Source organism: Thalassophryne amazonica, chromosome 2 (assembly GCF_902500255.1).
Source record: "Thalassophryne amazonica chromosome 2, fThaAma1.1, whole genome shotgun sequence".
NCBI lineage: Eukaryota > Metazoa > Chordata > Actinopteri > Batrachoidiformes > Batrachoididae > Thalassophryne > Thalassophryne amazonica.
This window is the reverse complement of record NC_047104.1, coordinates 148,460,007-148,604,185: the sequence shown is the minus strand read 5'-3', so window position 1 is coordinate 148,604,185 and position 144,179 is coordinate 148,460,007. Positions and strand designations below refer to the sequence as shown.

Below are 144,179 nucleotides of genomic sequence, written 5' to 3'. Positions count from 1 at the left end.
AAAAACCCCATGATCACTCTGTCAGAACTCCAGCTTCCCTCTGTGGAGAGAGAAGGACAACCATTTCTGCAGCAATCCACCAATCAGGCCTGTATGGTAGAGTGGCCAGACAGAAGCCAGTCCTTAGTAAATGGAACATAGCAGCCCACCTGAAGTTTGCCAAAAGGCACCTGAAGGACTCTCAGGCCATGAGAAACAAAATTCTTTGGTGTGAATGTCAGGTGTCATGTTTGGAGAAAACCAGACACCATCCCTTCAGTGAAACATGGTGGTGGCAGCATCACGCTGTGGGGATGTTTTTCAGCAGCAGGAACTGTGAGACTAGTCAGGATTGAGGGAAAGATAAATGCAGCAATGTACAGAGACATCCTGGATGAAAACCTCCTACAGAGCGCTCTTGACCTCAGACTGAGGTGACATTTCATCTTTCAGCAGGACAATGACCCTAAGCACACAGCCAAGGTATCAAAGGAGTGGCTTCAGGACAACTCTGTGCACCGACGCTCTCCATCCAACCAGATGGAGCTTAAGAAGTGCTGCAAACAGGAATGGGCAAAACTGCCTGAAGATAAGTGCGCCAAGCTTGTGGCATCATATTCAAGAAGACTTAAGGCTGTAATTGCTCCCAAAGATGCATCAACAAAGTATTGCGTAAAGCGTGTGAATAATTATGTACATGTGATTTTATATATATATATATACAGAAATTTGCAAAAAAATCATGTCTATATGGGATATTGTGAGTAGAATTTTGAGTTGAAAAAAATTATTTCATCCATTTTGGAATAAGGCTGTAACAACAAAATGTGGAGAAAGTGAAGCACTGTGAACACTTTCTGGATACACCGTACATACAACGATAGTTTTCAGTTCAGTTGAATTCGAAGACATTAGATCTACATTCAGACATTAGACAAAAAGTTAATTTGTGCACAGTGTTGTTGTTTTTAGACTGGGAGGGGGTGTAAAAACAGAATGTGTGTGTGTGTGTGTGTGTGGTGGTAGTGGTGGTGGGGTTACTCAGGATGTCATTCATGCTGGAGCAACTTCTGTTTACCCCAATGATTCACCTTGAGTACATATGTCACCTGGGCAATTCCAGAAACCACCTACATGACAAGTGTGGTGGAATCAGCTTTTTTTTTTTTGGTCAGGGTTTCAGTTTTTCAGTTTCAGGGTTTTTCTGCTTTGGTCTGTCTGCCTCTATCACTCTTGTCTGTCTTTGGTGGTGGGCGTTTCTCTTTCTCTGGCCATGCCTTTGTTCTGGTGCTTTCCATGCACACCTGTTCCTAATTTGCAGCTCATCACCTGGGATTACATAAACTCACTGGGTGCTGTTGTTCCTCGTCAGATCGATGCACCTTGTGCCTTTTCTCCAGCTCTGTATCTCGTGTTCCATAGTCCTGCCTGCCTGTTTGAATGACCACGCCTTAGCCTGATCATTTTTGGACTGCCTACTTGTGTACCAGCCTCTGCTATCCACACCGCTAAAGTCTTTTGTTAACCAGAGCTGTTTGTGTGAGCCTCACATTTGTGTCCAACCAATGACCGTGACCTTTTGCCAAAACAAACCATTAATGGCAATTCTGGGATCACCCTACATACTCACAGTCCAAGCAATAGTGGAAAAAACAACACATATTATTCTTCAATTATGGCATGATGTCTAAAGAATTATGGAACTGAAAAAATATGGTATAGTGACCTATTTTGCAACAATGGGGTATTTTTCATGATCGCTGGCAACTGCTTGACCTCTGAGGATTAAGCGTGTAAGCCATCGATTCATGTTGCTGATCTTGAATTAAGGCGGTAGGAGGCTAAGGGAGAACGTCCAGATGTCACTTTACCCATCTTCACATCTACATCTTCTAGAAGACCAGGAATCACCACCTTTCCATACTAATGGGTTTTGTGTGTTGTCAAGGGCATAAGTGTAAGGATACCAGATCAGATGAGCAAAGTTCAAGTACACAATTTATAGATCACAAAGTAAATGTGAGGACAGGTTTACTGGTTTGTTTTAGTTCAGGACAAATGATGATTCAACATGTAGTGATATTGAAGTTCTGGGTGAGATTCACATTAGGCTCAGGTAGTAGGATGGGATCTTTCTGAGAGTGGGGCTGGACAGATTATTGAAAGATAACTGTGATCTGATGATGGAGAGGCATTAAGGTTAAGATGCAAATGGTAGGTTCAAGGGTGCATGGAACAGGGTAAGAAAAGTGATGTGACAATCTTACTTGAAGATGATTGATTCTGTCCTTTAACACCAGGAGGTGTGGTCCAGTTAGTTTGTGGGCAGCCATGGGCAGGTAGAGGTTCAGCAACAGGAAAGATGGCAAAGGTGCAATTGCTGAAGCAGCATAGGTCCAAAGCAGGCAAGAGTCAGGCGATAGGTTGACAATTTTCAATTTAGTTTCATTTATATAGCACCAAATCACAACAAAGTTGCACAACAAAAGAGTCGTGCACCCTGAGAATGCAAAGGCCGGGCTGGTACGTAGGGTTTAATTAGGTCAGCTAGGTAGGGAGGTGCCAGTCCGTGAACAATTTTATAGGCTTGTAGCAGAACCTTAAAATCTGATCTCACTGGGATAGGACAAATAATAGTAACTGGCCTGAATAAAGGTTGTGGGTCGAAGACTAGCAGTGGTCTGGCAACAGGGAGGCAAACACAAACAAAAGCTGGATGACTTGGCACATGACTTCATCAGACGATAACAATGCAACCTATCCAATCCAGTAACGTAATTCAAGTATTGGAAAATACCGATACAACCTGCGACATTTTCCGATATTGAAGAGGAGCCACTGTGAAACCTTTCAACTGCTGCATGCTCTCTGCTGTTTGCTGCTGGGCATGGGGGGGGGGGGGGGGGGGGTCTGAACTGAAGCTGAGCTCTTTGAGAGAGGTCTCTTCCGCAGTCTATGCCGATTTTCTGAAAAATGAACTGAATTGTTTGTGAAAATGTGTGCTGAAAAATCAACCGCTTCAGCGTCCGAGGCTGTGAAACGCTAGGAAATGGCAGCTGCTCAGAGCACAGCTGAACAATTTCTATCAGCTGAAAGAGGAAAAAAAAAGTCTCTATTGAAATTTACGGTTTCTTTCACAGTTGAAAGGCTTCATGTTTCCATAAAGTTCCACATTTGCTCAGCAGGAAGACAGTGAGCAAGCGAAAGAGATATAGCGAGAGAGAGAGTTAAATTTTACTCAACACTTGCTTTGACAATGTAAACATATGTTTTCCATGTCAATAAAGCTTCACTGAAATTGAAAATTGAGAAAGAGAGAGAGCGCTGTTTTTTCCTCTTCAAGTCTATAAAAAAGTACTTAATTCTTTAACCAAAACATCAAATCTTATAGATGTACCTTCTGGCAAATTTTTGTAGCTGAACTTTCAGGTCTTCTTAAGAAAATCCTCCTCTAAACACTTCATCATAAAGCTGTATAACTGGGAATACAAAATATCCTCAAATAAAGTCAACAATGTTGTTGATGATGATAATATTAAAGCAAACAGAAATCTGGTATCGGTATTGGCAGATATCCAAATTCAGATGTCGGGATCTGCTTGGAAGTGAAAAATTGTGGATCGTGCATCCCTATCAGACAGTCTAGCATTGAGCATGCACCAAAGCCTGACTGAAATAGAACAGAGTCAATAGGACACAGGCGTGCATGTTTAAGTGGGAGGAGGTAGGGAATGAGCAGAGAGAGAACAGGTGTAACAGTCCACCCTTGTGTTGCTCTCTGACTCAAATTGGCCACAGGTGAGGGGGGCCAGATCAAGCAAAAGTCAGGTGGTTTGTTCCAAATGTAAATAGTGTTACCTTGTTGAGGTATTGCAGACTGGAACCCCTTCTGAGAGCAAGGTCAAGCAGTGGCATTCACTGGGAAGTGCCTGGTGGTTGGATTTTACAACATGGGCCTTCAAAATAATTGTTTGAAGTCAACATCTTTGTGAATTTAGGACTTGTAAGTTCACGAGTGTGGTAGTAAGGAGTTTCAGTGTCAGGTTGAGTCATGTTGACTGGTGGCTGCAGTAACAAATAAGTAACCCAGTAAGAACATTTCAACTTGGGATATATTTAATATTGAGTGATCAGGCCTGCACTGACTATACTTCGAAACATCTCTGCAGACTGTCAGTATGAGATATGGAGGTTCGTGCATCTCTGCAATAGTTTTTTATTTTACCACAAAGGGTGAACTCCCGAATCAAAGCAATTGCTGACCATGTTGATATGTGTCGAGCATGTGACCGTTTCTCTGTGAAGCAGCGACTGAGCACTGCACCCTTTTCTCTCAGTATTTTATGTGCACACAATGTGGCTTCTTGTGCTCTCAGAGCTTCAGGCCAAAACACCAGAGATCACTTTGATCTGACTCTGTGGTGCCTCAGCCAATGAGGAGCACTGGCAGTCACAAGCTCCGTCCAATCACCATCTCCTGCTGAGAGAGAGGGCGAGCAAGCAGGGGAAGATCAGAATGAAACTGAGAACGAAAGGACAGTAAAGAGGAAAAAAATGAACAGTGACTATTAAAGCAACCCAGTCCAGTCGAAGATTCAAGCTTCTCTACAGTGACTATTAAAAATGAAATCAGCAAGAAAGAGATGAACAAATTCTATAGCTGTCGTGTTATGCAAGACTGGACTAATGGCCCCCTCACACATAGTGCGAATATGTACAACTCAGGGCCACTCCTGTCGTAACAGCTTGTATAAACGCACCACGACACATTGCGCCGACAGGCAGGCGTGCATGATGCCGGTGCTACGGTTCATGCACGCAGGAACACAGTGATAGCAGCTGGGTGATGTGTAACCACATTGCACAGGTGCTTCGAATAAAATAAAATATGTGCCACCCACGGGATTTGAACCTGCACCTTCCAAAAGCTCTGAAACGTTACCACTGAGCTATGATCACTGTGCTGTGAAAGATGCAGGAAACTGTCTGATATCAGGACGGACATGGACGTATTTAAAAAAAAAACAACAACTGCACACCATATAAAAACATTGCATTATATTGAATCCCTCTTATCAAGTGTGCAATACAAATATGATCTGTCTGCTCCTCTGTAGATGACCCATAGTCAGACGTACAGTCATAAAATGACATGAATGAGAAGCAGCTCGCTCTTCTCATGGCCATATCTGCTGGCTTGTGTCCAGCCAGCCTGCACCCATGTCCTGCCGGCGCACTGCAGGACTGACACAGCATTATATGGAACAGAGCTCACTTGGGTGATGTGACAGATCGCCTGCTGCGTGTTATGATCTGGCGGTCTGTTTCAACCTGGGGGCAGCCTGTCAATGGGTTGCAGTGAGCGCGTGTGCTCGCTGCTGCCCGTCACCACAGCGATATGTTTTTATTTATGTCCACGTGATGACAGCAAGCAGACACATGCATGTCACAGTGGGCAGTTGTTAGTCCATGTCCGTCTAAACACAGTACGTGTTGTCCAGCTGGGATGGAGACACCTCCTGTCAGTTCAGCGCACAGACCAAAGCCACACTTGTGGGGCACTTACACAAATTTCACTGCCAGCTTGACAGTGATTGTCTGCTGACTGTTGTCATGTTAACAGTGTGAATGGCCACACATTTTCTAAGTGCCATGCGAGCGGTGTTAGATGCTCATGTGTGCCACCTGGAATTTGGCCGACGCTTGCCACGAGAGGGATCGATGGGTTTGCACACCACACACTCTGTCTTTCAGCCGCTGGTGTGTGCAAATAGTTGTAGCAACAGGTCTATGAAGCAGCTACGATTTTACATGTTTTGCACACGATTCCTGTTTGATGCGCAAATCAACCAAAGTTTCACTATGTGTGAAGGAGCCCTAATGGAAGGCATCTGAGGGCTGATGCATATTATGCACGGTCAGTGCACCACGATATAACTGTACAACTAAATATGCATATGTCTGTAAAGGTGTTTTTTTTATGTTTTTTGTTTTTTGACTATGTATAACTTCATCATATGACATCTGTGTGACTTTAGAACACCTCGCACATAGTTTCTTAAGGTCAAAGTCCTGTTAGAAGTGGCTTTTCATGAGCGAAATTAGATGTGATCAAATGTCAGGAGTATGTACTTAGTTCATGCACTTCAATCTAAGTTTTTTGTGGTGGTGTCAGAATTCAGAAACTGAAAAGTTTTGAAAAAAAAAACCTTTGGTGGTGTAGGTACATCCGTAAGAGGAAAAAATGAGTGAGTGAGGCACTTTTGAATGAGATATATTGCAAAATGTACACCAAATGGGTTTTTCAATATGAAATTCAAATGTCCACAAATTCCACAATCGGGATCAAATCCGGATCAAACTTTGTCAGGTGATAGTGAGTGCCAGTCTGCTTCTCACTTTCAAATATGAGAGTGATTGGGGCACATTTGATAAAGATATAATGTCAAATATACAATAAATGGGGTTTTCAATGTTAAATTTAAATGGCCACAAAATCTGTAATATGGATCAGATCTGGATCACACTCTGTCATTGAAGGATACCATCCCACATGCAAGAAATCTGATCTTTTTTGACAGTTATAGAATTTTTGAAATTTCATTCAGTGTTACAGATAGGGATTTTTCCTGACTTTGTCATTTCACCTATGACCTTGAAAATTTAATCAGTTCTTGCCTTTCAGGATATGAATCTTTAGTAAAAATTTAATTACGGTATATGAAAAATCATGGGCTCCAGGCTGTTCACAAACAAACGGGTGAAAATATAACCTCCTCCAACTTTGTTGGCAAAAAAACAAACAAACAAACAAACAAAAAAACGACCAGGATCACTGGTGCAGCAGGCGGAAAGAAAGTCCCTGCCTTGTTCTCCACGTCATGCACCCTACTATTCCGGCAGTAAATTGCATTAGGCCACTCGCCAACGCGACAAAGAACTTCAAAAGGGTCACATCACACTCACGTTGAGTTACGGAGTTGTAGAAACATAAATCAAGGTTAACGGTGAAAAGCAATCCCACAGCATCGAAGTATCTGACAAGGTAGGTAAGTAAGTAAGTAAGTAAGGTTTATTTATATAGCACCTTTCAAGATAGAAATCACAAAGTGCTTCACATAAGAACAGAGAAATTAAAAACAGCAGAAACATAAAACCAAAAAAACTAGGTAAAAGCCAGCCTATACAAAAGGGTCTTTAGCTTCACTTTAAATGTTTCAACAGAGTCCACGGAGTGTAGGTCCAAAGGCAATGCATTCCACATTTTAGGTGCCACCACCTCGAAAGCACAGTCTCCCCTGGTCTTCAGTCTTGTCCTAGGCACAACCAATAGGCCCAGGTCCGAAGACCTCAGAGACCTACTTGTCACATATGGATGTAATAGCTCGGTGATATAAGATGGCATTTGACCATGCAGAGCTCTAAACGTCAGCACTAGAATTTTAAATTGGAGTCTGAAATGGATGGGGAGCCAGTGCAAGGGGTGCTATATAGAGGGAGCAAAGCAGGGGCCAAAGATGGACCCTTGTGGAACCCCATATTTCATGGGAACTAGGCTTGAGGTGACGTTATTGTACAGGACACAGTGAGAGTGAGTGGTTAAGTAGGATGTCAACCATGCAAAGACATTCCCAGCAATCCCAAAGTGATTCTCAAACCTATTCAGTAGGAGATCTTAGTGCTGCGTTTGACATGGTGGGCCATCGTATAACAGTAGCAGAACCATAGTGGCGTCTCAATCCATTGCAAGCAGAAGGTCATTTTCCACTTTAGTAAAGGCTGCAATGGTGCATTGTAAATGCAGACTGCAGTGGCTTAGAGAGCTTATTCTCAGTAAGGTGGGCCACGAGCTGCTGTGAAACCACTTCTTCAAGAATTGTAGATCAAAATGATGGGTTTGGTTTCTGTCTATCTTTTTTCAGTAGACTAGGGTCAAAGTATTTGTTTAATCACTGCATATTTAAGACATTAAGGAACAGATCCCAAAATTAGTGACAGGTTATTAATCACCTCACGTATCCAAGTCATATTCCCATCAAATTTGAAGGAAATTTGTTCAGCAATTTTTGAGTTACAGTAGCGTTCAGAGTAATAGTAGTGCTATGTGACTAAAAAGATTAATCCAGGTTTTGAGTATATTTCTTATTGTTACATGGGAAACAAGGTACCAGTAGATTCAGTAGATTCTCAAAAATCCAACAAGACCAAGCATTCATGATATGCTCACTCTTAAGGCTATGAAATTGGGCTATTAGTAAAAAAAAAAAAAAAAGTAGAAAAGGGGGTGTTCACAATAATAGTAACATCTGCTGTTGACGCTACAGACTCAAAACTATTATGTTCAAACTGCTTTTTTAGTAATCCTGTGAATCACTAAACTAGTATTTAGTTGTATAACCACAGTTTTTCATGACTTCTTCACATCTGCAAGGCTTTAATTTTTTTGGTTTGGAACCAAGATTTTGCTCGTTTACTAGTGTGCTTGGGGTCATTGTCTTGTTGAAACACCCACTTCAAGGGCATGTCCTCTTCAGCATAAGGCAACATGACCTCTTCAAGTATTTTGACATATCCAAACTGATCCATGATACCTGGTATGCGATATATAGGCCCAACACCATAGTAGGAGAAACATGCCCATATCATGATACTTACACCACCATGCTTCACTGTCTTCACTGTGAACTGTGGCTTGAATTCAGAGTTTGGGGGTCATCTCACAAACTGTCTGCGGCCCTTGGACCCAAAAAGAACAATCTTACTTTCATCAGTCCACAAAATATTCCTCCATTTCTCTTTAGGCCAGTTGATGTTGATGATGAATTTCTATTTCAGTTGATGATGAAAAAAACACTTATGGACAAAGATCATTCTTCTACAACATCTATACTAAGGTGTGGGATGATATCCCTCTGGGCACTAGAACTATCAGCTCAAAGATACTATTTAAAAAAACTTACAGAGACGATTTATTGAATAGTTATTCGTGTAACCACTGATCTAACTTTCTCACTTGTCTGATCTTTTTATCTTTTTATTTATGTATTTATGATTTTATGAATGTGTGCTGTACATGTTAGGTTTATTGTCCACATGATTGAATGAAATGATTGTTTGTGTGTAGGTTTATGTGTAAAACAGGAACCTGCTGTAAAACAGTTTTAACTGAGTCAGGCCTGGGGTAATGTGCAATTGTGCTTTTAACCTTTTTCCTGTATAATAAATGAAATGAAATGATGTATTCTTTGGTAAATTGTAACCTCTTCTGCACATGTCTTTTATTTAACAGAGGGACTTTGCGGAGGATTCTTGCAAATAAATTAGCTTCACACAGGCGTCTTCTAACTGTCACAGCACTTACAGGTAACTCCAGACTGTCTTTGATCATCCTGGAGCTGATCAGTGGGTGAGCCTTTGCCATTCTGGTTATTCTTCTATCCATTTTGATGGTTGTTTTCCCTTTTCTTCCATGCGTCTCTGTTTTTTTTTTTTTGTCTATTTTAAAGCATTGGAGATCATTGTAGATGAACAGCCTATCATTTTTTGCACCTGCGTATACGTTTTCCCCTCTCCAATCAACTTTTTAATCAAACTACGCTGTTCTTCTGAACAATGTCTTGAACGTCCCATTTTCCTCAGGCTTTCAAAGAGAAAAGCATGTTCAACAGATACTGGCTTCATCCTTAAATAGGGGACACCTGATTCACACCTGTTTGTTCCACAAAACTGACGAACTCACTGACTGAATGCCACACTACTATTATTGTGAACACCCCCTTTTCTACTTTTTTTTACTAATAGCCCAATTTCATAGCCTTAAGAGTGTGCATATCATGAATGCTTGGTCTTGTTGGATTTGTGAGAATCTACTGAATCTACTGGTACCTTGTTTCCCATGTAACAATAAGAAATATACTCAAAACCTGGATTAATCTTTTAAGTCGCATAGCACTACTATTATTCTGAACACTACTGTACTTTGTCCACACACAGACACACCAGTGAAAACAGCACCATGCTATTGCCACCTCACCAATGCACAGGGTAATAGTAATCTCTTGATCGGGATCTGTATGCTATGATGATGCGGATCAAAATGGACTGCATTTATATTGCACTTTTCCATCTGCATCAGAAGCTGAAAGCGCTTTACAGTTATGCCTCACATTCACCCATTCATACAAACACACACGCACACAGTGTTGTGGAAAGTAACTTTGACAAGTTACTTTTTTAGTTACGTTTTTAGTTGCTTTATACAGGTGCTTTATGCAGTTACTTTATTAGAATCTGCAGAAAACTTGCAACTAATAAGTAATGTAACTAATAAGGTAACGAGTAATCTAACTTGGTTACTCGTAAGATTGAGCAATCAGAAAAGTAACTAATCAGCAAAGTAACTAATAGTTACTTTTCTGAGTACTAAATCTTAAAAATAACCAAATTAGATTATGAGTAACTTTATTAATTACATTCAGCAGCTGCCGACAAGGTGTCCGCAGCTGCTAATGAAGTAAATATAAGAAGTAACTGTAAAATATAACTGTATAGATTAACAGATGAAGTAACTTTCCAAAGTTACTTTCCCCAACACTGCTCACACAGCAATGTCAGGGTGATGCCATGCAAGGCGCTGACTACACGTGGGGAGCACCTAGGGATTAAGGACCTTGTCCAAGGGCCCTTTGTGATTATCCAGTCTGGCTGGGTTTTGAACCGAGGATCCTCTCTCTGGTCTGAAGTCCAACACTTAACCACTAGACCATCACCTCTGTGCATTAAAATGTGGATTTTGATGCAGACCTGGTGCCAAATATTAGTTAAAAATTTTAAAAAGAGGATTGTGGCGTCATCACATTCTCTTTGTTTTTTCTACTGTCCATCCAATCGTTATAAATTCAATTAACACACATTCCATGAGCTGCAATGTCAAAAACACTAGAAATATTGAAGTTAAATTACTACAAACAGACTGATATCTCAGGAGCTATGGACATGCAGTGGAAACTAAAATAGAACATGTGCTTGCAGATATTCAGGTTCTGATTGTGTGGTTGTGCTGATGATGAATGTCAAGAGAAAACCTGATGTTTTCATACGCGGCCTTTCTCAGTGGAGACTCTGCAGAGTTGCAGTGCTGACCTTGAGAGTCTCCTCACATTTAAGAACTTTCACAAAGGACAGTAAGGAGGCAACAGCTCTCAAAGCGGCTGATCAATGGAGAACTTTATCCCATCTCTCACAGCAGCTGTCCAGTCTGTACAATGTCATCGCTGTATAATAAAGTGAGTGAAGGAGGTCACGTCTCTTCACTCTGAAACATATCATGATGGATCCGTTTTAGAGAAACAGTGATGTATTTCCTCTTTAACTTTGAGCAAAGTTAGGTGAAGGTAAAACAAGGTGATGCTTTTCTTTTCTTTTTTCTATCTCACTTGTTCACCTTTGGGACTTCAATGCTTTCGCTCAGTATTGATTTGTATTTGTTTCCCACTTGCTATGTCCAATATTTGCAGCGAGGAAAAGTTACAAAGAGCATGGCTGATGGCACAACACAAAAATGAGCAGTGACTCTCTTGAGAGGACAAATGTTTAGTGGCGAGTTATTTAACTTGACAGCAATTATTCTGTGGCAGAACTGAAACACAGCTTCTCAGGTTTTGTGGAAAGGTGTAAACTCCATTTTACTCCAATGTGAAATAAGGCTGTAACATAGCAAAATGTGGAAGAAGTGAAGCATTGTGAATACTTTTCGGATACACGGTAAAGGTATCCAGAAATTCAGTGGACATGTTGTTCCATCAGTATCCACTTTGCCCTCTTCGGTGTATAGCTAAACCAATATTCTAACCCAATTATATTTGTTCTGCAAATCTGATTGGTTAATCGTGTGAGATTTCAGACCATAAAATATTGAGTAATATTCGACCATTTCACATTTGATGTATAACTCTGTGCCCTGACAGTGTTGCTGCACAGGTGTCAACAGTGGTGCTGTCAGCTGTCGTCCTGTCCCCTTTGCAGAAAAACGGCCCCAAAGCATGATGTTTCCACCCCCATGCTTCACAGTAGATATGGTGTTCTTGGGATGCAACTCAGCATTCGTCTTCCTCCAAACATGACTAGTTGAATTTCTATTTTGTTCTATTTTGGTTTCATCTGACCACATGATATTCTCTCAGTCCTCTTCTGGATCATCCATATGCTCTCTGGCAAACTTCAGATGGGCCTGGACATGTACTGGCTTAAGCAGGGGGACACGCCTGGCACTGCAAGATTTGAGTCCCTGTCTGCATAGTGTGTAGCCTTTGTTACTTTGGTCCCAGCTCTCTGCTGGTCATTCATTAGGTCCCTCCATGTAGTTCTGGGATTTTTGCTCACCGTTCTCATGATCATTTTGCCCCCACGGGATGAGATCTTGCGTGGAGCCCCAGATCGAGGGAGATTATCAATGGTCTTGTATGTCTTCCATTTTCTTACAATTGCTCCCACAGTTGATTTGTTCACACAAACCTGCTTGAATATTGTAGATTCACTCTTCCCAGCCTGGTGCACATCTACAATTTTCTTCCTGGTGTCCTTTGACAGCTCTTTGGTCTTGGCCATGGTTGAGTTTGGAGTCTGACTATTTAAGGCTGTGGACAGGTGTCTTTTATACAGTTAATGAGTTCCAACAGATGCCATTAATACAGGTAACAGGTGGAGGACAGAAGAGCTTCGTAAAGAAGTTACAGGTCTGTGAGAGACAGAAATCTTGCTTATTTGTGGGTGACCAAATACTTATTTTCTACCATAATTTACAAATAAATTATTTAAAAATCCTACAATGTGATTTCCTGGATTTTTTTTTTCTCATTTTGTTTCTAATAGTTGAAGTGTACCTATAATGAAAATTACAGACCTCTCTCATCTTTCGAAGTAGGAGAACTTGCACAATCAGGGACTGACTAAATACTTTTTACCCCACTGTATGTATGTATATGTATATACGTGTATGCATGTATATGGATGGGTGTGATTAGGTTTTGGAATAGTTTGGTCAAAGTTAAAGGTCAAGGGAAACATCAGAAAACGCCTTTTTTGTATATCTCTGCAACCACAGAGGCTAGATGGATAATCTCTAGCATATATTGCTGAGCAAAATATTTGTGATTGATTTGGTATGAATGACTTCATAATGAAGTCACACTGAAGTCAGGTAATGAAATCATACAGCTAAAGTTGCGATATACCCACACATCACCAGTCCACACTGTCCATGAGTCATCCTTCATGGACCAAAAAAAACAAAGAAAAAAAAAACCTAATAAAGAAAATCCAAATTCCCAAAGTTAATTTGCATCACCAAGCAGGAAAATCAGTGGGTAATCTGTGTTTAATTTGTCCAGGTGGGAAAGGTGAAGAGTACAAATAACACCCATCACTCACTCATCTTCAACCACTTTTCTGGGTTTGGGTCACCAGCAGGGGACCCCAGACTTCCCTTTCCTGTGCAACATTGACCACCTCTGACTGAGGGATTCCGAGGCGTTCCCAGGCCAGTGTGGAGATATAATCTCTCCACCTAGTCCTGGGTCTTCCCCGGGGTCTCCTCCCAGATGGACGTGCCTGGAACACCTCCCTTGGGAGGTGTTCTAAATCACAATGTATGCTTTAATATTCCCATGCATTTTGTGCATGCACTATGATTATACACCGGGCTCTTGGGGCTTTTGGTCTGTTTTTGAGACTTGGTCTCTAAGAGTGACATACCATGTCAACTGTGGTGCTTCAGCTCAACATCTCCACTAAATCCTTATGTACCACTAGAATTACCTTCTGCTGGTGAAGTTGTAGCTCGGCAGGTTCCAAAGCTTCCAAAGTTCAGGGCAACTGCTGAAGAGCAATGAAGTGGGCTGCCTTAGAGAAGTGGTTAACCACAGTTGAAAATCACAAATTTACCTTTGGATTTAGGAAGCCTGCTACTGTGGGCACAGGTGGTGCACGTTGTGACATAATTCTGTGTGTCACTGCTCAGACTTGGCCACCACAAGTGCTTCTTGAGTAAGGTCATGGTGCGGTTAGCTCCACGATGGCATGCAAACCAGGAGGTGTGGGCCCAATACAGAACCTGGGAGCAGACTGGGTCTGGTACAAATAAACAGTTTGCAGGGCCGTTACCTGGATCAGGTTGTTGCTGTTGAGCATCTTGGACTATCTTCTCGATTCCTCAGCTGCACTGGGCAACAATGCACTCTGTCAGAAGGATAGCATCTGGAGTCAAACTGGACCCTCTGGACGAATACTGGCGAGAGAGGGAGTCAGGTTTAGTGTTTCAGGAACCAGGGCCATAAGTCAGAGTGAAATTAAAGCAGCTAAAGAATAGTGCCCATCTGGCCTATGTGATCAAACTGATGCCTGTGTCTCAAAGGACCTGCATGTGTTATGTATACTAGCATTTAGGGGAGATGATGGTCTAGTGGTTAAGTGTTGGGCTTGAGACCAGAGAATCCTCAGTTCAAATTTCAGCCTGACCGGAAAATCACTAAGGGCCCTTGGGCAATGTCCTTAATCCCCTAGTTGCTCCCAGTGTGTAGTGAGCACCTTGCATGGCAGCACCCTCACATCGGGGTGAACGTGAGGCATTATTGTAAAGCGGTTTGAGCGTCTGATGCAGATGGAAAAGCGCTATATAAATGCAGTCCATTCATTTATTTAGTGTCACTTTCCTCAATGACATTTCATGTAGAAGGATCTGGGTTCTGTTCCCAATAGACCCAGGTTTTAATTTCATCTCACTGCAGAATACTGCTGTTTATAAGAGGTGTGTTACCACTATTTGTCATGTCCGGAGAAAAGAAAACAAGATACGCTGTGAATGGTGTCTGTGTGAGAAAAAACATTTCTGCACAGAAATGAACTACATTAAAAAAAATAAAGCATTCCTTGGTTCTAAGGTTACTTTACAGACTGTGTATTTATTGATGTTTGGTCTCTGCATCTGTATGTGTATAGGTCTTGGATGGAGGGCAGGTCACTACAGTACAGTACAGATGGTCCTTTACAGTTCCTATGCAGTTAGCTAAGACCTCAATTCAGGTTCACTGCCATTCAGATAGGTCATCCAGGAAGTCATAATTATGGTGATCAACTGGCAATGTCGTACAAAGACAATTTTCCTGAAAATACACATAGGATTCTTCTTGACTTAAGAGTCCATACCCAACAACCCCTGCAACCATTAACTGCACCTCAGTGGAGCAGCTGAGCTGCACCAAATTACACATCACAATGACCTCTACTTGACATAGAACCATGCATTATGGGCCAAGGAATCCCAGTAGCACATTTTAGCTCAATCCCAATACTCCCCCTTCACACCGACCACTTCGCCCTTTCCCTTCATTTTGCATCTGCATGTGCAAAATGAAGGGAAAGGGTGAAATGATTGGGGTGAAGAGGGAGTACTGAGATTGGGCCTTACTTCCACCAGAAGCTAAACAGGGCAAGATCCACAGGGACCATCATGTGTTCCATCTGCCAAGACGTCATTGAGAAAGTTCTGACCATGTGCATTGCTGTGTGGTTTGGGAGCTGTACTACCCACCATAAGACCCTGCAACACATAGTGAACATAGCCAGGAAGATCATTGGTACCTCACTGCCCTCAGTACTTTTACAATACCTGCCTTCCAAAGCAGCTAACATTGCAAGTGACCCCTCCCATCCCTCATCCAGTCTCCTTGTCATTTGGGAGGAGGTACCAATGCCTTCATACCTGCCCCATCAGACTGGGTAACACCTTCATCCATCAGACTGTCAGGATGCTAAACCTCTGCCCTTTGCCTCCAAAACATCTGGGCTGCAGTGTACTTATTCTACCTCCAACATGCCCAACAGTACAAGCCTTAAGCACACACACACACACACACACACACACACACACACACACACACACACACACACACACACACACACACACACACACACACACACATACATGGCAGCAGACACCTTGTACTCCTTGTACTTGTACCACTACTCAAAAATCTGCTGTTATTTACATCCTGTGGATGAATTTATTCACATGATGATTTACAGTGGGGGAAATAAGTATTTGATCCACAGGTCCAGAGGTTTATATTTTTTTATTATAGGTACACTTCAACTGTGAGAGACAGAATCTTAAACAAAACAAAAAAACAAAACAAAACAGAAAATCCAGAAAATCACATTGTGTGATTTTTAAATAATTAATTTGCATTTTATTGCATGAAATAAGTATTTTATCCCCTAGAAAAACAGACCATAACATTTGGTACAGAAATATTTGTCTGCCATTACAGAGGTCAGACATTTCCTGTAGTTCTTGACCAAGTCTTCACTAGACCCTGAAGCCGTAACTTTTTAAAATTACGGCTGGCTGAAGAGATTCCATGGCTGCTAGCCGGCTCAAGCCATTTTTAAATGGCCGCTTATGGCTCAGCTCTTATAAATGGCTCAAAACGGCTGGACTCTTTATTTTATTAGGATGTTTCTTTGTGCTATCTACAAGTTTCTCTTTCTATTAAAAGGGAAAAAAGCAAATATACAGGCGACTAAGACTAGAGTATTTTATTAGCCAATACAATCATGTACACTGTACTTGCCTACACTTTGTCATAGTTATCATGAATAATGCACTTCATATTGCATTCGGATGGTGCTAGGCTAGATCTTCTCCCATTCAGAAGAACACCTGTGGTATTGAAAAGGGATTCCACAGGCACGCTGCTTGCTGATATGCAAAGATACACTTTAGCCAAAGATGACAACAATGGAAAGTGTTTTTGATTGTCCTTCCAAAACTCCAAGGAAGTTTCAGCAGTACCTGTTGAGTTGTCCTTTGCAGTTTTTGTTCTCAAGACTCCACAGCAGATTCCCCGCTGTCTCTGGCATCCTCCAGCCAGGACATCTGCAGCTTTTTCACACTGCTGACAGGCTCTGCATCACCCTGAGCAGCAGTTGGGACAGCTTCCTCCACATTGCATGTCATGTTGTCCAGCACGGAGTCAAGTGTAAAGTAAAACAAGATCACTAGATAAGTAATGCTTTTCAACAATTTTTTAATAAATCCTACATGGTTGAAATTGAACAAATTTCATTACTTATGATAATGGTACACATTGGTAGTACCTTGAAGTCTGAATATTACAGAGTAGTTCCTTTTATGTTGTGTAGCTTCTTCCTTGGTCAAGACTATATCCGTCACTGATGGGTCAAAGCAGACACTCGCTTTCACCAAGTCGGTCATGGGGATTCGCTTGTCCAGGTTCTGCAGGATTCTATTTTTCAGCTTTTTCATTTGTTCGGAATCACTGCCAGTCTCACACAGCTTCCTGATCCTCAAGCGAATCAGTGGGACAACTGATAGGGTTGGAGCTGCCTCACTGATGACAAAAAAGACAATCATTACTTATTGATCATGGAAACTGAATACTGAATACAATGGAAATCAGAACAACAGTATCTGTATAAATATATACCTCAGAACAAGAGTAAATTCCAGGAATGGATTAAGGAATGTTTGAATCTCCTTCAGCGTCTCCACATCCTCGTCAAGTAGGACCATGTCGTGCTTTGCAACCTTTCATAGGACCTCATTTAGGTCTGAAACCAGATCAAGGATGCTTGTGATCATCCTAAGTGCACTATTCCACCTCGTGGGAACTTCCACTTTCAGTGTACGGTGGCGGTGAGTGGTGGTGGAATGTTCATCAGAGTCTGCAACAGAGAAATTTTCAAAACTTAGTCTATAAATGTACAAGCTATAATATAGGTATTTATATAATTTAGTGTTGTGCTTTGCTTATTTTGCCCAAGGAATTTATCTTCATCTGGCTCTAGTACAGGGATGGCTTCATCCTCAGTGATCTCTTCAGCAACAGTCTCTAGTACTTGCTTCTCCTTGAGTATACCTGTTTCATGTTTCAACATATGCACTTTGAAGTATAGAGTCTTCACTATGTCCTTGCACTTCTTTATTGTTGCAACCAGTTCAGGTACTTCTTTTTCATCAAACCCATCTTTCATAAGGAGATTATGGATTGAGTGTGCCAAGCAAGTTTTCCTTTGATGTCCTAAGATGCGGGATAATTTTAGCATTGCAGAAGCCCCATCAGTGCAGTCGAACATCACTTGACGATGGTGGGGAAGGAAATCAGCCAACACACCCCTTACACGATGATTCAAGTTTCCAATCAATAACTGTACTCACTCTCACTGCAAAGTACGGATGCTTATGATGCTTGTCAGTCAGTCCATCCATCCATGAGTATTGTAGCACTGCTAATGTTGGCAAGTTTCTCTTTCACCGACTTTCTCACTGTGTCATACACGTCACACAGTGCTGTTGTGGCAAGAGCTCTTGAACTAGGCAGATGGAAGTTAAAGTTCTTGCTGTTTAGGTGTGTGAAGTCTGAGCGTTCCACAAGATCAAAGGGTAGGAGGTCCCGGCATAACCACAATGCCAGATCATGATTGAATGCAGTCACTTGTGGCTCAAGCTGATTTTTTTTTTTTTGTCACTGCTGAACCATGAGGTGATCTTCTGTGACTGGCTTTCAGATTTCCTGATATTTGCCTCTGGATGTACTACGGTAGCATGGTTAAAGAAGTTCCCAGTTCGTGTTTTCTGCCAGGGAATACACCCTAGTTAGCTGACCCTCCTCGTTAGATGCCTCCTTGTTGAAGCATATCTTGCAATAGAGTTTATCATCAATCCAAGTGTGACGGCCATCAGTTGTCCTGTGCACTTCGCCCATAAACTCCCAAAATCTGGAACGCTGAGGTTTTGTTGATTGTTTCATTGTCCAGAACAACCCAAGTTGTGTGAATGTGTTGACATGGCGATTGCTGACAAATTGATTCTGTACAGATCTCAGCAGTCTTGCCTGTCTAGGGTTCGCTGCATTCCCCTGGTCCTGCTGCGGAACATCTGCAATTCATAGAGAAAAATATTGTAGACATTTGACAATGAAAAAAAGAACCAGATTTAACACGAGAACTACCAGAGTGGTGCCAAATGGCACTTCTTCCTTTCATGACCAAGGTGGTTCCAAATTACACTGCTGGGGTAATTTACAACTCATTAGGCCACCTTATGTAAGTGGAGCCATTAGATCGGAATGTGGCAGTAGATCGGAGCAATTGGAGGTTTAAAAGTTTAACGAGCAGCGTTTCATTCAGGGCAGCGTTTACCACAGCCAGACTCAGCAGTATCTGTGCACAATGAAAGTGATCCACCAAGACAAAAAATAAATAAATAAAATAATAATAATAATATTGAGTTCAGGTCTGGAGACTGGCTAGGCCCCTCCTTACTTGCTCTGGCTGTGTGTTTGGGGTCATTGTCATGCTGGAAGACCCAGCCACAAGCCATCTTCGATGCTCTTACTGAGAGAAGGAGGTTGTTTGCCAAAGTCTCACAATGCATGACCCCATCCATCCTCCCTTCAATACGGTGCAGTCGTCCTGTCCCCTTTGCAGAAGAGCACCCCCAGAGAATGATGTTTCCACCTCCATTCTTCACGATTGGGATGGTTTTCTTGAGGTTGTTCTCATCCTCTAAACATGGCAAGTGGAGTTGATTCCAAAAAGCTCTATTTTGGTCTCAGCTGACCACATGACCTTCTCCCATGCCTCCTCTGGATCATCCAGATGGTCACTGGTGAACTTCAAACGGGCCTGGACATGTGCTGGCTTGAGCAGGGGGACTTTGCTGCCCTGCAGGATTTTAAACCATGACAACATCATGTGTTACTAATGTAATCTTTGTGACTGTGGTCACAGCTCTCTTCAGGTCATTGACCAGGTCCTCCTGTGTAGTTCTGAGCTTTGTCAGAATCATCCTTACCCCATGAAGTGAGATGTTGCATGGAATCCCAGACCGAGTGAGATTGACAGTCATCTTGTGTTTCTTCCACTTTTTAATAAATAATTATAACAGTTGTTGTCTTCTACCAAGCTGCTTTTGTCCTTCATGTCCTTAGACAGCTCTTTGGTCTTGGCTATGGTGGACAGGTTGGAGTGTGACTGATTGAGTGTGTGAACAGGTGTCCTTTATACATGTAATAAGTTTAAACAGGTGCAATTAATACAGGTAAAGATTGCAGAATAAGAGGGCTTCTTAAAGAAAAATACTTATTTCCCCCATTGAATTTATTAATCATTTTTCTGTACTATATTAGCTGTTTCACTGTGGCTGTCTGTTGTACCGCAGCTTAACCCTTAACTTGTCATTTTTAGTTTCATATTATTTAGTAACCCTTGTTTTAATACACTCAAAAAAAATATAAACACAACACTTTTGGTTTTGCTCCCATTTTGTATGAGATGAACGCAAAGATCTAAAACTTTTTCCACATACACAATATCACCATTTCCCTCAAATATTGTTCACAAACCAGTCTAAATCTGTGATAGTGAGCACTTCTCCTTTGCTGAGATAATCCATCCCACCTCACAGGTGTGCCATATCAAGATGCTGATTAGACACCATGATTAGTGCACAGGTGTGCCTTAGACTGTCCACAATAAAAGGCCACTCTGAAAGGTGCAGTTTTGTTTTATTGGGGGGGGGGGGGGGATACCAGTCAGTATCTGGTGTGACCACCATTTTCCTCATGCAGTGCAACACATCTCCTTCACATAGAGTTGATCAGGTTGTCAATTGTGGCCTGTGGAATGTTGGTCCACTCCTCTTCAATGGCTGTGCGAAGTTGCTGGATATTGGCAGGAACTGGTACACGCTGTCGTATACGCCGGTCCAGAGCATCCCAAACATGCTCAATGGGTGACATGTCCGGTGAGTATGCTGGCCATGCAAGAACTGGGACATTTTCAGCTTCCAAGAATTGTGTACAGATCCTTGCAACATGGGGCCGTGCATTATCCTGCTGCAACATGAGGTGATGTTCTTGGATGTATGGCACAACAATGGGCCTCAGGATCTCGTCACGGCATCTCTGTACATTCAAAATGTCATCAATAAAATGCACCTGTGTTCTTCGTCCGTAACAGATGCCTGCCCATACCATAACCCCACCGCCACCATGGGCCACTCGATCCACAACATTGACATCAGAAAACCGCTCACCCACACGACGCCACACACGCTGTCTGCCATCTGCCCTGAACAGTGTGAACCGGGATTCATCCGTGAAGAGAACACCTCTCCAACGTGCCAAACGCCAGTGAATGTGAGCATTTGCCCACTCAAGTCGGTTACGACGACGAACTGGAGTCAGGTCGAGACCCCGATGAGGACGATGAGCATGCAGATGAGCTTCCCTGAGATGGTTTGTGCAGAAATTCTTTGTTTATGCAAACCGATTGTTTCAGCAGCTGTCCGAGTGGCTGGTCTCAGACGATCTTGGAGGTGAACATGCTGGATGTGGAGGTCCTGGGCTGGTGTGGTTACACGTGGTCTGTGGTTGTGAGACTGGTTGGATGTACTGCCAAATTCTCTGAAACGCCTTTGGAGACGGCTTATGGTAGAGAAATGAACATTCAATACACGAGCAACAGTTGACATTCCTGCTGTTAGCATGCCAATTGCACGCTCCCTCAAATCTTTCGACATCTGTGGCATTGTGCTGTGTGATAAAACTGCACCTTTCAGAGTGGCCTTTTATTGTGGGCAGTCTAAGGCACACCTGTGCACTAATCATGGTGTCTAATCAGCATCTTGGTATGGCACACCTGTGAGGTGGGATGGATTATCTCAGCAAAGGAGAAGTGCTCACTATCACAGATTTAGACTGGACAATATTTGAGGGAAATGGTGATATTGTGTATGTGGAAAAAGTTTTAGATCTTTGAGTTCATCTCATACAAAATGGGAGCAAAAACCAAAAGTGTTGCGTTTATATTTTTGTTGAATGTATTTATATATATCTACACCAGGATCTAAGAAAAGCATTTTCCATTTGTGCTGTACATGTGGCTGAAAAACTGCAAACTTGACTGAGTAGGCACCTGAATACAACAGAGATCTGGGGATTTAGAAGAAGATTTACTGAACTGTTGAACCCATATTATTTGTTTGAATATTCTGAAGGTTCTATGTAATCTTTAGAACATTTAGTGTAAGATAATGTGAAACACCTATGAATAAACATAATTTAGTGTCCACTTTTTAATGGTGTAATTGATTTCCTTTTTGTTATAAAACTACATAACACAAAGGACTGATCATTTGTATTGAAGATAAATGATTTGTGGCTACTAGGCTCTGGCAAGTGTGGCTGTGTAAGTTGACCCATGTGACTACTTGCAATATCCTCACACTAACTTTTCCCTGTAGCATACTTGGTTGTCCCCTACTCTTTGAGAATCCCTGGAAGCATTTTTAATTTATGATAAACAAACATAATGTTGAGCTTTTGACATAATGTGACCTATGGTTACTGTATTTTCTTGTACTTGTGACTTCACAGGCTGAGTTTCAACAAGATTCATTGCTTAAATTTATTGCACAAAAAATGGAGTCCGATGCAAAAGGCTGGTGACCGCAATAACGGTTTATGGTCAGATTTTTTTTTTTTTAAAGTAGACCTGCATTGAAATAAATGCAGTCAGATCTTTGGACCAAAAAATTACTTATATTTACACATAAGATCTTTCTGAATGTAGTAAAGTAAATCTGCAAGCCCAGATCTGTCATTCAATGGAGAAATCTTCATTTAAAAATGAGAACCTTACAGCTAAAATTTAGCCCTCTGCAAAACTGTCAGCACATCATGGACGCTGCCGAGATGTCAGGGAGAAGACCCTCTCCCAGCATGCATTGCGCGCGCCAACTGTAATTTGTGGATTTACATCAGTTTGCATCTGCACCTTTTTATTGTCTTATACGGAAGGATCTACTTTTTAAAACTTCATATTGTCTTGCAGTACGCTTGGTGAGTTCACATTTCTTTTATTTGTGCTTGAAAATTATTTTTGGGGACTTTTTCATACGCCCGTTTGATTGAGTAGTGTCACATTGAAAAGCTACTGTCTTTCGCCTCCGGTGTTACCATCGCGGAGTACGGAGGCAGGACCTACAAAGAATTCAAGTCATTAAAAAGATATAAACCTCTCTCAGCGGCCACAGAGCTCTGTGGCTCCGATTACTGAGACGTGCGGTGCTGCGGATTTTGCCGCAAGAAGTCTGTCCTTCCGAGCAACAGGTGTCACCAGCCGCTCCGCATTCAAAACAGTGAGCATAGTCTCTGGATTTGTGCCAAGTTGGCTGCACCTCCATTCAGTAGACAGAGCCATGTCTGCGGCTGCACAGCAGACACGGGGGTGTGAGTGGCCCGCGGCAGAATTTAACGAGCGCATGCACTCGGTAAGCGCATCGGAGACAGTGAGAGCGGCGTTGGGGAAGATCGGCGCCCGCTGTCGATGCCACCGCTAATCTGAGCATGCAGAGCTGTATCTCACATTCATTGCAGCTTACTTTTGGATGTTGAAACCAGGATGTGTATAACAGTAACATTACTAACAGATAAAATCAATTTCAATGCGGGATCGGACTGAAGGCGGGAGCGTGTCATCTTGTCCCCGACGTCATGGAAATGACCCGGATGTACAAACTGTTTTCGCGGAGGGCTAAATTTTAGCTGTAAATTTGTCATTTTTAAACAAAGATTTCTCCGCTGAATTACAAATTTGGGCTTACAGATTTACTTTACTGCATTCACAAGGGTCTTATAAATACATATCAGCTATTTCTTTCTGAAATCTGACCACATTTATTTCAGTGCAGGTCTACTTTAAGAGGCTTAAAAGAGTGTCAGACTCGATGGTATGAAGTGGTTGGACAAAAATGCAGGTTTTAGGTGTAAGAAGAACTGGTTTTAATGGTAGTTCTAGCGAGGTTTGCCACAAAAAAAAAAGGCTGGCTGTTACAAGCAACAGTGTTCAAAGCATAAGGTAGAGACAGGGTCCAAAAACAGGCAGACAGGTCAAACTGCAGGTAGGCAAAAAACAGGGATATATACTCAGGTAAATGCTTGAAAGAGGCTCAAGGTAAAACAATCTCACATGGAGGTGAGGAAAAACTGCCATTCATAAAGAGGGAGTGATGAGGAGGAAATGCAAGACCGGTGTGGTGTAAAGATCAGGAACAGGGCGTGTCAAGCAGGAGGGAGGACAGGAAGGAACACCCAACCACAGACAAGTGAAATACCCAACACAAAACTCAATTGTGAACAAAAGAACAGTAAAATGCAATAAAGACAAAACTCTGACACCCCCCCCCCCCCCCCCAGTCGTATCATGACAAGGAGGAAAGTCAGCCATATAGTAAAAGCATGGTTTTTAAAAGTGACTGAAACAATCAGAAAAACATCTACCACGCAGGGCACTTTGCTTGCTGTCTTCATGAAATACCGTATCATTGCATTAGTTTTTGATAATTGCACATCATGAAAAGCTTTGACCTTGTGTGACCTGTGGTCAGTAATACTTAGTCAATGTAAGGCTGAATCTCAATTCTATCCCTTGGCCCTTCCCCTTACCCCTTCCCCTCCGTTTTGCGTGGGCACGAGAGACGGAGGGGTGTCTCAATTCTCTTTTTGGAGTGAGGCGGATTGGTAGGCAGAGGGCTTCAAACCCCTCCGTTTGGAGTGACTCTGGAGGCACACTCCATTTGGAGGGGAAGGAGGAGCTTACTGCTGTCTCCGAAAAAACAAACATGGCACCGAAAGAGCCGCACAAATGAAACGGTTTCATTACAAATTACTCTGTTTAGAAAGTTATAACTTGCCAAAAAGCTTTACAGGCAGTTGTCTATGACAGCGACGTGTATGCTGCTGGATGCATGTTGCGTACATTGTCTTTCTGAAGAATATCGTAACTTCGCTCATGCGCTGAGGTGTTATAATGCATATACACACGAACGCTATGATAAGACACTTTTATATCTCACAATGGAGAAAATCATGATAAGAGATAAGCACGTTAATTTGTATGTTCATAAATCTTTGGATAATATCGATCCTTGCTGTTGGATTTCAAGGTCTGTAACGTGTGTGTATTTTGTAAACAAACAGGGAGCCCTGAACACACTCGACTCCTAATAAGCTTTCAGACAGAAAATGAGAAGTTTCACCAATGTTTGAAAATATATCCACACACATGTATACGAGGTCTATTAGAAAAGTATCCGACCTTATTATTTTTTTCAAAAACCATATGGATTTGAATCACGTGTGATTGCGTCAGACAAGCTTGAACCCGGTTGCGTCATTCACCTGTGAGCAGGCTTTGAGTGAGGAGTGGTCCAGCCCTCTCATCGTTGTTTCATTGCCAGGAAATGGCGGAATGATTTGGACTTTTTTCCATCAGAATTTTTTCAGAAACTGTTAGAGACTGGCAGCTGGAAACCATTAGAAAAATTTATCTGGCTTTCGGTGAAAATGTTACGGGCTTGTTAGAGAATAAGGAGTGTTACTGTCGCTTTAAGGATGGCCCCCAGCGGCTGTGGGGCGCGCCGCGCTCCGAAGCCGCCATTGACAGGCTGAAAGACCATTTCATTTCTAAACGGATGGCTGTCTGGATCCGTGACCATCGTGTGCCATTTCTCTGGTTATCACAAGAGCTGGACATCAACCATTTTCCGGCAGATTTCAGTTTTAACAAGATATTTTGTCATGGAAAGCCGAGCGGAGGCTTCGTGCGTCACGATGGATTCGCTAGTGGAGCGAGACAAAACCACCTCCGTTTTGGTCTCACAGGATGGCTTTGAGATGGCGTTCAGGCAGCTGTCAGTGGTTTTTCCATCGAGTGATTATCCGGGAAATTGTGGATGTGTCTGGACATGCCAGAACATGTCCTGTGAGGCTTCATCATGGCGTTGCTTTGCGCCATGTGCACCGTCGAAAGCCGGAAAATGGCTGATGTCCAGCTCTTGTGATAACCAGAGAAAGTGCACAGAACGGTCTCGTATCCACATAGCCATCAGCTTAGAAATGATCTGGCGTTTTCTGCCTCATCGTTGCAGCTCGGAGCGCGCGCGCCCACCGTCCTTACAGCCGTCCTTAAAGCTGTAGTAACAGTCATTATTCTCTGTGAAGCCCGTAAAATTTTCACAGAAAGCCAGATAAATTTTTTCGAATGGTTTCCATTCTGATGAAAAAAAAAAAAAATCATTCCGCCATTTCCAGACAGTGGTGGGCACACTTCCGATAACAGATAATTATCGAAGATAATGTTTTCATTATCGGATTATCTTTTTAGATAAATTTAAAAACCATCATCGGAGTAATTATCTTCCAATGAATTACCGTCCGATAACTTTTAGACCAATAACGTACTAAACTAAGCTGAACAGTGAAAAACATTTTTAAAACTGTTAAAGCTGTTGAGACTTAGCTGTTAAAAGTTTCCTAATAGGCATGTTGTTCTATCCTCTGTAAGCAAAGGAGAACTAGTGATAAAAAGGATCAGGGGAGGTGATGGTCTAGTGGTTAAGGTGTTGGGCTTGAGTCCAGAAGATCATGGTCTCAAATCCCTGCCTGACTGGAAAATCACTAAGGGCCCTTGAGCAAGGCCTTTAATCCCTTATTGCTCCCAGTGTGTACTGAGCACCTTGTATGGCAGTACCCTGACATCGGGGTGAATGTGAGGCATGATTGTAAAAAGCTATATAAATGCAGTCCATTTACAAAAAAAAAAAAAGTCATTTTCTTTAAAACCATACTAACATAATTGCAATGTCACCAAGTCATCCAGAGGCATACATGTTTAACTTATGATTCAAATTTGAACCACTCATTTTAGACAAGTTATTTAAAATGATTGTCATGTCTGAAGTTTATAAAGTGAAAATATCAGATATATGTTTTCATTTTAAAGTAATGTGCTAATTTTTAAGGTTTTGTGAGCACATGCTGTGCCAGGCAGCAATGCATTATGGATAGCATAAGGTAATCTCAGACATTCACGACAGGACAAATGCATTTCAGACACTCTGTTCAGGGTCCACAGATAACAGCATTAACCTCTAGTGCCTAAAACTCTCATGAATATTTTCTCTGGGTTTATAGACGTTAGTGTATTTGCGTTTGTTAAATTCCACGCATCTTAAATGTAGCAGATACGGATTATCTGGACTTTTGTTTGACATTTTGTCAAGGCCGCTACTGCCATCTACTGGCCAGGAGTGTTCATGGCAGTATTAAATGTCTGGGTAGATGGCTGCTCTCAAAGTGTTGGTATTGTCCATTGTCCAGGCGCTTTTTGTGTGCATATATTTGTTAACTTTGTATTCTAAAACTACGGTTAGAAGTAATTCCGACTCCTTATCGGTCCACACAAACGAGGTTGGCGCCCTGTTTTTAGTTTTTGTGGAAGTGACGACAAGAGAATAAGGCTCCTGATTGGATAGAATGTTAATCTGTACTGCCACCCAAAGGTTTGGCAGACTAATTACAACACATTTATACTGTTTGATGTGGATGGATTTTTTTTTTTTAAATGAAAGGGTAAGATGTTCGGTTTTACAAATACCCGACAACGTGTGTACATGGCCTTATGTCTGTGAAAGGCACTATATAAATAAATGTACTTATTTACTTGCTAATATTGAGTGCACATTTTACAACATCATAAAAGTTTTAAAACATGCAATTGCGATGACACTTCCAGGGCTCTGTAAAAATGCCTGTTTTTACAAATAAAAATGGAATATTTTACAAAAGCACATTTATCTTTAAACCAACACACGACACACGTCACATTAACGTGTTGGTTTACATAATGGATTACTGAACCAATCACTGTTTAGCACTTTTACCCAGAATGCTTTGCGGTCTGTGTTTGTTACAAAACCTCAGAATTAGTGCCTTATTCAACATTAAAAGATATATATTATATTTTAACTTTGTACAAATGACAGAATTGACATTAATGGAGTTATTCTATCAGTATTTTCAAAAAACCATAAGTTAGTATGACTTTATTTTTCAAGACCTCCGCCTGACCGGAGTGTTGAAATTGATAGAGATCTGGTTTTATGGCTGTTCTCAGTGTGCCGCTCTTGTGGGAGCGCTGTTGTAAACAAAAGCTTGCAGCAGGGGCAGAATGTTGAAAGAAAATTATGATTAGTAAAGAGTTGATTTTGTGGGTGTTCTCAGGATTTGTCTGTGTTGTTTCCTGCAGGGAGCAGCATGGTCAAACATTCTTGCTTATTCTTTAGGTCTTTTACTGCTTTTGATGCTTTCATAAGCGATCGTGTTAAAAATCAATTTCAGCTCTTTAGTAACTCCAAATGTTGCATAGACAACACCGGAATTTATCGGTTATCTGTAACTTCCGATACATTTTTGGGTGGTTTATTGGTTTATCTTTATCAAAGATAACTTTTCAGTTATCTTATTATCTGTTATCGAAGTTAATTTTTTGGTTATCTGTGCCCACCACTGTTTCCAGACAATGAAAATTCGATGACGGGGCGGGACCACTCCTTCCACACGGCGTGCTCACAGGTGAATGACGTCACCGACAGGCGTGGAAAAACACGCATGCGCAAGAGGGTTCAAGCTTGTCTGACGTGAAAACATATGAATCAAATCCATATAGTTTAAAAAAAAATAAAAAGGTACAATACTTTATTGACAGACCTCATGTAATGTATACATTCATTGCATACAGACTGATATATTTCAAGTGTTTATTTATTTTAATTACTAATTAATTAATTACTAATCAATCAATTGATTAATCAAACAATATTAATTATTACTATTATTGATTAATTATTAGTAGTATTATTAACAATCAGTTGCTAATTAATTATTAATAGTATTAATTATTATTATTATTATTATTATAAATTACAAATTAATTGACATGATTGCGATGCGTCGAAGAAATCTGCGACTTCTATTTCTTTGCATTTATGCAGAAAGGCGAGAAAATAAAAAGAGCAAACAGGCTACTGCAACAAGTTGCGTTTCGGTTGCCATGTTAACAAACAGTGAAGACGGCAGTTTGACACAGGCAGTTTTTTTTTTTCTCCTAAGGCAGAGGGGTGTCTCAATTCATAGGGCTAGAGGCATACCCCTTCGCCTTACCCCTTGTTTTAAAGGGGTAGGCGTAGGGGTAGGGGCAAGGGGAAGGGGTGCAAAAGAGAATTGAGATTGGGGGTAAGTGTTTCGTAGACTTTGTGCTGCAAACAAATCATCATGTCTTGCATGTACAACATGTTGGCTTCACTTTCATCATCTATATGGTTTGCATGGAGAAGGTAGAAGAGAAGCTCTGCTCTCTTCCACAGCATGTCTTTTTCCTGATTCTTTCCCCTCAGCCCCAACCAGTCCCAGCAGAAGACTGCCCCTCCCTGAACCTGGTTCTGCTAGAGGTTTCTTCCTGTTAAAAGGGAGTTTTTCCTTCCCACTGTCGCCAAGTGCTTGCTCAGAGGGGGTCGTTTTGACCGTTGGGGTTTTTCTATAATTATTGTATGGCCTTGCCTTACAATATAAAGTGCCTTGGGGCAACTGTTTGTTGTGATTTGGCGCTATATAAATAAAATTGATTTGAATTGATTTGAAGGTACTGGATTTGGTTCTCAGTGGATTTTGGCTTTCATTTCTTTTCATTGTGACCTGCCGTCCGTTCTAAGAGGTATAGTCTGTTCATGCATTCCTCTGTTTGTAAAAGCAGTTAAATGAAATCTGCACAGAGAGAACAGCGGGTGAACTGATTCAATTCATTTTAGCTGTATAGCTGAGAATTTTAACCCTCTGGGGTCTGAGGGCATTTTTTGGACAGTTCACTCGCCTGGCATAAATGTTTTTATTGCTGTTAACAGCTCTCCCTGCATCCCACAATCAAGTTGTATGAATGTATGAATGAATAACAGAACAGCCTCAGAATTGAGATGCAATGTAGTAGGAAGTTATGAACTCCTAAGTATGCATGAACAAGAGTTGTCAAAAGTTGTCCACTCAGTGTGAAGTTGTGTTTTGTGAAGTGCTGCACCTTTGAAACTATTTCATTGCTGCAGTATGCTGAAGTAGGACAGTGACACTAAGTCGGCTAAAAGTCTCGTTCCAATGCTCCTCAGCGTGCTACTGCAGGTTTTCCACCTGCTGCATGTGCCTGATGTTTGGGAAAACGAGTGACACGAGAGCCGCGTGAAGTCACACATCTTACTCTTTCCGTGTCCTCCTCCTCTCTGTGCCACTCCATGGCTCAGAACCCAACTAATAGCTGTGCGAGGCCATCAAACCCTCTCGTGGCAGGTGTTGGCCAAATTCCAGTGACACACATGAACATCCAACACTGCTCACATGGCATTTAGAAAATATGTGGCCAGTCACACTATTAACAAAACAACAGTCAACAGACAATCACTGTCGAGCTGGATGTGAAATTTGTCTGAGTGTCCCACGACTGTGAAGTTGCCGAGTGCACATGTGGCATGCCAGAGTGTCGGTTCCCCCCAACACGTGTGCATGTGTTTAGCGCACCCCCCCACCCATCCCCCCAACATGTGTACATGTGATTTGCACCAACCTGGCAGGTGAGGTGTCTCTCATCTGATCAGAGTGACATCTTGGTCTGTGTGTTGACAGGACAGGGGGTGCAGCATTGTAGTACTTTGAATGAGCTGGATGGACTGCACAGATAAGCGCTTGCCTTTGGATCCCAGGACTTTCTTTCAGCGATGGGTCATTAATAAGAATGATGGGGAAAAAGTCCAGTCTGCATAGTTTATCCTGCTTCTGAATCCTCTTCCACTCAGTGTGAAGTTGTGTTTTGTGAAGTGCTGCACCTTTGAAACTATTTCATTGCTGCAGTATGCTGAAGTAAGACAGTGATGCTAAGTTGGCTAAAAGTCTCATTCCAATGCGCCCCAGCATGCTCCTACAGGTTTTCCACCTGCTGCATGTGCCTGATGTTAGGGAAAACGAGTAAGACGAGAGTCGCGTGAAGCCACACATCTGGCTCTATCCGTGTCCTCCTCCTCTCTGCACCACTCCATGGCAGAGAGCCCAACAAAGCATGCAGTCACAAAGTTCTTCTGCTGTGGCTGTTGAGGAAAAACTGGAGTGATCTGAATTGTTTAGCAGCTGACGGTTGGATGAATATGGGGGTGTGTGTGGAGAAAATTTGCCTCATTCACAACATGACAGAACTTAATGCTGTGCTGTTACGCCCAATAGCGGGCAACAACATGGAACATTATTCTTGACTGTGCATAATGGTTCCTGATAATTCTCCAGCAACACGTGCCATTAATCGTAATGCGTGGTAACAGGTCGCAGCAGTTCCTGAGGAGACCTGACGCCTCTGCCCCGAATCATCACATTCGTGATCAGCGGCCAAGAATGTATAATTCGTGGGAGATGTGCCGTTATGTGTAAACGCAGCATAAAGGTGTCCCAAATGACTTCACAGAACACAGAAAACATTCGTGTAAAATCATCAATCACATGGAATCATAAAGCATCACTTGCAATGATTAGGACACCTTCACACATAGTGAGAATTTGTGTGAAATTTGTCTAAGTGCCCCACGACTGTGAAGTTGACGAGTGCACATGTGGCATGCCAGAGTGTCGGCTCCCCCAACACGTGTGCATGCATTTTGCGCGCTCCCCCCCCACAAGTAACAAGTCTGGGACAGAAAAGGAATGAATGAGTGAACTATTGTTAATTTGTGGTGCAAAGGACCATAGTTGATCAGTGATCTGTATGCATGAACCCCAGACTAATTACCAACGTTAACTTTTTTTTTTTTTTTTTTTTTTTTTTTGATGAATGTTTTTAAGGTAATAAATTTGTACATTTTCATACAGGTGCCATGAAATCAAAGCAGTTGTGAGCAGGGAAAAAAGAAATTCCACATGGTGCAGCAGGTAGCTCAGTGGATAAGGAGCTGACCAATTAATATGGAGACATGGGTTCAAATCCTGCTACCTGTCTGTGGACAAAACAGAATTTGCACACATTAAAGGCCTTAAGTAAAAAAAGTAATTTAAAGCAGCCACTTGCCTGAGTGAGTGAGGTACACAATGCTGGTGTGCATTGGTAGACAGTGGAATGTTTGAGGTGTGAGCCGGCTAAATCTTGTTATGTGGGCCGCTGAAGAGGAGGTACTGCTGGCCCACCACCACCAGAGGGCGTCCTGCTTGGAGTGCGGGCTCCAAGCACGAGAGGGCGCCAGACCCAGAGGAAGTGACAGCTGTTACTCATCGCACCAGCTGTCACTCATCTACACCAGTACATAAGCCGGACTGCAACTCCACCTCCCCGCCGAGAAATCGACTACCATTGGAAAGGTAATCTCTCTGCTGACAGACACTTTGTGTGTAATAACCTGAACTTCTATTGCAGCCGTTTTCCTGGAGTGTTGCCTTATCTGGAGGATTGGCGTTTGGTGTGACAGCGACGGTTTCGCCTCACACCCCAACCCAGATAAGTGGTTGACCAGGAGCTGCACGAGTGTGTGTGATTGGAGGTGGAGGTGCTCCCTCCTAACTGTGTTTGGACTGTGGATTACTGAGTGTGCGGACTCACACTCATTCATCTTGTCTCTGCTTTCTGCCAGCAGTACCAGGGTCGACAGCCGAAGACAGAGGCCACCTGGGGACTCGGGACTTGGCGGCTCCGGTGTTCTTCAGGCCGTTGGTGGTGGAAGCCGTGTGGGACGCGGCTTCTCTCTCGTCGGGGGTCTTCTATCTTCGAGCCTGCCCACACGTCACCTGGTGTTAATTGACTGTGCAAATTCTGTGAATTTAGTTGTGTATTATCACAACATTAAATTGTTACTTTTTGGCTTACTCATTGTCCGTTCATTTGCGCCCCCTGTTGTGGGTCCGTGCTACGACACCTTCACAACAAAATCTATCTCAATATGTACATCTGACTGCAACTTAAAAATGTTTGGAAGCGATGAGTTAATTAATAATGGATGAAAATCCCAATCAAATAAAGACAGTAACCACTTTTGAGTAGAAGTGATCATGGGAAACATGTTTTTGCTGAGAAACATGAACAGAGATCTACTTTTCCACCTGGATTTACTGATCTTTTTCAACCTTCGTGCTTGTTCAAGGTTTGTACAATATGCAGCCCAAGATTGTTCAAGGACACATTAGATATATGTGGACCAATGGGTGAGGTGTTGCAACATGTGGTGGTGCTGTGTGTTGCTGAATCATAAGCCAATGAAACAACCTTTTGGCAACCACCAAGGTAGATATCACACATGGGTGTAACATTGGCCTTGTCCAGTAACAAGTCTGGGATCTTAAGGAATGAGAATCTGGTTGATGGATCATGACTCAGAAAATGTGCCACATGGCCATAATGTTGTTACTGACATTCAGATACAATGATGGACACACATCTCATCTGTGTCGCGCTAAGTAACAGCTCTTTTGGGGAGGCCTGCTATCAAAGACATTCAGATGTTAATTTAGGTCACCGGTCAGAATCCACGTCAGCCACACAGTGAATATATACACTGCTCATTGAGAGTGTATTAATGTTGTCCACCCAGAAAAAAGGTGGGAAGAATGAGCTGTACTCCAACAACCCAATAGAGGGCAACAGAAACATTATAGCCACATGTCTTAGGAGCTCATCTACCTTCAATCTTTATTCAGTCAATGACACACAGACACGCTTTCTTGTCAAAGTGGTGTTTGATCACACACTCCCCCAGTGTCATATTTCACCTTTAATTTGGTAATGATGTTAGATAACAGCCTGCCGGATTACATCCCTGCTCCTCAAATGTGTCATTGAAGCGAATTCATTCTCTGGATGTCAGCACTGCTCACCCTGTGTCTCATGGTTTGGTCTTCTCCCAATGAAGGAAACTAACTTTGACCACTCATATCTGTGATCTTATTACTCATTCACGTCTCCCAAAGTTTACGACCATAGATGAGTGTTGAAATGTTAACTGAATGGAAAGCTGGAGAGGTTTGTTTTCTAACTCCTGACCTGATCGTGACTTTGCAGATGATGGTGTGATCTTTGCAGAATCAATGGTTGCCCTGATTACAGCGCTTAAGAAGCTGAGTGAGGAATCAGAATGTGTGGGTATCCAATTATCCTTGATCAAGACAAAGATCCAGACTTCCTGTGAGTTCTTGGACTTGGCCTTCAGAAGTGTATCTGTACAGTATGTCATGAAATAGTCAAACATGCAGAGGGAATCAACTATTCCTGCAGTGACTTTCATGTTTTTGTGTCATCTGCTATTGAGATCGACAGACACTTTGGAAGAAGTTATGGACAAAAAATGAGGTGGGCTTCATAGATAATTGGCAAAGCTTCTGGGGAAAACCTGGTCTTGTTAGGAGAGACGGCATCCATCCCACTTTGGATGGAGCAGCTCTCATTTCTAGAAATCTGGCCAATTTTCTTAAATCCTCCAAACCGTGACTATCCAGGGTTGGGACCAGGAAGCAGAGTTGTAGTCTTACACACCTCTCTGCAGCTTCTCTCCCCCTGCCATCCCCTCATTACCCCATCCCCGTAGAGACGGTGCCTGCTCCCAGACTACCAATAACCAGCAAAAATCTATTTAAGCATAAAAATTCAAAAAGAAAAAATAATATAGCACCTTCAACTGCACCACAGACTAAAACAGTTAAATGTGGTCTATTAAACATTAGGTCTCTCTCTTCTAAGTCCCTGTTGGTAAATGATATAATAATTGATCAACATATTGATTTATTCTGCCTTACAGAAACCTGGTTACAGCAGGATGAATATGTTAGTTTAAATGAGTCAACACCCCCGAGTCACACTAACTGTCAGAATGCTCGTAGCACGGGCCGGGGCGGAGGATTAGCAGCAATCTTCCATTCCATCTTATTAATTAATCCAAAACCCAGACAGAGCTTTAATTCATTTGAAAGCTTGACTCTTAGTCTTGTCCATCCAAATTGGAAGTCCCAAAAACCAGTTTTATTTGTTATTATCTATCGTCCACCTGGTCGTTACTGTGAGTTTCTCTGTGAATTTTCAGACCTTTTGTCTGACTTAGTGCTTAGCTCAGATAAGATAATTATAGTGGGCGATTTTAACATCCACACAGATGCTGAGAATGACAGCCTCAACACTGCATTTAATCTATTATTAGACTCTATTGGCTTTGCTCAAAAAGTAAATGAGTCCACCCACCACTTTAATCATATCTTAGATCTTGTTCTGACTTATGGTATGGAAATAGAAGACTTAACAGTATTCCCTGAAAACTCCCTTCTGTCTGATCATTTCTTAATAACATTTACATTTACTCTGATGGACTACCCAGCAGTGGGGAATAAGTTTCATTACACTAGAAGTCTTTCAGAAAGCGCTGTAACTAGGTTTAAGGATATGATTCCTTCTTTATGTTCTCTAATGCCATATACCAACACAGTGCAGATTAGCTACCTAAACTCTGTAAGTGAGATAGAGTATCTCATCAATAGTTTTACATCCTCATTGAAGACAACTTTGGATGCTGTAGCTCCTCTAAAAAAGAGAGCTTTAAATCAGAAGTGCCTGACTCCGTGGTATAACTCACAAACTCGTAGCTTAAAGCAGATAACCCGTAAGTTGGAGAGGAAATGGCGTCTCACTAATTTAGAAGATCTTCACTTAGCCTGGAAAAAGAGTCTGTTGCTCTATAAAAAAGCCCTCCGTAAAGCTAGGACATCTTACTACTCATCACTAATTGAAGAAAATAAGAACAACCCCAGGTTTCTTTTCAGCACTGTAGCCAGGCTGACAAAGAGTCAGAGCTCTATTGAGCTGAGTATTCCATTAACTTTAACTAGTAATGACTTCATGACTTTCTTTGCTAACAAAATTTTAACTATTAGAGAAAAAATTACTCATAACCATCCCAAAGACGTATCGTTATCTTTGGCTGCTTTCAGTGATGCCGGTATTTGGTTAGACTCTTTCTCTCCGATTGTTCTGTCTGAGTTATTTTCATTAGTTACTTCATCCAAACCATCAACATGTTTATTAGACCCCATTCCTACCAGGCTGCTCAAGGAAGCCCTACCATTAATTAATGCTTCGATCTTAAATATGATCAATCTATCTTTGTTAGTTGGCTATGTACCACAGGCTTTTAAGGTGGCAGTAATTAAACCATTACTTAAAAAGCCATCACTTGACCCAGCTATCTTAGCTAATTATAGGCCAATCTCCAACCTTCTTTTTCTCTCAAAAATTCTTGAAAGGGTAGTTGTAAAACAGCTAACTGATCATCTGCAGAGGAATGGTCTATTTGAAGAGTTTCAGTCAGGTTTTAGAATTCATCATAGTACAGAAACAGCATTAGTGAAGGTTACAAATGATCTTCTTATGGCCTCGGACAGTGGACTCATTTCTGTGCTTGTTCTGTTAGACCTCAGTGCTGCTTTTGATACTGTTGACCATAAAATTTTATTACAGAGATTAGAGCATTAGAGCCATAGGTATTAAAGGCACTGCGCTACGGTGGTTTGAATCATATTTGTCTAATAGATTACAATTTGTTCATGTAAATGGGGAATCTTCTTCACAGACTAAGGTTAATTATGGAGTTCAACAAGGTTCTGTGCTAGGACCAATTTTATTCACTTTATACATGCTTCCCTTAGGCAGTATTATTAGACGGTATTGCTTAAATTTTCATTGTTATGCAGATGATACCCAGCTTTATCTATCCATGAAGCCAGAGGACACACACCAATTAGCTAAACTGCAGGATTGTCTTACAGACATAAAGACATGGATGACCTCTAATTTCCTGCTTTTAAACTCAGATAAAACTGAAGTTATTGTACTTGGCCCCACAAATCTTAGAAACATGGTGTCTAACCAGATCCTTACTCTGGATGGCATTACCCTGACCTCTAGTAATACTGTGAGAAATCTTGGAGTCATTATTGATCAGGATATGTCATTCAAAGCGCATATTAAACAAATATGTAGGACTGCTTTTTTGCATTTACGCAATATCTCTAAAATCAGAAAGGTCTTGTCTCAGAGTGATGCTGAAAAAGTAATTCATGCATTTATTTCCTCTAGGCTGGACTATTGTAATTCATTATTATCAGGTTGTCCTAAAAGTTCCCTAAAAAGCCTTCAGTTAATTCAAAATGCTGCAGCTAGAGTACTGACGGGGACTAGAAGGAGAGAGCATATCTCACCCATATTGGCCTCTCTTCATTGGCTTCCTGTTAATTCTAGAATAGAATTTAAAATTCTTCTTCTTACTTATAAGGTTTTGAATAATCAGGTCCCATCTTATCTTAGGGACCTCGTAGTACCATATCACCCCAATAGAGCACTTCGCTCTCAGACTGCAGGCTTACTTGTAGTTCCTAGGGTTTGTAAGAGTAGAATGGGAGGCAGAACCTTCAGCTTTCAGGCTCCTCTCCTGTGGAACCAGCTCCCAATTCAGATCAGGGAGACAGACACCCTCTCTACTTTTAAGATTAGGCTTAAAACTTTCCTTTTTGCTAAAGCTTATAGTTAGGGCTGGATCAGGTGACCCTGAACCATCCCTTAGTTATGCTGCTATAGACGTAGACTGCTGGGGGGTTCCCATGATGCACTGTTTCTTTCTCTTTTTGCTCTGTATGCACCAATCTGCATTTAATCATTAGTGATCGATCTCTGCTCCCCTCCACAGCATGTCTTTTTCCTGGTTCTCTCCCTCAGCCCCAACCAGTCCCAGCAGAAGACTGCCCCTCCCTGAGCCTGGTTCTGCTGGAGGTTTCTTCCTGTTAAAAGGGAGTTTTTCCTTCCCACTGTAGCCAAGTGCTTGCTCACAGGGGGTCGTTTTGACCGTTGGGGTTTTACATAATTATTGTATGGCCTTGCCTTACAATATAAAGCGCCTTGGGGCAACTGTTTGTTGTGATTTGGCGCTATATAAAAAAATTGATTGATTGATTGACAGTGGTGTTTTGCAGTGCCAATACGTACATAGGTACATAGGATCCTGATATTCCCTCTCTTCATCTTGGATGCCAAGCAGTGTCCTTAAATGATATCTTTGGTGCTATGTTTCTCCAAAGGATCCTTGGGGACCACTGGAATGACATGTCAAATAAAAGGTTACTTTGAAATACTCATTTGAGGATTATCACTTGCATTGTACAAGAATGTCAGCTGTGACATTTTGTGTGAATCAAGACGCACACATCCAAACTGAGTAAAACGACGTGCTGGATCAAGGTGAGAAAAATATGAAATTGAAGAAAAAAATGCACACAGCCTAAACGCTCCCATGCAAAAATCTTTTAATACACTGTAAAAAACTGTTCGATTTACTTGAAAAAAAATCTGTACATCGGTTGCACATATTAAAGTTATGTTTCCGAAAAATAATTGCCATGTTCAATATACTGAGTTCTTATTTGTTCAAATAACATGACTTTTTTATGTTGATTTAGAGCTTTTTTATGTTACGTATATGAAACTGCCCTTTGTTAAACCAATGTGCCTTTGTTATGTTTAGTGTATTTAGTCATCATCTGTGAAGCTATATAAGTTTTTTTATATATAGTATACGCAGTGTTCTTTTATGTTATCAACCTAATCTGTTCAAGTAGATCTCACACTAAGTTATAAAGCTTCTGCATACTGTATGTTAATTTCTATTAGCGTTACGATACTGTTATGATCTACGATACTAGGCCGATATTGTAGATTTATGTTGACGCTATACCTGGCTATACCTGCCCGCTGTGCGTAAACAAATCATGTCATAGCGCGCAAACCAAGAACTGTCCGCAGAGGGGAAATAAAAAAACCTGTCCACAGAGGAAAAGATAAAAAGGCGAGAAGTGTGTGTTGGTCTCAATATGGATATTCCGGATGATTTTCTCATGGATAGTATGACAATGAACAACAGACAAAACAGCCTGCTTGATGAGGACTCACTGCCGAATTTGGAGAGCAGCGTGCGCCAGCCGACACGACAAAAGTTAAAGTGAGCCAACTTTTTATGTATGCGTTACATGTTGTGTATCTCAGTAAGTGATAATAATGCAAATAACATGCTGTCACACGGTATGCATTTTCTGAGTCCCTCCGTCCATGCAAAATGACAGATATTCTGTCATTTTGGGCGACTGGGCATGAACGTCGGGCCTCTGAAAATGCACACCGCCCTCCAAAAGCATGTTATTGTATTATTACCACCACCAACTGGACTGCAGTGTTGGTCAGGAGGCTAACATCACGTGGCTCACTGCTTCACTGGTAATGTTTTCCCACACTCTCACGTGCGCCACTAGCTTAGCTTATGACAATCTAAAAGTGGACGCTTTCGTTATGGCCAAACAACTCCCCAGTTTCTGAGTATTCTGTGTTAGTACGCGCCCGTGGCCGACGTTCTTGATGAATTCCTGCACAAAAAGTAGTTGCCAGATAATTGATAATGAATATATCTCATCTACATTTAGTTCTAAAATTTACCATTAATAAAATTATAAAGAACTGAAGTTTTAAGAATGGCCGTAATAAATATTTAAGAAACTTAAAGTTTATGAGCAGCTTCATCTGTTATTGCTCAAGCATATTGTAAACTTTGACACGATGGAGTTTGATGCGGAAGAGTTCAGAACGATACGATTGGAATGGTTTGATTACCATTTAAGGTTGGCGATGAAAGACTTGGATGTTAACTTTGTGTTAAAGTCAGAACAAGAAGCTGCACTGAAAAAGATTTATCTGGGCAGAGATTCCAATGAGAGTGGCACTCTGAGCAGGGTGAAGTTTTCCCTCCCATGGAGCGTGGTCCCAGGAGGTGGAGTTTCCAGACAAAGCATAACTACTTTCTTTAACATGACTAAGACTTGTTGATTTTATATCCCTATAGATTACAAGAATTCTACAAGAGTGACATATGTTCAGAAAATGAACATAAATTAATTGTGTTATATATACAAACAACATATTAGTACATTGAACGATCCCCCTTTCCCCTTTTTTCAGTGTAGACACCAGTGACGTTTCGGGCTCTGCACTTCTTCAGACATTGTTTGTACCAAAGCACACCTGTATATGTAGTGAGACTAATTACACTCACATGACAACCAACCCGTTGAAGAATAAAAAAGAATAAAAATTTCATGGTTACCTCATCTCAAACAATACAAAATACACACATCAGGTGTGAACCATCATACAGTATTGTAATGTTATATAAATGTTTACCATATATAAGTATATCTTAGCCTACTGGAGCAATATAGTAGGCACCACAGCCAAAACTACCTACAATGATAAAACCACAAATGTAGAAATATAAATATATGTATATATATATATATATATATATATATATATATATATATATATATATATATATATATATATATATATATTCATTTAACCCTCTGGGGTCCGAGGGCATTTTTTGGACAGTTCACTCTCCTGGCATAAGTGTTTTATTATTGCTGTTAAGCGCTCTCCCTGCATCCCACAATCAAGTTTTCTGTCTTTTTTTTTTCAGGACTACCTGTACTTTCACAATATATATGCTATAGTGATGTTTTATAAGTGTAATAAAGTTTTTCAATCAGAAATAATAAAGGAAAAAATAAAGTGGAAATTAATTTTCACACACATTTATTCAAGATACACAGCAAATTATAATAAACAGGGTTGCACACAACTGGACATGGATGACCTCTAATTTCCTGCTTTTAAACTCAGATAAAACTGAAGTTATTGTACTTGGCCCCACAAATCTTAGAAACATGGTGTCTAACCAGATCCTTACTCTGGATGGCATTACCCTGACCTCTAGTAATACTGTGAGAAATCTTGGAGTCATTTTTGATCAGGATATGTCATTCAAAGCGCATATTAAACAAATATGTAGGACTGCACAAAGATGTAGGAGTACAAAGATGGTGGATGGCTGACTCGAAAGTCTGTGGAGTTTGTAGCGACCCGCTTGGAATAATAAAGCAAGATGCAGAGAGCTTCGACTGGTGCAGCTTTAATTTCTCTCCTCCCCTTTTGACTGACTGACATTTGACACCGTGAAAACTATGAAATGGACACAAAAATACATAAATTTCCATAGCACCATATTTCACAAATATTGCATAGAATTATATTCACATTTTAGCCTTAACACCAGTCCTTTAATAAACTGAAATAATGCATTTCACAAGAAATTAACCCTTCAAACCAGAGTTACAGCTCTTGTTGAAATAAGAACAATAAATAAAACAAATCCCTCATTTTTATGGATAAATCATCCCCTCCTACCTCCTTCTGCTTCCAAGGGCGCTAAGTTTGAGCTCCGTTTGCTAGCAGCCTATCTTCCACACACATCTCACAGGGACAGTCCTTACATGCGACATAAACGATGCAGAACACAGAGCAAACAACAATAAATACCTTTCTTAGGTTTTAATACATAACACGATAAGTAATTAATTTGTACACGTTTTACCAGCTCGTGCGTGACGTGAACATGTCGTTGCGACAAGACAGGAGCGTAATGTCTAACGTCGGCAGCACAGGAAGTAGAAGAAGAAGAAAACGGTGGTCTTCAAAATAAAGCACCAAGCTGTAGCGTGTCAGAACTTCATCATTCGCCATAAACGAAATTAACCGCCATTTACAGAGTTAACTTTTCAGCAAAAAAAAAAAAAAACAACAACAAAAAAAAACAGTAGGTTTCTATCTCATATCATTAAAAAGTTATTTATAATTTAGTAAAACTTAGTCTCGTGTAGGATGGCGTCGGCCCCAGAGGGTTAAACCTCTAGAGGAGAGTGTATTCAATGTGTAGATCTAAAAGGCTTCTGTTTTCAGAAGCAAATGATTCATGTCACCACCTCGATTGTTAAGTTGAACATATTCATACCTGAGTGAGCTGACATATGCTGTCTAGCAGAAAAATGAACTGCCACAGGACTTTTCATGTCATGATTACAAATCTTAGATCTGTGTTCTGAAACTCTTGTTTTTTTTTTTAGGTCTTGTAGTTTTTCCAATATAAGCCAGTCCACACGGGCATTTTAACATGTGTATCACATTAGAAGTATCACATGTAATGACTCCCTTGATTTTAAAAGTTTTCCCCGTCCTGGGATGTTGGAATATTTCTGCTTTAATCCCTTAACGCCTATTGTCGCATATATGCTACAATATTTGACTCAAATATGCAACATACCAAATTGACCAGTATGCCTGTTGTCGCAAATTTGCAACATACCATTATTATTATTGTAACATTATAACATAAAGTCATTACCAAAATACCAAAATTACTATTTATTTTTTGTGCAAAAGTGAAATTAATAATCTCAACATTATTTACCATCTACTTAAAGGCAAAAACACACAAAACATTTTTTATTTTTATATACAGCTATATAAATTCAGGCATTAAGGGGTTAAAAGTAAAATTGCGTTGAGTGCAATGACTACATTTGTAGTTCCCATGTGGTGTCTTTTGTGAAGAATGTGATTCCATTAAAGGAAACAGATTGGAATGAACCAACATCATATTCAGATTAGGTGGTCTTCTATGTACAATACCAGGTGGTGAGGTAAAATCTTTTAAATCTTTCAGTTTGTGGGTCAATTTTTATAATATGCCAGTTTGTTTTGTTTTGTTTTTTTTAACTTTGTCAAATTCCTTATTCAATGGTGACTATTGTATGATGCAGTTCAGTCTGGTTGTTTCAATTTTGTTTTTATTTTGATACAGAAATTCATTTTGAGTAGTAATATCAAATCTACGAGCTTCAGTGATCCATACTGGATTATATTCTCTCTGCTGAAAGAGTTGTACAAGATCATCAGCTTGCAATTAACAGTGAGAGTCTGAGCTGCAGATACGATATATGCAATTACATTGTGAAATGGGTAGATTTTTCTTTAGAGATACTTGATGAAAAAATTTTCCATGCAGGATGGACTTCTGATTGGTACTCTTTCTATATAGGATTGAACCCAGTCTGTTACCTTGTCTGTATATGAGGATGTCTAAAAGGTTAATGTCAAAAAGATGTCAAACAGCTTGTGCATCATACACTATAGTAAATTTGAGATTAGTGATCATTAATGAACTTACGGAATTCTATAAGATATGTTTCTATACCAGGCCACACGAAAAAAAATGTCACCTATATATCTCTTCCAATGCGAAATCTGGTGTAAGGATTTTGATTAGCATTAAAAACAGTATCATATTCAAAGAGACCACAGAACAATGAGGCAAAACTGGGGGTCATCCTTGACCCCATGCTAATCCCTGAGATTTGTAGATAGAAATCAGATTCAAACATAAAACAATAGATGTAAGTACAATATTTGCAAGATCAACAATACTCTGGGTACTTTAAAGGCTGTCCTTTGGTTAAGAAAGAATTCAATGGCTCGTAGTCCACCCTCAGAAAGGACATTAGTATACAAAGACTCAATGTCCATAGTCACCAAAACGCAGTGATCAGACACTGTGATTATATGTAACAATTTCAAAAACTGCATCGAGTCTTTAAGAAAAGAAGGGAGTGATATAACCAGAGGTTGAATAAAGTGATCCACAAAGGCCGAGATCATTTCTGTTAGGGAGCCAATGGCTGATACAATTGGTTGGTCAGGTGGCATACAGTAGTGTTCAGAATAATAGTAGTGATATGTGACTAAAAAGATTAATCCAGGTTTTGAGTATATTTCTTATTGTTACATGGGAAACAAGGTACCAGTAGATTCAGTAGATTCTCACAAATCCAACAAGACCAAGCATTTGTGATGTGCACACTCTTAAGGCTATGAAATTGGGCTATTAGTAAAAAAAAGTATAAAAGGGGGTGTTCACAATAATAGTAGTGTGGCATTCAGTCAGTGAGTTCGTCAGTTTTGTGGAACAAACAGGTGTGAATCAGGTGTTCCCTATCTAATCAATCAATCAATTCAATCAATCAATTTTTTTTATATAGCGCCAAATCACAACAAACAGTTGCCCCAAGGCGCTTTATATTGTAAGGCAAGGCCATACAATAATTATGTAAAACCCCAACGGTCAAAACGACCCCCTGTGAGCAAGCACTTGGCTACAGTGGGAAGGAAAAACTCCCTTTTAACAGGAAGAAACCTCCAGCAGAACCAGGCTCAGGGAGGGGCAGTCTTCTACTGGTACTGGTTGGGGCTGAGGGAGAGAACCAGGAAAAAGACATGCTGTGGAGTGGATATATTTAAGGATGAAGCCAGCACCTGTTGAACATGCTTTTATATTTGAAAGCCTGAGAAAAATGGGACGTTCAAGACATTGTTCAGAAGAACAGCGTAGTTTGATTAAAAAGTTGATTGGAGAAGGGAAAACTTATAGGCAGGTGCAAAAAATTATAGGCTGTTCATCTACAATGATCTCCAATACTTTAACATTGACAAAAAAAAAAACAAAAAAAAAAAACAGACGTGTGGAAGAAAACGGAAAACAACCATCAAAATGGATAGAAGAATAACCAGAATGGCAAAGGCTCACCCATTGATCAGCTCCAGGATGATCAAAGACAGTCTGGAGTTACCTGTAAGTGCCGTGACAGTTAGAAGACGCCTGTGTGAAGCTAATTTATTTGCAGGAATCCCCCGCAAAGTCCCTCTGTTAAATAAGACGTGCAGAAGAGGTTACAGTTTGACAAAGAACACATCAACTGGCCTAAAGAGAAATGGAGGAATATTTTGTGGACTGATGAGAGTAAAATTGTTCTTTTTGGGTCCAAGGGCCGTAGACAGTTTGTGAGACGACCCCCAAACTCTGAATTCAAGCCACAGTTCACAGTGAAGACAGTGAAGCATGGTGGTGCAAGTATCATGATATGGGCATGTTTCTCCTACTATGGTGTTGGGACTATATATCGCATACGAGGTATCATGGATCACTTTGGATATGTCAAAATACTTGAAGAGGTCATGTTGCCTTATGCTGAAGAGGACATGCCCTTGAAATGGGTGTTTCAACAAGACAATGACCTCAAGCACACTAGTAAACGAGCAAAATCTTGGTTCCAAACCAACAAAATGAATGCCTCGCAGATGTGAAGAAATCATGAAAAACTGGTTATACATCTAAATACTAGTTTAGTGATTCACAGGATTGCTAAAAAAGCAGTTTGAACATAATAGTTCTGAGTTTGTTGCATCAGCAGCAGATTCTACTATTATTGTGAACACCCCCTTTTCTACTTTTTTTTTACTAATAGCCCAATTTCATAGCCTTAAGAGTGTGCACATCACAAATGCTTGGTCTTGTTGGATTTGTGAGAATCTACTGAATCAACTGGTACCTTGTTTCCCATGTAACAATAAGAAATATACTCAAAACCTGGATTAATCTTTTTAGTCACATAGCACTACTATTATTCTGAACACTACTGTACCTGTATACTGTTTATGAATCTTTGGAAGGATGTATAGTACAGGAACTCACTGGACAATCCTCCGTCATAAAAGAATGTTCCAATTCATTGATCACATTAACTTCCAATAAATGATCAAGAATGTTTTGAATTCTCCCTTTGAACTCTGCTGTTGGATTAGACTGCAGTTTTTATAAACAACTGCATTGCTTTGTGCTTTCTGTACATACATCTTACGGTCCAATATTACAATAGCTCTGCCTTTGTCAACACTTTTAATGAGTATAGAATTGTCTCTTTTAAGATCCAGTTCCATCCTTTGTGCTCTGGTAAGGTTGTCCACCACTTTATACTGTCTCTTCAGGTTGCTCCAGTGTTTGTCTCATTTCTGGTTTCAGTATCTTGAATGACAGAGGCAACAGGATTAGCCGATACACTGGCAACACTAAAAAACTCTTTAAGTCATGAACTGCAGAAACATTTTTGTCTTTACAGTGAGTAGTGGGCACAAATGACAGTCCTTTAATCAAAGCAGATACACAGGTCTCTGATAGTGTTTCATTCGATAAGTTAATCATGTTGTGTACCTGTGCAGTCTCTTTCGTATTGGATACGGTTCCTTCGTGGCATGTCCTCTTCCCTCTCCTGCATTTCTTGTTCCTCATGCTCAGTCTTGTATAAAGTACCGGAAAATCACACTTAAGTAAAAGTACAGATACCCATTAAAAAAATGACTTTGGTAGAAGTTCAAGTCACTGATTGAAATGCTACTCAAGTAAAAGTCTTAAAGTATCTAGTATTTATTGTACTTAAGCATGACAAGTAATGTACAACTAAATGTACTCAAGTATTGAAAGTAAAAGTACAAGTAAATGTTAATTATCAAAAACGGACTGATTTTTTAAATAAAACTTTATCTAGGCTTGTAAATGACTGGTAGTATTAGTCAAAATACTGAAAAATGTGCACATCACACAAAAACACTTGAGAAACAAGGTTTCAAAACCTAAACGAGAGTAGGCTACTCACTAGGTGTTCACAGGAAACAGTTATTTATTTCTGTATGTATTATTTATTTTCATTGTTACATGGTTTTATCTTTTCTGTTGTGTTTTGTTTCATTAGGTTCTTTTTGTCTCTTTCTCTAAAATTGTATTATAACATAATTAGTCTATTATTATTGACTATTATTGTCTATTATGTAGACTATTATTGTTATTGCTATAATATATGAATAAAAATAAATTAAAAAAATTACAATTTGACTCTTTTACCACAATGAACACTGAGCCATTAATTATACAGAAAACAAATCAACACAAACGTGCTGATGCGAACAGCTTAATGTTAACTTTAACATTGAAAACGCCATAGACATGCTAACGCGTTAGCATCGGTCCCGTTTTTAAGTTATAAAATACATCTGTCAACTGTTTCAGAAGACCATAACAGGTCGGTTTAACATAAAAAATATTAACTATTACTCACAGACATATGCTCTTCAGGGTTTTAGTGGGGAAAAATCAGGATAAAGCGAAATAAAATCCACGAATCGTAGATCGAAGCACTGCTTCGATTGGTTCAAGGTTCAAAGCAAAGCCACACTGCAGAAAAGTTCATTACAGACCCGCTGCAGGTCTGTAATCAATGCAGAGAAATTTTCCTGACAAACACCCCCCAAGTGCGCAACTGCACAAAAGCCTACCGGACATGCCTCATGACAAATCGGCCTGACTTTGTTGCAGTCACTAGTAATCACATGTCTCTGGGTGAAAACACGACTTTTTTCGTGTGTGTGTGTGTGTGTGTGTGTGTGTGTGTGTGTGTGTGTGTGTGTGTGTTTATTTATTTATTTATTTATTTATTTATTTATTTATTTATTTATTTATTTATTTTTTTACGAGTAACGGCATGGCGTATAGAAAATGTATCGGAGTAGAAGTATGCAATTAAGGTCAGAAATGTCAATCAAGTAAAGTACAAAGTCTCCCAAAATGTACTTAAGTACAGTAGTGAAGTATTTTTACTTTGTTACTATACAACACTGCTCATGCTCATACTCGTTTTTGATTTCCTCCTATTCATGTGTCGAAAAAAAACAAACTGCTGGCACTTTGTGAGTATGTGCTTTATTCAGAATCAAAATCTATTGTCAAATCATCAGAGTAGTTGTTAAACAGTGCCGCATTACCTCCATGGTTGCTGTGTCCAGCAACGGGTCTCCGCCCGCTCCGTTGGTTGGGATTTCTCCACTGGTAAATCTTTCCACTGGTGTAGTCCGAGGCATCTCTCTCAAACTTCTTTTTCTTGGACACAGTGATCTCCTCATGTAGCTCTTTTTTGAGACGTTCACACTCCAAAAGAAGTTGTTGAGCCTGGGAAGAATCAGCAGATTCCCTGCAGAATTTTATTTTTTTTTTGGTGGGGGTTCCATGATCTCATTATGAACTCTTACGAGATTAGTTGTCACTTCCTGTATTGTCAAAGCCATCAAAGAAAGGAGCGTTTATTTAAAACTTCACTCCAGCGATCACAGAAATTGTAACTTTCTTTACCTATGATGGGCCGTTTATTGATTCGTAGGCCTCATGGAATCCTTTTCACTCTCACGTAATCCCTCAGAGTGACTGCGTGCAGATAAACGCGGGTCTCCTTATTTTGGAGATGCTTCAGAGTACGCTGGAGGTCAGAAGAGGAAACAGCCGGGATCACACCAACGCTACTATCAAAAAGTGAGTCCTTCAAAATAATACAGGAGTAGTCCTCCTCTGTCAAATCGAGCTTTGCTGAAGCATCCATATCTGCTGTTATACTCACGGCTGTGGACGTCTGGGAGTCAATGGCTGTGACATTTTGGCCATGTGGTGTGTGTTTGTGAGCAGGTCCCTGAGTGTTGAGACAGTGTTGTTGTGTGGTGGATGTGGGGACCCTTGGTAGCGGCACATGCTCATGCTCACAGATCTGACCATAAGAAAAGGTTGTGGTATAATTTATGTTATTAGTTGAACCTATTCTAATCATAATAAGAAATTATCATAACTACATATTACAAACATAAGGCAATGCTAAAATGACTTCGGCCGTATGAACATCGTCTTCTTTATAATTTGCAGTTGTTTAATTGGTATCCAAGTGCAAAGTGTGTGTGTGTGTGTGTGTGTGTGTGTGTGTATGTATGTATGTATATGTGTGTGTGTGTGTGTGTGTGTGTTAATTATAAATTTTTTATTTACATTATTAAGATCCTATTGCCTTACATACAATTTGATAGATTTATTGAATATGTACAATCAATCATATACGATATTTACGTTTTAACGGTGTCTGCAGGAGCGTATGCATGTGTGCATACATGGGCTTTTGACAAGCATGGAAGTTAGCTTTGAGCTAACAGAAGTTAGCATGCATCCTCGCGTCTATGAAATGTCTTTTAAATCATGTTATCTTGTTCCAAAAAACAGCATTTTCAGTTTTAGAAGTGTTTATTTTTCACTAGCTTTACATAATATATGACAAAGATTTTATATTTACACACAAACGAAACAGAGTTTGCAGCTAGCTAGACCAGCCACTGATGTCACAGTGCCGCTCTACTCTGATTGGCTGTCACCCCCGGCCCTCAAAAAATAAACAACAACAACAGCAACAACAACAACAAAACAGAATGAAACAGAGTGTGACTTTTTAACCTCTTAACATAGGTCAAGCTTAGCCATCTTTGAGCTTGTCCAAGGTTTGTGTCCCAAGAATGGTCCCTGTGAATTTGAAGACTCTGGCAGTAACAGGACTGGAGTTATGATGAACACAGATGGATGGATGGATGGATGCAAAGTCTTCGCAATAGCCGTTGGCCATATTTGATCGTCTTGGGTAAAAATAATGATAATATATTAAAATGAAATAAAACTACCAATAAACTGAAATGGGCATGACTCATCTGTGTAAATATACTATAACTATAGTTACTAATAAATGAATGATTGATTGAATACATAATATAGAAAATCTAAAGCAAAAAATGTCTTATTATCAAACAAGATAGTAATAAATTTATTTTTACATAAATGTAACAAAAACAAAACCTAACCAACACAAAACAGTGAAAATATTCCCTCACGGTTAGACAGAATTAACCTTTCCACCAGCGCTTTTACTTTGGCAGCTTGCACGCTTACCACCAGACCCAAGTCATGGAACTTTGGAGATGCTCCACCCAGAAGCTGTGCTCAAGTTGTCACCCTCCAGAATCTTCACCTGAAGTCATTTTCTTGAAACATGAGGTTAACAAATGCACACAGAGAATGTGGCATCATCAGCAGTGTGCATGGAGACGTTTCATTCTGTGTGCTTGACTCATCGTCCTGGCTCTCAGTTCCTGACAGCGAGGCGCGCCAAGTGTCACCTTTAAACTCCTCAGTCTGCTGAGAGCAGATGGAAGAGATGCTGAGCCATCTCTGCCTCCTCGGCATGTGGCACTGTGAAACACACTGAAGCTGCCCTGTGTCCACACACGTACATCTTTTACACACCAATTTGATTTTGTGATTTCTTATATGGTATACAACATTAGTGGGTTAATGCAAAATATGAATTGTCACATGATTGTAAATTGTATCACCTCACACTAAATGCATTACGTCGATGAACTAATATTTTTGGAGAAACTACAGCTATTTGGTAACACCACTGAACAGTGGACATTGATAATTACAATCTGGAGTCACACGGCATTCCAGCAGGGGGCGGTAAATAATCTGTATATTAAAAGTGAAGTGGCATCTGTGTGCATGATTTTATTTAGTAAGTTCAATGTAAATACATAATATAATTGTAAATACGTTAAATATACATGGATGACACAACAAAGTGAAAACACATTTCTATTGTGGTTGATTTTAAAAATAAAATGACAAAATAGAAGTAATAATTAATAACAATAATAGTTGAGTGAGGTCTTCCTCTGTCTAAGGTTCTAAAACCATTGTGGACTCATGCCATTCCAACTCATTATAGAAACTTTATTATCACCCTTGAAAAATGTCAGCTATCTACCCAATCTGGAACCTGTGGATCCCCACGAGCAACACACTGGTTGTTGTTTTTGTTGTTGTTGATATTGTTTATTTGACTTGAGGGGGAAAACATTTCTGTGCTTCCTGTTGTTCACCACTTTTTCACACTTGTGCTGTTACTCTCTTGTATTGTTTTAATTTGAGATGATAATTTATTACAATTACCATATAACTGCAGTGTATCATATGGGCTCATTAAATTTGTTGATTTACTGCCCTTTGTCTATTGTAATTGTATGTTGTTGGTTGTCTTTTAGCTGCCCCTGTTTGTGCAGGGTTAAGCCCCGTTTACACATAGACGGTAAGAGCTCCCGGACCGTCCCGGAAGAGTTTTTGGCCGTCTTAAGGATCAAACGCCGTTGTTAACGCCGGCACTAGGGGGCGTGGCTTAATTCCGGCTTTACCGGGAATCGTCAAAAAAATTATTCAACATGTCGAATAATTCCGGGAGCGCTCCCGGAGAATTCGCGTGACGACGGAGACAACGCAAACAACGGCGTTTGATACTTTTTAATCGCCGTGTCATCCTGCTCCTTCCTGTAGTGCCGCAGTTTACACCGCCGTAATTGGTGGCCGGCATTGTATCCCTAACCAACGGCGTGTAAAACGGCGATAGAGCCCACATCGGTGTCCTCAAAGGCGTTTTAACCGGCGACAGAGGCAGACAAAACGGCGGCGCTAGCGGACAGTACGTCGTTCTAAACGTCACCTCCCGGTTAACGGCGTTCCAAACGGCTGATAGGCGGCGGTCAATATAAAAACGCTAGCGCGCTGCATGCAGGCCTCTCACTCGCGGCCAGCTCCAGATATTTTTGCAGAGAAGCTCCAGTATACCTCCTAAAAGAAAATTGGCAGCGGCAAGGACTTACCAAGAGGTCTGGTTCAGAAGCAGAGGAGAGGCCTGTGGTGGAGATGAGCAACACGTTGAGGAGGGGAAAAGGAAAGGAGAATAAAAGGCTGAGAGATGAGCTCCCTCCCCCTGAAGTGACAGCTGCTTAAGCCTATTATACTCTGGGGGCAGTGCCTATATGCAAAAGTTCCTGGAGTAACGCAGGATTTGCCTGGATAAATCCAGCGGTACACAGGGCATTATCGGCGGCAGCAGAACACCGCCGTTCTCACGGGCGTCTTAACCTGCGATTGTAAAGGATAGGACTGGGTATTAACCCCCGTTGCCTGACGTGTGCCGGATGCTACGGCGTCAAAACGCCGCTTTATTCGGTGGATTTAGCAGCGTTTTATCCGCGCATTTGCGGCTAGTACGGCGCTCAAAACGCCGGCGAAATGCTCCGCCCTTTGGCGAACTTCGGTCTACGTACTGCCCGCCGACAAAACCGTCTATGTGTAACCTGGGCTTTAGCCACAGACAATCCAATACACTTCCGCATTGGAATTTACTACAAGATTCGTGCCAGTTGCCCTTCCTGATGCAACCCCTGTTGAAAATGAACAAATGCACACAGCTCCTGGTGTCCCAACCAAGAACTAAAAAGGACCTACTCTACTTAACTTCCGAGATCTGACGGGATCAGGCGTACACATAGCAGACTGGATGCACACTGTAATTACTTGTAAAATCTGGTAAACTAAAATCCATTTCACAGGCGAATCTCATTTTGAAAAAAAAAAAAAAAAAAAACTCAGTACTTTTAATGTATCTTAAAAAGGTTTTTATCTGCAAAACATAGATTTTAAAATTGCTTGTTGCTCATCTCAGTATGGTTTTATTATGCCTTTGAGGATTAAGATCATGGGAGATTTAAATAACTGCAGAGGAGGAATAACCACTGAGCTGGAATAGCTGGATGGAGAAGGAAGGAAAATGAAATCCCTCTAAAAATAGATGGGTTCTTCCCCGTTCGCCTTCCTTCTTCACTGCGATAATTTGTTTTCCACAGTATATTCCTGATATCCAGCCCAACGATGGTGATACTGTTGCATCTTCTAGCTCCAACACACGTATTCAGATTGTTCTAATGGGATTTTGTTTTTGATTTCTTTGACTTCTGTGTCTTTCTTTCTTGGCTTGCATTGAATAGAATTGTGATTTTTCGCTGTTGTTGTCAGATGAGTCTGAAATCAGCACTACAGAGATGAAACGTTGCGTTCAGGCAGCTGATGGAGCTTTGTACTGTTTGTACTCTTTGATGTCTGTCTGACGAAACCTTGATGAAACCTCAGCATTCAAAGCTGTTTGCACAGCGCAAGCCAACAATAAGATACAAACATACACTGTACTAACCCGTAACTAGGAGCGCACGCACTCAGCAGGATGCAAACCACCAGCGCAGGACTTCAAACTTCATCACTCTATACCTGGTTCAGCTAAATTTAATAGTATCTTCTTCAGACCAAGTCCAATCTTTCCAACAAGACATATGAAACTTAAAATCTTGATAGTGTCATTCTAATCCACTGTGGTGTTGTACAGAGGGAAAAAAATTACCATTTTTTTAATAGCAATCTCAACTTCATTTTATAGCAGGTACAGTAAGTACTGAACATGTCACCATTTTTCTCAGTAAATATATTTCTGAAGGTGCTGTTGACATGAAATTTTCACCAGATGTTGGTAACAACCCAAGTAATCTACACATACAAAGAAACCAAAACAAACACGTTCAGAAATTATGTGTAATAATATAGAATCGCACTGGGAAAAAGTATTGAACACGCTTATTGGAATTTATTTAATATTCATACAAAAGCCTTTGTTGGTAATGACAGCTTCAAGATGCTTTCTGTACAGCGAAACTAGTCTCATGCATTGCTCACATGTGATTTTGGACCTCTTCTATGAACTCTGATCTTTAGGATTCTATTGGATTCAAGTCAGGTGATTGGCTGGGCCATTCCAGCAGCTTTTTTTTTCATTCTCTGAAACCATTTGAGAGTTTCCTTGGCTGCGTGTTTGGGATCATCGTCTTGCAGAAATGTCCACCCTTGTCTCATCATCATCATCATCCTGGTAGATGGCAGCAGATTTTTAGCAACATTCATCCTTCTGGCAGTTGAGTACATTACTTATTGTTTTCTTTGAAACAGTTGTACCTGCTAATTCCAGGTCTTTCTGAAGCTCACCACAAGTGGTCCTTGGCTTTTGGACAAGTCTTCTGATAATTGTTTTCGCTCCTCTGTCAAAGGAGCACCTGGTCATGACTGGTTTATGGGGAAATTGTGTTCTTTCCTCTTCTGGATTATGGCCCCTGCAGTGCTCATTGGAGCATTCAGAAGTTTAGAAATCTTTCTGTAACCAATGGCATCCATGTTTTGCAACAATAAAGTTGCGAAGATCTTGAGAGAGCTCTTTGCTTTTACCCATTGTGAGACGTTTCTTGTAAGAGAAATTACCACATTCTTCATCATCATCATCATTATCATCATCATTATTATTATTTAGTTATGAACAACATAAAAACTTGCTGTCAGACAAAAAAAAAAAAAGTTGCACTCACTGATTTCACTTTTATGGTTGGACACTGTTGAAATATATGGATGGGTCATGGGGTGTTATTTATGGTACTTCACTCTTCCTGGCCTCATCTGGACTTATTATATCATGTTTTGTCTGTTTAGTTTTGTTTAGTTTACTTTGCTTGTTGTTTCAGTGTGTGTGATTTCTGTTGCTGGGTTTTTCCTGCTTGGGCTTTGTCTGTCCCTATCTCTCTTGTCACTCTCTCTTGGTGCTTGGTGGTGGGCATCACACTCTGTCTGGGCCACACCCTGTTCTGGATCTTTCCACATACCTGTTTCTCATCTGCAGCTCATCACCTGGGTGTATTTAAGCTCCACTGGTTGCACTAGTTCCCTGCCAGATCGTTGCGCCTTGTACCTTCGCTTCTAGCGCTGTGTTCTATGTTTCCAAGTCCTGCTACCACATTGTGTTTCGACCACCTGCTCGTTTGTACCGACCACGCCTTACACCTGATTGTTTTGGATCTGTTTGCTCATCTTTGACTGCCTTGCTGTGTACTGGAACCCCACTGCATCTTCAGTAAATGTTTTTACTAACCAGAGCTACTGTGTTGAGTCCTGCCATTGTGTCCAGATGTTTGTGTCCATTGAACCTGACATTTCTCATAAATGACCAGTGCTTTCCATAAAGGCTGAATTCATCAGGCTTACACATGACATTTATGCAGTTGTCTGGATGTATGGAATTTTGCTGAATCTGCCATGGCAATTTTGTGTAAACCCTTCATTCTAAAAATGGTATGATAAATTTCAGGCAATGTCACAAAAATGGTCTTGAAAGAGCCCATTGTTTGCAATGGTGGGATAACTGAATGGACAACATTCAGGGGTGGAGTCCCAGAGAATCACACTGTTATTGAGTTAGTGCCTGTGTGTTGATCTCCTGGAGCTCACTCAAACCAGCTTGTCCTCGGATCTGTTTCCAGATGTTTTGAAACACAGTAAAGTGATTTCTTTGGAACTTTTCGGTCATTGATTTTCTGACCATTCTGTTTACTTTAACCAAACTGTCATGTTAATTCTTGAAATCAATATGCACAGTATATAGTGACAGATCCAACGTTGACAAATCTTGCAGCCTGGTGTTGAACCCACCAGCAACTAACTGGCACACCGGCACAGACAGTGGAGTCAGGGACAGCTAGTTGTGAAGCATTATCATTGTTAATAAAAATCTAATCTGCCCAAAGAAGAAAGTCTTGTTTAAGTGCTGTTTGGTGTCAAAGCCTCGACTCCCAGGCTTCACGAAAATCTTCATGACTTGAATTTTCTTTGAAATGTATATAACAAAAATTATCCAGTTATACAGTATAATAAAAATAATAACTATAAAGCTAACCCATGGATAACAAGAGGTCTTCAAAAGGCTTGTAAAAAGAAAAATATGCTATACAGAGAATTCATTAAAAATAAACCAAGAGAGGCAGAGTTTAAATATAAGGACTATAAAAATAACTAATAACTATTATGTGGAACTGTAAAAGTTATACTTGGGAAAAATACTGAACGATAATAAAAACAATATAAAGGAAACATGGAAAATATTGAATAGTATTATAGCAAATAAACCCACATCAAATAACTATCCAACATACTTTACTTATGACAATAAAGATGAATATAACATGAGCCAAGTAGTGAATAGTTTCAATAAATTTTTTGCTAATGTTGGGCCAGATCTGGCAGCTGAAATCCCACACAGTCCATGGGAAAATCAGCAATTAATCACCAGAAATCCGCACACAATGTTTCTCAGCCCAGTAGATGAAAGGGAAATTATTAACATAGTTAGTACATGTAAAAGTAAAAAGTCAGCGGATGATAATGAGGTACATATGTCCTTAGTAAAGCAAATAATTACTGAAATAGCAAAACCATTATCATATATTTTGAACAAATCATTTCAAACTGGGATTGTTCCTAACAGTATGAAAGTGGCAAAAGTGATACCTTTTATTCAAATCAGGTAGCAAGCATCTGTTTACTAACTACAGGCCTGTGTCTCTATTGCCACAATTTTCAAAGATACTGGAAAAACTTTACAACAGCAGACTGGATAAATTTATAGATCGACACAACTTGCTTGATGAAAGTCAATATAGTTTTTGAGCGAAAAGGTCCACGACACTGGCATTGCTCGATTCAGTAGAGGAGATCAATAAACATGTGGACCAAAGGGTAATAGTTGCAGGTTTATTTATTGACTTAAGAAAGGCTGATCACAATATATTATTTCAAAAGTTGGAACTGTATGGGATCAGAAGGGTTGCTCTGAGTTTGATTAAAAGCTACTTACAAAACCGAAAACAGTTTGTTAAACTCGGGGAATACTGTTCTTCATGTCTGGACATCATTTGTGGGCTACCACAGGGTTCTGTGTTGGGCCCAAAAGTATTTATTTGATATATTAATGATTTATGTAAAGTTTCAGATCTGGTTAAAACTATTCTCTTTGCAGATGAAACAAACATGTTTTGCTCAGGGGAAAATCTGCAACAATTATCTCATTTAGGAACTGAAATGATAAAGTTAAAGAGATGGTTTGATATTAACAAATCATCATTAAAATTGTCTAAAACTAAATTAATGTTATTTGGAAGTGATTAAAAAAAGAGATACAAATTCAGTTAAATATACATGGGGTAAACATAGAGCGTGTCAAAGAGAATAAGTTTTTAGGTGTCATTACTGATGAAAAAAATAATTGGAAAGCTCATATTCAGCATATTCAAATGAAGGTGTCAAAGAGTATTGCAGTATTAAATAAAGTAAAGCATGTTCTTGATTGCAGAGCACTGCATACTTTGTATTGTTCATTGGTTGCACCCTACTTGACTTATTGTGCTGATGTTTGGGGCAACAATTACAAAACTACATTGCAACCATTATTTATTCTTCAAAAAAGAGCATTAAGGACAATTCATAATGCAGGTTATTGAGACCACACAACCCATTTTTCATTAAATCTTAAATATTAAAACTTAATTATATGATTTCGTTCAAGACTGTTCAATTAATGTACAAAGTGAAAAATAAACAAGTGCCATTTAGAATTCAAGAATATTTTACTGAGAGAGAGGGAAAATATAATTTACGTGGCTTGTATCATTTTAAAATTGCTGGCACTCGGACGACCAGGAAAGGTGTCTGTGTCTCCATGTGTGGCCCTAGATTATGGAATAACCTGATGGATGAACTCAAACGATGCCCAAATATCAATCAGTTTAAAAATCAATATAAAAAAAATGATGTTTTCAAGATACGAGGTCTGTCAATAAAGTATAGGTCCTTTTTATTTTTTTCAAAAACTATATGGATTTCATTCATATGTTTTTACGTCAGACATGCTTGAACCCTCGTGCGCATGCATGAGTTTTTCCACGCCTGTCAGTGACGTCATCCGCCTGTGAGCACTCCTTGTGGGAGGAGTCGTCCAGCCCCTCGTCGGAACTCCTTTGTCTGAGAAGTTGCTGAGAGACTGGCGCTTTGTTTGATCAACATTTTTTCTACACCTGTGAGACACATCGAAGTGGACATGGTTCGAAAAATTAAGCTGGTTTTCGGTGAAAATTTTAACGGCTGATGAGAGATTTTGAGGTGATGCTGTCGCTTTAAGGACTTCCCATGGAGCGGGATGTCACGCAGCACTCCCAGGCATCGTCGTCAGCCTGTTTCAAGCTGAAAACCTCCACATTTCAGTCCACTTCGATGTGCCTCACAGGTTTATATATAATCAAATCAAATCAATTTTATTTATATAGTGCCAAATCACAACAAACAGTTGTCCCAATAATTACAGAAAAACCCCAACAGTCAAAACGACCCCCTGTGAGCAAGCACTTGGCGACAGTGGGAAGGAAAAACTCCTTTTTAACAGGAAGAAACCTCCAGCAGAACCAGGCTCAGGGAGGGGCAGTCTTCTGCTGGGACTGGTTGGGGCTGAGGGGAGAGAATCAGGAAAAAGACATGCTGTGGAAGAGAGCAGAGATCAGAGTGGTGCATACAGAGCAAAAAAAGAAAGAAACACTCTGTGCATCATGGGAACCCCCCAGCAGTCTAAGTCTATAGCAGCATAACTAAGGAATGGTTCAGGGTCACCTGATCCAGCCCTAACTATAAGCTTTAGCAAAAAGGAAAGTTTTAAGCCTAATCTTAAAAGTAGAGAGGGTGTCTGTCTCCCTGATCTGAATTGGGAGCTGGTTCCACAGGAGAGGAGCCTGAAAGCTGAAGGCTCTGCCTCCCATTCTACTCTTACAAACGCTAGGAACTACAAGTATGGTACTATGAGGTCCGTAAGATACGATGGGACCTGATTATTCAAAACCTTATAAGTAAGAAGAAGAATTTAAATTCTATTCTAGAATTAACAGGAAGCCAATGAAGAGAGGCCAATATGGGTGAAATATGCTCTCTCCTTCTAGTCCCCGTCAGTACTCTAGCTGCAGCATTTTGAATTAACTGAAGGCTTTTCAGGGAACATTTAGGACAACCTGATAATAATGAATTAAAATAGTCCAGCCTAGAGGAAATAAATGCATGAATTAGTTTTTCAGCATCACTCTGAGACAAGACCTTTCTAATTTTAGAGATATTGCGCAAATGCAAAAAAGCAGTCCTACATATTTGCTTAATATGCACATTGAAGGACATATCTTGATCAAAAATGACTCCAAGATTTCTCACAGTATTACTAGAGGTCGGGGTAATGCCATCCAGAGTAAGGATCTGGTTAGACACCATGTTTCTAAGATTTATGGGGCCAAGTACAATAACTTCAGTTTTATCTGAATTTAAAAGCAGGAAATTAGAGGTCATCCATGTCTTTATGTCTGTAAGACATTCCTGCAGTTTAACTAATTGGTGTGTGTCCTCTGGCTTCATGGATAGATAAAGCTGGGTATCATCTGCATAACAATTAAAATTTAAGCAATGCTTTCTAATAATACTGCCTAAGGGAAACATGTATAAAGTGAATAAAATTGGTCCTAGCACAGAACCTTGTGGAACTCCATAATTAACCTTAGTCAGTGAAGAAGACTCCCCATTTACATGAACAAATTGTAATCTATTAGATAAATATGATTCAAACCACCGCAGTGCAGTGCCTTTAATACCTATGGCATGCTCTAATCTCTGTAATAAAATTTTATGGTCAACAGTATCAAAAGCAGCACTGAGGTTTAACAGGACAAGCACAGAGATGAGTCCACTGTCTGAGGCCATAAGAAGATCATTTGTAACCTTCACTAATGCTGTTTCTGTACTATGATGAATTCTAAAACCTGACTGAAACTCTTCAAATAGACCATTCCTCTGCAGATGATCAGTTAGCTGTTTTACAACTACCCTTTCAAGAATTTTTGAGAGAAAAGGAAGGTTGGAGATTGGCCTATAATTAGCTAAGATAGCTGGGTCAAGTGATGGCTTTTTAAGTAATGGTTTAATTACTGCCACCTTAAAAGCCTGTGGTATATAGCCAACTAATAAAGGTTGATTGATCATATTTAAGATCGAAGCATTAATTAATGGTAGGGCTTCCTTGAGCAGCCTGGTAGGAATGGGGTCTAATAGACATGTTGATGGTTTGGAGGAAGTAACTAATGAAAATAACTCAGACAGAACAATCAGAGACAAAGAGTCTAACCAAATACCTGCATTACTGAAAGCAGCCAAAGATAACGATATGTCTTTGGAATGGTTATAAGTAATTTTTTCTCTAATAGTTAAAATTTTATTAACAAAGAAAGTCATGAAGTCATTACTAGTTAAAGTTAAAGGAATACTCAGCTCAATAGAGCTCTGACTCTTTGTCAGCCTGGCTACAGTGCTCAAAAGAAACCTGGGGTTGTTCTTATTTTCTTCAATTAGTGATGAGTAGTAAGATGTCCTAGCTTTATGGAGGGCTTTTTTATAGAGCAACAGACTCTTTTTCCAGGCTAAGTGAAAATCTTCTAAATTAGTGAGATGCCATTTCCTCTCCAACTTACGGGTTATCTGCTTTAAGCTGCGAGTTTGTGAGTTATACCACGGAGTCAGGCACTTCTGATTTAAGGCTCTCTTTTTCACAGGAGCTACAGCATCCAAAGTTGTCTTCAATGAGGATGTAAAAATATTGACGAGATACTCTATCTCACTTACAGAGTTTAGGTAGCTACTCTGCACTGTGTTGGTATATGGCATTAGAGAACATAAGGAAGGAATCATATCCTTAAACCTAGTTACAGCGCTTTCTGAAAGACTTCTAGTGTAATGAAACTTATTCCCCACTGCTGGGTAGTCCAATAAAGTAAATGTAAATGTTATTAAGAAATGATCAGACAGAAGGGGGTTTCAGGGAATACTGTTAAGTCTTCAATTTCTATACCATAAGTCAGAACAAGATCTAAAGTATGGTTAAAGTGGTGGGTGGACTCATTTACATTTTGAGCGAAGCCAGTTGAGTCTAATAATAGATTAAATGCAGTGTTGAGGCTGTCATTCTCAGAATCAATGTGGATGTTAAAATTGCCCACTATAATTATCTTATCTGAGCTAAGCACTAAGTCAGACATAAGACTGACTTATATGCATGTATATATATATATATATATATATATATATATATATATTTGTGTGTGTATACATTGAGGAAAATAAGTATTGGAACACCCTGCAATTTTGCAAGTTCTCCCACTTAGAAATCATGTAGGGGTCTGAAATTTTCATCTTAGGTGCACGTCCACTGTGAGAGACATAATCTAAAAAAAATCCAGAAATCACAATGTATGATTTTTTAAAATAATTTATTTGTATGTTATTGCTGCAAATAAGTATTTGAACACATGTGAAAATCAGTGTTAATATTTGGTACAGTAGCCTTTATTTGAAATTACAGAGGTCAAACCTTTCCTTTAAACCATGACAGCATCATGTGTTACTAATGTAATCTTTGTGACTGTGGTCCCAGCTCTCTTCAGATCATTGACCAGGTCCACCTGTGTAGTTTGAGCTTTCTCAGAATCATCCTTACCCCACAAAGTGAGATCTTGCATGGAATCCCAGACCGAGGGAGATTTACAGTCATCTTGTGTTTCTTCCACTTTCTAATAAATAATCGTAACAGTTGTTTTCTTCTACCAAGCTGCTTGCCTGTTGTCCTGTAGTCCATCCCAGCCTTGTGCAGGTCTACAGTTTTGTCCCTGGTGTCCTTAGATAGCTCTTTGGTCTTGGCTATTGTGGACAGGTTGGAGTGTGATAGATTGAGTGTGTGAATAGGTGTCTTTTATACAGGTAACAAGTTCAAACAGGTGCAATTAATACAGGTAAAGAGTGCAGAATAAGAGGGCTTCTTAAAGAAAAATTAACAGGTCTGTGTGAGCCAGAATTCTTGCTGGTTGGTAGGGGTTCAAATACTTATTTGCAGCAGTAACATACAAATAAATTATTAAAAAATCATACATTGTGATTTCTGGATTTTTTTTTTTTTTTTTTGATTATGTCTCTCACAGTGGACATGCACCTAAGATGAAAATTTCAGACCCCTCCATGATTTCTAAGTGGGAGAACTTGCAAAATCACAGGGTGTTCAAATACTTATTTTCCTCACTGTGTGTGTGTGTGTGTCAGATGTAGCCCTTCATGTATATAGATAATTCAATACACAGATATTTGCCTGACATTCTTGCAAGCCCTGGGTGCATGACAAAATTCAAGTCGTGGGTCTTGGTTGGAGGGTAATTGAGCTGAACGAATGGACTCCACTGAGTGCTGATATTGGAAAATGAAACTGTATAAAACACCGTTACATTTGGCAGTGTTTAAATCTTTAAAACCTGAGCGACACACAGGTGGACCCAGCACCCTCTAAACCCTATATTCATTCATTCATTTTCTGTCACCTATCCAAGTCCAGGTTGTTGGCAGCAGTAGACCAAATAGCTCTTTCCATACTTCCCCAAGTCCTCTACCAAATGCTCTAATTATTCCTGGTGGACCCCCAAGACATTCTCAAGGCAACCGGGAAATATAATCCCTCCAGCATGTTGTGGCTCTTCCCTGTGGCCTGCCTCCACATACCTGATGGGGGAATCTCATTTCGGCTGCTTGTATCTGAGGCTAAGCACTATGTCTCAACAAAATTTGCAATATATGGATAGAATTGGAAAGCACACCTTCTTTGGAACAACTGAGCCCAGTCAGGCCATTTTATGACAACACGATCATGAGTGAAAGCCAACAAAACACAAGATATCTTCTGTGCAAAAGCATACGGCAGCTTCCTTACTTCCTGATTGTCACTTATTGGATGGATTTAAATGGTAAAGTTCTTCTCTGTAATTAGGCATTAGACAGGTCTGCCATCAGCTCCATTGTAGTACTTTAATGGTAGCATGTAAAACCAGTGGAAACCAGGTGTAGGACAGTGTGTGATACACAGACTGCATGGAATCCACTAGTGTTCCAGTTGGGAAATTTTTTTTTTTTCACAGACTATTCATACATTAGATATAGTATATACATAACTCATCTTATTTGTTTTGAAAAGATTGGGTAGACCCAGGTTTAGCATCATCGATATGTGACATCACACTTTGGCGCTCCATACGGCTTAGAGGCTGACAAAAAAGTGATGACATATCATTAATGTACATGGTCCCAATATTTATCATTATATAATGGCTGAGTGGATCATTGTCATTTGATTGGTGCTTTGTATGTCACATGACATGGATTATTTGTCCCATTTGTGTTACATTGTATTTACCGTGCAAATCTGGTTCCATGCATTTTGTACCATTGCACACTGTGAAACCTGCCCCCCCCCCCCCCCCCCCCCCCCCACACACACACACACACATGTTTAACTAAACATGGCGGAGCTTGTTTTTCTGCTGGACGAAGACTTGAACAAATTTTCGCTAGACTGAGGAAGTACAGTCTTTTTTATTTTTTTGGGGGGGGGGGGATGTATCACAGACTAAATCTGTTTTTCCCAAGTTTTGCCTGAGATAAATTTTGGACTCTTATTTAAAGTGTTTAACTGTTCATGTCTGTTGTTTATAAATGAATATAATATTAAATGACAAGGCTCTATATTAGGTGTTATATAAAACAAATAATGACATTCATTATTTGTACATTATTACTTTTCAGCACAAAATAAATAATGCCTAAGATGCTGCAGTGGGAGCAATGTGACACCAGATGAAATCGATATCCAATTCAAATGATCCCAGAGCTCTCCTAAGAAATTTCAAGGATGTTGGTGATCTTCCTCCTCAGAAGTACAGCACCTCCAACTCCCAGTGCATGCAAGCATTGAACACAGTACAAACCAGAACACATCCCTGATGAACACCAGAATTCACTGGGAAGAAATCAGCACCTCTTCTAGTTACTATTATTCTTTTATTGTTATTTTGTTATTATTATTAAATCGCTGAAGGCTGTCCCTACAAATCAACTATTGAAATTACTATCTGCATCATAACCGGCTAAAATTCCATAGAAAGTTTTTAATACCTGAATGCAATTCAAATACATAAAGAACTTCTATTGTTTCAAGTAAGGAACGCCCACAAAAACAACACTAGACTGTCGTTTTTCTGTGCACAGACCTTGTTAGGACTCATTTGTTGCGGCAGCAGTGAAAACTTTGGAGCAATTTTATTTTATTTTTTCTGTTTGCTTGTTAGCAGTTTCTGCCTGCAGCCTTTGCAGGGCAGCAGAGATATTTCAGATGTTCCATCAGCGCCCCGCAGGGACTCTCTCTCTCCGCTGTCTTGTTTTTAGCTCCTGTGTATGTGGAGACTCACCGATGATTTATTTGGCCTCTGTCCGCTGCTGTTCCTGCTCAGGTGAGAGCAAACCGTACGAACAGGATGAATGAACGCTCATCAGGTCAGCTCACTCACTCAGTCATTTACTTTTGGCTTACAGTCAGAAAAGGGAAGTTCATATGTAAAACTGTGTTACTGCACAGCCGCTGAAGATCGACTGAGGTTTGTGTCCCGTCTGTGGACTGTTGGGTCTGTGGTACACGGATGGAGCTGAAAGACACCACTCATGTCAATACTTCCTTTTCCACTTTGTCCACAGCAGTACGATTCAGCTGCTGCACAGCAAATATGTTTTTGATGGTCAGAGCTGAAATGTAACTGAATGGCCAGTCAGATAATCAGGAATCACATCGTCATGCACTGTCACCACAAACATGCAGAGTACATGTACTCACTGCTGATGGGGGGGGATCCAAATCACAGCATAGGGGCCCCCTATGCTCAACTGTGCTGGCGAAAACTCTGCTATCCCATAAAATGTGCTTTTCTCCCTCTCCATCTCTTTTGTGTAACGATTCCCCACATGCACTACAACACACACATTTGTAGAACAGACCAACTACTTGGCAAAAATGCAATTGTTACATGAAACAGCCAGGATGGCTCTTAACTAGATGGTGCTAGGGCACCAGAAATCTATTACAACATAATTAATGAATAAAAAATATTACGGTTTTGCAAGTGGTTCGGGGATCACCCTCCCCCCCCCATAGCTATTGTCGTAATTATTTATATAACTGTCCTGGAGGTGGTTTTTAATGTGTGCACTGAGCTGTCATCCAGCTGTCAGTGTGCTGCGATCAGCTAACAGGTACCTCCCTGTGCTGTGTGCACTCAGACCTCGCTGTCCAGCCCCCATGTGATCAAATCTGTACATACATATAAGCATTTTATGCAAGTGTGATCCCCCCCCCCCCCCCCCCCCCCCCGGCACGCAAAGTGCCAAGCGAGCGGTGTTAGATGTTTGTGTGTGTCACCTGGGATTTGTCCAACACCTGGGCTCTCACAGGGCACACTCTGTCTTTCAGCTGCTGGTGTGTGCAAATAGTTGTAGCAACAGGTGAACCAGGCATCGGAGGCAGCTCCAATTTTATACATAATGCATACGATTCCTGCTTCATGTGCAATTTGACCACATTTGTACTATGTGTGAAGGTGCCCTTAAAAATATCAGTTCTAAATGACCTCTCTGCTGCTTACAGTCATTGGCATGAAATGCTGCCTCCTCCACCCCACTGCCACCAGTTACTCCCTGTGTGATGCGTGTGGTAGGCTCTGTCCCTTCCTTCTTCCAAGGGCAGAATTTGACATCAATGCACCCCTTCACTATTCTAACATTCTGTACAATGTTGCAATGGATTAAATGATAAATGGTAAATGCATTTATGGTGTTTTTCCATCTGAATGCCACTGGTTTATGTCGTCTGTGGGACCTTGGCAATGATCAACGTTAATCAAATTTTCACTCTCTGTTAGAAAACACTGCCTAATTATCACAGTGTGAATAGGCCATAACACTGGTGAGGGAAAGGTGACATCCACTGTGTCGTGGATACCTGTTTGTTTTTCTACAGTTATACACTGGCATGAAAATGTTTGGTCACCTGTGAGAGTTTCCATTTTTTTATTACACCAATTTTTAAAATCGAATTCTTCCTTTCAAAAGATTAATCCCAGCTTCCAAATCAATGATTATTTCTGTCACCTGATGGCAAGGACACAGATTAAAAGATTAATCTCTCCTATGTCGGTTTAGCACAACAGATTCAACCTCACAGCCCTTCGGATAATTTAACAGATTGATGCTATAGAAAGGCCTCAGTGACTGTACTGTAAATTTGTTTCCATTTGCTATTATGCAGGCGGAATTTAATTTGAGCCTGAAGAGTTTAGCAGCTGAAAATAGAAACAAAGATGAGGATACAGGCAGCGTCATCAAACAAATATGCGGATACATGCACAGACAAGTCCCATTCTTGATAATTCTTTGGTTAGAGGGTGACTGTCATGAACGGGAAGGTATTTTATTTACAGTAATAAGAATGACAGAAAAAACATGAACCAACGCTGAGTCAGTTTGGATTCTAACAATAATACAAGGGCTGTCAATAAAGTATAGGTCCTTTTTATTTTTTTCAAAAACTATATGGATTTCATTCATATGTTTTTACGTCAGACATGCTTGAACCCTCGTGCGCATGCGTGAGTTTTTCCACACCTGTCGGTGACGTCATTCGCCTGTGAGCACTCCTTTTGGGAGGAATTCCTTTGTCTGAGAAGTTGCTGAGAGACTGGCGCGTTGTTTGATCAAAATTTTTTCTAAACCTGTGAGACACATCGAAGTGGACACGGTTCAAAAAATTAAGCTGGTTTTCTGTGAAAATTTTAACGGCTGATGAGAGATTTTGAGGTGATACTGTCGCTTTAAGGACTTCCCACGGAGCGAGACGTCGTGCAGCGCTCTCAGGCGCCGTCGTCAGCCTGTTTCAAGCTGAAAACCTCCACATTTCAGGCTCTATTGATCCAGGACGTCGTGAGAGAACAGAGAAGTTTCAGAAGAAGTCGGTTTCAGCATTTTATCCGGATATTCCACTGTTAAAGGAGATTTTTTTTTTAATGAAAGACATGCGGACGGGTCCGCGCGTCGGGACGCAGCCGGCGCGGTGCGGCGGCACAGGAAAAACACCTCCGTGTTGATAACCATTTGTAAAATCCAGGTGGCTTTTGATGGCTTTCAGTGGAGTGAGTATATGAGAAATTGTTTAACAGCTGGGCATGTTCCAACTTGTCCTTAAGGCTTCCAACAGAGGTGTTTTTCCTGTGGCGGAGCGTCACGGCGGCTGCGAGCCGACGCTTCAATTCTCTGAAACGCCTTTGGAGACGGCTTATGGTAGAGAAATGAACATTCAATACACAAGCAACAGCTCTGGTTGAGATTCCTGCTGTCAGCATGCCAATTGCACGCTCCCTCAAATCTTGCGACACCTGTGGCATTGTGCTGTGTGATAAAAGTGCACCTTTCAGAGTGGCCTTTTATTGTGGACAGTCTAAGGCACACCTGTGCACTAATCATGGTGTCTAATCAGCATCTTGATATGGCACACCTGTGAGGTGGGATGATTATCTCAGCAAAGGAGAAGTGCTCACTATCACAGATTTAGACAGGTTTATGAACAATATTTGAGGGAAATGGTGATATTGTGTATGTGGAAAAAGTTTTAGATCTTTGAGTTCATCTCATACAAAATGGGAGCAAAACCAAAAGTGTTGCATTTATATTTTTGTTGAGTGTATTTTGCCTCAAAATTGTACTCACAACACCCCATAATGACAGCATGAAAAAAAGTTTTGAAATTTTACAATAAGTTTAGAAATCTCAAAAAAACTTTTTTTTTCACATTGTCATTTTGGTGTATAGAAGTTTGAGAGAAAAAAAAAGAATTTCCTCTCTTTTGGAATAAGGCTGTGACATAACAAAATATGGAAAAAGTGAAGTGCTGTGAATACTTTCCGGAATTTTTCAGAGACTCTAAGTAATTGCATAAACAAAATATTTGGGTTATTGTTAATAGAAATATCCATGTGTCCATCCAGGTATGGATACATGAATTATAAATCATGTCATGATCATTATATCAATCAGTAAAAAATGCAAACACTATGGCACTGTATGCTAAATCTACCTGGAGTAGTACATTTGAGTAGTTCTCAAAAAAACAAGTGGCTGTGCAAGTAACTAGTGTTAGGCCCAGTCACATGGCACTTAAAGAAGGGCAACAAAGCCTAAACAAAACAAGAAATCTGGACTTTTGTTGACTTTCGTTGGCATCATTTAAGCTTCACGCAGCTTCATTCCTGCAGCTGGCACTTCATCAAGATTTTTAAACTGTCGAAAAATTTGAATGAATGCCAACGAAAACCCCAATTTGTCCATATTATTATTATATTGTCCATATTTTGCTGTAGTTGTTGATGTTTTTTTATTGTTTGTTTAGTTCAACTTCATTCGATCAGCTGAATGATTTCATACAGTGCAGAAGCCGGTTTGTGAGCGCTACTGCAGCCACTGTGTTCATGTGCCGTCAGAAACTACAGGGCAAACTCAGCCTGTTTGCTTGGATTTTTTATCTGGGTGGGGTGTCAGCTTCACTGGGCTAAGGCACCTTATATAGGCCAGAATTAATCTTTTGTGTGGATACAATGAATTATTTTACCAAAAATAAAATGAAAACCATGCTCCAGCCACAGGCAACTGCTGAATTTGAAACAACAAAAAAGTTGTGTAATTTCCTACAGTACTTGAACGCAGCGGCAGCAGCAGTGATCGCCTCCTGCTTATTATTTTTTTAATTAAATATAACAATATGAGTGTAGGAATGGCAATTCAGCCCTTCTTCACATGTGGCAACAGGTAGATGATTCAGATGATTATATAAGAGCTGTTCTAGAAGGCAGAATTCACATTGTGGATCAGTGGCAGCTGGTGGAAATAACTACACATGGGGAGTCAATGTGCGGCGCTCACACGGAATGATCAATGTAACGTAATACAGTGATACAGTGATAATTGGAGCAAGACAGAGCATGCAGTGTGTCTTCAGCCTGAACCAGACAGTGAGGATCCTGATGGTGGAGATGATCCCTCTGTTGTTCTGGATGAGCAACAAGAGCAGGTGGTTCCACCGACATGCACACAGATCTCCACAGTGGGTCGGATTGTGCGCTTCTCTTTGCAGCCTCTCCACGACTGAGGTACTACAGAGCTCCGTCCCAGCGCCGAGTCCTGGAACGCAGAGATGCAGACACACACTGCTCCAGCAGTGGCTACAGGCGCGTTTCGTTTAAGGCGTCAAGATCAACATTAGCTTTGGTTTCGTTTTGTTCCTCTTTCATTCCTTTTGCGCTCTTGATTCACAGGCTATTCGGTGATGGGAAAAGTCAAAAGCTTATTTGTCCTTTTTTTTTCTCGATGATTTGTGACTTTTTTAACAGTTTTTTCCCTTTGATCTGGAATCATTGTATGCCATGTGACCGGGCCTTAAGTAAACTAGTGAGGAGGAGTTGTATTAGTCTGAATCTTGGTCAGAGCTACTGGCACTGTGATACTGTAAGTACACATTTTAAAATATGTTCAGAAATACATGCAAACAAACTAAACAACAAAACAAAATGCTATTGTGGAGTGAAATAAAACAATTTAGAAAAAATATGCTGTAAAATATATGCTGGACATTAAATCAGTCATTACTTTCACTCCAGGCTTTCTTTACACAAGTCAGGGGATGAATATGAATGAATGGTTGTCATTAAAGAAGCTGTGCATAGAGCAAGTTTGACTCCTGTATCACCAGTTACACAGTTTTATGATGTAGGATTATATTTTAGATTTTTACACATTAAAATTGTCTCCCATGTGCCTTCTGGCAAACCATGCCTTAAATTTCCTGTTTCATAAAGTCATTATATTTGCTTCTCTACCATGAAACTGTCACTGACTGTAAATGCTTGGGCAAACTGTGCAACGTGCAACGTTTGTCTTTTGCATCAGCACAGTGACAGCTTCATGGTGAAATGGAACAGAAAAGAATCTTGTTAAAAAGAAGACATGAAATTTCAGCCACATTTTTTCCCAGAAGGCACCCGGGAGACTGGAGACTTTATTTGATCTATTTTCTTGTGTGAAAATACTTCTGTGTTCCACTCCACACTTAAGCTGAAACTGGTGGTGTAACAGACAAAAGTTGCATTACACAGTTTTTTTTCCTATCACATACACAGAATGTTTCCATCCTCTGTCCCTGACTTGTCTGAAGAAAACTAACTGTAATTCATGAGGTGTATGTAAACCTATGTCCACAAATGTAATGTGCAGCAGCCTATTCTCATGAAATGTCATAAAATGTGAAAAAATTGGTTCACAAAAATGTATACAGTAGTGTTCAGAATAATAGTAGTGCTATGTGACTAAAAAGATTAATCCAGGTCTTGAGTATATTTCTTATTGTTACATGGGAAACAAGGTACCAGTAGATTCAGTAGATTCTCACAAATCCAGCAAGACCAAGCATTCATGATATGCACACTCTTAAGGCTATGAAATTGGGCTATTAGTAAAAAAGTAGAAAAGGGGGTGTTCACAATAATAGTAGCATCTGCTGTTGACGCTACAAACTCAAAACTATTATGTTCAAACTGCTTTTTTAGTAATCCTCTGAATCACTAAACTAGTATTTAGTTGTATAACCACAGGTTTTCATGATTTCTTCACATCCTTGATGCATTAATTTTGTTGGTTTTAACCAAGATTTTGCTCGTTTACTAGTGTGCTTGGGGTCATTGTCTTGTTGAAACACCCATTTCAAGGGCATGTCCTCTTCAGCATAAGGCAACATGACCTCTTCAAGTATTTTGACATCCAAACTGATCCATGATACCTGGTATGTGATATATAGGCCCAACACCATAGTAGGAGAAACATGCCCATATCATGAATGCTTGGTCTTGTTGGATTTGTGAGAATCTACTGAATCTGCTGGTACCTTGTTTCCCATGTAAGAATAAGAAATATACTCAAAACCTGGATTAATCTTTTTAGTCACATAGCACTACTATTATTCTGAACACTACTGTACATATTCATACCATTTTTGCCGAGGTGGGAGGGAGGGTGACAGGAGATTTGTGCATTAACACACAGAGATTGACTGCAATTAGAACAAGAGCAATTGGAGATTTCTGATGTCCACCATGCCTCAGTAACTACCTGTAGTTCAAAGTTGGTGAGAATCATGAGTTTTATTGTATTTATTTGTTTATTTATTTTACTCAATTCTTCAAAGCCTATAAAAATTGAAATCTTGATCCAAAATCCAGATCTGGGTCATCTCCAAAATGTAATGGAGTCTTCTGTGGCCTAATTTTGATCTGTGGTGTGAATTAACCATAACCATCACAACCATATGATCATAACCATCATAACCATCCCAAAGACATATCTTTATGTTCGGCTGCCTTCAGTAATGCTGGTATTTGGTTAGACTCTTTCTCTCCAATTGTTCTGTCTGAGTTATTTTCATTAGTTACTTCCTCCAAACCATCAACATGTCTATTAGACCCCATTCCTACCAGGCTACTCAAGGAAGCCCTACCATTATTTAATGCTTCGATCTTAAATATGATCAATCTATCTTTATTAGTTGGCTATGTACCACAGGCTTTTAAGGTGGCAGTAATTAAACCATTACTTAAAAAGCATCACTTGACCCAGCTATCTTAGCTAATTATAGGCCAATCTCCCAACCTTCCTTTTCTCTCAAAATTCTTGAAAGGGTAGTTGTAAAACAGCTAACTGATCATCTGCAGAGGAATGGTCTATTTGAAGAGTTTCAGTCAGGTTTTAGAATTCATCATAGTACTGAAACAGCATTAGTGAAGGTTACAAATGATCTTCTTATGGCCTCAGACAGTGGACTCATCTCTGTGCTTGTTCTGTTAGACCTCAGTGCAGCTTTTGATACTGTTGACCATAAAATTTTATTACAGAGATTAGAGCATGCCATAGGTATTAAAGGCACTGCACTGCGGTGGTTTGAATCATATTTATCTAATAGATTACAATTTGTTCATGTAAATGGGGAATCTTCTTCACGGACTAAGGTTAATTATGGAGCTCCACAAGGATCTGTGCTAGGACCAATTTTATTCACTTTATACATGCTTCCCTTAGGCAGTATTATTAGACGGTATTGCTTAAATTTTCATTGTTACACAGATGATACCCAGCTTTATCTATCCATGAAGCCACAGGACACACACCAATAGGTTGAACTGCAGGAATGTCTTTCAGACATAAAGACATGGATGACCTCTAATTTCCTGTTTTTAAATTCAGATAAAACTGAAGTTATTGTACTTGGCCCCACAAATCTTAGAAACATGGTGTCTAACCAGACTCTTACTCTGGATGGCATTACCCTGACCTCTAGTAATACTGTGAGAAATCTTGGAGTCATTTTTGATCAGGATATGTCCTTCAATGCGCATATTAAGCAAATATGTAGGACTGCTTTTTTTGCATTTGTGCAATATCTCTAAAATTAGAAAGGTCTTGTCTCAGAGTGATGCTGTAAAACTAATTCATGCATTTATTTCCTCTAGGCTGGACTATTGTAATTCGTTATTATCAGGTTGTCCTAAAAGTTCCCTGAAAAGCCTTCAGTTAATTAAAAATGCTGCAGCTAGAGTACTAGTGGGGACTAGAAGGAGAGAGCATATCTCACCCATATTGGCCTCTCTTCATTGGCTTCCTGTTAATTCTAGAATAGAATTTAAAATTCTTCTTCTTACTTATAAGGTTTTGAATAATCAGTTCCCATCTTATCTTAGGGTCCTCATAGTAACATATCACCCCAATAGATGGCTTCGCTCTCAGACTGCAGGCTTACATGTAGTAGTTACATGTAGTTCCTAGGGTTTGTAAGAGTAGAATGGGAGGCAGAGCCTTCAGCTTTCAGGCTCCTCTCCTGTGGAACCAGCTCCCAATTCAGATCAGGGAGACAGACACCCTCTCTACTTTTAAGATTAGGCTTAAAACTTTCCTTTTTGCTAAAGCTTATAGTTAGGGCTGGATCAGGTGACCCTGAACCATCCCTTAGTTATGCTGCTATAGACTTAGACTGCTGGGGGGTTCCCATGATGCACTGAGTGTTTCTTTTTATTCACCTCTTTTTGCTCTCTATGCATCACTCTGCATTTAATCATTAGTGATCGATCTCTGCTCCCCTCCACAGCATGTCTTTTTCCTGGTTCTCTCCCTCAGCCCCAACCAGTCCCAGCAGAAGACTGCCCCTCCCTGAGCCTGGTTCTGCTGGAGGTTTCTTCCTGTTAAAAGGGAGTTTTTCCTTCCCACTGTCGCCAAGTGCTTGCTCACAGGGGGCATTTTGCCATTTCTGTGATTATTGTATGGCCTTGCCTTACAATATAAAGCGCCTTGGGGCAACTGTTTGTTGTGATTTGGCGCTATATAAATAAAATTGATTTGATTTGATTTGAATTTCGACAAAATCCATGCAGTAGTTTTGATGTAATCCCGCTAACAGACAGACAAATAAATGTCGATGATGAAATACAATCTCAACCATATTTAACTGTAAAAAGTGCATAAGAAGATATTTCACAATATGGCCGCTTTTTAATATTGTTTCTTGTACTGTTGATTACCTCTGCCAAAGAGGTTATATTTTCACTGACATTTGTCTGTTAACAGGATAACTCAAAAGTTTTGAATGTATTTGAACCACATTTGGTGGAATGATGGGAAATATGTCCAGGATCAATCGATTAAAATTTGGTGATGATCCAGAATAAACTCTGGAATATAGCATAATCTATTAGTTTGCCCTTTTGTGAATCCACATCCTTCGATATTGATATGTGGCGTGGTGGAGGAATGTGCTCTACCGAGTGCCCTTCTAGTTTGTTTTGCAACAAAGTACAGTAGAAAATATCATTGTAAATAATTGAAAATTGGTGCTTGTCCATCAATTGGTGCTGGGCATAAATGGATGAATGGATACAGTAAACTAGATTTGTATTTTCTTTGGCCTATATATGGCATATCCTTCAACGCTTAACTAGATAAAAAGACAAAAGACATCAATTGTAAGTAATTTCACACCTACACTGTAAAAAAAAAAAAAATACTGTTGTTTTTACAGGAAAACACTGGCAGCTGTGGTTACCTAGGAATTCCTGTAAAAAATACAGCAGCACAGTAGATAACTTTACAGACATAATATGTAAATGGATTTACAGTGAATGACCCACGGCTGACTCACATTAAAAAAACTGTTAAATCTACAAAAAAAAGAGAGCCTAGTCTGAGTATCGTATTGCATTAAAATTAAAAGAAACAAAGCATGCAAGGATTATGACTGAACAGAAGTACTTAGACTAGCGATAATAATTTCTTATAGGCCTACTCCCTAGCCTACTCTACAAGCTGCAAATAGCCTACCTGTAGCATATAGGCCTACCCGAATTTGCATTGTTTCATCAATCATGTTAAAGTTAGGCTACAGCATAAACTTGTAAAGTGACTTACAAATAATTCTTGTATTTTTATAATTCTTGTTTTATTTTTATAAAACAACTGACTAAAACTATAGGTTTTACAAAGTTTGCATGTCAATTTACCACAATTGTTTTATAATGAGTATTACAGCATTTCTCAGTTTTTGTTACAAATAGTTGTAGTTTCAAAAAATACATTTGATTAGAATCACATATTGTTGTTGTACATCTAACAAAACATTCTGTTTAATAGTTTACAAAAGTCCACTGTGATTGAAACAAAAAAGGTGTTTTGGGGTTTACAATACTTTTCTGTAGTGATTTTACATTGTTTTTATGTAAAGTTCACAGCATTTATGTGATTTGTGTTCTTCTGCTGATCAAATTCAGCACACTTAAGAGCACAACAAAATAACTTCTGCATGAGAGTCTGGTTTTTCCATGTTCATGTTTCTGTCAACCAGCCTCTTTGACCCTCAGTCCTCCAAAAAAAAAAAAATGCCCTCCAGGATGGAGGGAAAAGAATGTAAATATATTAGATTGTTTCAGACTGAGGGAGAAACATGCTGCTGTGCCGTGTGTGTCCTTTTGCCAACCTCACACAAACACACCACCGTGCACACAGCCCTCAGGGCCCCCATATGGACCCCGTGGCTGAGCCGCTCACATGACAACAAGCAGAGTCCCACAATCTAGTACAAGTTAATGTGGTATTACAGTACAGCAGGGGTAATTTGAAAGTACATTCCAGGTGAATGTTGATCACGGTGTGCCTTTGGCTGCACTTTCTCTAATCACCACCAGATGCTGCAATAAGAAATTTGACTATTAAAGTGAAAACAACTGATATAGGTGCAGCTGTTTTCACAAAAAACACACTGACTTGAATTTCAGGAATGTGTTGTGTGATACTCAAGATGGTAATTAAAACAACGTGTTTTTGTGTTCAAGTGCACAGAAAACCCACACCTCCGTCAGTGAAGAGCATGTTGGAGTGACAAGCAAGCACAGTGACCACAGAGAGCCATTTAACTGGTGTGTGTTCACATGAGATTTGAAAGTATTGACTCATAGAAGGGACAGTTTATTTTTTTCTGATGCAGATATATAATGTGTTCATCAGAGGTCATGTGATCATTGGAATGATGGTATATTCATTCATTCATTCTATTTTTAAGGACAGTTTTCTGTTTTGTTTTTTTATTCTTGCATTTCATCCACAGAAAATCATGACATCATCGTAACAGCTGCGGCGGCTGTGTTCCCTGTCGTCTTCTGGAGTTAAATGAGTCACTGCAGGTTCACATTCATCTCTCTGTCTAATCCTGCAATCTGATTTATCTCAACCATCTAAAATCCTCGCTCACTTGATGCTGCTGGCAGCTGGCGGTGGGAAGAGGGAGATGGGTTTATTTATTTTGTTTGGGGTTGTGGGGGGGGTTGAACTCCCGAGATTAACAAAGCTGAAATGACTTTGGCGGCTTCTGCTAATGCGCTATAATTGATTGCGCGAAACAATCGTGAGCGATACCGGATCTGTAATCTCTCTGGAGAGTCTTTTGTGTCAGCCTTCTGTCTTGTGTTAGAGAATACAAAAACAGATTTCTCTCTCTCTCTCTCTCTCTCACACACACACACACACACACACACACACACACACACACACACACACACACACACACACACACACACACACACACACACACACACACACACACACACACACACACACACAGTTAAGCAGCAGTATCTGTAATTTTATTTTTAAATGACTCAACACTGAATAATCAGCCCCCTCAACATGCAGTGTACTCTGGAAGTTGCCCCCCATCCCCCAGATCTGCAATGCCCCATCTCTATCTTTAAAGCTCTGTTGAAATTTTACATTTTTCCACGGCCTTTGGCCTCTAACTTTTTTTCCTCTGTAAGTCAAACTATGGTTCCTTGAAAGGCAAAATATATACAACCAAGTTATTATTACAACCCCTGGCAAAAATTATGGAATCACCGGCCTCAGAGGATGTTCATTCAGTTGTTTAATTTTGTAGAAAAAAAAGCAGATCACAGACATGACACAAAACTAAAGTCATTTCAAATGGCAACTTTCTGGCTTTAAGAAACACTATAAGAAATCAAGAAAAAAAGATTGTGGCAGTCAGTAACGGTTACTTTTTTAGACCAAGCAGAGGAAAAAAAATATGGAATCACTCAATTCTGAGGAAAAAATTATGGAATCACCCTGTAAATTTTCATCCCCAAAACTAACACCTGCATCATATCAGATCTGCTCGTTAGTCTGCATCTAAAAAGGAGTGAACACACCTTGGAGAGCTGTTGCACCAAGTGGACTGACATGAATCATGGCTCCAACACGAGAGATGTCAATTGAAACAAAGGAGAGGATTATCAAACTCTTAAAAGAGAGTAAATCATCACGCAATGTTGCAAAAGATGTTGGTTGTTCACAGTCAGCTGTGTCTAAACTCTGGACCAAATACAAACAACATGGGAAGGTTGTTAAAGGCAAACATACTGGTAGACCAAGGAAGACAAAGCGAAGTGAGGAACGAATGGGAGGAAAATGGAGTCAACGTCTGTGACCGAACTGTAAGAAACCACCTAAAGGAAATGGGATTTACATACAGAAAAGCTAAACAAAATCATCATTAACACCTAAACAGAAAAAAACAAGGTTACAATGGGCTAAGGAAAAGCAATTGTGGACTGTGGATGACTGAATGAAAGTCATATTCAGTGATGAATCTCAAATCTGCATTGGGCAAGGTGATGATGCTGGAACTTTTGTTTGGTGCCTTTCCAATGAGATTTATAAAGATGACTGCCTGAAGAGAACATGTAAATTTCCACAGTCATTGATGATATGGGGCTGCATGTCAGGTAAAGGCACTGGGGAGATGGCTGTCATTACATCATCAATAAATGCACAAGTTTGTGTTGATATTTTGGACAATTGAAAGGACGTTTGGGGATGATGAAATCATTTTTCAAGATGATAATGCATCTTGCCATAGAGCAAAAACTGTAAAAACATTCCTTGCAAAAAGACACATAGGGTCAATGTCATGGTATAGGGTCAATGTCAATGAGCAGATCTGATTTGATGCAGGTGTTAATTTGGGGGATGAAAATTTACAGGGTGATTCCATAACTTTTTCCTCAGAATTGAGTGATTCCATATTTTTTTCCTCTGCTTGGTCTAAAAAAGTAACCGTTACTGACTGCCACAATCTTTTTTTTCCTGATATCTTATAGTGTTTCTTAAAGCCAGAAAGTTGCCATTTGAAATGACTTTAGTTTTGTGTCATGTCTGTGATCTGCTTTTTTTCTACAAAATTAAACAACTGAATGAACATCCTCTGAGGCCGGTGATTCCATAATTTTTGCCAGGGGTTGTATTATTATTATTATTATTATTATTATTATTACCTCCCCAATGAAGTCCACAATTTTTCATTTATCATTATGACATTTTTTACTGAAGATTCATATCCTGATAGGCAAGAATTGATTCAAATTTCAAAGTCAAGTCAGGTCAAAGTCAAGAAAAATCTTGGAAAATTGGAAAAATCCCCATCTTTAACATTGAATAAATTAAAAAAAATCATAACTCTGTCAAAAAAGATACAAATTTCTTTCATATTGACAACATTATATAGGATGGTATCTTTTATGGACTGACAAAGTTTGATCCAGATCTGATCTAGATTGCAGATTTTGTGACCATTTAAATTTGACATTGAAACCTACATTTAATGTATATTTTACATTATATTTTAATCAAACTTGCCCCAATCACTTTCATATTTGAAAGTGAGGTGCAGACTGGCACTCACTATCACGTGACAAAGTTTGATCCAGATCTGATCTAGATTGCAGATTTTGTGACCATTTAAGTTTCACATTGAAGCCTACATTTAATGTATATTTTACATTATATTTTAATCAAACTTGCCCCAATCACTCTAATATTTGAAAGTGAGGTGCAGACTGGCACTCACTATCACCCGACAAAGTTTGATCCAGATCTAATCTGTATTGTGGATTTTGTGGACATTTGAATTTAATATCGAAAAGCCCATTTGGTGTACATTTTGCATCATATCTCAATCAAACGTGCCTCAGTCACTCTCATTTTTCTGTTATGGATTCACCTACCCCACCAAAAATTGGTTGGAGGTTAAAATTTTATTCCTGTTTGTCTTCCAGTTATCATTCGGAAACTGAGTGCCAAAAGCAATGACAAACTGTGCACAGCAGAGATAGCCAATGTTCTGGGAAAATCATCTGGGAAAAAAAAAAAAATCGGCAACAACAACAACAAAAAAAAACCTGACAACACCACAAAAAAAGCTTCAAGTGCATGAACTAAATACATACTCCTGACATTTGATCACATTTAATTTAACTCATGATAAGTCACTTCTAACAGGACTTTAACTTTGAAATTTTTTTCCAAGGTAAAAATTTGTGGAAATGTAAGCTAGTGTTGGCGGAGGTTTGCACTCTACAAGTGCAGCACTCTAGTTTTTCTTTCTTTTTACAGCGAGCTACATGCAACAGAAACCACCAAGATGATGTCGTGAAAAATCATAATACTGGTTGTGGTCGAACTGTGATTGTAAAGTTGGGTCCAAATATACTTGATCCTCACTGTCCAAACCGCAGCACATTCCATCTGAAGGCAAATAATTAATGATTTTGAGATTTTAGAGCAGATTGTAAGTGTCAACTGGAGGGTAATTACATTCATACTGGATGAAAATGTTGTCAGGATTGGGCTTTGTTTGCTGTGCTTCTTGTCTTGGTTTGTTGGTTCTGCTATAATTAGTCTCTTGTTGGGGTTTTTCTGTTGGGTCTGTCTGTCGCTTTCTCTCTTATCTGTCTCTGCTGACTCTTGGTGGTGGGCGTTTTTCCCTCTCTCTGGCCACGCCCTCCTTCTGGTTCATTCCACGCACACCTGTTCCTCATCAGCACCTCATCACCGGGATGTATTTAAGCCCCTCTGTTCCTCTTATCGTTTGCCAGATTGATGCGCCTAGTGCCTTCTCTCCAGCTCTGTTTGTATTCTCGACCTGCTTGCCTCTTGTGTGTTCCGACTACATGCCTGTATCCTCGACTACGCCTTTACCTGAGGTTTTTGGTTTTATTAGTCTTGTTGGACTGCTTTACTGTGTACCGGACCTCGTTTACTATTTCAGTAAACTGCTCTTACTTACAGAGCTTGTTGCCTGAGTCCTGCATTTGCGTCCAGCCGTTCCAGCTATCAAGACTTGATAAATGTAAGACTTACACCCCTCAGAGTATTGCACTTTTACATCTCCAGTCTTCATATTCTTTCTTCTTCTGCATTGAAGTTGGAATTGCAAAGGTTTTGCCAAATTGTGGATGAGAAACTTGCTTCATAGGGAGAATTTTTTTTTTCCATATTCTGCATTACTTTTCAATTTGCTAGCTTTTTCAAACTTTTGGCATGAGTTATCTTTTAGCATATGCCTGCTTCTCTAAGAATTTCTCAATTCATTTACCCTCAGGGGTCCATGGACTTGCCGGTACTTCCACATCAGGAGGTTGTTACCTCCGCCCAGGAGGTTATGTTTTCGGTCGCGTTTGTTTGTTTGTTTGTTTGTTTGTTTGTCTCTCAAAAATTCTTGAAAGGGTAGTTGTAAAACAGCTAACTGATCATCTGCAGAGGAATGGTCTATTTGAAGAGTTTCAGTCAGGTTTTAGAATTCATCATAGTACAGAAACAGCATTAGTGAAGGTTACAAATGATCTTCTTATGGCCTCAGACAGTGGACTCATCTCTGTGCTTGTTCTGTTAGACCTCAGTGCTGCTTTTGATACTGTTGACCATAAAATTTTATTACAGAGATTAGAGCATGCCATAGGTATTAAAGGCACTGCGCTGCGGTGGTTTGAATCATATTTATCTAATAGATTACAATTTGTTCATGTAAATGGGGAATCTTCTTCACAGACTAAGGTTAATTATGGAGTTCCACAAGGTTCTGTGCTAGGACCAATTTTATTCACTTTATACATGCTTCCCTTAGGCAGTATTATTAGACGGCATTGCTTAAATTTTCATTGTTACGCAGATGATACCCAGCTTTATCTATCCATGAAGCCAGAGGACACACACCAATTAGCTAAACTGCAGGATTGTCTTACAGACATAAGGACATGGATGACCTCTAATTTCCTGCTTTTAAACTCAGATAAAACTGAAGTTATTGTACTTGGCCCCACAAATTTTAGAAACATGGTGTCTAACCAGATCCTTACTCTGGATGGCATTACCCTGACCTCTAGTAATACTGTGAGAAATCTTGGAGTCATTTTTGATCAGGATATGTCATTCAAAGTGCATATTAAACAAATATGTAAGACTGCTTTTTTGCATTTACGCAATATCTCTAAAATTAGAAAGGTCTTGTCTCAGAGTGATGCTGAAAAACTAATTCATGCATTTATTTCCTCTAGGCTGGACTATTGTAATTCATTATTATCAGGTTGTCCTAAAAGTTCCCTGAAAAGCCTTCAGTTAATTCAAAATGCTGCAGCTAGAGTACTGACGGGGACTAGAAGGAGAGAGCATATCTCACCCATATTGGCCTCTCTTCATTGGCTTCCTGTTAATTCTAGAATAGAATTTAAAATTCTTCTTCTTACTTATAAGGTTTTGAATAATCAGGTCCCTTCTTATCTTAGGGACCTCATAGTACCATATCACCCCAATAGAGCGCTTCGCTCTCAGACTGCAGGCTTACTTGTAGTTCCTAGGGTTTGTAAGAGTAGAATGGGAGGCAGAGCCTTCAGCTTTCAATCAATCAATCAATCAATCAATTTTTTTTATATAGCGCCAAATCACAACAAACAGTTGCCCCAAGGCGCTTTATATTGTAAGGCAAGGCCATACAATAATTATGTAAAACCCCAACGGTCAAAACGACCCCCTGTGAGCAAGCACTTGGCTACAGTGGGAAGGAAAAACTCCCTTTTAACAGGATGAAACCTCCAGCAGAACCAGGCTCAGGGAGGGGCAGTCTTCAGATGGGACTGGTTGGGGCTGAGGGAGAGAACCAGGAAAAAGACATGCTGTGGAGGGGAGCAGAGATCGATCACTATGATTAAATGCAGAGTGGTGCCTACAGAGCAAAAAGAGAAAGAAACAGTGCATCATGGGAACCCCCCAGCAGTCTACGTCTATAGCAGCATAACTAAGGGATGGTTCAGGGTCACCTGATCCAGCCCTAACTATAAGCTTTAGCAAAAAGGAAAGTTTTAAGCCTAATCTTAAAAGTAGAGAGGGTGTCTGTCTCCCTGATCTGAATTGAGGGCTGGTTCCACAGGAGAGGAGCCTGAAAGCTGAAGGCTCTGCCTCCCATTCTACTCTTATAAACCCTAGGAACTACAAGTAAGCCTGCAGTCTGAGAGCGAAGCGCTCTATTGGGGTGATATGGTACTACGAGGTCCCTAAGATAAGATGGGACCTGATTATTCAAAACCTTATAAGTAAGAAGAAGAATTTTAAATTCTATTCTAGAATTAACAGGAAGCCAATGAAGAGAGGCCAATATGGGTGAGATATGCTCTCTCCTTCTAGTCCCCGTCAGTACTCTAGCTGCAGCATTTTGAATTAACTGAAGGCTTTTTAGGGAACTTTTAGGACAACCTGATAATAATGAATTACAATAGTCCAGCCTAGAGGAAATAAATGCATGAATTAGTTTTTCAGCATCACTCTGAGACAAGACCTTTCTGATTTTAGAGATATTGCGTAAATGCAAAAAAGCAGTCCTACATATTTGTTTAATATGCGCTTTGAATGACATATCCTGATCAAAAATGACTCCAAGATTTCTCACAGTATTACTAGAGGTCAGGGTAATGCCATCCAGAGTAAGGATCTGGTTAGACACCATGTTTCTAAGATTTGTGGGCCAAGTACAATAACTTCAGTTTTATCTGAGTTTAAAAGCAGGAAATTAGAGGTCATCCATGTCTTTATGTCTGTAAGACAATCCTGCAGTTTAGCTAATTGGTGTGTGTCCTCTGGCTTCATGGATAGATAAAGCTGGGTATCATCTGCGTAACAATGAAAATTTAAGCAATACCGTCTAATAATACTGCCTAAGGGAAGCATGTATAAAGTGAATAAAATTGGTCCTAGCACAGAACCTTGAGGAACTCCATAATTAACTTTAGTCTGTGAAGAAGATTCCCCATTTACATGAACAAATTGTAATCTATTAGACAAATATGATTCAAACCACCGCAGCGCAGTGCCTTTAATACCTATGGCATGCTCTAATCTCTGTAATAAAATTTTATGGTCAACAGTATCAAAAGCAGCACTGAGGTCTAACAGAACAAGCACAGAGATGAGTCCACTCTCCGAGGCCATAAGAAGATCATTTGTAACCTTCACTAATGCTGTTTCTGTACTATGATGAATTCTAAAACCTGACTGAAACTCTTCAAATAGACCATTCCTCTGCAGATGATCAGTTAGCTGTTTTACAACTACCCTTTCAAGAATTTTTGAGAGAAAAGGAAGGTTGGAGATTGGCCTATAATTAGCTAAGATAGCTGGGTCAAGTGATGGCTTTTTAAGTAATGGTTTAATTACTGCCACCTTAAAAGCCTGTGGTACATAGCCAACTAACAAAGATAGATTGATCATATTTAAGATCAAAGCATTAAATAATGGTAGGGCTTCCTTGAGCAGCCTGGTAGGAATGGGGTCTAATAAACATGTTGATGGTTTGGATGAAGTAACTAATGAAAATAACTCAGACAGAACAATCAGAGAGAAAGAGTCTAACCAAATACCGGCATCACTGAAAGCAGCCAAAGATAGCGATACGTCTTTGGGATGGTTATGAGTAATTTTTTCTCTAATAGTTAAAATTTTGTTAGCAAAGAAAGTCATGAAGTCATTACTAGTTAAAGTTAATGGAATACTCAGCTCAATAGAGCTCTGACTCTTTGTCAGCCTGGCTACAGTGCTGAAAAGAAACCTGGGGTTGTTCTTATTTTCTTCAATTAGTGATGAGTAGAAAGATGTCCTAGCTTTACGGAGGGCTTTTTTTATAGAGCAACAGACTCTTTTTCCAGGCTAAGTGAAGATCTTCTAAATTAGTGAGACGCCATTTCCTCTCCAACTTACGGGTTATCTGCTTTAAGCTACGAGTTTGTGAGTTATACCACGGAGTCAGGCACTTCTAATTTAAAGCTCTCTTTTTTAGAGGAGCTACAGCATCCAAAGTTGTCTTCAATGAGGATGTAAAACTATTGACGAGATACTCTATCTCACTTACAGAGTTTAGGTAGCTACTCTGCACTGTGTTGGTATATGGCATTAGAGAACATAAAGAAGGAATCATATCCTTAAACCTAGTTACAGCGCTTTCTGAAAGACTTCTAGTGTAATGAAACTTATTCCCCACTGCTGGGTAGTCCATCAGAGTAAATGTAAATGTTATTAAGAAATGATCAGACAGAAGGGAGTTTTCAGGGAATACTGTTAAGTCTACTATTTCCATACCATAAGTCAGAACAAGATCTAAGATATGATTAAAGTGGTGGGTGGACTCATTTACTTTTTGAGCAAAGCCAATAGAGTCTAATAATAGATTAAATGCAGTGTTGAGGCTGTCATTCTCAGCATCTGTGTGGATGTTAAAATCGCCCACTATAATTATCTTATCTGAGCTAAGCACTAAGTCAGACAAAAGGTCTGAAAATTCACAGAGAAACTCACAGTAACGACCAGGTGGACGATAGATAATAACAAATAAAACTGGTTTTTGGGACTTCCAATTTGGATGGACAAGACTAAGAGTCAAGCTTTCAAATGAATTAAAGCTCTGTCTGGGTTTTTGATTAATTAATAAGCTGGAATGGAAGATTGCTGCTAATCCTCCGCCCCGGCCCGTGCTACGAGCGTTCTGACAGTTAGTGTGACTCGGGGGTGTTGACTCATTTAAACTAACATATTCATCCTGCTGTAACCAGGTTTCTGTAAGGCAGAATAAATCAATATGTTGATCAATTATTATATCATTTACCAACAGGGACTTAGAAGAGAGAGACCTAATGTTTAATAGACCACATTTAACTGTTTTAGTCTGTGGTGCAGTTGAAGGTGCTATATTATTTTTTCTTTTTGAATTTTTATGCTTAAATAGATTTTTGCTGGTTATTGGTAGTCTGGGAGCAGGCACCGTCTCTACGGGGATGGGGTAATGAGGGGATGGCAGGGGGAGAGAAGCTGCAGAGAGGTGTGTAAGACTACAACTCTGCTTCCTGGTCCCAACCCTGGATAGTCACGGTTTGGAGGATTTAAGAAAATTGGCCAGATTTCTAGAAATGAGAGCTGCTCCATCCAAAGTGGGATGGATGCCGTCTCTCCTAACAAGACCAGGTTTTCCCCAGAAGCTTTGCCAATTATCAATTTTATTCTATTATTATTATTTCAGGCTCCTCTCCTGTGGAACCAGCTCCCAATTCGGATCAGGGAGACAGACACCCTCTCTACTTTTAAGATTAGGCTTAAAACTTTCCTTTTTGCTAAAGCTTATAGTTAGGGCTGGATCAGGTGACCCTGAACCATCCCTTGGTTATGCTGCTATAGACTTAGACTGTTGGGGGGTTCCCATGATGCACTGAGTGTTTCTTTCTCTTTTTGCTCTGTATGCACCACTCTGCATTTAATCATTAGTGATTGATCTCTGCTCCCCTCCACAGCATGTCTTTTTCCTGGTTCTCTCCCTCAGCCCCAACCAGTCCCAGCAGAAGACTGCCCCTCCCTGAGCCTGGTTCTGCTGGAGGTTTCTTCCTGTTAAAAGGGAGTTTTTCCTTCCCACTGTCGCCAAGTGCTTGCTCACAGGGGGTCGTTTTGACCTTTGGGGTTTTTACGTAATTATTGTATGGCCTTGCCTTACAATATAAAGTGCCTTGGGGCAACTGTTTGTTGTGATTTGGCGCTATATAAATTAAATTGAATTGAATTGTCTGTTTGTCAGCAGGATAACTCAAACTTTTGAACGGATTTTGTTGGAATTTTGTGGAGTGGTTGGAAATGACAATAGGAACACGTGATTAAATTTTAGTGGTGATCCGGATCATGAGCTGGATCCCGATGCTAACGCATTAGTATGTCTATGGCATTTTCAATGTTAAAAGTTAGCATTAAGCAGTTGCAGCTGTCATCACGTTCGGGTGCATTTGTTTTCAAATTGTGATATTTCTTAAATTTATTTTTGTTTATATATTAATAATCTAATGATTATTATATACAATTTTAGAGAAAGAGACAAAAAGAAATAGATCACTGTGCCAAGGAGGGAATCTCTTTAGGGTCAGTGACCCTATGGCCTTGTTTAGAGAAGTGTTTCATAAATGTTAAAAAATTCATATATGTGCAGTTTAGTTGAATAATAAATTGAATTTTGTCTCATTTGTTTTTGTCTATAAGCACATGCAATATCAATATCAGTGCTCAGATGACAGTAGCTTCTGGGAAAGGTGCAAGTTGCAATAAACTGAGATGCCAAGCGCTAAGGATACATGCTATCCAGTCACAGCAGATGAAACTTTTTTTTACTACTGAGCAAACATCATCTCTGAGTGCTTCTAGTTTTTTTTTTTTTTTTTATGTTTTTAGACCCAGTAGGGTTAAGCTCTGACCAACAGACCTCATGAAACATTTAAATGGGACAGAATCACATATGCTTAGATGACTTTAAAATTCATGCAGTTTAAAATTTCAGCTTTTTCTGTCCTCAGAGTGATCATGTCACTCAGCCGGCCTTCTCAGCTTTCAAACTTTCTTCTTCTTCTGGCTGATCCTGCTATGAGTTACCACAGCAGATCATCCGTCCCCATCTTACCCTGTCCTCTATCACACCAACCACCTGCATATCCTTCCTCACCACATCCATACATCTCCTCTTTGGCCTTTCTCTTCTCCTGCCAGGTCTCTCCACTCTGGGTTTCTGCTCTGCACATGTCCAAGCCATCTCAGTCGAACATCTCTGAATTTGTCTCCAAATTTTTCAGCCTGCACTGTGTCAAAATCCAACCCCTTGTCTGCTTTGTGGCACCTGGGTAGTGGATCAAGTATGAGATTGCCTGTTGAGACAAAATACCATCGGGACCTTTTGTGCCCCGTGGCTGCTACAGTAGCTGTGAAGTCTCAACAGGAACCCTGAACACAAAATGCCTAACAGGGCTTTGGGAAAAGAACAAGTCCTCAAAAGCAGATCAGCCAGAGGAGGTCATGGCTGTAACCCCAATTGCTGTAAAGGGGGAAGAAGGTTGCTATAAGGTCCTCAGACCATGATCCTCTGGTATTTTCCAGCCATCTGACCAGGCTGAGGATCTGTCAAGGATTGAGTGTTTGTCAGCATGAAAAGACATTCCCACATTCTGTAATCCCATGCAGTGGCATGTCTAGATTGACAAACTCCAGAGTGTTGAGTGTGTTATCATCAAGAACCAGCTTCAGTGAGTGGCTCATGTCATTATGATGGGTGACAGCCAAATTCTCAAGCAGATCTTCTCCTAGCAAAGCAATGGAAAACAGCCCAGAGGAGTGCAGAAGAAACAAGGACCTCCTGAAGCACAATGTCAAGAGCTGCTCCACAGACCTAAAGACCTGAGAAGAACATGCAAGGTACTGAGCCAACTGGTGAGCAGTGATCCACATGGGAGTGGCCGTCTTTGAAAAAGTGTTGATGAACAACAGTGAGAAGAAAGAGGAAGGACAGAGGGCAAGACCCTGATGGGATAAACCACGAGCAGTGTGTGTAACAGTGTGCATTAATATTAGGCCTTTTCAGTCCACTGTCCTGTTTGGGAATTGACCAAGAGACCATCATTCACACCACCGAGGGATTGCCATGACCTGCACTGTGATATGCTCATTCACAATCCTGTCTATCCTCATCACTCCCAAGGAAGGACATCTGCGAGAGTGAAAGGAACGTTTAAGAGATGGTAGTGAGACCAGTACATCTCAGTCCTGTAAAGTCTGAACCATTAAATAATCAACAGAAAATTCCAGTTCTTTGAAACAACAACCTTTATTGGTCCTTCTGAACAAGAACAAAATAATCAATTTCCTTCCATCCATCCATTTTCTTCCGCTTTATCCAGAGTCGGGTCGCGGGAGCAGCAGCTCAAGCAAAGCCGCCCAGACCTCCCGATCCATATATGACATTCAGTTTGTATCATGCAGCCGATCTGCTCTGTGTCAGTTTGATCCTGTCAGATCTCAGAAGCTAAGCAGTACGGGACCTGGTTAGTTCTTGGATGGGAGACCTCTTTGGAACACCAGCGGCTGTGTGTGTTTCTCCAGGTGAAACTGGAGTTGTCAGGAAGGGCATCTGGCATAAAACTTGTGCCAACTACCAATGTGGATCTGGCTGTATCCGCTGTGGCGACCCTGAATACAAAATGGGAGCAGCCGAATAGACAACAACAACAGAACTTTCGATTTGTATCGTATTTGACACATCCGGTCACATTGCTCAGATAGTCTTTTTTTTAACAACAACAAAAATGTAATAATACACAAACATACAAATCTAACATATTGGTAATTCCAAACATAAACAAGAACATATCCCATTAGTTATCAATAGTATTATTCAGTATAAGTGTTACATGCAGCATTGAGAAATCCACCAATGGAACTGGAAGAGGAACATTTCAGTTAGGGTATGGAAGACTCCACTGAATTTTGGAGGTGATCTGGATTCTGGATCAAGATTTCACTTTATATAGGTTTTGATGGATTACTTCAAGACGACTTCAGGGATATTCACCAACTTTGCACTGGAGATAGATATTAGGGCATGTAAGACTCCATTGCATTTTGATGGTGATCTGGATCCGGTTTATGGATTAAGATATCCCTTTATATAAGGGTGATTCTTTAACTACGGGCACTATTGGCCTTGTAAATGTAATTTCCACCACACCATTGCCTTACAATATAAAGCGCCTTGGGGCAACTGTTTGTTGTGATTTGGCACTATATACATGTGCTCTGATGTCACTGTTTATCTCCATAGAAACTACCCAAACAATCTTTCATACAAACTGTTTAAAGGGACATTACAGTGTTGTGGTGGAAATTACGGCAATAGTGTGGGACAACTACATTTTGTTTAAAAAAAATCACAACAATTGTATGACATTGAATACCCCAATTATGTTTTTATTATTTTACTGATATTTTATTCAGAGATATTTTAAAACATTAGAAAAAACGTTTCTTTACCATTAATTTTTATGATTGAAGATCAAAAGTCTGGGTGTGGGACAAGCACAATATTTGCATATAATGATGCTGAAAAAGGTGAAAAAGTCATCATAGACTACTAGAACAAATTTCTTAACACACTTTCATTGTAAAGATAACTATAACTATATATATCATCAAAGGACATAATAAGTGCCCGTAGTCTAAGAATCACCCATAAACTTTGAAGGATTACACCAAAATTACTTCACAGATTCTCACCAAATTTGCACCACAGATAGATATTAGGGCAGGGGTGGCCAAGTTCGGTCCTCGAGAGCCACCTTCCTGACACTCTTAGTTGTCTCCCTGCTCCAACACACCTGAATCCAATGAAAGACTCGTTAGCAGACTTTTAATGAGCCTTTCATTGGATTCAGGTGTGTTGGAGCAGGGAGACAACTAAGAGTGTCAGGAAGGTGGCTCTCGAGGACCGAACTTGGCCACCCCTGTATTAGGGCATGGAAGACTCCGCATTTTGATGGTGATCTGGATCCGGTTTCTGGATTAAGATATCCCTTTATATAAGATTTGAAGGATTACGCCAAACCTACTTCACAGATTCTCACCAATTTTGCACCACAGATCGATATTAGGACATGGAAGACTCCATTGCATTTTGATGGTAATCTGGATCCGGTTTCTGGATTAAGATATCCCTTTATATAAGATTTGAAGGATTACACCAAAAAAACTTTACAGATTCTCATCAATTTTGCACCACAGATAGATATTAGGGCATTCAAATCAAATCAAATCAATTTTATTTATATAGCGCCAAATCACAACAAACAGTTGCCCAAAGGCGCTTTATATTGTAAGGCAAAAGCCATACAATAATTACAGAAAAACCCCAACGGTCAAAAAAAACCCCTGTGAGCAAGCACTTGGCGACAGTGGGAAGGAAAAATTCCCTTTTAACAGGAAGAAACCTCCAGCAGAACCATGTGCAATGGAAGACTCCATTGCATTTTGATGGTGATCTGGATCCGGTTTCTGGATTAAGATATCCCTTTATATAAAATTTGAAGGATTACGCCAAACCTACTTCACAGATTCTCACCAATTTTGCACCACAGATCGATATTAGGACATGGAAGACCACTGAATTTTGGAGGGGAAAAAATGAATTTACTCCATTTTGGAATAAAGTTGTAACATAAAATGTGTAAAAAGTGAAGCGCTGTGAATGCTTTCTGGATGCACCGCATATCGGAGTGAGTGTAACCACAGGAAATGCTTCATGTGGCCGTCACTATTTGATACATCATATTTACTTTCTGGGGAGCAGATCTGAGGTTTAAATTTTAGGGTTGTTTTGTGCATCATTCGTGTATTTTCTATCGTCCCATCATGGGGTGGGTGGAGCCTATACCAGCAGTCACAAGGCGAGAGATAGAGTACACCCTGAACAGGATGCCAGTCTATTGCAGGGCCACTTATCAACAACCACACTCATGCACATACCTACAATCAATTTAAAATTCCCATTTCACCTAACCCACATCTTTGGAGGTGAAAGGAGGCTGGAGTAGCTTGGAGAGAGCTCACGTGAACACAGGGAGAACATGCAAACTCTTCACTGAAAGGGCCAGCTGGGATGTGATCACTTGCTGTGAGGCAACAGTGCTAACCACTAATCCACCCTGCCACCCCTGTATGGTGCATACTGACAAACATTTATCAACAATACTTTATAGTAGGAAGCTTACCTTCAACATCTGTGTATATCAGGCGTAGGCAACCTGTTCCAGAAAGAGCCATGAGGGTGCAGGTTTTCTTTGCAGCCACTGACTCCACCAGGTGATTTTACTGATTAATATCACTTTGAGCAGATGGAATCAGTTAATCAGTGAAATCACCTGGTGGAGTCAGTGGCTGCAAAGAAAACCTGCACCCTCATGGCTCTTTCTGGAACAGGTTGCCTACCCCTGGTGTATATTATGGTACCACAAGCAGGTCAGGTATGTTTCACATGAGCATGATTGGATTTGACCGTGCCTGTGTGTCTTCAGTAACTATCTCCATGCACCTGCTGAGCTGTCTGAGAAAGGTGGCATATTTCAGCAGTGAGCTTCAGGGTGTGGGTCAGTATGTCAGCGGGCAATCTGCTGTGACAGACAGCACAGAAATCACTCTGAGGAGAGAGTCTGGCAAACACATTGCAGGAGGAAGGAGTTACAGTAATTTGAATGCTTCACAGAGCAGCTTGGAACAGAAGGTGATGTTTGACTATCACAGCAGATCATACAGTTTAGTGATGCATTTCTGATCTTTTAGTTACGCTGTGTAATCTGTTATTAATAGCTTGTTGTGCACTGTTCCATTCGTCAGAGTTACCAGTAGTTCACTTATGAGGCTTTGCAGCTACTTTAAAGAGATGACAGTTAATAAAGGAACACAACAGTTTTCAACTTCATTTGTCTGGTGCAGCATTTCTAAAGTACTACTATAGTCTCTACATTCTGTTGTAACTTCAATCCAGTTCTCTCCATTCTGTCACTCCCTGTATTCTTTCCATGGGGCATATGCATCTCACCTATGGTTCTTTTCTCCAGTTCCTTCTTCACTTGGTACCATATAGTAGGGGATCTGGGCACACTTATTTGCACCCCACCCTCCCCCACCAAAAAACCTAAACCAAGCAAAACCAACTTTTTCATGTTCTTAGGCCACCACAAAACACAATTTGAATTTTGCCAAAAACAATTAAAAATTTCCTCATGCCATTTTATTCAAGTTGGAGTCAAAACTGTCCATCAAAACGTGACATCAGTGGTCCCCCACTATATATATATATATATATATATATATATATATATATATATATATATATATATATATATATATATATGAAAAAGAATTGGCCCAAGAATTGAACCCTGTGGCACTCCACAACACAGGGGAGCGGTTGATGAGGAAAAGTCACCAATCATAACAGAAAAAATCCTTTTGGCCAAATACGATTTAAACCACTTAATTGCAGTGCCTTGAATGCCAATAAGATGTTTCTCCGGGAAGAACATCTTATTGGCATCTTATTTTACTCCATAGGCCAAGTAGGATGTCAGTGTAATGGAGACCAGCAGGAGTTGCTCCCCCCACAGCCAAAGGACACTCTGGCCCCTCAGGTGACAGTACTGCTTTTAGCCGAGTTCACGTCCCAATTTGAGCGAGTGTGAGGAGTCAAACATAATGTAACACAGAACAGAGAGTGAGTACATTGGTGCAATTTTAAGAATGCTCTAATCATATTGAAACATATACCACATTATTTGTCTTAACATCGGGATTCCAAAACGGTATAGTTTGGATGATCTATGACTGAATGTTATAGAGTCAAACCAGCAAAAAATTTGTCAAAGGTACATTTCAGTTTGTACAGAGTTCAAAGGTTAAAGATGCTTCAATTTTGTTAAAAAAATAAATAAAAGTGATATAAATTATTGGTTGAGCTAAGCGGATTCTAAACAGGAAGAGTTTGCACCATTTATCATGCTTAATTATCATGTTATGGGCTAACATGTCATGTGACATTGGTTGACCATTAGTTTGGAGTCCAAGATTTCAACACAGTCAGAACTATTCCAGTGTACTTTTTTTGTGCTGAGGTTGGATTGTAAGTGTTGTTTCTACACCTTAAGTGGTAATGATTAGGTCAAACTTGGTTTCAGGATCAGGGACTATTTCCGCATCAAGAATCAAACATCAGTGAATTAAACAATTTAATTTGCCGACTCAATCAACTTGAAATCGCTGGAATCTTTCAGTGATTCGTCACAAAGGAATTTCCACATTCCACATCAAATGTGTCTATATTGGCAAATGGTTCAGTCAGGTTTTCCGTGGACTGATATAATGGTGCAGAGCTTGGATATGTCATGCCCAGACCTGGTTCAGGCTTTGATCCATTTTTTTGCCCCTTTCTTTGCCTCATCTTCTATTCCCACTTTGATCTATTGTTTATTTTTCATCATGGTTTATTCTGTTTTACGTTGTTACTTTTCATACTTTAGCCATTGTTCTGTTGTAGTTCTGTTTTCATTTCGGTTGTTTTCTGTTGTACTTTCATATCGGGTTTTGCTTTCTGTTTATTAGTCTGTTCCTGTTTAGTTTTGCTTTAGTAATGATTTCCTGATTAGTTATCATGTAGTTTATTTTTGTTCTCATGCTTGATTTCAGTTCCTGTTATAGTAGTTTTATATTCTGTGTTAGCTCTGTTCTCAGTTTGCCCTTATGTTCACTCCATGCCCTGCACCTGCCATTATATCTTTGTACGTCACTTTGATTCAGTCTGTTTAGTATTTACATTCACTCACACTCTTGGCACCTGTTCACGCATCTTTGTGTCTTACATCACTCCACTTTGTGCACTCCCCTCTTCGCAATCTTGCCCATGTATAATCTTTGTTCACTAGCCACGCCCCTTTCTAGATCTTTCCTCACGTGCACCTTGTTAACACCACCTGTTCCTCATTTCACACCCTGATTAGTTCACCTGCATTTAAACCTCAGTCCTTCACTTCCCTGCCAGATTGTTGTCTCAAACCTCAGTCCTTCACTTCCCTGCCAGATTGTTGTCTCTGTACCCTTTCCAGCGCCCGTTTATCAGTCTTGTTTTTGTCAAGCCGTATACCGAACTACTGCTCTGTGTTACCTTGACCATGCCTCTTGCCTCTTCCCAGATGTCTTTGTTTGCTCGTGCGTCTCAGCCTCACCCTGCTAGTACCTTTGCTCCGCTGACTGACCACATGTGCACCATACCTGAGCCTGAATTAAAGACCATGTTTTCTCTTACACCAAAGCCTAGTGTGGGAGTTTGCATTGCGGGTCCTCCCGCTCCTGGGGCCGGGTCACCACCCATCATGACAGAATAACACAATGCAGATGAATGGATGTCAAATCAGTTACTCTCCAGAAGATAGTGTGTGTGGTGGGGGAAAACCATAATCAAAGACAAATGTTGTGGAATGACTGAGCGAGCTGTAGCAACAATGCAACAGAGACACTGCGGCAGTCAGGTTGCTCAGCTGATACACATACATGCACAAAACACAGCTGGTGTGAAAGAGGCAGCACATAGCACAAAATCATTCTTGATTTCCAAAATTAATGGATGCTTATCTTTTACTTGATTGCTGTCATTTCTGCACTATTATAGGAGAAACACTGCATTCTAACACTGGTTTTACATTCTGTAGATTTTTTATTTTTTTTTTGCACTGTCAGAAGTGATGTTTCTCACTTCTGAAGACCCGGATGTTGGTTGCTCATTCTGCCCTGACGAATGGCGGAAAATGGGATTTGTGAATCTGTGAGCTGAAACAGCACATCCTCCTTCCCTTGGTTCAGAGTTAAAAAGGACACAGTAATATATTAATTTGGCCTAGATTCTCTGATAATACCTTGTAGGTGTATGAATAAGATGGCGATTATTATATCTTTGAAATATTAGGTGTGGGGTGATGATATGCATTTGTCTGTACAGCAGGATTAATTTTTGCAGGGAGTCAAAGGTCACTGCAGATAAACAATAATGCCCACTGGACTTGGCGCGCAAGTGCTTTTCTGCTGATGAGGGTTTTTACAGCCATATTAAATTGAGTTGTTTTTCCAGGTCAGCTTGATGATCAATGAAATCAACTGGATCGTTTGTTTTGGCTGTTTTATTTCTTCTCAGAGGTCAGGCCTGCAGCAGCCGCATGCAAATCTCTCAGGCTTTCTCTGTAATACCGTAGTGCTCAGTGTGTGCCTCATGTGGCAGGAAGCAGATCAGAACTGGTAGGTGCAAAGGTTGAAGTGAAAACACTATCTGACACCATCCGAACCAGACTCCCGTTCAGACTTTGAACGCGGTCAGGTGTGCAGTAGCCACATATGTCGTCAGTCAAACTCAGTCAGTTGTTCTGAGATGTTTATGCTGCATTTGATTCCCAGTCAGAAAACTTGCAACTTGTGGAATATCTCTGCAAACTTCATCTGAAAAGTCCAAAGCATGTTACATTTGTGATTGTCTTCTGCAGCCCACAGTTCAGCAATATGCTTTGGTTTGCTGCTAATATCATCATGCATTTACTAGTTATTTTGGAATGTTTGACATTCATCCTGGTAGTGCAGCAGATAAGAGAATATTTAGAGGGGAATCCTGCAAATAGTGATAAAAGCATCAAATTTGGCAGAAATGCTCCTCATACAATCCTCTCTTGAAAAAACTGATTGGCCACTTGAATTTTCAGTTGGCGTGCAGGTAGAGGTCAATTGAAGAATTACACAGGGGTCAAAATTCAGAGATGCTCCAATCATATTGAAACCTATGCCACATTACTTGCCTGATCATAAAGATTCCAAAAAGGTATGGTTTGGATGGTCTGTAACTGAATTCTATGGAGTTACGGGATAAAAACAGCAAGAATGGTGACAAAGGTCAGTGTCAGTTTGTACAGGGGTAAAAAGTTAAAGTGGCTCCAATTTTGGTAAAAAGTGATGCAAATTACTAGTTGAGTTAATACGGTTTTAAAATGGAATAGTTTGGACCATGTATCATCCTTACTTATCATGTTATGTGGTAACATATGTCACATGTCATAGAATCCAATAGACGTAGGCCTTCTTTAACCTTTACTTTGGAGACCAAGCATTCAACACTGTCAAAACTACTCCATTTATTAATCCTATTAGCTCAACCAATAATTTGCATCACTTTTTATCAAAACTGGAGCAACTTTAACTTTTGACCTCTGTACAAGATGAAACTGACCTTTGTCACCATTCTTGCTGCTTTTACCCCATAACACCATAGAATTCAGTCACAGATAGTCCAAGCTATACCTTTTTGGAATCTTTATGATCAGGCAAATAATGTGGAATATTTTTCAATATGATTGGAACATCTTTTAATTTTGACCTCTGTGTAATTCTTCAATTGAACCCTAACTGACCACCGATTGAAAAGTCAAGCGGCCAATCGTTTTTTCAAAAGAGTGTCTAAGGAGTATTTCTGCCGAATTTGATGCTTTTATCACCATTTGCATGATTGTTTCAGTAATCTGCTGCACTATGGCTGATTTGTATAATGAATGTTTTCTTTACATTATTAAAAATTTAACTGTCTTGTGTTCTACATGCAAACATGGAATTCCCTGCTTAAGGCACCTTGACACTTTCATAAATTTGACCCCCACACTGGCATGCAACCTTGCGTGCCAATGAGTAAACTCATCGTAAACTGCGCGGCTGCGTGCCAGTGTGCAAAGAAAATTTTGAAATGTTCAGAATTTCTGGCATGCATAAATTTGCCAGTTGTGTGACATAGTCGTAAACATTGTGCAACCTATTTGAAAACACTGTGTGTCACTGTGTGTCATTGCGCACATGGCATCTGAATGTTAAATTAGATTGTCAAAATGTTACATCTATAATAAACATAACTTCACAGATACATTATCTAACTCATAAGAAGGAATGAAAATGAAACTGTTTTACCAAACTATTACAATATATATATTATAAATAATTACCTTTGAGACAAGATTTCAAATGCGTTCTCCACCACACGACGTGCACAAGACAACCTGCAGCTGTTGATAATTTCTCTGTGATTCTGAGAGTGATGAGAGAATGGTTTTATCAGCCAAGTTCTGAGAGCAAATGGGTTATCAGCTACCAAATGATATGGCACAGGGTTTATTTTGTATAGCGTGGCGTCAAGCGGGATGTATTGGCATGACAAATTTTTGCGGCAGTGCGGGAATCAAGTTTGTGCAAGTGTCAAGGGGATTTAAGACAGCAAAATGAAGGTGGGTGAGTGAGACTGTTCAAGCTGTAACTCAAAAACACTGAAATTTATCACCTTGTAACTCGCCTGATTAAATGAGCACATAATGAAGATGAAGTGCATAGAGGATGGTGAACTTTTCTGTACCAGTTCAATCAAATTGCCAATGCAATAGCCTAATTTTTTTCTAAAGACAATGAGAAAACCATGTGTATGACTTAATGAGAGGGACACCTTTCAGTCAAATTGTTTGAAAACAATATGAATCAAAATTGGTGGAAGAGTTGGCTGTTCAACAAGGTTATATATATATATATATATATATATATTTTTTTTTTTTTTAACTTTCACTTTTGATACTCTGTGTGCTTCTTACCCTGTGTGCTGCTCTAACCTCCATTTCCCTGAGGAAGTCTTCTCAAGAGATCAATAAAGTTCTATGTAATCTAATTTCGGACAGAATCAACTAAATGTGTGTTATGGTATCAATGAATCATAAAGGATGAATTTGAATGAATCTGTGACAAACATGTATCCTGGGATAGAAAAATGAAATGTTAAAAATCCAAGGCAACCAGCTAAGGTATCAACAAAGGTATAAAACATTCTCGAAATCAACATGTGGATCCGCGCCTGAGTGAAAACGGGGAAGTCGAAAGAACTTACTAAAAACACCACTTAGATATTATAGTTTTAATATTGAACTCAGACAGTCTGTGCATTTAGTTTGCTTTGAGTTTATACGTTTATGCACCGGTTTCTTAACAGTGGACACAAGTGTAGAACTCTGTGCTTTCTTCTTTATTTTGTAAGATGTCCCGTATGATCCAAAGAGATGCGCAAACAAATGTATGGACAGAAATCAGAGCAGAACCTTTTTTCAGTTTCTGCCTTTACCGATTCTTGGTGAATGATAATAAAACTAAGCAGACATCAGCACTGAGAGTCACCATTCAGCTTTTCTCTCCAGGGACGTTTCACCTCTCATGTTGAGTGTGTTCTCATCAGAAATTTTGTCACCTGCTGTCTCGTGCGCACACACACGGCAGGACATTCATCACGTTCAAACAGAGGTAGACGTGGAGCGGAGGTAGACATCTCCTTGTTCAGTCCTGCCTGTCATCTGAACACAAACTGAATTCTCTTATGATCTTTACTGTTTCTATTTTCGGTGTCTTCAATTTGTCCACGACATCTAAACGTTACGGGCCCGTTCGAGAAGTCGCTTATGCTGGACAACTCAGCAGATTCTTAAAAATCTCTCTGAACCATCACAGAAAGTTCTCTCCAGGGGTCCAACTTTACTGTCTTCAACGCAGATTGACATGTAGCTCAGCAGAGGGAAAAATTGCACTGGTGGAGCTCAAGGTTTGGCAACAGTCCACTGACTGCGCTGCGGTGGTTTGAATCATATTTATCTAATAGATTACAATTTGTTCATGTAAATGGGGAATCTTCTTCACAGACTAAGGTTAATTATGGAGTTCCACAAGGTTCTGTGCTAGGACCAATTTTATTCACTTTATACATGCTTCCCTTAGGCAGTATTATTAGACGGCATTGCTTAAATTTTCATTGTTACGCAGATGATACCCAGCTTTATCTATCCATGAAGCCAGAGGACACACACCAATTAGCTAAACTGCAGGATTGTCTTACAGACATAAAGACATGGATGACCTCTAATTTCCTGCTTTTAAACTCAGATAAAACTGAAGTTATTGTACTTGGCCCCACAAATCTTAGAAACATGGTGTCTAACCAGATCCTTACTCTGGATGGCATTACCCTGACCTCTAGTAATACTGTAGGAAATCTTGGAGTCATTTTTGATCACGATATGTCATTCAATGTGCATATTAAACAAATATGTAGGACTGCTTTTTTGCATTTACACAATATCTCTAAAATTAGAAAGGTCTTGTCTCTGTTATGTGTCGACGCGGATTGAGGAGCGAACCTGCGTCAGACAGAACCCAGCGCTAAAAATAACCAGAAAGTGGTTCCAACAACAAAAACAATTTATTTTTCACCTGTGCCTAAATAAAATGTACAAAACCAAAACCAATGTCCTTCTGGAGGAGTGACTGCTGGCACGTTCTCCAGCGCCCGCAAGGAGAGAAGTCCGGCGCTCCTGGACCCACTACCACCAGACAAACACCCCCCAGGTGGACACGACAAACTGACTCTCTGTGAAGCAAAGAAGATGTGAGGTAAGTCAGCAGTTACAACAATATCTTTCAAAAGACACACGCTATCAGCAACACATTCAGGTCTGTACTTTTTATCTTTATGCAAATGAGCAGCTTCTCACAACAAGTGGAGGATCACTTATCCTGCACGCCACAGCAGTGAGAAGCAAACTGCACAACTCTCATCACAATTCCAGTATACTATGTAACAAAACACCAAGTCACTATCAACAATTAGTCAAATACTTAATTACCTTTGATGTGTGCTGACAGCATGTGTCCTCACCCTTCCTTGCTTCACGGGCTCGATGTGTCAAACCCAGGTGCGGTCCTCAGCGTCTCACAAACGAACATCACAAGGTCGGCAGTTCTGCTTGAATCACACATGCCTTAAAAGCAGAACGCCATCCAATTATCTGCTTCAGCTGAAAGTCTTTAAGGTTGCATGTGAGCACCAGTCACAGGTGCTTCACATGATGTTGATGAGGGTGAGGACTCTTCAGCCAGCACCTTCTCCACAGACAAATCAGTTTCCATGCCACCTGAAGAGCAAAGAAAAGAAAAGAACACCAAAACATCCAGCCACACCCCCCAACACACAACAGTCTCAGAGTGATGCTGAAAAACTAATTAATGCATTTATTTCCTCTAGGCTGGACTATTGTAATTCATTATCAGGTTGTCCTAAAAGTTCCCTGAAAAGCCTTCAGTTAATTCAAAATGCTGCAGCTAGAGTACTAACAGGGACTAGAAGGAGAGAGCATATCTCACCCATATTGGCCTCTCTTCATTGGCTTCCTGTTAATTCTAGAATAGAATTTAAAATTCTTCTTCTGACTTATAAGGTTTTGAATAATCAGGTCCCATCTTATCTTAGGGACCTCGTAGTACCATATTACCCCAATAGAGGGCTGGATCAGGTGACCCTGAACCATCCCTTAGTTATGCTGCTATAGACTTAGACTGCTGGGGGGTTCCCATGATGCACTGTTTCTTTCTCTTTTTGCTCTGTATGCACCACTCTGCATTTAATCATTAGTGATTGATCTCTGCTCCCCTCCACAGCATGTCTTTTTCCTGGTTCTCTCCCTCAGCCCCAACCAGTCCCAGCAGATGACTGCCCCTCCCTGAGCCTTGTTCTGCTGGAGGTTTCTTCCTGTTAAAAGGGAGTTTTTCCTTCCCACTGTCGCCAAGTGCTTGCTCACAGGGGGTCGTTTTGACCGTTGGGGGTTTTTACGTAATTATTGTATGGCCTTGCCTTACAATATAAAGCGCCTTGGGGCAACTGTTTGTTGTGATTTGGTGCTATATAAATAAAAGTGATTTGATTTGATTTGAATGACTATAGGTTATAGTTCAGCTGTCGCCATCAGAGCAATCCATGGAGCAGTAACGTGGCTTGACAGAGCTGATTGTCGACCTTGTGTTTGAGCTGAAGGCCAGCAGGAGTCGCTGTGCAATACTAGTCAGTAAACCTCACTCCCCAACAGCTAAAGGGTTTCTCAGGCCAAAAGGCCAAAGTCCTGGGTTTTAGCCTTCTGGTTAGAGAGTCCCATGCCATGGATCGTGGGTTCGCATCCCAGGGATGAGTGGCAGGAGTCAAAATTACAACACAATGCAGAGCAAAGCCGCTACAACACCCTATTTAAATTCAATTATCTGCGATTGCATCACTGGGCAACAGCCAGGTGGAAACTATTCGGATGATTCAGACGGCTTTTGGTGACTTTTCAGTCGTGTGACTATCCGAGAAATTGTGGAAAGGTGGGCATGTCACAACATGTCCTGTGAGACTTCAACACGAAGTTGCTTTTGCTCCGCCATCAGCAACTTCTTGCCGAAGCCATCGGCACGAATTTCACCGCCACTCTTTTCATGGCCAAATCTTCTGTCACAGTGGAATGTACCAAAAAAGTGCTGATGTCCACCTCTTCCACAATTTTCGGATAGTCACACGACGGTCCCGCATCACAACAGCATTCACTTTGGAAATGATCTGGTCATTTCAGCATGTTGATGGCCGACCGGAGTATGGCTCGCTCTCCACCGTTGTGTGGATGTCTTTAAACCGGTTGTACCGCTCCTTAATCTGTGTGATGCCCAGAGCACTGTCATCGAAAGCCATCTGAATCATCCGAATAGTTTCCACCTGGCTGTCGCCCAGTTTCTGGCAAAATTTGATGCGGCGCTGCCCCAGTCGTTCCGTCTTTTTCCTTGAAATGAAAATCCGCCGAGTGCGCTGCACAATCCTCACACAAAGGCTACTTACTAGAAAATGACACAATCGACAGGCATGAAAAAGTTCATGCATGCGCACGAAGGTTCAAGGTTGGCTCATGCAAGCACACGTGATTCAAATCCATCAGATTTTTGCAAAAAATAAAAATGTCCGATACTTTTCTAACAGACCTCATAAAAATTTTAAGCATGTTGAGAATTTTTACAACACCACAACGAACATCAGCGCTGCCTGACTGATGTTGACTTAGCTCCTGCAGAGTCTGGCGGACCTCGGCACTAATCAACATTTATCAACTTTTCACTCTGCATCGGTAAATGAGTGTGAATGCATTATAAAGTATCGAACTGTGCATCAGAAAATGAACCACATTTGAAGCCATAGGGCCTTTCAAGTTTTACAACACTGAGAACATTTAGTTTCTACTGAAATCCAAGCATTATAATGTAGGTTTACTTTTGTATCATGTTGCAAAATTACAGTTCATTTTAATGAAGAGGACATATTTATCTAGGGGGAAATTCCATAGCGAATATCGTTTATTCCTTCATCACATCATGCAGACTAACTACAGAAGGAAGCACGCCTGTGCATGTTTGAGGTTTTGAGATTAAAATTACATGTGACCCAGTTTATGTTCACATCCATAAGATTTCTTGTAAATCACTTGCAAATCTACCAAATGTTAGTCATCACATCTAATCCCTTGAATTTTTCCCCCTCAGGGGTTGAAATTCTAAACTGATTCCAGACAGCATGAATTTTGATCATATCATATTATGTATCCCTTATCTAAATGCTAAGGAATAACATTGTAGTGGTGCCAAAGAAAATTCTTTTTATGACTTAAATCTTAAAAACCCAGTGGCACTATACCTTTAACAATATGACCAAATCCCTGTGATGAAAATGTTCACAACTAAATCCTCAGTAAACTTACAATCTGATTTACAGGTCGATTTAAATATCTTATTGTGGGCAGCACGGTGGCTTAGTGGTTAGCACTGTTGCCTCACAGCGAGAAGGTCATGGGTTCAATTCCCGTGGAGTTTGCATGTTCTCCCCGTGTTTGCGTGGGTTTCCTCCGGGTGCTCCGGTTTCCTCCCACATCCAAAGACATGCGGGTTAGGTGGATTGGAATCTTTAAAATTGTCCTTAAGTGTGCGTGTGGGTGTGTCTGTTTGTCTATTTGTGGCCCTGCGACAGACTGGTGTCCTGTCCTGGGTGTACCCCGCCTCACGCCCTATGACTGCTGGGATAGGCTCCAGCGACCCTTAATTGGACTAAGCGGTAGAAGATGGATGGATGGATAAATATCTTATTGTGTCCTTGCACTGAAGGTGAACTGAGACTTACAGAGGACACAGACAGGATGAGTATAACAAAATAATTTCTTCAGTAATAAAGTAATTTGATGCCAGCCGAACTGTCTCAGTACATTTAAGAGAAACATTTTGTATTTTTTTTAAATATATCTTGGTGATCTTATTTTCTAGTCATTTCTAATGATGGGGGTGGAGAGAGCTGCTGCTCCTCCATTATCTCTGAGATATATTAGCAACTTTACCTCAAAGTGATGCTTGAGGACAGAAAGTCTGACCACCTGGTGACCTTGTAAATAATCTTGCTCCTCTAACTGTCCGAAAAAAAAAAAAGAAGTTTTTATTATCAGTATAACCTTAAAAAATTCATTAAGTCTCAATTTTTTGTAAGACCTATGCTCGTGTGAGACAAACGTAATGGGGAAAACGTCCCCTGAGGGGACTTGTATGTCACAGTCGTATGCTTTCACACGCACACATATAGGATTCACAGGTTGATAAACAAGAATGGAACTGGCTTGAGCTGACAGAAGTAATCACATTGGAATTTTCTGTAGCTATACTCAACCAAACCATACAATCTACTTTTTTACCCCTAGGAATTAGTAGGGCAGGGGATAATGGAGTCAGTCAGTGATTGTGCAAATCTGAATGCAACTTTCAGAATGTTGACAAAAAATAACCGCAAATTTACAGCGTTTCCATTACTTCGGAATGCAACTGCTAGGTTTTGTCCTCTCACCATACCTGTCATTCCAGCGAGGCTTTTTGCAAGAGCTGCATTAATTACAGTGATATTAAAGTGCTCACAGTGCTCTTTTTGGTAATCAGGATCTTGTATCAGTTACTTCTCATTCAGTGACCATATCATTGTGATTTAAACCCCAAAGGTCAACCAGTGGACCATGTCCAAGCAACATGAGTACTCCTTAAAAGCTTGTGAGAAAATTAGAAGTGTTTCTTTGCAGTTGACATTGATTTTTGCTAAGTGTTTGATTTAGTTGACTGGGTTTGCTCTATCAGACCTGTTGAGAAGACATCATAGTTAGCCAGTACATATGTACTGTGAGTGCTTTGCAGAATCAATAGTAAGTAAGTCCCTTTGGCTGCTCCCTTGTTTGCACTCGGGGTCACAACAGCAAATTAAAGGTGTATCTGCATGTTGAATTGGCACAGGTTTTACGCTGGATGCCCTTCCTGACACAACTCTACATTACATGGAGAAATGTGGCAGGGGTGGGATTTGAACCCGGAACCTTCTGCACTGAAACCAATCAATGGATACCTCAATTATTGCGCTCGGGAATTAGAGTGAGGAGAGTGTCTGGGTTTGCATTTGTCCCAGATCAAAACTAAAATCCCGGCTTGTAGTGACGACTGCATTCAGCCACCAGAAGTCTATCTGTATGTGGTGAAAGTGTTGAACTAAGGTAGATACTAGGGATGAGCAAGTACACCACTATCTGTATCTGTTCAACCATCTAAATTATCTGTAGTGGGTGGGGCCTAAGTCAGACGTGGGCATGGTTTAACCGGAAATGGGTGGGGCTTAAATCAGAACATTATTTTAAGTCTTAAATTGATATGGATTGATCAGAAGTTGCTATATTAAATGTTTATTTGAAAACTATTTACAGAACAGTGTCAAAATTGATATTCAAATCAAAATCAAATCAATTTTATTTATATAGCGCCAAATCACAACAAACAGTTGCCCCAAGGCGCTTTATATTGTAAGGCAAGGCCATACAATAATTACAGAAAAACCCCAACGGTCAAAACGACCCCCTGTGAGCAAGCACTTGGCGACAGTGGGAAGGAAAAACTCCCTTTTAACAGGAAGAAACCTCCAGCAGAACCAGGCTCAGGGAGGGGCAGTCTTCTGCTGGGACTGGTTGGGGCTGAGGGAGAGAACCAGGAAAAATACATGCTGTGGAAGAGAGCAGAGATCAATCACTAATGATTAAATGCAGAGTGGTGCATACAGAGCAAAAAGAGAAAGAAACACTCAGTGCATCATGGGAACCCCCCAGCAGTCTAAGTCTATAGCAGCATAACTAATTGATGGTTCAGGGTCACCTGATCCACAGGAGAGGAGCCTGAAAGCTGAAGGCTCTGCCTCCCTTTCTATTCTTAAAAACCCTAGGAACTACAAGCCTGCAGTCTGAGAGCGAAGCGCTCTATTGGGGTGATATGGTACTACGAGGTCCCTAAGATAAGATGGGACCTGATTATTCAAAACCTTATAGGTAAGATGAAGAATTTTAAATTCTATTCGAGAATTAACAGGAAGCCAATGAAGATCTTCACTGGCTTCTTTCTTCTTTTTAAAATCTTCTTTAATGCCATGATAATGTCCTGTGTTTAGTATTGCATAACCTGCTGGTCCCAGGCAGGAAAAACTACCCTTCCCACCCGGAAGCGAACATTTGCAAACATCAAACAAATGTTCATATAATGTTTGTTTACTGTTCAGCAAGTTTGCAAACGTTCATGTAATGTTCGTGATGTTTGTCTAATGTTTGCATGGAAGCGAAAATTTGCGAACATCAAGTGAACGTTCATAGAATGTTCATTTACTGTTCAGCAAGTTTGCAAATGTTCATATAATGTTTGTGATGTTTGTCTAATGTTTGCATGAAAGCAAACATTAGACAAACATGTAAGCAAACATTTGCAAAAATCAATCAAATGTTTATAGAATGTATGCTTAATGTTCAGTGTGTTTGCGAACATTCACATAATGTTCATGTTGTATGTGTAAAGCTTGCCTCAAAATAAAAGCATAAATTAAATTATTATTTAATTATTACAATTATTTTGTAAAATTTCATATTACAGGAAAACATTAAATATCATTTACTGCCTACAGAAAGTTAATGTTGGACTCCATTTAAATTATGTGTGCAAACATAGGTAGAATGAACAATAGGAAATGATTTCAACACTCATGGTAACCAATAATATGTCGATTTATGATTTATTCAGACCTACTGAATATACGAGAGTAGGCTGAAAAGTTCTAAGGCTCCCCATGAAGGAGTAATGCATTAACTGCATTATAGTGAGCCTTAGAACTTTTCAGCCTACTCTCGTATAATTTCAAGATTACTGTGATAAACTGACAGAGCTAACTCAGAAACATGTCTTGGGGCAACTTGCATAAACATGCACTCTGTTAATTGGAATATTATTTTTGCAATAAAAATTTACATCACTACAGACTGTGATTGTCAGCTACTGAAATATGTTTTTTTATGGAAACAGATTGCAATGGCAGCTTATTATCCAGAAGTCCGACAGACCTGAGTTACATACATTTTGCCATATTTTCTAAAAGCATAATATCTTTAGCATTTTTGGAAATAAGGAAAAATACATTAAAGGTATTAAAATTGATTTACAACATAATGTTTTCAACATGCATGAGCAGGAAACATTGACATTTAAATAAAACAGCTCATAGACAAATAATATTTTTTACTGGTCACTTCACAACTTGCAGTTCAAACATTATCAGACATGTTTTTAAACAAACATGCTGAACATGAGATGAATAGTCACACATGTCACAGTCTAACAGTGTTTGGTGGGAATTATTACCATAACATATTTCTTCCTTTCTGATTCCTTTAATTTCAGCTGCTCAATTCATGTTTTCAGTGAGGCATGATATTATAATTATCCAGGGTAAAACATGTACATTGTACACATTATAACACCTGGATACAATCATTTCTGAATGTAAAATGCAACATTCTCATTCTGGTAAAAAAAAAAAAAAAAAAAAAAAAAAAAAAAAAAAAAAAAAAAAAAAAAAAAAAAAAAAAAAAAAAAAAAAAAAAAAAAGAAAAAGCTTGTAGTGCTCTCCACCAAACAGTTGGTGGCAGTGGTGCTCCGAGTTGGGTTAAAACCCGCTGTTTAACAAAGAAGAAGAAGAACACGACTTGGCTAACTAGCAGTGCTGCATGCTCTCCGTTCTCTTTTGGCAAATAAAAGTTTATGTTCAAGACGTTAATTTGCCTGTTCAGTCTCTATACTACGATTAAGAGACCACTGAGAGCAGAAGAGGAGACTAACGCTGGAAGATCATCGACTGGATCACAGAAAACCAACACAACCACGAGTTAGCAGCTAGCTTCAAATGGCGAGGCCTTCCTACAGTCATCACGAGGTAACGGAACCTGATGTGAGCACAAACCCATTTTAGACAGAAAAGACAGAACTTGCTTGAAGCTTGATTATGCCAGACATGGACTAATGAGAACCAAACCAGCACATTTTTGACTAGCACGGAGCTAACGTTAGCCACAGAAAGGCACAGGCCTAATTCATATTTTGTCCATGTTTTAATTTATTCTGATATTAAGCCAGAAGCCTAAAGGTGTCAGTAAGGTGTGTGTGGGCATCTCACTTCCAAGGACATGCAGGTTGGGTGAACTGGAAACTTTATAATTGTCCAGGTCTCACTTATAAAAGAGGTCTCGATCTCAAAGGGACTAATTTGCTTAAATAAATGCTAAATTTAAAATATACATAACTTTTTATGACCATGACTAATATATATACTCTGTCTTTAAGTTTAAGTAATGTCAGTGCCCAGAAAGAGACTTTATAAAGATAAGTTTGATAATATTTTCGATCATTGTTTGTTCCCCCCCACAGTAACCATGCCTGCTGCCTTAAGAGTTGTTAAATCACTGAATCCTCCATCTGACCAGTCGGTTGAGTGTGTGTCTGCAGTTGATTCACATCAGCCTGATCCTTATCCAGAGGTTTGTACTATAATGGTTAAATAAGATTGTTCAGTGTCTTGTGCCAGAAGATTCTAAAATTCACATTCAGCAAGCAAAATATTCAAAATTTCTGGCAAGAAATATTCTGTTCTATTTGGGATATAATTTGAAAATACAGTAAAATCTGCCAGTAATGAAGTTGTATATACTAACTTTCCTTATTTAAAGAAATAATTTACAGGTCTTGTTACTTAATTGACATGTTTATTTATTGCTGATATAAAGTTACAGAATTCCTTTTATAAAAACTCAGTTTCTATGTCCCTTGCATAATGTTTAATTTGCATAGTGTGTGCATACTGTCTATGGTACCATACACTTGAAACAGGAGGACTTGTATGCTATACTACTGAGGTTTACCACCTTATCTGGTGTGGGAAAAGTGATCTGTCCAAAAAAAAAAATTTTTGAGATTCTTTTGGTGGGTAAATAGACCTGAGAAAGCACCAGAATTAGGGCTGAAACGATGAGTCGAGTAACTTGAATAATTCGATTACAAAAAATGTTTGAGGCAAATTCTGTGCCTCGAAGCTTTGTTTAATGTTGTAGCACATATGTCAGGCCTGTGTGTGGCGCTGCAACATCCGCAGAAAAAAAAAAACAAAAGGCGAGCATAACAGCTAATCAAATTAGCAACGATAGCTACCGCTTTCCAACGTGACACATAGAGTAAAATAAAGCCTTTTAAGAGAAAGATGGTCCACACTGATCATCTGAAATAGACTTACTGTGCATTTAAAGCGAAGCAGTGTGTTTGTCTATTTTTCTGCTCTACGTGGGGAGGGACTATTGACCCGGTGGCCAGCTGCTGTCTCTCTCTGCCCAGCGTGAGGAGCTCTCAGACCGGGCGAGTCACAGCTCTGTCCCCGGCTACATCGACAAACAGCAGGTCCACTCTTTCTTCTGTGTTTACCTCAGACTCACACTGAGTGTTTCACTTTTTAATGATGCGTTTTTGGGCAACACACAACACTTCACGAACACGGTAACTTAAATAATAAAAAACTGACTGCGATGCTGCATGTTCAACCTCCAGCTGAAATGCATCTGCTGAAGAGAAAGAGGGATAAAAAAAATCACGCAGGGACCCAGTCCATCAACCTTTATTTAAAAAAAAAAAAAAAACTTGGTTAATTTTTACAAATTGGACAAAACAAAATAGAAGGCTACATCCCATCGCCATTTCAGCAAAATGACAGTGACGTGTCATTGTTTATAGACAGCCCATTGATGTTGTTTAAAACGCAAAAGTACTTTTTATCCGATTACTCGATTAATCGCCAGAATAATCGATAGAATACTTGACTGCTAAAATAATTGATACCTACAGCACTAACCAGAATGCATTTGAGATTTCGCATTTTTCTGGGGGACAACCACCTGACCAACCATCAGGGCCTTGCCAAGATCTTTCAAGTTTGTTTGTTTTTTTTTGTTGTTGTTGTTTTTTTCCTCCATGGCTCACTTTCATCACTGAGTGGTGGCCAAGTGGTTAATGCACTTGGTTTCAGTGCAAAAGGTTCCGGGCTCTCCATGTAATGCTTTCTCCATGTAATGTGGAGTTGCATCAGGAAGGGCATCCGGCGTAAAACCTGTGCCAATTCAACATGCAGATCCACCTCAGATTTGCTGTGGCGACCCCGAGTGCAAACAAGGGAGCAGCTGAAGGGACTTACTTACCTACTTGCTTTCCTCACTCAGTTCATTCACAGATTTGTCCGTGCTGAAGATGAGAGGTCAACAGCATTGGTTTAATCCTTTGTGAAGCATAGGATTTAATGTAAAGTGAGAACTTCTGTATTAAGGTTGTAACATATGGATCTATATACATTTTGTGTTCCAGGAGAAGCAGAATGACATCATTCACAGTATCAAACAGCTAAATGACAGAGTTGGTGCACTGCATCCTTGGACTGTCCCTGAAAGTGTCGGTTCCCAGACATACCAGGAGAGAGAACAATGTGGACGCTGCTAAGATGATCATCCGAAGAATGGCCAGCTAAACCAGAAGTGTGGGCTTGAACCAATTCCAAGCAGTGCCTGGAAGTAATGGGCCTTCCAGTAAAGTCACTCAAAGAAGTGAGTTAATGTGTTTTCTGTTTGTTAGATCCTCATCACCTTAATAAATTTTTGCTGTTTCATTTTTTACACAGTATATTATGAAACATGCTGTATTTATGGAAATACGGTAACTAAAGCCTTTCACATTGCATGCTTTATACGCATCAGGCAACGCGTTGCGTCAACGCCTCCCACACCCCCGACGCGTTCCGTGTGGCAAGGGGACGGAGACTTTTGCTCAGATGTTTTTTTTTTTTTTTTTTTTTCTTTCTCCAGAGGAAAGCTGAGTGATCGCCATGTTGTATGTGCGTCGATGAACCACGAAAAAGCTTTAATACAGCATTTGCAAGGATTTTTCTTCAGAAAACTGCTCTGTATAAATGAGCAGTCCTGTGACACCTTCCTATTTTGTAGGCATCAGTGGTTTCTGCCGCTAGTCTTCCATGTTTGGACCCGACACATTGTTTCTTTTGGACAGTGTGAAGCTTTGTCACAGTTCAGAGCGGCAAAAGTTGGATTGGGTTGAACTTTTACCACGTCAGCCTGTTGACAAGCAGGAATGTGCACACTCCCGGCAGAAGCGATGGTTTAGCTCGGCTTTTGACGTGACGCTTCAGACGCCTCTAAAAAGCAACGCGTTTCATTGAAGATACTTTTTAGACCGATTTGTGGCGCCTCTGATGCTTCCAAAGCATGTGGTGTGAAAAGTCCTTTACACAAATAACAGTGGGTACAGAGGATTAATCATTTTTGTCTGATCTGCTTTCACCTGTGTGGTATACCTAATTGATAACTAAATTGAGAAAATTCTGGAAGCAATATAAACAGCTTGTTAAAAATATAGGGCCTGTCCAATAAGGTGCTGAGTTGAATACCAGTTATGACCATGTAGCTCAAATTATACAATATCTGAACAGAAAAATGTATATAATTGCTTATGACTAACAAAGGAAATTTTCAACTTGCAGCTCAAGAGTACTAATGACAGACTTGATGGTGAGGACGAGGGAACCAGGCACCAGAGGAATGCCCTAATCAATACCTTAACTGCGTACACCCCTGGAATGGAACAAGGGAAGTATACAGTAACAGTCATTGTCAGGGGCGGCTTGAACGCTACGGCTCCTGTTTATCTTTGGCAGCCAGGACAAGTCAGGAACTGTCAATTGCCAGGGACGTGCCACAAATTTAGAGTTGTCATGGCAACTGCAATAAAAATCACATCAATGGACAGTACTACCATTATTTCTACAATTGTGCCATAATCCGAAGATGTCCTATCCGAGCAGAATCAAAGAAGTCTAGACGGGACCATCCTGAACTTTTTCCTGACCCAGATTACAGGTTTGAAAAACTAACAATCTTGCAAATCTGTTTTTTTTTTTGGGGGGGGGGGGGCAGTCACAGTAGAGAGGCACCGTGACGTCTGGTCTCTGGCTGCGAATCCAACATGGCAGAATCCACTTCAAAACAGCTTCATTTCTGTGTAAATATAACATGTCTATCATATATTATGTAAAAGCTACTGAAAAACACTTTGAAAACTGAAAACACTGTTTTCACAACCTGATAACACCTCTGCAGTGATTTACAAGGAGCCACCAAGACACCCAGACAACTTAGGAGAAGTTAATAGGCTTACGTGGCTGTGACTGGAGAAATTGTGCACAGTGCAAGCTTTGCATTTTGCATCACTAATCTTAGCTTCATAGTGGAGTAGAGCACAGAAGGATTTTCTTTCACCAAAACAGATCAAATCCAGGCATCTCAGGTGTATCTTCTGGCAATTTGTAGCTAAAGGTTCAGGTCTTCTTTTTTAAGAAAATCCTCCTCTATACAACTTCATCATGAAGATGGATAACTGCTGATACAAAATGCAAAGCTTGAACTGTGCATAATTTCTCCAATCACAGCCACGTAAGCCTATAACTTCTGGGTTGTCTGGGTGTCTTGATGGCTTTCCTCACTCTTCTTCTTGCACACTCACTCAGTTTTTCAGAACTGTTCATGCAGATTTACCATAGAGTGCCATATTGTTTGTATTCTTCATAATTGATGTAAATAAAGTCCAAACCATTCAGTGGCAGCTTTACCCTCAGAGAGCCTCATCCACAACCACCACAAAAGACAGGCAGTACATGGTATTAAGAAGAGGGGTATGTAATCTTTTGATCAGGTTAATTTGAGTAGTTTGTGTTGTCATTATGATTTGAAAAGAGTAAACACTGTTGTTTGCCGGTAAATGGCTTCACCCAACCATGAACCATGAGCGAAAAAGAAGTTTTTGTGTTATTGTTCATATTCTCTGAAAAATGGCCAAAAAAAAAAAAACTACTGCCAGGGTATGTAAACTTTTGGCCCCACCTGTATACATATAGATTCCAATTAAGTAATTATTAAGAAGACTGCACATACGGCTGAGGGTATTTTATATGATATCGGGGTTTATGTTCTATAATATCAAATCTTATGGTCAGATTAGTAGCATTACTTAATTTGCATTGTACATGGAATATTTTTGATAAAATGTAATTTTACCTCCAGAGAACCTTTTTATTTGGGGATTAAACATTAATTTAAATTAATAATTTTGTATTATTTTTGTATATTTTTTTCATCGTGAATTTCCTCAGGAAATTTATTGATTGTAATATGTTTGTGTTAAACTGTTCAGTTTCGCTAACTGACTAATCTGACTAATGTCAACCTGAGTCTTCAAATCTGCGATTAAAAACTTCCATAGGAATTTTCTCAGGGAATTTATTGATAGTAATGTTTGTGTTAAAACTGTCCACAGTTTTGCTCTTAAGTATGACTTTTATTAATTGTATGTAGATGTCTAAAAGATTGTTGTAGTTTTTGTTTCAAGTGGTGATTTATGTTTAAGTTGAATTTATTTTTGCTCCTAAAATGTGTATTATTGGTTGTATGTAGATAAATAGATTAATTATTATTATTTTTAAGGTTTCATTATTAATTCTAGAAGAGTTATTCTTATATCTGAACATTTTTTTGGAGTAGCGTTTGTGGTTTACTGCTTAAGAAATGTTTTGTAACGTTGAAAATTTTTCATTTTATGTGCTTTTTGAGCAATGATGTTTAATTCTGTAAAGATGAATTCCTTTATCAATTAAGTGATTTCAAAAGTTTGTCCATTACTTATTTTATATGTTCCACAATATAATTCAACATTGCAAGTCACTATTGAAATAAAACCTATTGAATTTTAAAACATTTATAAAGTTTGTTTTACTTATTTTTTTTTTTTTAGTTCTCAATAGGAACAATCACAAAAATTGTAGGTAATTGAGCAAGAACATTGCACGAACATCATATGAACAAAGAATGAGGACAGGTAATGTTCGCATGCGAACACTCTACAAATGTTCATTTAATGTTCTGCTGCAACTGTTCATTTGGTGTTTGTGAACACTTGTGAACGTTTGTATAATGTTCATTGAATGTTCGCATGCAAACATTACCTGTCCTCATTCTTTGTTCATATGATGTTCATGCAGTGTTCATGCCACGTTTGCAAACGTTCTCATGCAAACGTTCAAAGAACATTTGGTTTCTGGGTGGGTTAGGCCATTAGAATCACTTCACAAGCAAGCCCTAAAAAGTACTGGACAGGAAACCAAGACAATACCATCATTGCCGTAGCCTAGAAAAACATGGACTCCTCAATTTTGATAATATCCAGAGATTTGCCTCAATTCACTTGGTCTTCAGAATCTTAAATAACTCTGCACCTGCACCACTTAAGGACTTTGTTCACTACACATCCACAGCCAACACCAGAGCCACATGAGCCTCCACCAGGGGGCAGTGTGCCATCCCAAAGCACAAAACTTCATTTGCACAAACGGCTTTTTCTATATAATGTCATAAAAGAATGGAATAATCTTCCAAACGAATTAAAACATCAGACAAGCTATATCACTTTCACAGCAGAGCTTAAATAATGGCAAGGGAACAACCAAACCTGCCAGCACTAATATTATTGTGTAGAAGTGGTTATTTCTTATTTATGTCCTGATATAAAATGATAGATACGAGGTCTCTTAGATAATAAACCGACCCTTTTATTTTTTTTTAACTATATGGATTTGAATGACATGCGATTACACCAATCATGCTTGAACCCTCGTGCGCATGCGTGAGTTTTTTCACGCGTGTCGGTGACGTCATTTCCCTGTGGGCAGGCCTTGAGTGAGATGTGGTCCCGCCCTCTCGGCTGAATTCCTTTGTTTCACACGCTGCTCGAGACGGCGCGCGTTGCTTTATCAAAATTTTTTCTGGACCTGTGAGGAATATCCGAGTGGACACTATTCGAGAAATTAAGCTGGTTTTCTGTATAAAGTTTAACGGCTGATGAGAGATTATGGGGTGTTTCTGTCGGTGTAAGGACTTCCCACGGAGCGGGACGTCCTGCAGCGCTTCCAGGCGCTGTCGTCGGCCTGTTTCGAGCTGAAAACATCCTAATTTAAGGCTTAATTCACCCAGGACATCGTGAGAGAACAGAGAAGATTCAGAAGAGGCCGGCATGAGGAATTTATGCGGACATTCCACTGTTTAAGGACATTTTTTTAATGAAAGACGTACGCGCAAATTCGCCGAGATGAAACCAGCAGCGGTGTCTGAGGGGAAGTGGCAAACGTACTGTACATCACAAGCTGTTTATTGCGACATAAGGAGGAGGTGATGGTCTAGTGGCTAAGGTGTTGGGCTTGAGTCCAGAAGATCATGGGTTCAAATCTCCACCTGACTGGAAAATCACTAAGGGCCCTTGGGCACGGCCTTTAATCCCCTATTGCTCCCGGTGTGTAGTGAGCGCCTTGTATGGCAGCTCCCTGACATCGGGGTGAATGTGAGGCATAATTGTAAAGCGCTTTGAGCGTCTGATTCAGATGGAAAAGCACTATATAAATGCAGTCCATTTACCATTCAAATCCCAGCCTGACCGGAATATCACTAAGAACCCTTGGGCAAGGTCCTTAATCCCCAAGTTGCTCCCGGTGTGTACTGAGCACCTTGCATTGCAGCACCCTGACATCAATGTGTGAGTGTGTTTGTGTGAATTGGTGAATGTGAGGCATAATTGTAAAGCGCTTTGAGCATCTGATGCAGATGGAAAAGCGGTATATAAATGCAGACCATTTTACCATTTAACATGACTAGGGACGTGCATATGCATCATCTGTTAACATCTGGGTCAAAGAACATGTCAAATGGTGGCAGTGTAGTATGTCCAAATCATGTGCTGACTGCTGGCTTGTTTTGGGTACGGTAGAGTGCACGAACCAGCATTAAGCACATGCTAAGTATTCCTATGTGGGGTTTGACATAAGCAGTGAGTGAGTTTTCTTTGATGACAGTGCTTTGACTATAAAGGAAATGTGCCCATTTCCATTTCTTAAGATTGCACAGAGGGATATTAAGGAGTGACAATGATCCAGATCTTGATGTCAGGTGGCTTTAGGGTGGAGAAGGGGGTTTCACAGGTAATTGGACACTTGTGGCAGGTGTGTGTTTGATATGTACGAGGTGGGGATTATGTCACATGAATGTCACATGAATGTCACAACATGGCTCCAGTTGGCTGCCTGAACATTTACATAACAGAGTTTTATAGAGCAGTAATTACCAGCAGGATTGATTATTTTGGATCTTCATTCAGTGATTATTCTACCTAGAAGTGTTCAGTTGTCTCAGTTAGCTTCATCACTTGATACATGCTGTATTTTCAAACGAGACACGTCTGGACTCCAGTCAGAGCAGTCAACCTGCATTCTGTCATGATGCAACTGACACTCATGCACTATACGTATGTTTGGGGTGTGCACAGATGTCCAAGGTGGTGGCCAAGTGGTTAATGCGCTTGTTTTCAGTTCAGAAGGTTCCGGCTTCAAATCCCCTCCTGCCACATTTCTCCATGTAATGTGGAGTTGCGTCAGGAAGGGCATCCGGCATAAAACTTGTGCCAATTCAACATGCAGATCCACCTTGGATTTGCTGTGGCGACCCCAAGTGCAAACAAGGGAGCAGCCGAAGGGACTTACTATAATTATCTTATCTGAGCTAAGCACTAAGTCAGACAAAAGGTCTGAAAATTCACAGAGAAACTCACAGTAACGACCAGGAGGACGATAGATAACAACAAATAAAACTGTTTTTTGGGACTTCCAATTTGGATGGACAAGACTAAGAGTCAAGCTTTCAAATGAATTAAAGCTCTGTCTGGGTTTTTGATTAATTAATAAGCTGGAATGGAAGACTGCTGCTAATCCTCCGCCTCGGCCCGTGCTATGAGCATTCTGACAGTTAGTGTGACTCGGGGGTGTTGACTCATTTAAACTAACATATTCATCCTGCTGTAACCAGGTTTCTGTAAGGCAGAATAAATCAATATGTTGATCAATTATTATATCATTTAGTAACAGGGACTTAGAAGAGAGAGATCTAATGTTTAATAAACCACATTTAACTGTTTTAGTCTGTGGTGCAGTTGAAGGTGCTATATTATTTTTTTTTCTCTTTGAATTTTTATGCTTAAATAGATTTTTACTGGTTGTTGGTGGTCTGGGAGCAGGCACCATCTCTACGGGGATGGGGTAATGAGGGGATGGCAGGGGGAGAGAAGCTGCAGAGAGGTGTGTAAGACTACCACTCTGCTTCCTGCTCCCAACCCTGGATAGTCACGGTTTGGAGGGTTTAATAAAATTGGCCAGATTTCTAGAAATGAGAGCTGCTCCATCCAAAGTGGGATGGATGCCGTCTCTCCTAACAAGACCAGGTTTTCCCCAGAAGCTTTGCCAATTATCTATGAAGCCCACCTCATTTTTTGGACACCACTCAGACAGCCAGCAGTTCAGGGAGAACATGCGGCTAAACATGTCACTCCCAGTCCGGCTGGGGAGGGGCCCAGAGAAAACTGACATTGACATTGTTTTTGCAAAGTTACACACCGATTCAATGTTAATTTTAGTGACCTCCGATTGGCGTAACCGGGTGTCATTACTGCCGACGTGAATTACAGTCTTACCAAATTTACGCTTAGCCTTAGCCAGCAGTTTCAAATTTCCTTCAATGTCGCCTGCTCTGGCCCCCGGAAGACAATTGACTATGGTTGCTGGTGTCGCTAACTTCACATTTCTCAAAACAGAGTCGCCAATAACCAGAGTTTGTTCCTCGGCGGGTGTGTCGCCGAGTGGGGAAAAACGGTTAGAGATGTGAACGGGTTGGTGGTGTACAGGGGGCTTGTGTTTAGGACTACGTTTCCTCCTCACAGTCACCCAGCCGTCCTGCTTTCCCGGCTGCTCGGGATCTGCTGGGAGACAGCTAACGGCGGCTAAGCTACCTTGTTCTGCACCAACTACAGGGGCCTGGCTAGCTGTAGGATTTTCCAAGGTGCAGAGCCGAGTCTCCAATTCGCCCAGCCTGGCCTCCAAAGCTACAAGTACCGTTACTGCTAAAGGAGGCCGAGGAATAACTAAACATTTCACACCAAGAGCAGAAAAGTGCGGGAGAGACAGGAGAAGCCTCCATGCTAAACCGCCTAAGAGCTAGTAGCTGCGCTAAGCTAGCGGATTCCTAAAAACACACAAAGTGAAGAATGTGTAAATAATTTAGAGGTGATTCAGCAGAGGGAGTGCTTTAGTTAAGGCACGTGAAGATTACACTGTGAAACAAATCGTTATCTAGGTAAGTAGATCAATCTAACTACGCAGATTAAACAGCTAACAGATACAGCAAAACACCACTGTGCTCCGGAACAGGAAGTGATACAATACCGCAGTGAGAGCCAACCACCAGTAGAGGCAAGCAAGAGCAGTAAAAAGCAGTAAAAAAAAAATCAGTATTTTTGATCACAAAAGATAACTATTTACAGAACAAGATTTTTATGAACTCAGAACATGAATATTCTTAAGTGTATGAATGAATAACAGAATAGCCTCAGAATTGACATTCAGTGTATTAGGAAATTGTGAACTACTAAGTATGCATGAACAAGAGTCATCATACTCAACACAACTTTCTGTTTTTAGATTTTATGATCTATATATGTCAGCCTTATTCACTGTATTCTTCTGAAAAGCATCGCGTTCAGTTCAAGCAAAGCTTTCCAACTGATTTTATATTACCAGCCAGCAAACATTAAAAAAAAAAACCCGATTGGAGTGGAGGCAGTAACCGACACAACACGAGCCGTTTTCAGCTCTCTGTCAAATGCACCGCTTATGTAACGAAACAAGTTTACCAAGTAACTTGAAATACCACACAAACCAAAACCGTAGTCCTTAATTTTTCTTCAATTCCCCTCTGAGAGAGCAATGTGAGCTAGAGTCAAGCCAAGCAGAGAGAGATAGTCCGTGTCTGTGTGTGTGTGCCAGAAGCTGCAGAGATGTGCCTGTGTGTAACTAGACAGTCAGTTAGCCAATCAGGATTTTCTTTCAGTACGATCCACAGATATTGACGAGTTTTACTCTGATCATGCTTGTGCTCGTCAAAAAATGCTTTATCCGTACCGGAGTGGGGAAAATAAATATTTGACCCCCTGTCAGTTTTGCAGGTTTTCCCACCTACCAAGAATGGAGAGGTCTGTATTTTTTTATTGTAGGTACACTTCAACTGTGAGAGACAGAATCTAAAAATAATAATAATAATAATAATAATCCATAAAATCACATTGTATGAATTTTAAATAATTAATTTGCATTTTATTGCATTAAATACGTATTTGACCCCCTAGAAAAACACAGCTTAACAATTGGTACAGAAACATTTCTCTGCCATTGCAGAGGTCAGTTTCCTGTAGTTCTTGACCAAGTTTTCATACACTACAACAGGGATTTTTGTCCACTCCTCCATACAGATCTCCAAATCTTTCAGGTTTGGAGATTTTCTATTGAGTTCAGGTCTGGAGACTGGCCAGGCCACCCCAGGACCTTGAAATGCTTCTTATGGAGCCCCTCCTTAGTTGCCCTGGCTGTGTGTTTGGGGTCATTGTCATGCTGGAAGACCCAGCCATGACCCATCTTCAATGCTTTTACAGAGGGAAGGAGGTTGTTTGCCAAAATCTTGCAATACATGACCCCATCCATCCTCCCTTCAATACGGTGCAGTCATCCTGTCCCCTTTGCAGAAGATCACCCCCAGAGTATGATGTTTCCACCCCCATGCTTCACGGTTGGGATGGTTTTCTCATCCTCTAAACATGGTAAGTGGAGTTGATTCAAAAAGCTCTATTCTGGTCTCATCTGACCACATGACCTTCTCCCATGCCTCCTCTGGATCATCCAGATGGTCACTGGTGAACTTCAAACAGGCCTGGACATGTGCTGGCTTGAGCAGGGGGACCTTGCTGCCCTGCAGGATTTTAAACCATGACAACATCATGTGTTACTAATGTAATCTTTGTGAATGTGGTCCCAGCTCTATTCAGGTCATTGAGCAGGTCCTCCTGTGTAGTTCTGTGTTTTCTCAGAATCATCCTTACCCCAGAAAGTGAGATCTTGCATGGAATGCCAAACCGAGGGAGATTGACAGTCATCTTGTGTTTCTTCCACTTTCTAATAAATAATCATAACAGTTGTTGTCTTCTACCAAGCTGCTCGCCTGTTGTCCTGTAGTCCATCCCAGCCTTGTGCAGGTCTACAGTTTTGTCCCTGGTGTCCTTAGACAGCTCTTTGGTCTTGGCTATGGTGGACAGGTCGGAGTGTGATTGAGTGTGTGAACAGGTGTCTTTTATACAGGTAACAAGTTCAAACAGGTGCAATTAATACAGGTAAAGAGTGCAGAATAAGAGGGATTCTTAAAGAAAAATTAACAGGTCTGTGTGAGCCAGAATTCTTGCTGGTTGGTAGATGTTCAAATACTTATTTAATGCAATAAAATGCAAATTAATTATTTAAAAATCATACAATATGTTTTTCTGGATTTTTTTTTTTTAGATTCTGTCTCACAGTTGAAGTGTACCAGACCTCTCCATTCTTTGTCAGTGGGAAAAGCTACAAAACTGACAGGGGTTCAAATACTTATTTTCCCCACTGTGTGTGTGTAAATAAACATTAAATACTTTTTTTTTTTTTTTTTTTTGCAAATCTGATCAAGCCACATGTGGATGTGGTTTCAGCCCTGATTGAGATTGTGTGTTGCATTACACTGCTCTTCAGTGTAGTTTGAGTTTATCCCAGACTACATCTGGATGTGGTTTAGCCAGTGGGATCAGATCTGTACCTGGAACATGTATACCTGCATTTTCAGTGTCTCACCAGAAACATAGCCAAAGCTGACCATGTTTGACACATTTAGTTGATGGACTGTTATGAATAAGTGCAATAAGCTTGAATGGATCAAGTTTGTTTTACTTGCATATGCAGTATTCTTATGGTTGTTGTTGTTTTTTTGTTAGTTAATGTGTATGAGGTCATCAGTTACACCAGAAATATTTGATTTGAAGTAACTTATCACATTTTGTGGATCTACACTTACCTGGTTGATGTGGACTTGTACTTAAGGTTGGCCTGGTTGTCACAGTAACAGCATTTTTCCTCTCTGTCCTCTGTGTTGATATGCAAAGCGAACACACACTGCAAACCCGTCCAGATGGGCTGAGTGAGTCAAGCAGCACCAGTGAAGCAACTCAAGGTTGCCCTGACAGATTTTGCCCCCAGGACTGGCCCCGCCCCCTGTGGCCTTCTGGTGTGCAGACAGACCATTGGGCTGCCACAGTGCATCAGTGTCTACTCCATAATATCCACCACATTGAAACTGCAATATCAAAGTGTAACATCTTCATCCCTCACAAAGTGCACAGGAATACAGAATAATGGGAGATGTGGTTACTGAAAGGTTACAGTTTCAATCCCTTTATTATTATTATAACTAAGGTGCCCTTGAGCAAGGTCCTTAATCCCAAAGTTGATCCAGGGTGAAGTACAGATTGTTGCATGGGAGCACAGAATTTGTATTTAAAATTTACAGTGTTTAATTTTGGCCTATATTTAAGATTGTGGCTCATTATGTTGGTCCTTATTATTGCATCCGCCAGTGAAGTTGGGCGGAGATTATGTTTTCACCCCTGTTTGTTTGTGAAGAGCCTAGAGCCCAAAGTTTTTCATATGTCATGAAATTTTTACTGAATATTCTTATCTTGATAGGCAAGATAGAATTAAATTTTCAAGGTCAAAGGTCAGAGTCAGGAAAAACCTTGGAAAATTAGAAAAAATCCTATCTTTAACATTGAATGAATATTACAAAATTCATAACTATATTATAAAAGATCAGTTTTCTTTTGTATTTGACACAATTATGTAGGATGACATCCTTTATTGGCTGTCAAAGTGTGATGCAGATCTGATCCAGATGACATATTTTGTGGCCAATTAAAGTTCACATTGAAAACCCCATTTAATGCATATTTTACATTATATCTTAATCAACTTTTCCCCAATCACTCTCATATTTGAAAGAGAGGTGCAGACTGGCACGCACTGACAAAGTTTGATCTAGATCTGATCCAGATTGTAGATTTTGTGCACATTTGAATTTAACATTTAAAAACCTATTCATTGTACATTTTGCATTATATCTCAATCAAAAGTGCCTCAGTCACTCATTTTTTTTTTATGTTTTTTTTCTGTTTGTTACCTACACAACCAATATTGAACTTGCAGTTCCAGTTATCAGTCAGAAACCAAGTGCAAAAAAGCAATGACAAATTGTGCATAGCAGAGATAACGAATGTTCTGTGAAAGTTATCTGAAAAAGAATTAAAAAAAGAAAAAGTAGAAAAAACCTGACAACACTACAAATAAACTTAGATTCAAGTGCATGAACAAAATACGTACTCCTGACATTTGATCGTATCTAATTTATCTTATGAAAACCACTTCTAACAGGACTTTGACCTTGAAAATTTTTTCCAAGGTAAACAAAATTGTGGAATTAGAAACTACTGTTGGCAGAGGTTTGCACTCTACCAGCGCTCTGCTCTATTATTTTTTAATTGTTTACATACAGGGACTACGTAACGCTATATGACACTACATTTCAAGTTATTGAGTTGTTTATAACAGCTGCTGTATACAGACAAAAAAAACCAAAATCAAAGGAATAGAAACAATACTGTTCTTTATGGAGTCAATATGGTCCTTCAGTACGACCGGATCTGCCCTGAAGTCCAAAATTTCAGAGCGAAACAGCTCAACAGAACTTGATGGACCAGTAAATGACCTTCCTTAATCTGCAGCTGAACATTTTCTTTTCTCTGTCTTCTGTCTTACAGGTGTATCAGCAGCTGTGAAGAAAACACACACATGTAAGTTACTTTTATCAGCTGCCTAATATTTAGGGACGCTCACATGAAGAGTGTCACTTTCATTGTGAGGAACCATCAGATACAACATTTTGGCCATGTGACCGATTTATCTGGGCATCAGTGGTGGGCACACTTCTGATAATCCGATAACCGATAATTATCGAAGATATAGTTTTTAATTATAGGATTATCTTTTCAGATAACTTTGAAAACCATTATCGGACTAATTATGTTCCGATAAATTATTGTCAGATAATTTTTAGACCCTTAACATGGTAAACGTGAACAGATGTGTAGTTCTACCCTCTACAAACAGAGGAGAGGTGGTTCTAGAAGAAACTGCTCTATCTTCTGCAGGTAAAGGAGAACTGGTTACCAAAAAAAACCCACCTCATTTCTTTTAACTCCATATTGATATGTGGCCATTATCACCCAAGTCATCCAGAGGCATACATTTTTAACTAATGGTTCAAATTTTAACCAAAACTAATTTCGGACAAGTTATTTAAATTAACGCCACTTCTGAAGTTTTATAAAGTGAAAATATCAGATATATGTTTTAGTTTTAAAGTAATGCGCTAATTTTTAAGGTTTTAGTGTGGACATGCTGTGCCCAGCAGTGCATTATGGGTAGGATAGGGTAATCTCAGTATGTTCACGACAGGTTCCACTCCTCCAGCTAATGCAAAGGAGTCGGTATTGGGTTATTTGGTCACGTGACTTTTAGTCAGGATTCTGACATTTTGCTTATTGGCTGAGACACACCGCTCTCTGATTGGCTGCAGCCTTTGTTTACAATGTAGCACTGATACCACAGTCTCTGGAGGAGTGGAACCAACTTACATTTTCTGCGGTTACACTACAGCCAAGCACAGAGCATGGCGTGATAGCCAATAGCAGCCGATGTATCAGATGGACCAATCACAGCCATGTTTTCAAAAACACGCTTTGTATAAGAGACTGTGGTACCAGTGCTAGACACGAGAATGCATTTGAGACACTCTGATCAGGAGAACAGCATTAAACTCTAGTGCCTAAAACTGTCGTGAATATATTCTCTGGATTTATAGACGTTGTTTTTGTGTTTGCTTTTATTAAATTCCACGCATCTTAAACGTAGCAAGTAGCAACACAGATTATCTGGAATTTTGTTTTGGCAAGTTTTCAAGGCCTCTACTGCCATCTACTGGCCAGTAGTGTTCATGGCAGTGCTCAGACTGAAGCTGGGCAGACACTGTACCATAGAACCAGGGCTGGACTGGAGCCAAAAAAAACAGCCTGGGCATTTTTGGCCATGGCGGCCCATCATGATTATTTTATACAATACACGAAAACACACAACATACCAGAGGATATATGCACACATTGTGTTATTTCAAACATTAAAATAAAGCGCAGTAGAATGTGCCACAAATCCCACCTTCAAGTGAAAGTGTTATCAAAGGAACACTGCTAGAAATGTCTTTTCAGTAAAGTTCAATTAAAATATGGCATATATAAGAAGGAGAGTAGAAAGTAACATGCATCCATGTTAAATCATGATCTCCTCAAAGTGGCACCTTAAAGTATGAAAAACAGAGAGAGACAGAGATGCAGACAGGTTTTCAATTATGTTGCTGAGGTGCGCTTTTAAGCAGACATCATCTTTCCCCAGCAATATTATCAAGTCCAAAAAATTGCCATGATCGAGGCTGTCAATGTCCAAGTTGTACGCAGCCTCATTGTGCTCCTGTCTGTAGCTTAAGCCTCTCTTCCCTATGACCTTCACAACCTCCACTACACGTTCCAACACCTGACATCTCCTCTTAACCTGCTCATGGTGTCCTGTCAGCTGTCTTCCCTCAAGGAGGTGGTCAATACTTGCTGTTATCTAATGTGGTAAGTTGGACAACAAATCTACTCATAGCATTATTCGAAAACAAAGGCTATTTTCTCTCTGTCACTCGCACACACGCACGGGTGACCACCTCCAAGCCAACGAGGTTGTGCATAAAATTATATAGGCTAATTCATGTTTTAGTTTGACTGAATAAAATGAGTACTGTAGTAATTTCCTAAATTTACACTTTGGGCACATAATAATTCCACCCATACTGATTTAGTAAAGATGTACTCTAGCCAGTCGTTCAAGAGTCCTCTGTCCTCCCTTTTAAAAATGTCGTCATTCTGCTAACATTTCACCAAGCTACTTCTTACCAGGTTGTCAGTAGCTTTTCTGACCTCCTCCTGGGTCACATCTCTCTCCTCAACCTCCGAATCCACCTGGATTGCTACTTCTTCCTCTATGTTTTCCTACTACTCTGTTCCACCAAACTCTGTGCCACCTCGACAGCGTGTGCACTCAGGGCTGTTTTTGATGTTGACGGCGCTGCATCCACTGCTGTGCTGACGGCGCTGCATCCACTGCTGTGGCTGAAGCACTGGCAAACATATCTGTAATTTTTACACATTTTGCTGCGTCAACTTGTACAGACGGTTGCCCAGTTCCGGATCACCTTTTTTAAAGTCCCACTATACGGAGCCATAATGCAACTGAATGTCCTTTAATTGTGTATTGTTGTATTGGGTATTTGGATGTTATTTAGCTGAAAACGTCTGGGTAGAGTAGCGCTTCTACTTAAAGTGTGAAGCCACATTATGTGTGGTGCAAACATTGGCCAGAAATGGATCACTTTTGCCAGTTCCGGATCACGACACTCTGCCTCACTTTGGGGGCAGCCCTTCTAATGCAGAATGATACTCACTGTGACCGAGAATGTGTTTTGAACACAAAATGATATAAATTATACTTATTAAATGAGAATTTACTTCGTTTCGAAAAGCGCCGTTATACGTTTTTACGAGCAAAAAATGAAGTGTGGAGGTGAGATTTCTCCCAAATTAAAAAGTAAAAGCCCCCACATTCATGTCCATTTGTGATGCTGAGATGACCCCCAAAGTCCACAAGGATCACAACTACAGACACGAGGCTGCTGCTTCAGTGATCCACAACCGGCAAATTTTCACGTCGGAGATAAATGCGCGCAGCAATTAAATCAATCAATCAATCAGTTTTATTTATATAGCGCCAAATCACAACAAACAGTTGCCCCAAGGCGCTTTATATTGTAAGGCAAGGCCATACAATAATTACGGAAAAACCCCAACGGTCAAAACGACCCCCTGTGAGCAAGCACTTGGCGACAGTGGGAAGGAAAAACTCCCTTTTAACAGGAAGAAACCTCCAGCAGAACCAGGCTCAGGGAGGGGCAGTCTTCTGCTGGGACTGGTTGGGGCTGAGGGAGAGAACCAGGAAAAAGACATGCTGTGGAGGGGAGCAGAGATCAATCACTAATGATTAAATGCAGAGTGGTGCATACAGAGCAAAAGGAGAAAGAAACACTCAGTGCATCATGGGAACCCCCCAGCAGTCTAAGTCTATAGCAGCATAACTAAGGGATGGTTCAGGGTCACCTGATCCAGCCCTAACTATAAGCTTTAGCAAAAAGGAAAGAATTAAGCCTAATCTTAAAAGTAGAGAGGGTGTCTGTCTCCCTGATCTGAATTGGGAGCCGGTTCCACAGGAGAGGAGCCTGAAAGCTGAAGGCTCTGCCTCCCATTCTACTCTTACAAACCCTAGGAACTAAAAGATCGAAGCATTAATTAATGGTAGGGCTTCCTTGAGCAGCCTGGTAGGAATGGGGTCTAATAAACATGTTGATGGTTTGGAGGAAGTAACTAATGAAAATAACTCAGACAGAACAATCGGAGAGAAAGAGTCTAACCAAATACCGGCATCACTGAAAGCAGCCAAAGCTAACGATACATCTTTGGGATGGTTATGAGTAATTTTTTCTCTAATAGTTAAAATTTTATTAGCAAAGAAAGTCATGAAGTCATTACTAGTTAAAGTTAAAGGAATACTCGTCTCAATAGAGCTCTGGCTCTTTGTCAGCCTGGCTACAGTGCTGAAAAGAAACCTGGGGTTGTTCTTATTTTCTTCAATTAGTGATGAGTAGTAAGCTGCGAGTTTGTGAGTTATACCACGGAGTCAGGCACTTCTGATTTAAAGCTCTCTTTTTCAGAGGAGCTACAGCATCCAAAGTTGTCTTCAATGAGGATGTAAAACTATTGATGAGATACTCTATCTCACTTACAGAGTTTAGGTAGCTACTCTGCACTGTGTTGGTATATGGCATTAGAGAACATAAAGAAGGAATCATATCCTTAAACCTAGTTACAGCGCTTTCTGAAAGACTTCTAGTGTAATGAAACTTATTCCACAGTGCTGGGTAGTCCATCAGAGTAAATGTAAATGTTATTAAGAAATGATCAGACAGAAGGGAGTTTTCAGGGAATACTGTTAAGTCTTCAATTTCCATACCATAAGTCAGAACAAGATCTAAGATATGATTAAAGTGGTGGGTGGACTCATTTACATTTTGAGCAAAGCCAATTGAGTCTAATAATAGATTAAATGCAGTGTTGAGGCTGTCATTCTCAGCATCTGTGTGGATGTTAAAATCGCCCACTATAATTATCTTATCTGAGCTAAGCACTAAGTCAGATAAAAGGTCTGAAAATTCACAGAGAAACTCACAGTAACGACCAGGTGGACGATAGATAATAACAAATAAAACTGATTTTTGGAACTTCCAGTTTGGATGGACAAGACTAAGAGTCAAGCTTTCAAATGAATTAAAGCTCTGTCTGGGTTTTTGATTAATTAATAAGATGGAATGGAAGATTGCTGCTAATCCCCCGCCTCGGCCCGTGCTACGAGCATTCTGGCAGTTAGTGTGACTCGGGGGTGTTGACTCATTTAAACTATCATATTCATCCTGCTGTAACCAGGTTTCTGTAAGGCAGAATAAATCACTATGTTGATCAATTATTATATCATTTACCAACAGGGACTTAGAAGAGAGAGACCTAATGTTTAATAGACGACATTTAACTGTTTTAGTCTGTGGTGCAGTTGAAGGTGCTATATTATTTTTTCTTTTTGAATTTTTATGCTTAAATAGATTTTTACTGGTTATTGGTGGTCTGGGAGCAGGCACCGTCTCTGCGGGGATGGGGTAATGAGGGGATGGCAGGGGGAGAGAAGCTGCAGAGAGGTGTGTAAGACTACAACTCTGCTTCCTGGTCCCAACCCTGGATAGTCACGGTTTGGAGGATTTAAGGAAATTGGTCAGATTTCTAGAAATGAGAGCTGCTCCATCCAAAGTGGGATGGATGCCGTCTCTCCTAACAAGACCAGGTTTTCCCCAGAAGCTTTGCCAATTATCTATGAAGCCCACCTCAATTTTTGGACACCACTCTTAAAACTTCAGTTATCTATAATTTTATTACTGGTAAATTTTAGAATTAATTTAGATGAAATATACTCATTATCGCACAGGAATATATCACAATTATCTGAGAACTACTTTTTGTGCAGGAATTCATCAAGCACATCGGCTGTGGGCGCGTACTAACACAGAATCCCCAGAACCTGGATAGTTGAGCCATAATGACAGCGTCCACTTTTAGTTTGTCATAAGCTAAGCTAGTGGCGCTTGCGAGAGTGTGGGTGTGCACAAATCTAACAGGAGGTCAAAGGTAACGTCTTGTCATTTTGAAACCTAATGCACGTGCACATTCTCCTGCAGATGGTGTTAAAGGAAAATTTAATTGATTTTTCCTGAAAATGCCCTTTAACATATGACATTGAAAATTGAATCAGTTCTTGCCTATCAGGATATGAATATTCAGTAAAAATTTCATAACAATTAAGTGAAAAACTGTGGGCTCCAGGCTGTTCAAACAGACAAACAAACAAACAGGGGTGAAAACATAACCTCCTCCAACTTTGTTGGTGGAGGTAAATATAATGCAAAATATAGATCAAAAGGGCTTTACAATGTTAAAATCAAATATCCGCAAAATCTGCAATACGGATCAGATGTGGATTCAACTTGGTCTATTCATTGCGAGTGCCAGGTTGCACCTCATTATCACAAATGAGAGATTGAGACACTTTTGATTGAGATATAATGCAAAATATACACCAAATGGGCTTTTTAATATTAAATTCAAATGTCTACAAAGTCCAGAATCCGGATCAGATCTAGTTCAAAGGTTATCAGGGGATAGTGAGTGTCAGTCTTAATCTCACTTTCAAATATCAGAGTGATCGAGGCACGTTTTATTGAGATATAATGTAAAATATACATTAAATGGGGTTTCAATGTTAAATTCAAATATCCACAAAATATGTAATCTGGATCAGATCCAGATTAAACTTTGTCAGCCCATAAAAGATACCACCCTATGATGCTGGTAAATATGAAAGAAATTTGATATTGTTTGACAAAGTTATCAGTTTTGGAAAAGATAGGGATTTTTCCTGACTTTGCCCTTTGACATATGAAATTGAAAATTGAATAGGTTCTTGCCTGTCAGAATAGTACAGAAACGTATTGCATTCACTTGATAAATTAAATTTTTGGTTTGTTTTTCGGGATAATTATTTGTGTTTTCTGTGTTTTCTGTTTTTCAGAGTAATTTATTTTTATGGTTGGTTTTTCAGAGTAATTTTTTCCTGATTTTTGGAATTTTTTTTCTTCTGTTTTTTGGAACAATGCCCTATCTTAATTGACCCGGTACGGTAGAGAGTTGAAGGCATGTACAACCCCTGGCAAAAATTATGGAATCACCGGCCTCGGAGGATGTTCATTCAGTTGTTTAATTTTGTAGAAAAAAAGCAGATCACAGACATGACACAAAACTAAAGTCATTTCAAATGGCAACTTTCTGGCTTTAAGAAACACTATAAGAAATCAGGAAAAAAAAATTGTGGCAGTCAGTAACAGTTACTTTTTTAGACCAAGCAGAGGGAAAAAAATATGGAATCACTCAATTCTGAGGAAAAAATTATGGAATCATGAAAAACAAAAGAACGCTCCAACACATCACTAGTATTTTGTTGCACCACCTCTGGCTTTTATAACAGCTTGCAGTCTCTGAGGCATGAACTTAATGAGTGACAAACAGTACTCTTCATCAGTCTGGCTCCAACTTTCTCTGATTGCTGTTGCCAGATCAGCTTTGTAGGTTGGAGCCTTGTCATGTACCATGGATATGTCATTTAATGCACATATTAAACAAATATGTAGGACTGCTTTTTTGCATTTGCGCAATATCTCTAAAATTAGAAAGGTCTTGTCTCAGAGTGATGCTGAAAAACTAATTCATGCATTTATTTCCTCTAGGCTGGACTATTGTAATTCATTATCAGGTTGTCCTAAAAGTTCCCTGAAAAGCCTTCAGTTAATTCAAAATGCTGCAGCTAGAGTACTAACAGGGACTAGAAGGAGAGAGCATATCTCACCCATATTGGCCTCTCTTCATTGGCTTCCTGTTAATTGTAGAATAGAATTTAAAATTCTTCTTCTTACTTATAAGGTTTTGAATAATCAGGTCCCATCTTATCTTAGGGACCTCATAGTACCATATCACCCCAATAGAGCACTTCGCTCTCAGACTGCAGGCTTACTTGTAGTTCCTAGGGTTTGTAAGAGTAGAATGGGAGGCAGAGCCTTCAGCTTTCAGGCTCCTCTCCTCTGGAACCAGCTCCCAATTCAGATCAGGGAGACAGACACCCTCTCTACTTTTAAGATTAGGCTTAAAACTTTCCTTTTTGCTAAAGCTTATAGTTAGGGCTGGATCAGGTGACCCTGAACCATCCCTTAGTTATGCTGCTATAGACTTAGACTGCTGGGGGGTTCCCATGATGCACTGAGTGTTTCTTTCTCTTTTTGCTCTGTATGCACCACTCTGCATTTAATCATTAGTGATTGATCTCTGCTCCCCTCCACAGCATGTCTTTTTCCTGGTTCTCTCCCTCAGCCCCAACCAGTCCCAGCAGAAGACTGTCCCTCCATGAGCCTGGTTCTGCTGGAGGTTTCTTCCTGTTAAAAGGGAGTTTTTCCTTCCCACTGTTGCCAAGTGCTTGCTCACAGGGGGTCGTTTTGACCGTTGGGGTTTTTCCATAATTATTGTATGGCCTTGCCTTGCAATATAAAGCGCCTTGGGGCAACTGTTTGTTGTGATTTGGCGCTATATAAATAAAATTGATTTGATTTGACCATTTTCTTCAGCTTCCACCAAAGATTTTCAAATGGATTAAGATCCGGACAATTTACAGGCCATGACATTGACCCTATGTGTCTTTTTGCAAGGAATGTTTTCACAGTTTTTGCTCTATGGCAAGATGCAGTATCATCTTGAAAAAAATGATTTCATCATCCCGCAACATCCTTTCAATTGATGGGATAAGAAAAGTGTCCAAAATATCAACGTAAACTTGTGCATTTATTGACGATGTAATGACAGCCATCTCCCCAGTGCCTTTACCTGACATGCAGCCCCATATCATCAACGACTGTGGAAATTTACATGTTCTCTTCAGGCAGTCATCTTTATAAATCTCATTGGAATGGCACCAAACAAAAGTTCCAGCATCATCACCTTGCCCAATGCAGATTCGAGATTCATCACTGAATATGACTTTCAACCAGTCATCCACAGTCCACGATTGCTTTTCCTTAGCCCATTGTAACCTTGTTTTTTTCTGTTTAGGTGTTAATGATGGCTTTCATTTAGCTTTTCTGTATGTAAATCCCATTTCCTTTAGGCGGTTTCTTACAGTTCGGTCACAGACGTTGACTCCAGTTTCTTCCCATTCGTACCTCATTTGTTTTGTTGTGCATTTCCGATTTTTGAGACATATTGCTTTAAGTTTTCTGTCTTGACGCTTTGATGTCTTCCTTGGTCTACCAGTATGTTTGCCTTTAACAACCTTCGCATGTTGTTTGTATTTGGTCCAGAGTTTAGACACAGCTAACTGTGAACAACCAACATCTTTTGCAACATTGCGTGATGATTTACCCTCTTTTAAGAGTTTGATAATCCTCTCCTTTGTTTCAATTGACATCTCTTGTGTTGGAGCCATGATTCATGTCAGTCCACTTGGTGCAACATCTCTCCAAGGTGTGATCACTCCTTTTTAGATGCAGACTAACGAGCAGATCTGATTTGATGCAGGTGTTAGTTTTGGGGATGAAAATTTACAGGGTGATTCCATAATTGTGAGTCCATATTTTTTCCCTCTGCTTGGTAGAAAAAAGTAACCGTTACTGACTGCGGATGACTGGATGAAAGTCATATTCAGAGATGAATCTCGAATCTGCATTGGGCAAGGTGATGATGCTGGAACTTTTGTTTGGTGTCGTTCCAATGAGATTTATAAAGATGACTGCCTGAAGAGAACATGTAAATTTCCACAGTCGTTGATGATATGGGGCTGCATGTCAGGTAAAGGCACTGGGGAGATGGCTGTCATTACATCATCAATAAATGCACAAGTTTACGTTGATATTTTGGACACTTTTCTTATCCCATCAGTTGAAAGGATGTTTGGGGATGATGAAATCATTTTTCAAGATGATAATGCATCTTGCCATAGAGCAAAAACTGTGAAAACATTCCTTGCAAAAAGACACATAGGGTCAATGTCATGGCCTGCAAATAGTCTGGATCTTAATCCAATTGAAAATCTTTGGTGGAAGTTGAAGAAAATGGTCCATGACAAGGCTCCAACCTGCAAAGCTGATCTGGCAACAGCAATCAGAGAAAGTTGGAGCTAGATTTGATGAAGAGTACTGTTTGTCACTCATTAAGTCCATGCCTCAGAGACTGCAAGCTGTTATAAAAGCCAGAGGTGGTGCAACAAAATACTAGTGATGTGTTGGAGCATTCTTTTGTTTTTCATGATTCCATAATTTTTTCCTCAGAACTGAGTGAGTCCATATTTTTTCCCCTCTGCTTGGTCTAAAAAAGTAACCGTTACTGACTGCCACAATTTTTTTTCCTGATTTCTTATTTCTGATTTCTTAAAGCCAGAAAGTTGCCATTGAAATTACTTTAGTTTTGTGTCATGTCTGTGATCTGCTTTTTTTCTACAAAATTAAACAACTGAATGAACATCCTCCGAGGCCGGTGATTCCATAATTATTGCCAGGGGTTGTATGCACGGGCAGGAGTCACCGTAGGTCCACGGCATGGTCCAGGGGAGCACGGGAGTATCTCGAAGTATATCGATATTTCAGAAAAAAATTACAATGAAAAACGGGGGGGGGGGGGGGGGATTACCACGAAAAACAGGACCAAAAAAAAAAAAAACCCCTCTGAAAAACAGGGAAATAATTACTCAGAAAAAATTGGAAAAAAAAATTGTAAAAAAGAAAAAAAAACAGAAAAGAAATATAACAAACACAAATAATTACTCTAAAAAAAGCCCAAAAATAAATTTTTGAAGTGAATGCAATACGCTTCCATCGAATAGGAATCTTCAGTAAAACTTTCATAGCGACATATGAAAAACTGTGGGCTCCCACAAACAAACAAATGGGGTGAAAACATTACCTTCTCCAACTTCGTTGGCGGAGGTAATGAATCTTTAATAAATTCCTACAATGATTATTAGCATGGAACATTTTAAATGTGTTTAATTTGAGCTAAATCCACACAGACATTGTCATGCCCACTTGCAGCTTCTGCAATCTTATTGGACAAGAGTTGTCTGTCAAAGGGGAGGGTGGGGGGGCAGGGCAAGAGGTAGGCAGGCTGATGACGTCAGAGGCACGTGGACAGTCATGCTTGCAGCAAGTAGAAGAGGTTGAGAGAGCTGTCAGAGAGCTGCTGATCAGAGGGAGACACACACACACACACACACACACAGCTTTCTGCCTTTCTTCTGATCTTCAAGAAGTGGGATTTTAATGATGTATTTTGTCATTTCTGCCATGAAAGGTAAGACTTAATGAACTATCTCTCTCGCTCTCCTTTATTTTGTATCACTGTCAAGTTCAAATGTATTTTAATTACAGTCTGTGCTGCAATCCAATGGATATATATATATATATATATATATAGTTTCATTGTTATATGTTAAATACATTTGATCAGAAGAAGAAGGACCATAGTCAGGAAAACATTGAGTAAAGAATTTTTTTTTTTTTAGTGAGGTGATCTGCACAAATCTTAGCAAATAATAATAATAGCATAATCAATATACATGTCCATAACTGCACACTGCACATTTTCTTACATAAATGTATTTATTTCAGTCCATTGCAGGTGATGATAGGCTTTCAGTACATAATCATTTGTGAATGTAATCTGTGTCAAAATAACATCAGTACACCATGAGTGGGGGTGTGTGCATGTGTGTGTGTTGTTGAGATTAAAGTAACACCAGTATTGTAAACTACAACGGTATTTAGAGTAAGACTGCAAAATTCTGAATGTTCAAAGTTGGAAACTTTCCATGGGAATTAACAGGAATATTTGGGACTTAACAGGAAATAGTAACGCTCCCGTCACACATAGCCGGAATCACGCAGAGTGGCGTCAGAATTATGAATCGGCGCACATCTATAAAGTGTCGGATTTCAGTTCCAAAATGTTCTGACAGCCATCTGCGAGAGTCCACACAGTTGGTTAAAATCGGCCGGTGGCCACGAGTGTGATGCACATGTTCAAACCCTCTGGACGCCGTCAAGATGGGACACCTATCTGATGGCGGTCCATGTGCAATCTGAGCACCATCTGACCGCAATTTACATATTTCAATGGCGGCAAAATGGGATCCGAAACAGTTTAAGCGCATACGACGGAACCTCGAGATGGATCTGGCAGGTATGCCTGCCGGTATTCGCCAAATTGACGTATCCCATAATCTCTTGCACGCCAGAGAGTCGCTGTAGTCAAACAACACAGAGAATACACATGATGACAATTGTAAATTAATATTATACTACAAAAATGTAATTTTTTATGCTTTTCATCACGTTAATAAGAGACTGCTGCATGATACCCTGAAAACTTGCTAAAACAATTATAACAAATAATCCGTGTCTGCTATGTTTAATCTGCGTGGAATTTAATAAATGCAAACCGAATTTCAGACATATTATATATATTAGTCTGGAACAAAGAGGACAAACAGTGTTGTAAAGAACAATAATCAAGACGTTAAAGAGCAAACTTCACTTTCCCCCAGAACGACATGATCAGGAAGCGATTGTAGCTCACAGCAGCTCCCACTGAAAATAACGGAGAGACGGACTGTGATTCTCGCATGTTTACATAAAACAAACACAATAAACCCAGAGAATATATTCACAAGAGTTTTAGGCACAATATAAAAATAGTTTTATGTTGCGACGTTAACGGTGTTGTCCGTGTGCAGCGGTTAAAGTGCAGTCCGATCAGAGCGTCTCAATGCAGTTCTCAATGTTATTGAGATCTCGCAGCGCAGCGACCTATTCGAAGTTTTGCAGGATTTGAAACATCAATAGGGCGAATGACCTGCACATGCCACGTATAATAATGATCCCCCCCCCCCGGAACGCAAAAGAACTGTTGAAATGTATGTGGCACGCTTCCTCACGATAATAATTATGAATTATTATCATGTGCAGTGAATGTGAACTGCGGCTATCAAATCAAAAGCTCCGTGCGCTACTGCGCACACGCTGCCACAAATCTGAACAGGCTGTTAAATTCACAGTGGACCTTACAGTACAGATATTTGTCCATTTCTTCCCATGGGCGACTTAAATAATGTGAACTATTGTCTCCATCATAACACTGGTGTGCAGTAACGCATCACTGCACGTGTCAGGCTGGGAGCTGAACGGATCTCACGCTGTAATAAATGATTACCTTCTAACTCTGTAGGTGATATGACATGGAACTTGTGCCAGGCCATTACACAGTTAATAAACATGAATCTCATCTCCAACAGCAGTCCAGGAGTGTTTCACAGTGTGGACGTGGATGTGAAGCCGTGACAGCAGCCTGTGGTTAAAATCCTTTCACCCAAAATAAAAAAATGAATTCCATGTGATAATCCAACCATCGCAGTGTTCAGAGTTGTGTTGTGCTCCTGAAGTGGGCAAACAAGAAAAAAGAAAGTTCCTTGGAAAGGTGCTCCGTCTGACACAGGAGACAGCATGGCTTAACTGCCAGCAAACTTTGAGCAAAGCTGTCCAGTGGCATGTGCATGCACTTAGTGGCCCATGCAGCATTATACATATACACATGCACACACAGGCACATGGCTGAGTGATAATTGCAATTGCACGTGTGTACGCTTAGCACGCTGCGCACTCTTGTGCATGTGTGTGTGAGGACACAGCACTTAGTCCCGTGTTTGCTATCCAGACATTTGGACATCGGACAGTCTGCAGCACCTTTTATGTCCATCTGACAGCAGTCTGTGTCATCTACCTGTTGTCTACATACGCTTTGGATGCCATTGTGCAGGTATGGGATGAGGTACTCTGGATGTGTTCTGTCAGAGCTGACCACGCCTCTTTTCCTCCCGACTGTGTCGGATTTTGCCAGTATTTGCTGTGTCAGGTGTGGTTCCTACACATTCTTGCTATGTGTGATGGGAGCTTAAGTCGATTCGCCTGCTCAATTGTTTTTTCACTTGGGGTCGCCACAGCAGATTCAAGATAGATCTGCATGTAGATTTGTCACTACTTTTATGCCAAATGCCCTTCCTGACACAACTACACATTGCATGGAGAATTGTGGCAAGGGTGGGATTCGAACCGGGAACCTTCCACACTGAAACAATCATACAAACCACTTTTCCACCACCCAGGAAATAACAGCAATAAACTGAAAATTGCCCAAACTGCTTGTTAGCCTATAACAGGAAACTTAAATGTAGTTGGAAAAAAACACATTACTGCATAATCTTGGTGAAAACAACCAGATTTATTGCAAATTCACTTTTTCAATTTTTACCCTGCACTGTGTGTTCCTCAGTCACATGCGCACAACCCACTTCTTACTGCATGACTGTTGAGGCCACACATGCCGCATTCCTCAAATCACATGCATAGATCATTTTTGGGATACACATTTCAGCAGGACTGTCGAGCCACACTACTAGATCTCAACCCATAGACTACATCTAGGCAAGCAACCTTTGATGATATTGCCTTCAGTTAAGTAAGCCTTCAGTTAATTCAAAATGCTGCAGCTAGAGTACTGACGGGGACTAGAAGGAGAGAGCATATCTCACCCATATTGGCCTCTCTTCATTGGCTTCCTGTTAATTCTAGAATAGAATTTAAAATTCTTCTTACTTATAAGGTTTTGAATAATCAGGTCCCATCTTATCTTAGGGACCTCGTAGTACCATATCACCCCAATAGAGCGCTTCGCTCTGACTGCAGGCTTACTTGTAGTTCCTAGGGTTTGTAAGAGTAGAATGGGAAGCAGAGCCTTCAGCTTTCAGGCTCCTCTCCTGTGGAACCAGCTCCCAATTCAGATCATGAGACAGACACCCTCTCTACTTTTAAGATTAGGCTTAAAACTTTCCTTTTTGCTAAAGCTTATAGTTAGGGCTGGATCAGGTGACCCTGAACCATCCCTTAGTTATGCTGCTATAGACTTAGACTGCTGGGGGGTTCCCATGATGCACTGAGTGTTTCTTTCTCTTTTTGCTCTGTATGCACCACTCTGCATTTAATCATTAGTGATTGATCTCTGCTCGCCTCCACAGCATGTCTTTTTCCTGGTTCTCTCCCTCAGCCCCAACCAGTCCCAGCAGAAGACTGCCCCTCCCTGAGCCTGGTTCTGCTGGAGGTTTCTTCCTGTTAAAAGGGAGTTTTTCCTTCCCACTGTTGCAAAGTGCTTGCTCACAGGGGGTCGTTTTGACCGTTGGGGTTTTTCTGTAATTATTTTATGGCCTTGCCTTACAATATAAAGCGCCTTGGGGCAACTGTTTGTTGTGATTTGGTGCTATATAAATAAAATTGATTTGATTTGATGTGTGTGAGGGTGTGAATGTATTTGTCTGTCTATATGTGGCCCTGCGACAGATTGACGTCCTGTTCAGGTGTACCCTGCCTCATGCCCTATGCCTGTTGGGATATACTCTTCTTCCCGTGACCCGATCTTGGATAAGGGATTGAAGATTAGTTTGTGTGTATCTTTATCAACTGTGTTTTCAGAGTTTTGATTGGGATTAAAATATACTTGATAGTCTTACTGCTAAATTAAAGTTACTGATCTCTGACAGCAGTATGACTTTGGGTTCCTGAAACCTACATGTTTACTGTATGTCAGATAATAAAAAATAATAATATCCCTGCTATATTTATGAGACTGAACTCAATTAACATATTTTTACAGCACCAAAACACGTGTCTCACCAAGGTGCTATCCACTACCAAGGTCTAGAGACTAGACCTTACCCACCCTATGAGCAAGCACATAGGGTGAAGAATCCACAAGCAGACCAGACTCAGTGGTGTGACCATCTGCTTTGGCCATTGTACCATTTAGAGTATTGTTACATACACAGTCCAGTGTTCACAGTGATAGATGATGAAAAAGAGAACCAGGAGGTGAGGATTACAGTACGGTAAAATGGACAGTAGTATAAGAAATGGCATGTTTCCCATTTTTAACCCCAACTCTGATGCATCTCAAACCTCCTCATGAGATGCCCCATATGCCACAAGTAAATCCTTGAGTGCAAATGTTCTGACATTGACTGTACACTTCTGAAAGCAATACAGTCTCTTCCAGACATGATATGATCCTTCATTTAAGAGGGTCCAAACACAAAAACCAGTGTATTTCTATGTCATGTTCCATGTTGAGCCAAAAGGCGAGGCACTCGGTTTACCAGCTGATCTACACTCCTTTCCTCACATATGGTCTTGAACTTTGTATCATGTTGTTGATACAAGTGGTGGAAATCATGGACAAAATGGGGTATTTGGGCTTATACTCAGGGGCAGGGTGAGAAGCTTGACTATCCGGGAGGGACTTGGAGTACGGCTCCTGTTTCTGAGGTGGTTTGGATATCTACTGAGGATGCAGCCAGGTTGTCTTCCAGGTCTTCCAGGAACATCCAAATGGGAGGAGGCCGCGGGGAAAACCCAGGATATGCTGGAGGGATTGCGTATATTCCCTGGCTGGTTTGGGAAAGCCGAGGGATCCCCCAGGAGGAGGCAGAGGATAGGGAAGTTTGAGATGTGCAGCTTGATTGCCACTGACTCAAACCCATATAAACAGCAGAAAATGAATGAACAAATGAATGTTCCAAGTAAATGTCGCATACAACAATGAAAATGTCAGGAAGTGGCGTTGTCACAGTGACAAGTTCACTTACTCTATACAGTGGACACACACACAAATAAATATACCAAATGTCTAAAGTCTATCTGTCCTTGCTGCTGGAAAAATTTAACACCGAATGCTCAATCAGATATTACCATGTCCTTTGTCATGAATATAATATATAATTACTATGAAGCTGGAAATTCCATTGTCTGATAAATGCATCATCAGTTCGATATGGCCAGCGGTGATTCAGCGAGCACAATTACTCCTTTATCCACCAAACAAAAGGAGCTAATTGGCAAATTCAGTGTTGCTGGGTGCATAACAAAAAAATCAGTAATTTGGATGGAACTTGTCATCATCTGCAGAGCAAAGATCGAAGCACTTTGACGAAGTCGGAAGTACAAGTGATTTGCAACTCTATAAATTTTTTGGTTGGCAAAAGTAAATTTTAAAAAATGCAGAATCAGCACTAAAATATCGTGGGTTCTTTCTTGGCCACACCCCTCCACCAAGTTTCATGTAAGTTGGTCCAAAGTTTTTTTTAAATTAATCCTGGTGACGTTCAAATCAGCCAGTGTAACCACAACCATGGATGTGTTCAGTTATTACATCCACCAAGGACGTAATAAAATCACTGGTGTTTATTTATTTATGTCTGTCTGTTAGCAGGATTATGTCAAAACTAGTGCACAGATTTAGACGAAATTTTCACCTCAGATTGATGTTAGACCATTACATTTTGGAGGTAATCCGGATTCTGGATCACGTTTCACTTTATAGGCTTTTAATCACCAAATTTGCACCACACATATTAGCACATGGAAGACTCCACTGAATTTTGGAGGTGATTTGGATCTGAATCCAGATTCTGGATCAGGATTTTACTTTATATAGTCTTTGAAGGATTAAGTCAAATCTATTAAAAGGATTTTCACCAAATTTGCACCACATGTAGATATTAGCACATGGAAGACTCCACTGAATTTTGGAGGTGATCTGGATCTGGATTGGTGGACGTCAGAAATCTCTGACTGCTCTTGTTTCTTCAACATGAAATACAACTTATGAAATCAAATTGTATGCAATGAATCATGCTTTGACGCACGAGTCATCCATGACTTTACGGTAGTTCCACAGTACTGCCACTAGATATTGTGTGCTATTTTATGTAACCTGTGTGGCTTCATCCCACGCTGGGCTGAAACTCACAGTCCCTGGGACAGGATGGATGCACTTCAGAGCCGTGACCTCCAGCCCCTGTTGCTGGAGCAGCTTTTGACCTTACTTAATTTCTTTTGCACAGCACCACCTGCTGGCCTCCATTAGATTTACATTAATGCTGATCATGCTTGGTGTAATGTCTTTTCCACTCGTGCACACTGAAAATATTTGTAGCCCAGTATAGTAACCTCTCTCTCAGTCACATCTGTCATCGAATGACAATAATAATCAATATATTTAATGATCACAACCAGTGTACATACTGTTCAGGTGGCCATTCACAGTGTATTATTATTATTATTATTATTATTATTATTATTATTATTATTATTCACTATGGTCTAGTGTGTTTGAACCATTGAAATGGGGTTGATAAGGGTTCGATCTTGTCATGTGTGAAGCACCTTGAATCAGCTTTGTTGTGATTTGACACTATATAAATAAATTGAATTGAAATGCTTTACAACTCACCATTTAATAAAGCTGTTCAGGTTTGCTGAAGTGGTTTATCCAGTATACACACAGTCTAGGATTTTTCTTCTCTTACTGTGGACGCTGTCCGGTGTGGCAGTAAACCACCCAGAACAGCTGTTTTTTTTTATGGTAACGGATCACAGTGAGGGCTGTCATTTTTATATCTGTACTTCCATTGTGAGATTCTCGTGGAAGCAACGCTATGATGAGATTTGATGAAGCTGTCTTTTGACAAATTACCCAAAATGAATTTCACTTTCCTGCCGGTCAATCACACAGCGAGTCGAGGAGGTGTTCTTTCGTTTGGAGACAATTTCTCCACTCAGCCAAACTATTACAAAACACACACGTGTGTGTGTGTGTAAATGCTGCAGGAGGCAGTTACTCATTGCTGTTATGTCACAGGATTACAGCAGTGATATTATTTGACTGTGGGGCGAGGGGGTGGGGGGTTGGGGGGGTTGTTGTGCTGGTGACATCAAGTCTGATAACAGTCACTAAAAATGGAATACGAAGCACATTATTCCAACTCAGCAAGACAAATCTATGATTACTGTTCCATCACATGACAGAGAGCATTGATGCATTTTTAAGCACTTCAACACTTGTCCCACTCGGACCACCATTTCTGATCACGGAGGGCAAAATTATATCTTCTGTATCATTCAGTGTGCAAGCATGCGCCAAGGTAAGCTGTCTGCAGCTAATACAATTCTGACTGTACAACATTCAGCAAGTATCAAGAATCAAAATCAATGCAACTATTAACAATAACTAGCATGTTGCCCATGGAGATCCACGGGCTCTAGATTTGGTTGTCTTTATGAAATAGGTATCTGATATTTTCAAGGGTGGTTATAAATTAAGCAAATTTTCTATAATGAGTTGGAATGGAGTGTGAGTCCAGAATGTTTTTAGAACTGTAGACCTAAACAGTTCTTAGAAGAGGAACTCAGTCCTTTTATTTTCTGTTAATTATGTATTTTTTAAATGTTAATTTACTGTCTTAATGTCTTTATAAATTGTTTAGGTTCCTGTTGTCATATACACACTATTATTATTATCATTATTATTATATTTTAATATTACTTCTTTTTTCTCATTTGATTTTTAAATGGACCACAATGGAAATATGTGTATGTATGTATTTTTAATGCATTTACAATTACATTATGTACTTACATTGAACTTACTAAATGAAATCATGCATGCACGGACACACCCATGCTTTTAATATAAAGATTATTTACTGCCCCCTGCTGGAATGGCGTGTTAGTGCAGAATGTAATTAGCAACGTGAGATAATATCCATAGTTTCCCAAGAAATATTAGTCTTATCATCGTTCGATTTTGGTGCTGTTCATCCTTGACCCAAAATGCATAAGCATACTAAACTACAGATTTCAGCTGTCCCCAGTCACACACACGCAGAGCTTTTTTTTTTTTTCCCTGCATTCTACTGCAAGCAGGCGCGTAAACAGAAACGCTGGCGGAAGACATCAAAAGCAATAGTCTTTTCAGTCGTGGTAACAACAACATGACACTTAAATAAATGACCTAAATCAACTGAACTACAAAAAGACAAATTAATAACACTAACAACACTGTTAAACTAACATGAGCCACAATAACAACATTTAAAAGCCCAAACCCCGATGGTGCATTACAGCACAATGTCCATTGTGTTCTGGCTAGCTAAAATTGCTAATTTCTCCAAAAATATTAGTCCTAATAACTCTCTGTTTTCTCACTGTTCATCTTTGACCCAAATACATAAACATACCAAACGGCAAATGTCAGCTCTCCCTGATTTCTGCATGATTGAAGCCATACACAAACACACAGAGGCTTCTTGGCTATCATAATATAGATAACCCAAGAAAATTAACCCGATCATTTATTGATAACATAATTTAACTAAATAAAGCTAAAATTCAGCAATTAAAATGGACGTGCATATAAGCAAACATTACATCAATGTAAAAAAGAATAAAAGAAATTTCAGTCAAGCATTTTCATTACTTTGCTTTGATTTGGACAATTTTTTTTTCACTGAAATTCACGCTACTTCAATTCAGTTTGGCATATGCATTCACAGTATGAGGTAAAACTACTCATATTTTATGAATCATATAGTATTACATATAATAAAGGACTGAAGTCAGAACAATTTTTCATTCAATTTTCTCAGAAGGCAAATAGATGACCCTCATTGGATAATGTCAACTTGAATTCTAACTAACAAAAATGTGTTGTTTAGAATTAAATGTATCATTTAATAAAATTTTGGTCATTTGTTGGAGTCTTTGAAGAGAAGCGATGCGAAAGATCAGTTTCTTTTCATCAAACAACTTATGTCACCACTAAGACATATTTTTGTGTGTGCAGTTCGGTGGGAAAAAAAAAACCCAACAGACAACCAAAAAATATTTATTACTTTGGGTGAAAAATAATATTGCCTATGCAGCAGAGATTTAGTGCGACATGTTGTGATTTTTTTTTTTTTTTTAATGAAAGATTTTTCTTTAAATACATATTACTGAGCAAACCCAAACCTGGTAATTGTAAAACAAAAAACTGGAAAAACAATTTTTTTTGAAGTGATTTAAAAAATGATTGCCACCACTGCCAGCAGAGGTGGTGCTCTCTCGCCCTCTAGTGTTCAGACGCTGCTGCGCTTCCATCAAACATCATCATAATATACACAGTATTGTATACTGCTCTCTGTATGGATGACCATTTACCTCTAGTTTGTGTACTTGATTATATGATCTGCTGCCCCCTGAGTTTCGTAAAATTCCAACTGTTGCAGCATGTGTTTCCTCAGTGGTTTCTGGGCAGAGATGCTGTCTGGCATGATTAAAATGCCAGGAAACTGACTCCAGCATCATGCAGATATAAAAGCACTGTCATGTGCAGAATGCACCCCTGATGGTTTGCAAAAATGTCATTTTTGGAAGTGATAAAATTAGAAGAGTTGTAAGTAACAGACTGACGTGTGAACAAAGTGAGATTTTATGACATATGTAATTGTGGCTGCAGCATTCAGTGTTCAGCTGAGCTGTTTCTGGCTCTTCATGGCAAGATGAAGTCGTGTGAAGATGTTTTGTGTAATTTATGACAACAAAAGTTATAAATTTGATTATCGGCATATGTGTGGAAAGCACGTTGGCACTGGTTCTGCGTAAAGGCCCCTAAATACAGTGAAAGGTTCCTCAAATAAATTATGGCAATTTGGCATTCAGAAGCTTTTACTTTTAAGTAATTCCATCAATTTCTCCACTCTTCTGTTATGCTGTTTAAATTCGTTTTCATCCTGGTGTGTCTAAACTGGTGACCAACTGAAAATCAGGCATACTGAAGAAAAGTAGGAAAAAAAAAAGACCTAACAATTTTTTTTGTACTTTTTTCCAGTTTGCACCAGTTACTCCTCCTTGTCTCGGCTGTTCCCGTTAGGGGTCACCACATCAGATCAATCGTTTTCATCTCACCCTGTCCGCTGTATCTTCTGTCACACCAACCACCAGCATGTCTTCCCTCACCACATCCATAGACCTCCTCTTCTCCTTTTCCTGTCTGGTGGCTCCATCCTCAGCATCCTTCTCCCTATTTACCCTGGGTCCTTCCTCTGCGCATGTCCAAACCATCTCAAGCTCACCTCTTTGACTTTGTCTCCAAACCGTCCCATCTGAGCTGTCCCTCTGATATGTTCATTCCTAATCTTGTCCATTCTCGTCACTCCCAAAGAGAATCTCAACATCTTCAGCTCTTCCACCTCCAGCCAGTGGTGGGCACACTTCCAATATTCTGATAAGTTAATTATCAAAGATAATGTTTTCATTATCGGATTATCTTTTTAGATAACTTTAAAACCATTATTGGACCAATTATCTTCCGATTAATTTTTGTCCGGTAACTTTTAAACTGATGAACAGCGACAAGCATTTTTTTAATTTAAAATCAGATCAGCACCTGCCTGTTAAAAGTTTTGTAACAGATGAACAGTTATAACGTCTGCTAACAGAAGAGAGCTGTTTCTACAAAAAACCCCTCTATCCTCTATAGACAAAGGAGAAAAGACCAAAAAAAAAAAAAAATTTCATTTGTTTTAACACCATACCAACATGCTGGCAATATCACCTAAGTCATCCAGGGGCATACATTTTTAACTTATGGTTCAAATTTTAACCAAACTAATTTTGGACAAGTTATTTAAAATTACTGTCATGACTGAAGTTTTATAAAGTGAAAATATCAGATATATGTTTTAGTTTTAAAGTAATGTGCTAATTTTTAAAGTTTTGTGAGCACATGCTGTTTCCAGCAGTGCATTATGGGTAGGATGATGTAATCTCAGTATGATCACGACAGGACAATTGCATTTCAGACACTCTGTTCAGGCTCCACGGACAACAGCATTAAACTCTAGTGCCTAAAACTCTCGTGAATATATTCTCTGGGTTTATAAACGTTGTTATTGTATTTGCGTTTGTTAAATTCCACGCATTTTAAATGTAGCAGACAGGGATTATCTGGAATTTTGTTTTCAAGGCTTCTACTGCCATCTACTGGCCAGTAGTGTTCATGGCAGTATCCGCCCTAAGTACTAAGCGTCTGGGCACCAAATCAACTTTTTGGCTTTGCAAATGGCTTTTTTTTTCTTTTTTACAAATGAAGTTTAAAAACAAAACAAAACAGCAAATAAATAAATAAAATAACATTACAAGACAGCTCTGCGGTGTTTGCACAGGCACAGTGCGAGCGGTTAGATGCTTGTAGCTCTTCAGCAGCAGGATACCCTCACGACGGCTGACCACAATAATATCAAACAGGTTTGATTTTCATTGGACCATACGATCGGTGATCAGGAGGTGGTCCTGAGATGTTAAATGCAGCTTGTTACTCCATGTACACTACAGGATGCAGGACGCGCGATTAACCTGAAACTCGGTCCAAAAAATTCCTGCATGAAAAATCATGTCGCACAGTGTAAAGCACGTTTTACAACATAATAAAACGTGCGCACATTCTCTCCACATGCAAAACATTTTGCGATGACACTTCCAGGGCTCCGTAAAAATGCCTGTTTTTTACAAATAAAAAAAGGAATATTTTACAAAAGCACATTTATCTGTAAACACCAACACATGACAGAAGTCACATTAACGTGTTGGTTTACATAATGAATGACTGAACCAATCACTGTTTAGCAGAGGCACTTTTACCCAGAATCCTTTGCGATATGTCTGTGTTTGTTACAAAACCTCAGAATTAGTGCATTATTCAACATTAAAAGATAGATGCTATATTTTAACTTTGTACAAATGACAGAATTGACATTAATGGAGTTATTCTATCGGTATTAATGTTATTTATAAATCAAAACCATAAGTCAGCATGACTTTATTTTTCAAGACTTCCGCTTGACCGGAGCATTGTGATTGATAGAGAGTTGGCTTTATTAATGCTCTCAGAGTGTCTCTGTACT

At 40.0% G+C, this 144,179-nt stretch overlaps 1 protein-coding gene and 5 long non-coding RNA genes across 7 annotated transcripts in view; 3 read left to right on the top strand and 3 right to left on the bottom strand.

Moving 5' to 3' along the window:
* LOC117503202 overlaps positions 1-15,984 on the bottom strand; it is a 16,540-nt gene extending 556 nt beyond the window's left edge. The window contains exons 1-2 of the long non-coding RNA XR_004558517.1: positions 15,973-15,984; positions 13,422-13,425 (exon numbers count right to left, since the gene is read on the bottom strand). This is a non-coding gene — a long non-coding RNA (uncharacterized LOC117503202). The remainder of the gene's footprint in view (positions 1-13,421; positions 13,426-15,972) is intronic.
* A 24,916-nt stretch (positions 15,985-40,900) lies between these two features.
* On the bottom strand, positions 40,901-41,582 carry LOC117503197. The gene is made up of 3 exons (XR_004558515.1): positions 41,417-41,582; positions 41,230-41,310; positions 40,901-41,004 (listed from the first exon to the last, which is right to left on the bottom strand). It is a non-coding gene; the product is annotated as an uncharacterized LOC117503197 (long non-coding RNA).
* Positions 41,583-85,692: 44,110 nt separating this feature from the next.
* Positions 85,693-99,201, bottom strand: LOC117503185. The gene is made up of 3 exons (XR_004558512.1): positions 99,190-99,201; positions 92,668-92,671; positions 85,693-85,767 (listed from the first exon to the last, which is right to left on the bottom strand). It is a non-coding gene; the product is annotated as an uncharacterized LOC117503185 (long non-coding RNA).
* Positions 93,159-95,333, top strand: LOC117503190. The gene is made up of 3 exons (XR_004558513.1): positions 93,159-93,168; positions 93,612-93,621; positions 95,254-95,333. It is a non-coding gene; the product is annotated as an uncharacterized LOC117503190 (long non-coding RNA).
* On the top strand, positions 98,500-108,328 carry LOC117503178. Of its 2 annotated transcripts, none has more exons than XR_004558509.1 (3): positions 98,500-98,511; positions 106,298-106,407; positions 108,272-108,328. It is a non-coding gene; the product is annotated as an uncharacterized LOC117503178 (long non-coding RNA). The 2 variants fall into 2 exon arrangements; XR_004558508.1 differs by lacking the exon at positions 98,500-98,511 and adding an exon at positions 105,745-105,806.
* Positions 108,329-131,545: 23,217 nt separating this feature from the next.
* The window catches only part of LOC117500599 (nuclear receptor ROR-alpha A-like), a 129,032-nt gene continuing 116,398 nt past the window's right edge, over positions 131,546-144,179 (top strand). Inside the window, exon 1 of the mRNA XM_034159341.1 lies at positions 131,546-131,647. Within this exon, the coding sequence (XP_034015232.1) occupies positions 131,617-131,647 (31 nt within the window). The 5' untranslated portion in view covers positions 131,546-131,616. The remainder of the gene's footprint in view (positions 131,648-144,179) is intronic.